Source organism: Ostrinia nubilalis, chromosome 28, assembly GCF_963855985.1.
Source record: "Ostrinia nubilalis chromosome 28, ilOstNubi1.1, whole genome shotgun sequence".
Classification (NCBI taxonomy): domain Eukaryota; kingdom Metazoa; phylum Arthropoda; class Insecta; order Lepidoptera; family Crambidae; genus Ostrinia; species Ostrinia nubilalis.
This window is the reverse complement of record NC_087115.1, coordinates 1,175,018-1,307,806: the sequence shown is the minus strand read 5'-3', so window position 1 is coordinate 1,307,806 and position 132,789 is coordinate 1,175,018. Positions and strand designations below refer to the sequence as shown.

General features: G+C 41.7%; 5 protein-coding genes and 2 long non-coding RNA genes across 7 annotated transcripts; 2 read left to right on the top strand and 5 right to left on the bottom strand.

Annotated features, from left to right (window-relative positions):
- The first annotated feature begins 28,864 nt into the window (after positions 1 to 28,864).
- LOC135085366 (uncharacterized) lies at positions 28,865 to 29,589 on the top strand. Its single transcript, XR_010260087.1, has 2 exons — positions 28,865 to 29,118; positions 29,339 to 29,589. It is a non-coding gene; the product is annotated as an uncharacterized LOC135085366 (long non-coding RNA).
- Positions 29,590 to 34,833: 5,244 nt separating this feature from the next.
- On the bottom strand, positions 34,834 to 37,087 carry LOC135085373 (UDP-N-acetylhexosamine pyrophosphorylase-like protein 1). Its single transcript, XM_063980157.1, has one exon. The coding sequence runs from the start codon at positions 36,816 to 36,818 to the stop codon at positions 35,355 to 35,357; it is 1,464 nt and encodes a 487-aa protein (XP_063836227.1). The 5' UTR covers positions 36,819 to 37,087; the 3' UTR covers positions 34,834 to 35,354.
- A 524-nt stretch (positions 37,088 to 37,611) lies between these two features.
- LOC135085374 (uncharacterized) lies at positions 37,612 to 39,549 on the top strand. The gene is made up of 2 exons (XM_063980158.1): positions 37,612 to 38,430; positions 39,066 to 39,549. The coding sequence occupies exons 1-2, from the start codon at positions 37,732 to 37,734 to the stop codon at positions 39,255 to 39,257; spliced, it is 891 nt and encodes a 296-aa protein (XP_063836228.1). The 5' UTR covers positions 37,612 to 37,731; the 3' UTR covers positions 39,258 to 39,549.
- A 9,759-nt stretch (positions 39,550 to 49,308) lies between these two features.
- LOC135085179 (uncharacterized) lies at positions 49,309 to 57,982 on the bottom strand. Its single transcript, XM_063979932.1, has 7 exons — positions 57,967 to 57,982; positions 57,341 to 57,453; positions 56,550 to 56,652; positions 53,209 to 53,330; positions 51,304 to 51,416; positions 49,741 to 49,888; positions 49,309 to 49,326 (listed from the first exon to the last, which is right to left on the bottom strand). The coding sequence occupies exons 1-7, from the start codon at positions 57,980 to 57,982 to the stop codon at positions 49,309 to 49,311; spliced, it is 633 nt and encodes a 210-aa protein (XP_063836002.1).
- A 113-nt stretch (positions 57,983 to 58,095) lies between these two features.
- LOC135085177 (nuclear pore complex protein Nup98-Nup96-like) lies at positions 58,096 to 82,738 on the bottom strand. Its single transcript, XM_063979930.1, has 10 exons — positions 82,601 to 82,738; positions 72,797 to 72,875; positions 71,813 to 71,941; positions 70,106 to 70,228; positions 68,522 to 68,690; positions 62,151 to 62,322; positions 61,285 to 61,406; positions 59,459 to 59,587; positions 58,411 to 58,561; positions 58,096 to 58,209 (listed from the first exon to the last, which is right to left on the bottom strand). Exons 1-10 carry the CDS (start codon positions 82,736 to 82,738, stop codon positions 58,096 to 58,098), a joined length of 1,326 nt encoding a protein of 441 aa, XP_063836000.1.
- Positions 82,739 to 83,379: 641 nt separating this feature from the next.
- On the bottom strand, positions 83,380 to 125,652 carry LOC135085176 (nuclear pore complex protein Nup98-Nup96). Its single transcript, XM_063979929.1, has 30 exons — positions 125,640 to 125,652; positions 124,893 to 125,093; positions 124,092 to 124,226; positions 123,588 to 123,724; positions 122,682 to 122,814; positions 122,185 to 122,271; positions 121,611 to 121,706; positions 119,107 to 119,244; positions 117,427 to 117,558; positions 116,884 to 116,974; positions 114,833 to 114,945; positions 113,806 to 113,942; positions 111,692 to 111,861; positions 109,822 to 109,949; positions 101,144 to 101,257; positions 100,668 to 100,710; positions 100,345 to 100,463; positions 98,039 to 98,146; positions 97,109 to 97,228; positions 96,137 to 96,287; positions 95,335 to 95,437; positions 94,670 to 94,790; positions 93,742 to 93,918; positions 93,418 to 93,480; positions 93,048 to 93,146; positions 91,839 to 91,976; positions 89,660 to 89,749; positions 85,122 to 85,250; positions 84,393 to 84,505; positions 83,380 to 83,589 (listed from the first exon to the last, which is right to left on the bottom strand). Exons 1-30 carry the CDS (start codon positions 125,650 to 125,652, stop codon positions 83,380 to 83,382), a joined length of 3,609 nt encoding a protein of 1,202 aa, XP_063835999.1.
- A 423-nt stretch (positions 125,653 to 126,075) lies between these two features.
- On the bottom strand, positions 126,076 to 128,302 carry LOC135085431 (uncharacterized). The gene is made up of 3 exons (XR_010260112.1): positions 128,157 to 128,302; positions 126,817 to 126,943; positions 126,076 to 126,147 (listed from the first exon to the last, which is right to left on the bottom strand). It is a non-coding gene; the product is annotated as an uncharacterized LOC135085431 (long non-coding RNA).
- Positions 128,303 to 132,789: the final 4,487 nt, after the last annotated feature.

Here is a 132,789-nt window from a genome sequence, read left to right as displayed (position 1 = left end):
TATACCATGATTGATACTTTTGGAGTCGGTGCAGGCAAACTTTACATGTTTCATAATCTTGGCACCGACTCCAGAAGTATCAATCATGGTATACCTACATAAATATTAATAATTCGTCCTAATAAATAAGTAGGTAATTAGTAATTATTTTTCTACGTTTTAGTGTAGGTTTTTTGGAGTCGGTTTTATTTTTTTTATAATTCTATGAACGAAGCAAATTATCCACGTGAGTCAATTTTGAAACCGCGCGCAACGGACAAAAATATGAGTGATGTGAGCGCTCCTAAAAATTTGGATAATGATTGCAAAGTCACCCTGTATATGTAAGTTTTATATTTATGCCAGAGACCACGGGTTCGATTCCCGCAAAATACAATTAATGTGTGCACAAGCTGTTTGTTCGTTCTGGGTATTATCTACTGTAGACTGCATGTCCACTAGAAACGTTTTATGGACCTATAAAACAAATAAACACTTACAAATATCTTTATTAAATCCTATTCAACAGATAATTACCTTTGTTCGATAAAATATCTGTGATTTTGCAATCAATTCAAGGATTGTTGATAAGAGAGCTGTTTTTAGTTTAATCCCTTTTGTTAAAGACCGTTTCTAATTAATTATTTTGATCACCCAAACTACGTAATAGTACTTATTATTATTATTCTGTGATATATTACGTCATATTATCTCTTTAGCAAACCCACTGTGAAAAAGCTTAAATTACTTAAGTTATACTTAGTAGGTAAGTTAGGCCCAGAACAGACGGTGAAACGCAACTGCAACGAAACTGCAACTGCTAGTTACTTTTGAGTTGCATTTAAGTTTCTGCCATAGCGTCCGTTGAGAGACCACACGACGCGACCAGTTTGAAACTTTCATTTCCATTATAAGAATCATCAGAAAGTTGCAGTTTCGTTGCAGTTGCGTTTTACCGTCTGTTCTGGGCCTTATCCTAAAAGTTAGCAATGAAACTGTCTCGCTCTCTGAAGATGTATCTCTTTTTGAAAAATTATGTTTCAGCTTTCAACCATAAGCGTCCACAGCTGGACAAAGACCTATGGATGTCCACAATGACCATTACCGTGCTGCCCGCATCCAGGTGTTTCACCAGATCGTCGGTCCACCACGTCTTCCGGCCCATTGGTCGCCACTCGACTTTCTTGCTCCAATGGCTAAGACATACTTATTTACCTTTTGTAATCTAAAGTAACTCTACTTTTATTTATTTGTTTCAAACTTACATGCACATAGAACAGTGTACATAAGGCGGACTTAATGCCTTTCGTCATTTTCCTCCAGTCAACCTTAGGGCCAAACTGAGAATAAAGTAGGCGGTATTAAGTTGATATGAATTTAGATAAAATAATTACGTAAATAACATATGAATAAACCTGAATAAACATAGGATGGATGACAAAGGGAGAAAAAAAATAGAAGAAAAAAGAAAAAAAAAAGGAGGTTGAAATCATGAAGATGAAACACTAGCGAGAAAATGTTAGAAAATACTACTTATGTAAGTATAGGTAATAAACTGAAATAAATGGTAAACTATACCTATAGGTAAGTATACTTGAAGTATACGTAACGTACGTAAGTATACGTGAAGCAATCGTTTATTTTTTCAGTTTTACACTTAACTTACGTAGATAAGATAAATCAATTTATTGGTTTAAGTTCGCAATTAAATTAATTCTTACGTTACTTAAAAACGAGTTTATTTAATTATCACCTTATAATTGGCCAATTTACAGGTCTAGGTACTTATTGCCACTCGAAAACAATTGTTTGCACAATCGTCGTAAAACAATAAATGATAATTTAAACTAAAATGAGTAAAGTAATTTATCTACAGGGTGTTAGGTAAATGGGTATGGGGTGCGATGGTGAGGGACCTCCCCGTGGTGCATCCCGGGCAACGTCCGCGTGTTCTGTCACGCGGGCGGCTGACTTCTCACCGGCGCGGCAGGTTGCGTCAACTCGGCGGGCCTGTCGGGCAACCCGTAACCCCCCAACGGAGGGGGGCCGGGGGCCCCGGCTACGGAAGTCGGGGTCAAGACAAGGAAAAGTCTATAAAACCCTCTATTGCCAAGGTTTGAGGGGGGCCGAGGAGCAGTGTCGGGCGGTTACAAACTCGACACGGTCGGTGGAGTATCACCGGCCGCTACCCCTTCCGGGAGTAAGGTGGGGCAGCTGCGCCCGTAAGCAGTATAAAAATATGAACAGTGACAAGACGCGTAAGAATACCCGGGCGGGTCCCAGCCATGCTGGGGAATCCCGTGGCCGCCCAAAAGGCGGTCGGTCTCAAGTATACGGGGAGACCACCACTGTTCCGCGGCAACAACCGCGTTATGACGACTCACGCAATAGCTCTACGGACCTGAACTCACACAGCGATACGGACTTCGACGATTTGGAGGTGGAGGCCTGTGCCCCGTTGGCACAAGCCAAAACCAACGACCATAGCAAAACCCAGACGGACACCGATAAGGAGGAGAAGGAGAACAGGAAGGCGCCCTCTAGATCGACGCGTAAGCGCCGTCAGGAGGAGCAGCCCCTTGTCGACGACTCCCTTGCGTCCTCAGACGAGGTTGAGGTGGCCCCAGCGGCCAAAATTAATTCTGCCCGCCGTGGAAAGGGCAAGGCTGGAGGCGTTCAGCGGGCCAACCTTTATCTAAAGGAGCGCATGGAGGAGCTAGAGGAGGAGAGGTACACGGCCGAGCTGGACAAGAGGGCCAAGGCCCACTTGACCCAACGGCGGAAGAGCAGAGTGGACGGCGCATCCTCGCCGGATATCATGGACCCGAAGGCAACCGTGGACCACGAGAGGTTGGACCTCGACCAGCTGCGGGCTCGCGGAGGGATATTTGTGTCTGAGGTCGCTCGCGTCTCGCAGATCTCGGGACACCTGCAGGGCCCACTTAAGGGCGCTCTGAACAGGTCTGTCACCAACCTAACGGGGATCCTAGACACGTTGGTCTCCCGCTCGGAGACAGAGGAAAACCGCCGCCTCAGGGTGGATAATTGTAACCTCAGGAGGGAGGTGGAATACCTCCGGAAAGAAGTCCTCGCCCTCAAGCGGGACATGGAAAAGCTCGCGGCAAACGCCGGCAAGGGCTCAAGAAGGTCCTCAACCCCATCCGGGGCGGTGGCGCCCTCCGTGGAGGATAACGAGCCCCAGGCTCCAAATGTGATGGATCTATGGGGGTTATTTGCCAACAACCCACCATATATTTTCCTCGGAATCCTATTCCGATTCTTAATCGTTAAGATTATTGTTAGGCAGTTCGAGTCAGGAAATAAAGGTAGGAAGAACACGGTAGAAGGAAGAATATTATTAGCGGATTGGAAATTATATTTAACAACAGGAATAGCAAGGGATTGAATAAGATACAATAAAATTATTCAAATGTTGAGAGCAAAGCGATCGCGGAAGAAGTGTCACGACGACATATTCCAAATCTCTTCAACGGCGATGAGTGAGCGGAGATCGGTGACCGGCGTTGAAGCGAGACGGCAGCATACGTCTTCACGGGTGTGCGAGTGACGCAGACGTATTGTGATGGCCGCAGCACGCATGCGCCAACCATTCGGTCACGTTCAGTCAAGTCGGGGTTGGCCCAATCTCATAGGCGGAAGCGGATCGCTCCAAAATCTAAGGCGGTGGTCCAAGTTAGGAATGTGGCGGATGGCCGCCACAGTACTCCCCTCCGCAGACCGTGACTACGGTCGATAAAAATCGGGCAGCCGGACTCTTCGACCACTGGAAGTCCGCATGACGTCTTCTTCGGCTGGTTGAGCCGTCCTCTGAACTTCTTTGGACTCATACGCTGCCTTGAGCCGGTCAATGGAGACATTGACATTCTTGGCGTTGACGTCCAAGGTGAAGTACTTAGGTTGTCGGCTGACAACCTTGTAGGGTCCAGCGTATGGTGGCTCCAGGGCGCCTCTCACGCGATCTTGGCGAACGAAGACGTGGGAAGAGGTGTGGAGATCGCGTGGAACGTAGAAGGCCGAAGTGGAGTGCCAGGTGGTAGGACGAGGAGCAAGCTTCGCCATGCACGCGCGAAGACGAGTCGCGTACTGGGTGACGTCAGCTGTGAGGTAGCCGTCCTTGGGGCACAGGAACTGACCGGGTAGGCGAAGTGCTTCGCCATACACGAGTTCGGCAGGGGAAGACTGGAGGTCTTCCTTCCAGGCACTACGCATGCCTAGAAGAACCAGTGGCAGTGCTTCAGTCCACTTAGAAGCTGGAGCGTGGCACATGATCGCTGCCTTGAGCTGGCGGTGGAGTCGCTCAACGATACCGTTGGCCGCTGGATGGTAGGCTGTGGTGCGGAGATGGCGCGCACCAACCAAAGCGGTGAGGGCCTGGAACAGGTGGCTCTCAAACTGGCGACCACGGTCTGTGGTTACCCGTTCAGGACAACCGAATCTGGCAATCCAGCCAGACACGAGGGCAGCAGCACAGGTCTCCGCGGTGATGTCCTTCAGCGGATACGCTTCAGGCCACCGAGTAAACCTGTCTATGATAGTGAGGAGGTACCTGTAATCACATGACAAAGGTAATGGCCCTACGATGTCGAGGTGTATATGAGAGAACCTCGAGGAAGGTGGAAGAAAAGAGGATAGAGGAGAGGTAGTGTGCCGGGAGACTTTGCTTTTCTGGCATTTTAGGCATTGCCTAGACCACTCTCTACAGTCCCTGCGAATCCCTGGCCAAACAAATCTTTGTGTCACCAGTCGCACAGTAGCTGATCTTCCTGGGTGGTGTAAGTCATGTAGCACATCAAAGACTTGCTTGCGGAACTCTGGCGTAATGTACGGACGAAGAGATGGCAGAGACGTGTCGCAGTAGATAGGCGTGTTGCTCGCCTCAGTGGCAACTTTTTGCAGTCTCAAGGCCGTTCCATGCTTAAGAAGCTCTTGCAGCTCTGGATCACTCTCCTGAGAACGTGCAAGAGACTCGTAGTCCACGGCGCAAGCTACTTCTTCGATCCGTGATAAGGCGTCGGCGACGATGTTGTCGCGCCCAGGAATGAACCTTATGTCGGTGGTGAACTGTGAGATGAAGTCAAGGTATCTGAACTGTCTAGGCGAACACTTGTCTCTGTTAAGTGAGAATGCGAATGTGAGTGGCTTGTGATCCGTAAACACAGTGAAGGTTCTGGCTTCAACCATATGTCTGAAGTACTTGATGGCTTCGTATACTGCAAGTAACTCTCGATCATACGGGCTGTACTTCTTCTGGGAGGCGCTCAGTTTGTGAGAGAAGAAAGCCAAGGGTTGCCAGACTTGATCCTTGAGTTGCTGTAGCACGGCTCCGATAGCTACGTCAGAAGCGTCCGTGACTATGGCAAGTTCAGCAGAAGGGTCTGGATGAATGAGTTGTGTGGCTTGCGACAGAGAAGTCTTGCAGTCTTCAAACGACTTCAGCATTTCCGGCGTCAAAGTAATAGGCTGTGAACCTTTGATCCGAGGGCCAGCAAGAATACTGGTGAGCGGTGCTTGGATCTTAGCAGCATTCGGTATGAAGCGTCGGTAGAAGTTGAGCATACCGAGGAAACGCTGAAGCTCCTTGACGGTCTTCGGTGGTGTGAAGTTCTGTATGGCTTCCACTTTAGTCCCCAGAGGCTTAGTTCCAGCTGCAGAGACTTGATAGCCGAGGAACGTAATCTCCGACTGGCCAAGATTACACTTTGAAGTGTTAACTAGTAACCCGTACTCTTTCAAACGTTCAAACAGCTGACGCAGGTGATCCAGGTGGACTTTTGGGCTGCTGGAAAACACCAGGATATCATCAAGATACCCGAAACAGAAGTCAAGGCCCAGAAGAACTTCATCGACGAACCGCTGAAAGGTCTGCGCAGCGTTCCTTAACCCAAATGTCATGTATGGGAATTCATACAGACCGAACGGCGTGGTGATGGCAGTCTTGGGGATATCAGCTGGATTTACCGGAATCTGGTTGTATGCCTTCACCAGATCGATGGTGGAGAAGATGGAACATCCTGAGAGCTGGTAGGAGAAGTCATGTATGTGACGGATGGGATACCGATCTGGAATAGTCCTGGCATTAAGCGCACGGTAGTCGCCGCATGGTCTCCATCCATCGTCCTTCTTCCTCACCATGTGCAGAGCAGAAGACCATGGACTCTCTGAACGTCGAGCCGTACCACACGCAAGCATGTCCTCAAACTCCTTCTTCGCTGCTTGGAAGCGAACTGGATCAAGACGTCGAGGCTTGCAAGATACCGGTGGACCAGAACTAACTCTAATGTGGTGCAGTGTGTTGTGCTTGGGTGGAGAACGAACGCCTGCTGGTCTGGTAATTTCTGGGAACTCGCGCAGAAGTGCGTGAAACTCGGTCTCACCAGTGACGGCTTTGACGGAAGCGATGTCGTCTGAGGTTCCAGAAGTAACAGCTGCTACGGACAGGGTTGTGATTCCATCGACCAAACGTTGATTTCTGCAGTCCACGAGCAAATTGTAGTGGCTCAGGAAGTCCACACCGATGATTGGCTTTGAAACGTCTGCTATGATGAAGTTCCAAGTAAAATCTCGCCTGAGTCCCAAGTTCAGGTGTAACAGTGCAGGTCCATATGTGTGAATGACAGAGTTGTTCGCTGCGACGAGATCATACTTGGTCTTAGTACAGGGCGTCTTGATAGCAGATCGCGGGAAAACACACAGGTCTGAGCCAGTGTCCACGAGGAACTGCATTTTCGATGTGCGATCCGTAACGAAAAGACGGCCTGTTGCAGAGGGGCAGTCGTGGGCCGCTACTTCCGACCGCCCTTGAAGTTTTCCGAGGGGAAGCTGCAAGGCTGCTTACACTTCTTCGCCTTCGTACCGTAGGTGTAGTGGTAGAAGCAGTGTGGATGGTCAGGCGGTGGTTGTCTTGGTTTGGAGCGGCTGCGTGAGCGATTGTAGCGGTTATTTTGAGATCTCGCACGTGATCGGTTCTCTGAATCCTCAAGCCTGCTAGTCAGCATAGCCACTTGCTTGGTCAACTCTGCGATCTGATGTTCCATGTTGCTGTAGGGAACTGCAGCAGAGGAAGTGCTGGCGACTTGCGGAATTGACGGTGCGATCTCATAAACTTTATCAGCCAACTCGCCGAGTTTGTCCTTATCTAGGTCCATTTGAGAGGCGATGACCGTCTGGATGTTCTGCGGCAGCCTGCTGGACCACAGAGTAAGCAGGAAGTCAGAAGACACCGAGGGACCAGCCAAACCCGACAGGTGACGCAGGAACTGAGACGGCTTCCGATCGCCCAGCTCTTCGTGCATCAGAAGCTGCTTAATCCGTTTTTCCTGAGAAGCTGACAGTCGTTTAATTAGTTCGGACTTCAGCTTTTCGTACTTGTCCGTAGGAGGCGGGTTGGTGATGATGTCCTTCACCTCGATGGCATATTGGTGGTCTAACTGCGCAACTAAATAGTAGAACTTGGTATCGTCCTTAGTTATACCCGATAGGACAAACTGTGATTCAACCTGAGCAAACCACAACGCAGGCTCCTCAGGCCAGAAGGGCGGGACTCTTACGCTGACTTTTAAAATTTCCTCATTGCCCATTGTTACAAATTCGAAAAATCGCTCACCGGCTTATGACCACACCGCGGCCTTATCCTTTTGTAGACTTTTTCCAAACTTCGACTGCTTCGGAAATTCTCCTTCTCCGTCGTCGGGGTCACCAGATATGGGGGTTATTTGCCAACAACCCACCATATATTTTCCTCGGAATCCTATTCCGATTCTTAATCGTTAAGATTATTGTTAGGCAGTTCGAGTCAGGAAATAAAGGTAGGAAGAACACGGTAGAAGGAAGAATATTATTAGCGGATTGGAAATTATATTTAACAACAGGAATAGCAAGGGATTGAATAAGATACAATAAAATTATTCAAATGTTGAGAGCAAAGCGATCGCGGAAGAAGTGTCACGACGACATATTCCAAATCTCTTCAACGGCGATGAGTGAGCGGAGATCGGTGACCGGCGTTGAAGCGAGACGGCAGCATACGTCTTCACGGGTGTGCGAGTGACGCAGACGTATTGTGATGGCCGCAGCACGCATGCGCCAACCATTCGGTCACGTTCAGTCAAGTCGGGGTTGGCCCAATCTCATAGGCGGAAGCGGGAGCGCTGTGCGCCGAGTCCATTGAGGAGTTGCTGCAGATGGCCTGCCAACGGGCCGTCGACTCAGCAGCGAAGCTTATAGACGCCAGGCTGGGGGACATAGAGAGCCGGTTGCCACCCCAAAGGACTCTCCGCCCCCCACTGGCGGCTGACGCTAGGAACGCGGCTCGAGCCACGAATGTCCCGGCACCGGCGGCAAGGCCCGCCCCCTTAGCACGGCAAGCACCAAGCACTCCCAATCAGGGAGCCCAAGAGGACCCCGCCACTGCCCCAGAGGAAGAGACATGGGCAACCGTAACGCGGCGGAAAAAGAAGAAGGGAAAACCCCAGACGGCGTCTGCCGCCAGCTCACGCCCGGCTCCTACGCCCAAGATGGCCCCATCCGCGCCCAAACCGGCTCCTAGGACCCCTAAGCCGGCAGCGGCCAAACCTAAGGTCAAGCTGACCCCCCCCCGCAGTGCAGCCATCGTGGTCACACTGCAACCGGAGGCGGCTAAAAGAGGGAGGACGTATAAAGAGGTGTTGACCAAAGCCAAGGCGGCGGTGAACCTCTCCGAGCTCGGGATCCCCAACGTCAAAGTTCACGACTCGGCGACGGGGGCCCGTTTGATCGAGGTCCCTGGCGGTGCTGAGTCTAAGGAGAAGGCGGACCAACTGGCCACCAAACTCCGGACGGCTCTTGGCGGTGACGTCATCGTCACCAGGCCCGAGAAGCGCGCTGACCTGCGCATCTACGGCCTGGACGAATCGGTCACAAGAGAGGAGGTCAAGGAGTCGGTGGCCAGCAAGACAGGCTGCTCCCCAGAGGCAGTCCGTGTGGGAGAGATAAGGCGTGGCACCCGTGGCGAAGGGATGGTCGCGCTCAGCTGCCCGATCGCGGCGGCCAAGGTTTTGTCGGAGGCTGGCCGATTCTTGATTGGTTGGTCTTCGGCCCGCGTGCAGATCCTTGAGACTCGCCCCATGCGCTGTTTTAAGTGCATGGGGTTGGGACATGCCCGACAGCTGTGTCCCTCCCAGACGGACCGCAGCGGGTTGTGCTTCAGATGCAGCAGCACGGGACACAAAGCGGCGGAATGCACGGCTGACGCGCGTTGCGCGGTCTGTGCCGAGAATGGCCGAGATGCCAACCACCACATGGGGGGGAGGAACTGTAATCCTCCCCAGACGAGAGGGAAGACAGCCGCCGGGGTCCTTGTCCCCTTGGTAGCAGAGGAGCACCAGGAAGTGTGCGAGGAGGCAGATATGATTGATGGCTAGTCGGCATATCTGTCTCCTCCAGGCGAATTTAAACCACGCCGCTGGGGCGCAGGATCTCTTCCATCAGTCCCTAGCGTCGTGGAACATCGATGTTGCGGTCGCCGCGGAGCCCTACTGGGTCTCCCCCCAAGCCCACTGGGCAGGGGACGCTGTCGGTGACGTGGCGATTGTCTGTCGGACGGGGCCCACCGCAAAACCTCTCCTGCCACGGGAGCGAGGTCCTGGGTTCGTGTCGGCCGTCTGGGGGGAATACGGGATAGTGGGCGTATACTTTTCGCCCAACCGGCCCCTGTCAGATTTCGAGGCGTACCTCCGCGTATTGGGACCGGTGATTCAGAGGCTTGCGCCGCTTCAGGTCATCCTCATGGGCGACCTGAACGCCAAATCACGGTCCTGGGGCGGGAACGCCACCGACGTCCGAGGCCGGGCCCTAGAGGACTGGGCGGCGGAAGTCGGACTGTCAGTCCTGAACACCGGGACAGACTACACGTGCGTGCGGCCGCAGGGCAATTCAAGGGTGGATGTGTCTTTCGCCACCCCTGTGGTGGCACGCCGTGTGGTCAACTGGCGGGTAATGGAGGAGGAGACACTCTCGGATCACCTGTACATCCGATTTGAGATCTCCCCCTCCCTGAGCCCTAATGCTCCTCGTCAGTCCGGCCGCTCGGCCTTTCCCAGATGGGCTATCACCAAGCTGGACAGAGAAAAGGCTGAGGAAGCCGCCATTGTCCAAGCTTGGTGCTCCAAAGGAAGGACCCCGCCTCCGGACGCCGATACCGGTGCCACCCGCCTCCGCGCGGCTCTGACGGTGACCTGCGACTCTGCGATGCCGAGAGCCTGTTGCGCGCCAAACCGACGGCAGGTGTACTGGTGGTCTCAGGAGATAGCGGATCTCTGGGCCACCAGTAACGCTGCGAGAAGAGCCTACACGCGCCACCGCCGACGCGCATCACGCGATCCAGCGGAGGAAGCCCGCCTCTACGAGGCTTTCAAGGAGGCTAAGCAGATCCTCAAGGTGGCTATCCTGGAGGCCAAGGCGGAGGCTCACAACTCCATGCTGGAGGAGCTCGATGCGGACCCGTGGGGGCGCCCATACCGTGCTGCGCGCAACAAGCTGCGCAGCCAATCAGCGCCCATCACGGAGACTATGGAACCGGACCTCCTTCGGCAGGTAGTTGGGAGCCTGTTCCCCGCGCAGGGGGACCATCGTGCCCCAGCCCTTCCCCAGCCGAGGAATCTTCAACCGGAGCCTCCGATTCCCCCAGTAACGAGGGCAGAGGTGGGTGTCGCCCTGGACAGGCTACAAGGCAAACGAAGGGCCCCGGGACCTGACGGTATTCCCGGCAAGATCCTTCGCCTGGTCATGCGGGTGGAGGAGAACGAGGATCAGCTTCGAGAACTGTTCGACCTAAGCCTCAGGACCGGACAGTTCCCGAAGCTATGGAAAGAGGGCCGCCTGTGCCTGCTGCGCAAAGAGGGTCGCCCAGCTGACTCTCCGTCCGCCTACAGGCCCATTGTCCTGCTCGATGAGGCGGGGAAAGTCCTCGAAAGGGTTCTTGTCTCCCGCCTTACCAGGCACTTGGAGGACGTTGGACCCAGCCTCTCGGACCGGCAGTTCGGCTTCAGGGCGGGGCGCTCCACTCTTGACGCCTTGTCCGCCCTGAAATCAACGACAGAGGAGGCCGTGTCCCGCGGAGAAAGGGCGGTGGCGGTGTCCTTAGACATCGCCAACGCCTTTAACAGTCTGCCCTTCGATGTGATAGTGTCGGCACTCCGCTACCACGAGGTGCCGGCCTATCTCATCAGGCTGCTGACGGACTACCTGCGGGACCGAGAGGTTGCGTTCATTGATGGGCGCGGCGAGATGGTCCGGCGCGCAATCTCCTGTGGAGTGCCCCAGGGATCGGCTCTAGGGCCGATTCTCTGGAACATCGGCTACGACAGTGTGCTGCGGGGCTCGCTCGTCAGAGGGATGAGCGTGCTCTGCTACGCGGATGACACACTGGTCGTAGCCACAGGAAGGGCTCTGCCGGAGCTATGCGCGAGGGTGGAGGTGGCCACCGAGATGATCGTGGCCCGCATAAGGGGCTTAGGTCTTAAAGTAGCCCCTCAAAAAACCGAGGCCTTGATGTTTCATGGGCCTCGGCGCGGGCCACCCCCGGGTGCCCACCTCACTATCGAGGGCGTTCGGGTGCGTATTGGTGCCCAGATGAAGTACCTGGGCATCGTCCTGGATGGGCGTTGGACCTTCCGCGCCCACTTCGAGGGACTGGCCCCAAAGTTGGTGGGAGCAGCGGCGGCACTGGGCAGGTTGCTGCCTAATTTGAGGGGCCCCAGCGTTAGTTGCCGCAAACTATACGCTGGGGTTATAAGGAGTATGGCCCTTTACGGGGCTCCGATATGGGTCGGTTCTCTCGATCGAGAGAACCGTGCCTCCCTGCGGCGCCCGCAACGCATCATCGCACTGCGGGCCATAAGAGGCTACCGCACCGTTTCACACGGTGCGGCGTGTGTGTTGGCCGGGCTACCCCCGTGGGAGCTGGAGGCCGAGGTCCTTGACGCGGTTTACAGATACCGAACGTCAAGGCGGCAAGCAGGGGAGCGACCGGCCATGGAAGAGGTGGAGCGCGTCCGCGATCTCGCTCGGGAGGAGCTTCTGCGGCGCTGGGAGCTGGAGCTTGCGGGTCCCCGCTATGGCGTAAGAACCATAGAGGCGATCCGCCCAGTCCTGGACCAGTGGGTGCATCGGAGGCATGGTTCCCTTACCTATCGCCTGGTGCAGGTGCTGACCGGACATGGATGTTTCGGTTGGTACCTGCATCTGATTGGTAGGGAGCCGAGCCCCGTATGTCACGAGTGCGGCGCTGCGGAGGATACGGCCCAGCACACCCTCGAGGTGTGCCCGGCCTGGGTCCAGCAGCGCCGGGCTCTGACTGCGGTGACTGGTCCGGACCTCGCGCTCCCCAGCGTCGTAGTTGCGATGCTCCTGGGCGAGAGCGCGTGGGACGCCATGGTCTCCTTCTGCGAAGAGGTGATGTTGCAGAAGGAGACCGCGGAACGGGCTCGGGAAGAGGATCCCGAAGCCCACGCGCTCCGGCGCAGACGGCCGGGAGGAAGAAGGAGGAGATTCGCTCTCCTCCCTCCCCCTCCCTAGGTGAGACCAGTGGGTGTTAGGCCGGGGGGCCCATCACCCACATTGCACGGTCCCACCCTGTCTGGGGGGGTCTACCAGTGTACCGGCAGACCCCCTCTTTAGCGCGGGAGGCCCGGCAAAGGCTGGGCTATGCGTGGGTACGGCGTGGTTGGAATCGCAAGCAACCCGCGTCGTACCAGTAATACGCAGAGGGTGCACCGCAGGTTTTTAGTGGGTATACTTGCCGGGTGACAGCCGCTATTGCTGCCATCCGACAAGGGAGTCCCACATAACCCGCCGCTTCCCCCGAGGCGGCGGGTATACGCAAAGTATTTTCCTGCGCAAAAAAAAAAAAAAAAAAAAAAAAAAAAAAAAGGTAAATGGGTATATGAGCCGACACTAGCCCATGTTAACATGGTCATATAAATGGTATGGTGAAGTCAGATATTTGATATCATCATTTTAATTTTTTTAATTATCATACAAAATAAATTTTATAAAATCGATTTGTATGATAATTAAAATGAAGATATCAATTTTCTGACTTCACCATACCATTTATATGACCATGTTAATATGGACTAGTGTCGGCTCATAATATACCCATTTACCTAACACCCTGTATAAATAAAAATGAATTGATGTTCGTTAGTCTGATTAAAACTCGAGAACGGCTGGGCCGATTGAGCTGATTTTGGTTTTAAAATGTTTGTCGTAGTCCAGGGTAGGTCTAATAGTAGGGAATTTAGTGCAATGATTTGTATGGAGACCCCTCCACTTTGGTAAAGAAGGCTCATTTTTGCAACAGTGGTTTTTTGGGTGCTCCTGAGTGGATTTCCGTCGGTAGACAGCGGGAGCCCCCCCTGTGGTAGCAGGGGGAGGGGGGGCAAGTTTCCTTCCGCCGCGCTTCACTTTAAGGCCCATATCTTCAAAACTATGGGTATTAGGGCAAGTGTGGTATCATTTTTGGATAATTAAAGGATGGCGAATTCATTTCTAGAACAAACTTTTTGCCTTTTCATACAAAAAAATATAAATATTGAACAAAATTCACAAAAACCAAAAAGTATTTTTTTAAATAAACGTCGTTTACTTTTAAACCACTGGAGATAATCTAATAAAAAAATATGTCCTGAAAGCTACATTTATCAGAATTATAAAAATATAACATTGTATGGTACTTATTTCGCAAGAAGTAGGTGAAAAAAAATTTTTCTTCAGGACACAGCGGGCGAATTTTATTGCGCATCGGAAAAAAATATTTATTTTATCCATGAATTCATACTATTTGGTTCATAAGCAAGCAAGGATTATTATTTTAGAATTTATTTAGAGTTGCTGGCACATCAATCTACCATGATTTGTATTTTTTCATATTTTGTCATCACATTGTGAGACATAAGGTTGAAAATAGCTTAAATACATTTTAATACTGAAAATATCATAAGAAGAAAGCACTAAATAAATAACTTTAATTTGTCTAAACGTCTTAATGATAATTATTATTTTAATTAACACTTTTATTTCTACATACAGTACCAGTGATTTAACAGAAAGTTAAGTGTGAGGAAAATGAGGTTTCACAATCATAGTACGGGAGATATTTTTAGCACAAAGGTTACGGCTGTGACCGTTTTAGTTGTTTTTTTCAGACAGCACCAGCTTCTGCACTACTTCTTGCACTTACATCTCGCCATTTCCAGGCAAGCCTCGGCAGCTACGGGCAAACCGGTCCATGTAGGCTCCATGTTGCTATCGACTCTGGTCCACCCCCAACCAGTCGGGTAAAGGGAAGACTGAGTCGGTTGCTTGCACCTGATCCTATACGCGAATCCCTTGATATACTGCCAGTAGCCAATGCTGATACAAAGCTGCTGCTGCTGTCTGGGTTATCTTATGTAGGGCCTAAGCTAAGCTAAGCTAGGTCTAAGCGTAGTCCACAGCGACTCATTAGGATCTTTATGCTCCCTTTTTTTATTCCCTATCATCCTAAAAAATCGTATCCATTAGGTGAATTAAGCGTCTGAGTGAAAGCCATCTAAGTCTTCGGATATGCTGACCCAAGCAGACCCATCCTTATAGTATTGATTCATGGACCCCACATGTATTCCACATGCTCGAGAGCTGTCTTCTGTTGTTAGGCCCATTTTGTGGGACATGTGGTTCGTTCTATAATGCCCAGTTTGCGTCCAGTTTGCGTACCAGTAATTGCATGGGCTTACCTTTTATTTGCGCTTAATGAGTTTTCTCCTTGACCCTGTGTTTACCTTTAGGAATGATTTGGAGAGGCTTATCTTATATCGTTGGAGCTTTCCCATTCAGCCATACTATGGCCATGAGGTATGCTGTTAGATAAAGCTAAGTATCAGTTCTGACCCAATAGGTATCGCCTCTGACCCTAGTTTCGCTAGACTGTCGGGGATCCCACATCAGGGACACTTTTTCAGGCCTTCTGAGTTTGTTCATCTTTAAGATTGCATCTAGAAAAATTCTAGACTCAACCTTCACTGAGGCGATAGCTTTTTGTTTGAGTGCTGCCTGGCTGTGGATCAGGATGTAAATATTGCGTTATTTACGCCCCTGTTCTTTAGTGCACACATAATTATAGCGTAGAATTCAGCATGAAACACTGTAGAAAACCTCCTTAAGTGTTCACTATGTTCGAAGTGTTTACAGTAGACGCCCGTTCCCGTTCCCAAGGCCATCTTTGCAGTGGCGGCGTAAGTCCTAAGGCACCCCCTGGTAACCCCCACGATTTTGGGGTTACCTACCGATTCCAAGATTGAAAGACAATGACATAGACCGCAGACTTGCTATGCAGATGCGCCAGTGAGTACTAATCTGTGCGACATGTGTCACCCCCTGATGCTTGGCACCCGTGGCGGACCGTTTGCCCGTAGCTGCCGAGGCTTGCCTGGAAATGGCGAGATGTAAGTGCAAGAAGTAGTGCAGAAGCTGGTGCTGTCTGAAAAAAACAACTAAAATGGTCATAGCCGTAACCTTTGTGCTAAAAATATCTCCCGTATTATGATTGTGAAACCTCATTTTCCTCACACTTACCTTTCTGTTAAATCACTGGTACAATAGTATGTAGAAATAAGTGTTAATTAAAATAATAATAATCATTAAGACGTTTGGCCAAATTAAAGTTATTTATTTAGTGCTTTCTTCTTATGATATTTTCAATATTAAAATGTATTTAAGCTCTTTTAAACCTTATGTCTCACACATAGAATACAAAATCAATTGACGAAAAAATACAAATCATGGTAGATTGATGTGCCAGCAACTCTAAATAAATTCTAAAATAATAATCCTTGCTTGCTTATGAACCAAATAGTATGAATTCATGGATAAAATAAATATTTTTTTCTGATGCGCAATAAAATTCGCCCGCTGTGTCCTGAAGAAAAATTTTTTTTCACCTACTTTTTGCGAAATAAGTACCATACAATGTTATATTTTTATAATCCTGATAAATGTAGCTTTCAGGACATATTTTTTTAATTAGATTATCTCCAGTGGTTTAAAAGTAAACGACGTTTATTTAAAAAAATACTTTTTGGTTTTTGTGAATTTTGTTCAATATTTATATTTTTTTGTATGAAAAGGCAAAAAGTTTGTTCTAGAAATGAATTCGCCATCCTTTAATTATCCAAAAATGATACCACACTTGCCCTAATACCCATAGTTTTGAAGATATGGGCCTTAAAGTAAAGCACGGCGGAAGGAAACTTGCCCCCCCTCCCCCTGCTACCACAGGGGGGGCTCCCGATGTCTACCGATGGAAATCCACTCAGGAGCACCCAAAGAACCACTGTTGCAAAAATGAGCCTTCTATACCAAAGTGGAGGGGTTCTTGCACTAAATTCCCTACTATAAACGGTGAGCAAATACGCGCGCGATATTGTTTTTCTGTGACAGACAAAATTCCACGCGGACGAAGCCGCGGGCGGAAAGCTAGTTTAAACTAAATTAAAATGAGTAAAGTAATTTATAGATAATAGAAAGACCGGATGGCAGTTCGTAATGCGATAGTCAATGCAAAAACAATTAATTGTTACATGTGTGTTATCAATTATTAGGCCATTGCACTTCCGGAATTCCAATCATCATCAGGGTCATAGACTCCACTGCAGGAGCACGACCCTCTCTAATTTAATAAATAATAATAAATATCCTTGGACATTTTACACTGCGCCTCTAAAGCCCGGTCCGTGAGCACGTAGAATTTTGTCCAATGACCCCAAGCTACCCATCCTTATCGCTCGCGCGTAATTATATTGCTGTCGCGACTGTGCGACTGGCACCCGCAGTGAGTGTGCGAGCGCGATAGCAATATAATTACGCGCGAGCGATAAGGATGGGTAGCTAGGGGTCATTGGACAAAATTCTACGTGCTCACGGACCAGACTTTAGTCCCAAACTAAGCAAAGCTTGTACTATGGGTACTAGACGACGGGATAAACATACTTATATACTTTTTTTTTGTAAATACATATATATTATAGGTACATAGAAAACACCCAGACTCGTCACAGAAATTAAAATTCATCATTTCAATTTCTGCCCGGCCGGGAATCGAACGGGACCTCTCGGCATAGTAGTCCGTTCTGAACCACTACACCAAACGGCCGACAACCAGAGACAAATGAAGGATTTGGCCTACTCCCCACTCTGCCAGACGGGTTGGGGATAGGGTTGCCAGGTCCAAAATCACAATTAGTTGTCAGTTCACGCACGAGTGAGTACTATCATCATCGGTTACTATCCAACATCCTGATGCGTGCGCTTCATATGATTCTGTGGCTCGACTTTCGCCTGGCGCGGCAACCAAATAAAAAGCCTAATAAAAGCCGGACAGGCCGGACAAGGCAATATTTGGCCGGACAAGTCCCTAAAAAGCCAAACATGTCCGGCTAAAGCCGGACGCCTGGCAACCCTAGTTGGGGAGGTCTCATGTTCGTATTTTCTCTCTTAATAGACCTGTCTGTGGACTGACAATCTGGTGAAGGTCGAGGTAGTACCTGGGTGCAAGCAGAGCAGGATCTTTATGGAAATCCTTGGGGGAGGCCTTTGTCCAGCAGTGGACGTCATTTGGCTGAAACGAACGTAAGAAATACCTGTCTGACCAGCATAGTGCAGGCCACATTCTCCATTTGCCTCTCTGGTAAATTGGAGAGGGTCGTGTTCCTGGAGACCTGATGATGGTGAACTTCCACTAGACAAAGAATTCACGTTTGTGTCACGTCGATAGCAAAATTAGGTATTAAACCTTAACTTTGAACTCCTCCTACGAGACTACGAGTAAGTATTTCTTCTGACTAATTTCGTTGCAGGTCCAATGACAGTTTAACTTTCCGGGACAAACTTGACCTTCACTAGTTGGGTTATTGGCGGTCAAGCTGTAGATCCTGACTACACAGGAGTTGCAGCAGTGGGAATAGTCCATTAAGTTTAGAAATCTGCATAAATTCGTAATTTTAGTCAGGATTTTTGATAGAATGTTTATAAATAGGGGTCTTTTCGGCAAACCGGTGTTGATAATGAAATCACTGATTAGGTAATCATCAGTAAATACCGGTTTATCGGATTCCTCGTTTCAAGGTCTTCATAATGACATTGTGTGACAATTTCGGTCAGAAATTAATTAAAATACACATTATGGTTGTGAATATTAGCAAATCATTTATTTATGTCACTCTTGTATGTTTGCATTATCAAAAATAGATAATAGGTAGGTACTTAACATTTGCAATGTATAAAATTTCATTTAAAGTAATTTAAGATGATTAAAAACTAATTGCAGTTCCAATTCAGATTTAAAATTGTATTGTTATTATGTTTAGTTAATTACTTACCACAAACATAATAATATTATTATTGTTGACACTAGTTAGTTGACCTGGCGAACTTCGCAAACGCACCTCTTTCATCTCATCAGAAATAATGACCCTACGTTAAATGGCGAAAGAATTTTTAAAATCGGTCCAGTAGCAGCAGTTTATAAGCCTATTCAATACAAACAAACAAATCTTTCCTCTTTTTGATATTAGTTTAGAAGCGTAGATAAGAATTGCCAATAAAAAAACCCAACCGAAGGCCAAGTTTGTCTCGGGGAAAAGTTAAACTGTCATTGGACCCGTAACGAAATATTAATGTCAATGGAAAATACATAAATTAGATAAACTTAGTTGAAATAATTCGCCTTTTTAATCCAGCGTAAAGAGAGTGAGACCTTCTCAACTTGACAGGATCTGAATTTGAATCCCAGGTGGGTCAACATCTGTGTAAAGCCACTGGTGTATTTTTTTCTCAGTTTGTGACTTCTCTTTATGTTTTCACTTACAAAATAAAAAGAAAGAAAACTAAAAGTATTGAGGGTAGATTGTGTTACTGTTAGGTTAGGTGACAAATATTTAATTTGTAGCGAAGAATACCTTGTTTTATTAGATAAATAAGTAAAATTTTATAAAAAAAAAATAAAACCGACTCCAAAAAACCTACACTAAAACGTAGAAAAATAATTACTAATTACCTACTTATTTATTAGGACGAATTATTAATATTTATGTAGGTATACCATGATTGATACTTCTGGAGTCGGTGCCAAGATTATGAAACATGTAAAGTTTGCCTGCACCGACTCCAAAAGTATCAATCATGGTATACCTACATAAATATTAATAATTCGTCCTAATAAATAAGTAGGTAATTAGTAATTATTTTTCTACGTTTTAGTGTAGGTTTTTTGGAGTCGGTTTTATTTTTTTTTATAAAATTTTACTTATTTCTTGCTTTTTAGTTAACTAATTATTACCTTGATGTTACCACTGAAGGTAGGCAGTACACTGAGACCAAAAAAAATTGGTTCATAATCGGCGGAGATATTGCGTATAAAAAAGTTCATCCCCAATTTTCCACCCTTGGGGGTGAAATATTTTCTTCAAATTCGCATGAAACCACCCTTTTGATAATACCTATTCAACAAAAAAATAATCGTTCAAATTGGTTTATAACCGGCGGAGATATTGCGTATAAAAAAGTTCATCCCCAATTTTCCACCCTTGGGGGTTGTTTTTTTTATTATTAAATTTAAATGGGACCACCCTTGAGGTATTACCTATACGCCGAAAAAAGATTTGTTCAAATCGGTTCATAATTGGCGGAGTTATCGCGTAACAAACATAGAAAAAAAAAAAAAAAAAAAAAAAAAAAAAAAAAACATACGGGTCGAATTGAGAACCTCCTCCTTTTTTGAAGTCGGTTGAAAAAGAAAATAAAGAAGTATTACATATCATAATGTGCCATATATTATACTGAATCATCCATATCACGTAATATTCCGTGATATCGTGGCCGGGTCGTAAACTTTAAAAAACACTTTCGCGCGCTTTTAAATGTCAGTGAAGGAATGGCGGCGTCTGCCGCTCAAATGTCAAGGTCACTCGCATCTCGATTGAATCGAGTTTATCAAATGGAAATAGTTGACATTTGACTTATTTTATTACCTAACCTACCTATGCTCAGGATCACAGATATGGTTAGTGGGGCATAACGGTTCCAGATCCTACTAGGGTCTCTTTAAAATACCATAGGTACCTACCAACTATTCTAATCATACAGGGTGTTCTTATTCTTGTACTTTTTGACCGACTTCAGAAAAGGAGAAAGTTCCTACGTAATGTTTTTAAATGTATACAGGGTGTTAGGTAAATGGGTATATGAGCCGACACTAGCCCATGTTAACATAGTCATATAAATGGTATGGTGAAGTCAGAAAATTGATATCTTCATTTTAATTATTTTAATTTTCATACAAATCGGACTTTATAAAATTTATTTTGTATGAAAATTAAAAAAAAAAAAAATGATGATATCAAATTTCTGACTTCACCATATCATTTATATGACCATGTTAACATGGGCTAGTGTCGGCTCATATACCCATTTACCTAACACCCTGTAATATTTTCTCTGATTTCTCTATTCTTTGATAATGTCAAATAAGTAGGGTAAGTGCGCTAGTTTTCGTCCAATTATCGGAGTTGCCAACTTTGTGATGCGAAATGAATATCTTAAAATACCCTTACTCATATGTATCATATGTCATTTTAGTCCTTATATAGTCTACTTTACGTTAATATTATATGACAATAAGTAAATACCACGGGTTTTTTTATAAAAAATATTTTATGCAAAAGAGGCGATTTCACTAGTTTTCGTCCAAAAAAATCAGTTTTCGTCCTAGTGTATGCTAGTTTTCGACCACTGTGTAGAAAAAAGGGTGCAGTTGAATTATTAACTTAAAACCAATTCTACAATACAGTAACTATGGATTGTGGTATATCATTTGAAAGGTAATTTTGTTAGCTTTCAAATGATATCAAAAAGATTTAAATAAGTTTCTTACCTAAATTTAGGAAAATATTTCAATAGGTCGAAGGACAAATGGACGAAAACTAATCTACAGGAATAGCTAATTTTGGTTTTCGTCCACCCCAGTGCTTGCTCATGACGTCATGGACGAAAACACAACAACGTTTAAAGCTGTTTTTTGTTTTCGTCCACATCTTTTTAACGGTTTTTATGGGTTTATCACTGTTAAAAAGTGGACGTAAACTAAAATGTTTAATGTAATAGCAATAAAGATCATATTGGAAGAAAAAACATTGTATTTTGTAGGTCCATTGAAGTAAAATGATTATTAAAAATATTAACTAGGTGTCAGGGTTTCCGTCCACGTGGACGAAAACCAAAATCTTGCAAAATTGTTATTCTAGTATTAGTCCACTTAATTATCTAAGATTTCTATACAAAAACTTTAATAAACCCTTAAAATAGTGTTTATTATGCTAATAATTAGACATACGTGCCAAAAACATTACGTAAAGTAGCTAAAACAGTAATTAAACATACCATGAAAGTTCCCTACCGGCACGTTTTTTTTCTAACTAGACGACGTTTTCCATTCACCTGTGTGCAGCAGCAACTTCCGTAGATTTTTTTGGAGTTATTACTTGTCAAATTACATTTTCATGCAGGCAGAACTGTTACTTAGATATTATAGATTGTAACAAGTCCAAACTTGCACGGAAAGTTAGGTTTGTATTCTAATTTTCCGTATTTGTTTGTGGCAAGTCGGTCAAATGGACGAAAACAGGAGCTGGACGGAAAACCGGCGCAATTACCCTACTAAGGCAGAGACGGACGCAGGTTCGATTTTTGGTCGGGTCAATATAGAAAACTATCTTTTCCAATACATCTGAACATGAAAATGTGTAAGTATGTTTGTACCCGTTTACTTTTTTCTGCAGTCGGGAAAAACTATTGTAAGCTTCCCTGCACCCAGTATAAAGAACGGCAAGTCAAGATAAACAAAGTAGCACCTTATTAAATTGTAGTAAGGTTCAATTCTGTACAACGGTGAAACGTGGAAGACATTGTAATATTTCGAAGGTTATTAAATATCGCTACTCAACTACTGCATTTTTACTTCCCGAATATTTAAAATGTATAATCATATAATGTCAACCAGTTTTATTAATAAACAAAATACCTACCTAGGCGAGTGGAAAAAATGCTGCATTATTTTCGAAGAAAGAAAAAAGCATAGAAGCAGCAGCCTAGCTCGGTCTGTTACAAAATGTATTAAAAGTCAAGCTAATTAACCATTGTTCGAAAAACATTTTTTTCTGATATTTAACCACAAAGGACAATGGGCAAAATGGTACCCGGCTCCAATAGATATGCTTCTAGTGTCATTTGAAAGGTCTTACCAAGACGAACAACTTTTACTATGACCACCAGCCTCAGATCTGGTTGTGTTCGAAGATAAACATACTTTTTTGCAGAATGGTACCCGGCTCCAATAGTTATGTTGGTAGTGTCATTTGAAAGGTCTTACCAAGACGAACAACATTTACTATGGCCACCAGCCTCAGATCTGGTTGCGTTCGAAGATAAACATACTTTTTGTGTAGTCGAAGTATCACACGTGTCCATCGTATGGTACTTAGGTTATGCGAGGCATGAAGGGTTTACTGCTCCAGCATCCTTCCTTAACTCTATAATTATTTATAGGGATAATTGTGAAATAAATATTTTTATTAATAAAAAGTTATACCTAGGATGCGCCATGGATTAAAATGACATTTCCATACCAAATGACAATTTAAGCCAGAGTTCAACTAGGGTGTAACTTAATTTTATTAATAAAGGGGTTAGAATTTCATTAGGTACTTCTTAAGGATTTAATTATGGGTTGCTAAAGTGAATAAACCCACAAGACCCAATAAGTCCACCCACAAGATGGACCGACGACCTCATAAAGGTAACGGGAATACGCTGGATGCAGGCTGCAACCAACCGGCCATTGTGGAAATCATTGGGGGAGGCCTATGTTCAACTGGATGTGCTATGGCTAAAATGATCATGATGATGATGATGAAAGAGAATCAAGGGCTAATAGCTTGGGTAGTTCGTCGTAGGTATAATCCTTTCCTTTTTAATGCTTCTTTTAGTTATATTAATAGATTGTAGTCATAGTACATACTCGTATACATGGATGATTGTGTTATACTTTCTTATAATACTTAGTGGAATTACTGCTTTCAAAACGTGAATTAGAACTGGCCCCATAGCAGATATTTTCCTACATCTAAAGGCCTTTTGAAATATATATTGGTTATGGCTATTGGAGCGGGTACCACTTTCCATACATTTGTGCCCATCATCCTTTGACTATTGTTTAATAGTTTAACTTCCAATCAAAAACTGGGTCTTAGTAGTTAGTAGGTAACCGTGTAAGTACCTTTAAGTACTTACATAATTATTTTAAATGAAATGGAAAACAATTTAACTACCTAAGTAACAAAAATCTCCTACACGTCGTTATTACTGTTTTACTACCAATTAATGGTCAGAACAATAAACAGGCATAACATAATTAAAATGGTAATTACTATTCTTCACTCACTTCACCAGATTATTGTTTGAAACGCCATATTATTCTAAAGAATAAAACTTTTTTTTTTTTTTTTTTTTTTTCCCTATGATGGCATGCACGGCTTGTGCGTCAGCCACGACGAAGCAAGGTAAAGGTTGGGAAACGTATAGGAAAGTAAAAATGGAAAACGGAAAAAAAAAAGGTTGCAAAGGATCAGGAAAATAAAGGAGAGAACAAAATGATAAATAATCCGGAAACATAAAAATTAAATTACATAACAAATTAAATTTTAATGTTATTATTATTCATATATACAGATAGGGTATTATAAATATCAATATTATCATGCATGTTTAGGAGGCAGGCTATGGAAGTGGGAAAAGGTACTTTTAAAGATATAAGGGATTCGATGAAAGAGGATCGGTCATGTAATGGACAAATGAAAAACAGATGATTTAAATCACCTGTGCCAGTGCCACACTCACACAAATCAGAATTAACAATTTTAAGTCTAAAAAGATGCGTAGGTATACAAGCATGGCCAATTCTCATACGGATAATATTAGAGGTAGAAACCTTTCCCAGTTTCATTTTAAAAAACCATGGTTTTATAGGAATGGTAGGTTGAATGAACTTATACCATTTTCCTTTGGTTGCACTACTGTGCGCCCAATCCAATTCCCATGATTCACGCAAGTAGGACTTAGGGAGGGACAAAAGGTCATGGCAATAATTTTTATAACTGATCATATCACCATTCACAACAGCTTCATTTGCAAATTTATCTGCTTTTTCGTTACCAAAAATATGGCTATGACTCGGAATCCAGGCGAAGATAATTTTGAACCCCAAAGTAGAACATTTATGAAGCAATTCCCTGCATTGGATTACGATTGGATATTGACTATTGCATTTAAATGGAAATCTTTCTAAGGCTTGTAAAGCGCTCTTAGAATCTACGAAAATTACTGTTTTTTTCAGTTTCATAATTTGGACATATTCTATGGCTTTATAAATTCCACAGCACTCCCCGGTAAAAACTGATGTTTCAGGAGGTAATCTGACCTTTTCATGAATACCATACTGATGATGGAAAAGCCCTACTCCGACCACACCATCGTTGGAGTGTTTGGATGCATCGCTATAAATATGATGCCAATCGGCCCAATTATCCTCAATAATTAAGTTAAATTTATATTTAGCGTCAAGTGAATTTTTTGGGATATCTAAATCATATATTATTTCAGGAGAAAGAACTAACGACTCAAAACTAGCAGAAAATATGGGAAATTTTGGAGTTCTGTAAGTTGGAGCTTGAAAAGATATAAATTTACGGTAACTTAAAACTAGACAGGGAAGGTTTTTATGAGCCCAGTAAGGAGATGTCCCAATAGAATCAGATAAAAGTTGTAATTTTAAGAATAGGGGGTGATGTGAATATTGTAAAACTCTAAATACAAATTTGTCAGATAAGAATTGACGGCGCAATCTAAGAGGAGGATCAGTGCATTCAACCTGCAAAGAATTAATAGGGCTAGATTTCATTGTACCAGAAATAATACGAAGAGCCTTTGATTGGATGCTGTCCATTTTTTTCAGACCGACTAGATTGCAAGGTTCTAAGAAGTAAGCTCCATAATCAAGAACACTACGTATTATGGCGTTATAGAGAAGTTTTAGGGAGGAAGGGTGAGCACCCCACCAGACCCCTGAGAGGCAGCGCAAAATATTTAATAGACGCTCACATTTGGCCGTGACATAATAACAATGAGGAACCCCTGATAGTTTGTCATCTAATATTATACCTAAAAACTTTGCCTCCTTACAAGCTTGGATAGTGATATTATCATAGTAAACAAAAATAGGAGGTGGCATCCGCATTCTACTAAAAAGTACCACAGAACTTTTGGGGACCGACAATGAAAGACAGTTATTATCTAACCAGTTTTTAAGGGAACCTAAAGCTGAAGTTAAGCAATTACATAATTCGCTTACTGAATAACCAGAAACATACAAAAGAAGGTCATCAGCGTACTGTAGAATATTAATTTTATTAATAAAAACAGATTCAAGGTCGTACGTATATACGTTATACAACAATGGGCTTAAAACAGACCCCTGGGGTAATCCCCTCCAAAGAACTCGGGTCAAAACTGTTGAATCTTGAGTAGCAACGTTAATAGATCTTTCTGATAACATACTAATAATGAAATTGATTAGGGTAATCGGTACTTGTAGCTTTACCAGTTTATTTTTAAGTATAGATAAATTAACACCGTCGTAAGCGGCTGTGATATCAAGAAAGGCAGCAAGGAGGCATTGGTTATTAGTAAAGGCTAAGCGAATATCTGTAGTAAAAATTCCTAAACTATCCATAGTACTCTTCCCTTTTCTAAAACCAAATTGAGTAGTAGCTAATATACCTTTGCTTTCTAAATACCATTCTAATCTATTTTTAACTAAATGCTCTGCAATTTTGAGAAGAACAGACGATAAAGCAATAGGCCGATACGAAGTGGAGTTACCTACAGGAGAGTTCGGTTTGAGGATTGGAATTACCTCTTGAGATTTCCATGACGGAGGTATGTTACCGTTAATCATAATGGAATTAATTATTGATAAAAAATATGAAAGGCAAGAATCGCTTAAATTAATGAAAAAAGAATAAGGAATACCGTCAATACCAGGAGCCGAATCTTTCACGTACGACAAAATGCCTTTTAATTCAGAAAAAGTAAATGGAGCATTTAAATCTGTAAGGTTTTCAGTGCAAATAGGATAGTTTAATTCATGATGTATTATATCTATAGGAGGCACAGAAGGAGGCGCTAATTTATCTAGAAAGCAATCAGCAATTGATTTATCTATGAACGAGGGAGTGCTCTCTCGGAAACAAGATCTAAATCTCCGAATATTTTTCCATACCTCAGATGGGGAAATGTCTGGTGATATCGAAGTGCAGAATGATTTCCATCCTTCCCATTTTTTTTGTTTAAATAACTTACGGGTGCTGTTTATAAGTTCAGACAAAGTTTCTAGGTTTTCTGAAGAGGAAAATGCTCTGTACGCACGTTCGGCTAATTTCCTTTTTTTAATAGCTTCAGCGCATTCTTCATCCCACCATGGGGGAGGAGGAATATATCTACTACGATTCTTTTTAACAGGAAAAATATTGTCCGCCACATCAATTAAAACTTGAGTGAAAGTATCAGCACAATTGCTATGATTGTCTAATTGTAAGGAAGGAAGTGACTCTAATCTTTCCTCCACTTTTTCTTTAAAATGTTTCCAATCAGCATTAATCAATTGGTACTTCAATCGAGGGGGACGGATTGGGATTGATTTGTCAGAAAATGGTAAAGTTATAAATAAAGGATAATGATCACTGCCATATGAAGAGCTAAGAGCGTGCCAGGTTAAAGATGACGCTAAGGAAGGAGAACATATAGATAGATCAGGAGCGCTGAATCCTTCAGAACTAGCAGTGCGACGTGTAGGTTCCCCGGAGTTCAGTAAGCATAAATTATTCACATCTAAAAAATCTAAGATTCTTGAACCATAATAATTAGAGGAAGAACTACCCCAAGAAGCATGCTGGGCGTTAAAGTCTCCCATTATTAAAATAGGTTTTGGAAGGGACGGTAAAATATTAAGTAAAATTTCATCATATATGATAGAGGATGGATGTGGGATATAAATGGAAACAAAACAAATACCATTTACAGAGACTGCTATAATGGAATAATCATCGTTATGAACGGGAATAGGAATATGTTTAAAAGGCCAAGAATGCTTGACCAGCAGTGCAACACCGCCATAACCGTCTAGACGGTCCTCTCTAATGCAGGCATAGCCTGCCACTTTAAAACAACTACTAGATTTAAGCCAAGTCTCTTGGAGAGAAATGGCTAACGGGTCATATTTATTTATCAAATGGAACAAATCAGATTTCTTACTGTAAATACTGCGGCAATTCCATTGAATTACCACCGAATTCATTATTATTTATAAAATTACTATCAAATGAATAATTATTTTTGTCACTTACAGGGTTTTGGGATGAGGCAGCGTTGGGCGGTGTGAAGTTTGAATTATAATGAGACAATGAATTAATAAGTGTAATAATAAGTTCTTTAACAGACATAATATCAGACAGTAAAGAGTCTTTACTTGAATCTTTATAAGCAGTGCCAGATGAAGGAAAGTTTATGTTGAAGTCTTTAGTAAGAGCATCATGAGAGGCCTTATCATATCCAGGACTAATTACTGGTGGGGATCTAGGCTTAAGAAATACTGTTTTTTTATATGAACTCCTGCTGGGTATACTATCAGATGAATTTTTCAAAACTGGTCTATTTGTGTTAACTGGGGCTACTGATCTCAAAGCATCAGCATAAGACTTGCCAAGAGGAGGGTGTAATTTTAAAGCCTCAGAATAAGAAATACAATTCTTAGCCATTGTCTCTTTAATTTGCTTTTGGCGGGAAAACTCAGGACATTTTTTACTAGTTGCAAAGTGAGACCCTGTACACAGACAACATTTAACAAACTCTTCATCAACTGAACAGCTGTCACCCGAGTGGTCATGACCACATTTAAAACATTTGGGAAGAGATCTACACTGTGATTTAATGTGACCATATTTGCAGCATTTGTAACATTGTATAGTGGGGAAAATGTATAAGTCCACGGGCAGAGAATTGTAACACATAAATACTCTCTTTGGAAGTACTTGTCCATCAAATGTGAGAACTACAGTCTCTATAGGTATGTATTCAACTGTGTCTTTTCCAATAGTTTTCCTTTTCAATCTCCTTACTTTAAGAATGTTGCCACAACCTATAGGGACTGTAATATTCTGTATGACTTCCTCATCAGTCCAGCTGGTTGGAATGCCCCTCACTACTCCCATGCGAGTAACATTGGATGTTGGAATAAACGCTTTGTAATGATTATTGGTCAAGACAGTGCTACTTATGAATGTATTGGCATCCTCATAATTAGAAAAGGAAATAGCTGCACGATTTCTGCCTATACGTTTTAAACTGCCATTTATTATGTTTTTAAAACCATGCTTTTTCAAAAACAAACCAAGAGAAACCGGGTGAATTGAAGTATTTTGATTGGAAGTTGTCTGTTCTTTTTGTATGTGTATGACATATGGAGAAACATCAGATGCCTGGTAAAGATTCCTACCAATTGGTAGACGCTGAGAATTCAAATTATTGTTCTCAAACTCAACATCAAGTGAGTTTGGTGAGTTTGACACTGGCACAGAGTTTTTAGCAGTAGTATCATTGAAATTGTTTGGTTGTTGTTTTGGCTGAATTAGCGTGTCGGAATGAGATTCCGAGTGACATTCACATGAATCAAGCGAAGGAACTGTAGAGTCATTCGGGGTAACAGCACGCGGTGGGTAAAAGTACGCGGTGGTCCGATCTCCGACAGGGGTGGGGGAGCCGAGGTCTGTGTTTGTAAAATAGAGTGGCGCTACTGTCGCCGTTTAGGAGCCACGCGCCGCGCCGACGCAATCTAAGTACTGGTCGCGACACGTCGCCGAATACTTGTAGCACGCTTATTTCGTTTAATTTTTATGCCACGGAAAAGTGTGCTGTAGTTAAATGGATAGCTCTGTGCCAGTAAGTATACTATATTTCTATTGTTCATTTAATGTAGTTTTGATCTAAGTTTATCATATTCGTAAAAAGTATTTAACGTGTGTGTTGTGACTGATTATTTGGTATAATTGCCGATTGGGGTAAGAGTACGAGATTAATAGTACGCACGCGTACGTTTACCCCCGTTGCGCACTTATACCCCAAATGAAATAAAAATATCAAAAATTGTTCAATCTTTCAGAATACCTACACCAAAATGCCGAGAAATTACATAAGGAAGGCCCCTCAGCGGACCCTCATCTCATCTCAATGATGACCAAATAATGAAGGCCAATTATTTTGATCTCAAAGTGTGACTATTGCCAATATAAATAATTTAAGACAAGATTCACATTATAATAGATACAGGGTGGAATTTTGTAATGCCACCTGGAGGGAAAGTACTCTTAGTAATGTAGAGGAATCGAACCAACTAAAATTTGTTAAAAATTACACCCTGTATTTTTATTGCATCGATCGTTAGGGTTAAGTTTATGGATGAAATCTCTCTAACAAACTTGCTTAAATTAAATGAAAGAAAAACCATGAAATCTTAAATTATTTTAATTATTTACAAAAAATTGTATGGTATGATAGTGAAATTTCGTAAAATTTTCAAAAATCTTTGAATGGAGTTCTCTTTGTTTTCAAAAATTAAGGAAAGTTTTATTTGAGTAAAATTTTCTATCTACAATATTAAGAGTACTTTCCCTCCAGATGGCATTACAAAATTCTACCCTGTATAATACAAAGAGTTCTTATTTTTTTTAATGTTAAAGTTCTTAAAATGTTATTTACAAGATTAAATAAATATTGATTATTGCCAATCTTAATTGTATTCTCTTAGAAATCTGAATGCGTACGTTTACCCCGCGTGCGTAATTTTACCCTAAGACTTGCGTAATTTTACCCACACATCGGGTCAAGAGTACGCATCGGAAAAGTTTTCAGTTAAGCCTATGTAGGGCTAAAACTAATTAATCTTGATGGAAATTTTTCTTAAATAGTGAAAATTTATTAAATATTCTACAGATTTAATATCATAACATGCCAATTATACAATTCTTTATAGGTCTGGGAGGCCATCAAAAAAAAAGTGCGTGCTCTTGACCCGAATGACTCTAGAGCTTTTATGATGACGTCTCCTCTTTTTATTACAGTGTTTACAATACTTAGGTACAGAGGCCCGTTTTAAACGTTTGGATTTGTTTTGAGAATGTTCGGAGCCATCCGTGCATGAACTTTCAGTATCTAATGCTGAATAATTATTAGCTATAGTGACATTGTACGAAACCTGGGGGACAGAGCCCCCAGGTTCGTCTGGGTCGTTCATGTAACCAGAGAAAAAGGTAAAAACTTACCAGAGCACTGCCAAAATCACTAACTAATAAATAAATAGAAAGATAAACATAAATATACTACACTCCACTACTTAACTGATCTCTATTTACTAGATAATTTATAAAAATCGCAAAAGCAAAAATTGAGACAACCGCCTAGCTTGACGTTTCCCGCGCTTTTTCTAAAACTTTTTTAATTTTGATTTTTGTTTTTTTTCTTTTTTTTATTCTAAAGACGAATACGAAACGATAGAGTGTAAACGTAATTTCAAGTCAAATAAAAAGATAAATATTTGAAAACCTTTGATTATATACGTTTTTTTACTATGTCCCGCTTCTGACGGAAGAATCCCGCTATTTTCACTCAAAAAGTACCAAAGTCCCGACTTGACGAAAAAAAAACTGACAACGCTGGTTGACATTGACATTATGACGTGACAGAGCATAAATTCTGATGCTTTGAAGACTCGCTGACGTTTGACGTCCCAAAAACACCCTCTCGTACCACTCCCATTCCTCAGACACTGATAGAGTTAGCTAGCCCTATTTATAATGAGTTTGTATAATACTTTCGAGAAAACAGTTTAACACTGCGATGCATCCACGAGCCAGGTTCAACGTTTCCCTGAGGTGAATTATAAGCCTCGCTGATTATAAGGCTAGGTTCACACAGGACTGTGGCATAAGTACCGACCTCGTTCGTTCGTTCGTTTCAGCCAAATGACGACCACTGCTGGACAAAGGCCTCCCCCAAGGTTTTCCGCAATGAACGGTCCTGCGCTGCCCGCATCCAGGCTCTTCTCGCCATTTTTACCAGATCGTCGGTCCACCCTAGTAGGAGACCTACCTAAGCCTTTAACTAAAACTTAACGGTTATCATCATGATAAAAGCTAAGCTAAAAGATCCTGAAGAAAAAATACAAAGCTATCTTATTTTATCTCTTCCCAGGACTTTCCAAATAAGAAAGAAAATCCCAATGAAATAAACTATGTTATTCATTCAGCCGCCCGATTTGTTTTCTTAGAAGTTTATCTTGGATCTGAAAATCGAAACTTGGGTTTGAATCGACTATTTTGCCATAAAAGGAAAAATCGAGGCTTACCTATACGATGTACACGTTAAAAGAATCACTCAACGGAATTATACTGCAAGAACCCTGTCTGTACTCGCCTTAACAACATGCGTATGCGCAACGATGGAATTTCAAATCTGAGTCACAGGTAGGTAGAAGCGAGTTTATACCAACCTTCTTTGACCCTTGGAAATGATAAATAAGTTAAATAACTGCTACTGGTGAGTAAAGCTGGGGTCACAAATGTGTCACAAGTCACAACCTTGGCGTCAAAAATTCAAACTTCTCATATATTTTTTAATAAAATAGCCCAATGGTGTCGGTAACGGACTGGCCGAATCGTGATCAGAGAAACACGGGTTCGAACCCCGCTCGTTTCACAAAACGCACGACGTCATTTTATCAATATTTTTTTAACACATCTAACGAAATACATCCTCATCACCAGCAAAACATCAGCGCGACATTTTTTATTTTCAGTACACAAATGCTGGGAAAGAGCGCCACAATATTTTTTTCCCCCGATTAGAAAAAATCAAAATCAAAAATATAGATTATAATCATAGATTCGTGGCTGTACATAGAGTTGCAGTGGTGGTAAATGAGTAGCGAAAGATAAACAATCATCATCATCATCATTTCAGCCACAGGACGTCCACCGCTGAACATAGGCCTCCCAATGACTTCCACATCGCACGGTAAGATAATCAATATGAACTGAAAACTTTGACGGGGTTTTCTCAATTGCTAAGTCTTTATTACTAAGTTATAACAATATTAAAGTGCACTTTTAACTCTAAAATAACAATGTAATAACTAACATTGTACTGTAGGTGTGCCGAGTGAAAGGATAGTAAAGGTCAAACAATTTTAGAGCCTGCAATGCCTAAGTTTGTGTCGAAACGTAATGCCAGCGTTGGGAAATAATAATTTAGGTTTAACAAATTGCAATCTAATACAGTTGTTGCAGTTTCATTATTTTTAATTCAAGTTAAAAGTTGAAGCCTTAGGGCACATAGCTTTTTTATTTTCCTGGGGTTTGAAAGGGTCAATGCACTCTCAACCTGTGGTACAGTCACAGTACAGTCTTCAATTACGTTAGAAAAAACCTATCAACTACCACAATACAAGAATGAAAGAAAGAAAGAAGTCTAGGGTCAGACTAAACGCCAGAAAGGACAACCCAGTTTTTTCCTCTTCTATGCCTTTTTTGACACTGTGTCAAATATAGTGAGGAAAATGGATAACCTAATTTTGCCCAAAAAAATCTAAAAAAGGCGGGAAAATAAAAAGTTTATATTTTATGTGTAAAAATCAAAAAGCTTCTAATCTTTTAATTGGCCTAGTGTATTCTTACGCCCTCGTTATTATTAACAATATTGCAATTAGTTTCATAACAGATTTTCGTAAGTAGCACCCACGACCGGTTAGCGCAGTTTTGTAATATAACAGGTCGGTGTACGTAAATAAAAGTGAATTTGACTCGCTTGGTGATAATTTGAAGGACATACAATAGCGTCAACTTGCTTTTATTTTATTTTTAATGCCATATTAATTGGGGCGGACTTAACTCCTTATGCCATTCTCAGCCAACTAACCTTTGGCTGAACGGAAAAAACAATATGCAGCTGTGCTTTTTTCATCCTTGTTCTTATGAAAAAAAAATAGATTTTTAGGTACGTGAAGTTACTGTTTTGTATGAAGAATTGTACGAAAACAACAGTTCAGTAGGTAAATAATTTGTATAGGTAGTTTTTTTTTTGTTATAAAAATGACTATCAATTGATTGAAAGTCACACTCCTCTCTAGTGTTCCCAAAATTCACGAGCAGGGCAAAAAACGTAAAAAATTACAAAATAAAAGAGATTTTTTTATAAAATACTTAAAATTTTATTGTATTAAGGAACGTAAATATAAATCTCATTTTATTCATGACTAAACTATTTAAGTACATTTTATATTATATTTTACATACTTACATTCGTTTTTTGAAACTGTTCAAATAATTTATATTAAGTTGTATTCTAATTTAATTATCAGCTTAGCTACTTGATATTATTGAAATTACGTAATTAATGATGTATTACAGAGATAAATGACTTTGATAAAGAAGTTTTATTGTGCGTTTCCATCAGTTTTCATTTCCAAAACTAGCCTACATTAGTTAGATCTTACTTTCTTTCGCCACTTCTTAGCACCATGCGATATGTTGTCCCGAAGTGGTGGTAGGGCAAGCTATATTTGGGACGTGTATAAGTGCTCAAAAAGCTCTTATACAGGTTGTTTCTTTTAGGTATCAATTCGTTATTCGTGATGTACCTAGGTACTAATGATTACATACCGTATATTTAGTGATTTTACACCACCTTACTACAATACCACGTATAATCACAAAAAATACTTGGTGGTTTAATCGCCAGGTATGTTAAAACACCTTGCACCAGTTTTAAACTAAAAAAAATACAGCCTGTATACAGAATTTTGATCCCATCTTCATGTGTGTTAGTATTTTTGTTCGTAAACAAAGAAGTAGAACAGCAACTATAAAGAGAGACCTCGGAACAAAAGCTTACTCTACGACACGTTAATAAGGCGCTTTTTCATTGGGTAAAAAAGTTACTGAATTAAATTTTTCACTTCTTTTCCATTAATTACTTATTTGAACAGATTCAAACGTTAAAAAAGTCCATATGAACAGTGAGACTTTTTTCTAAACAAATACAAATAGAGAAAACAATAAACTTTTTAGGACGAACATTAAAACAACTGGAGAAATGGATTTTATTTAATTAGTGTATTAAACAAGATATTTTATATTGTTATGAGTTTTAAACTCTTTTAAATAATTTTAAACAACATGACTAGGTTTAAAACTTTTGAATAAAATCTGTGTTCATATGGACACGCATTTTATACAAACTAAGTCTTAAAATAATGTATTGCTATGTGATGTCTGACATTTATATGAAATTTTATATCTTTGCAAAGATTAGGCAGTAAGAATAAGAATAATTAAAAAATACTTAATTTTTACAAAATTAAAAGTCTACACTTAACGAAATTAATGGAAGTAAAAATTAGCGCGATTATAATTGAGTGTAGTTTTTTAAATTCGAATAATCAGGGATTATTTAATTGATAATTATCATAACAAATTGAGATTGTGATACTGATAATTTATTACTTTTGGCGCGAAAATTTTGCTATCAATTCTTTAAATAAAACTATAGCACCAATCATATCAATATATAATATAATTTTTCGAGTATTTTTCTGTACTAACACTGTACTTAACACTAGGTTAATACTAAGTAGTTTTTCTTTTTAATTTAAATATTTTATGGAATTCAAATTTATAAAACTACACCCTGTATAGAAAAAGCCTGACATGTTTTTATTTAAATTTCTCTAATAGCAAGCAATATCCTGAACTATGAGATCTGTTTTTAATTAACGAACACATTAAAAATTTCCAAATTGGCAAGCTGTCTTCAAGTTGTTTTTATTGTATTTAACAAATTACGCAATCATTATTGCCTGTTTTTAATTATCAACAACAAAAATGGAATATTTGAACAAATGTTTATAATGTAATTAGGATTTAAAATATAATTATATAAATCATTAAATTATAATTAATACTTGCAAACACATCATTTAATGAACCGTTCATAAACATAAAAAAAAACTGTTGATTTTGAAAGAAATTTAAATATCCAATTTGATTGTTTAAAATAATATTTCGTAAAATTTGTTATTGCACCGTAACTTCACAATCGATTATCACAAAATTCTGACTCACTCATCAATGGTTACCGTTCAGTCCGTTGGTGGCTGGTTCCGAAGCACTCTTCAAATGGAATGGTGAAACGGAGAACACTTCTCCTCTGACCAAGTCTTCAAGGTTCTCTCCACCGTACGAGAGCAGCGGAGAAATCTCAACATCTACATTATCAGCTATTTCTCCGCCTGCTTCTCTGATGTACTTTCTGTGGAGACGTAGAAGGTCTTCCCTGGCAGTCGACGGGCAGTCTTTCTTAGCTGAATCAGCGTTTTTCAACGCAGAAAATTCAACATCTCTAGCTACTTCTAAGCAAATAAAGTTCTCAGCGAACTCGAACACATCGAAAATAAACTTTTCCATCTTAATTCCGTTGGGTTCTGAGGGCTTTTGACGGACACCATTGTCGTCTACGAACGGGATCTTTTTCTTGGCCACATGCAATTTGAGTTTTGCTTCAAATTCACAAATTTTGGACAAGAATTCTGAGGAGAAGTAGTGGTTACAAATGTTACCAGCGGAGAAAGTGAGTCTTCCATCAGGGTTCCTTAAGTTTGCTGCTTCGTCAGTCAACTCAGAATATTCCACAACCTTATAGTGACCGTTTACACGACAAACCACACCCACTGCTTCACTAGGCGTAGACTTCAGCACAACCTTTGCAGCGCAGTCTGCGTTCTTGCTCTGGCAGTAGCCAATGAACACAGGGTCTGCCACTTTGATTAAGATATTATCAACGGAATGAGCGTGCAGATGTTTGACTCCCCTTTTAGCGATGTCCTGAAGAACTCCTTGGGTTTTCAAAGCTCTGTACAGTCCTCCGTTACCGTCTGGAGCTGATGCAAGCTTGTGTTTCTCATCCAACAATACTTTCCCATCAAAGTCAAAGCACGGTAACCTCCCTTGCTCAAAGAACACAATGTTATCTTCATTCAAACCAAAATATCCGTGGTCTCTGAAGAATTCCGCTGTAGGAGCCTTTGTGTGTTCGGAAGTCATGATGTACCATGTAATTTTACCTTCCTTTCCGTATTTTTGAGCAGCCATACGTTGCACTCTCAGTATTCTTTCCGCTTGAATTTGGAATAGCGTTTTCTTAGAGGGTAGTCCAACATTGTACATGCCTTTAGGGTGTCCGAAGCCGAGTCTGGTGGCTTGCCCGCCAGCAAGCAGCAAGACACCCACTCTTCCTTCAGAAATCTCTCTAAATCCAATGTTTTCATACTCTTCTATCTTCTCGTTAGTGAGTCCAGGCACAGACTCGTAGTGCGTTTGCGGGATCGGCTTCAAATCGTCGTCCGTTTTCTCTAAAATAATCTTCGTGGTTTCGTTGGCGCGACGAAAAGTTTCGTTCACTTCCGCTAAGTCTAGTTTCAGGATCTCCTTGGTAAGTTCATCTCGCTCGGAGTCGGTCAAGTCTGGCCAGAACCTGATAAGGTGCTCTTGACCGTGGGCAGACAAAGTTTCCTTCAATTTTTCGTACGACATCGCGATAGTGTTTTATCAGGTGCGGCGCGGGCGATTAGAAAGCGACTACTAGTTCATGCTTCGCGCCGCGGGGCGAGCCGATCTCCCTTCCACAACAATATTATGAAAGGAAGCAAACACGTCGGCGCCGCTTGACATTTTCACGGCATTCTTGTATTTACATTTTACATTCCCGACCACGACACTGCCATCGTGACGTATTGTCGTCGGCTCTAATTCTAGTCACATTGAGGATTTAGTTACTATAACTTCAAAAAGATGAGTAAAAAACCAGCAATGTGTTCAGTTTGCCATTATCAATTATGAAATGTCAAATGATAATGAGATGACACAATAGTTTAGTTCAGAAACTAATACAAAGCAATAGAAAATTTACTTATTTATTTTAAAGGAAAATTGGGAATCAAACTTATACAATCACAGAGATAAAAAGAAAAATGGAAATAAAACCAAATAAAACACCCATTGAAATAATCAAAATTTCGTATAGCGAACAAAAAAAGTTTTTGAACGTTTCCTTTTTAATAGGGATGTGCATTTACATTCAATTGATATTCAATTGATTCAAAGTCAAAAGTATTTTCTTATTTTCATACTTAAAAAATAATGTAATAACTTTATAATATAACGAATTTGGTTAAGTATTAGTTGGGACTTGGAGAAATAGTATTTCTTGTAGAGATTTTGAGAAAATTATGTAGTGCATTTTTTAAATCTCGAATTCTCTACAGCTCTCATTCTCGTTCATTTCATTCCCATGTGCCATCTACGTCAAATAAAAATGTCAGTTGGCGTTGACGCACTTTATTTACTTCTGATAATCGTGGAATTTTTGCTAAATATATTAAAAAGTTTGGGTAACGTCGTGGTATTTTTACTAAAACAGCTGATACAGCTATTGTTTAATGTAAACATGACGGAGACGTCGTCTAAGAGGAGAAAGCGGAACAATAGTGGCCCAAACAATAACCCAACGGTTGCAATCCGTGGTGTTATCAACGCGAATTGGCAGAAGTTTCTATCGAGTAACCTAATAATGGACAAGAAAACAGAAAAGCCAGCGGAGGCAGACAATAAGGAGCACTACACAGGAACTTTCCGCCGCGCCAGAAAGAAAAAGGGGCAAAATGTTAGCGTAGAAAATAACCTCAAAACTTTGAATCTGAACCAAACAAACAACAATGTTGATCATAAAGATGTTTTGAATACCGAGTCAGTGGATAAAAATGACGGTAAAGTAAAAAATAATAACAAAAAAAACACTTTGACAAAATTTATAGCAATGGACTGTGAGATGGTTGGTGTAGGGTACGATGGCAACGATCACATGCTGGCCAGAGTGTCTTTAGTTAACAAATTCGGTGACTGCATCTATGATAAATTCGTGAAAGCTCGTGAAGAAGTTATCGACTACCGAACGGAAGTCAGTGGAATCCGTAAAGAGGACATGTTGAACGGTGAAGACTTCACAACGGTACAGAAAGAGGTAGCGGAATTAATCAAGGGCCGTGTTTTAGTCGGTCATTCGTTGAAGAACGATCTGACTGTACTGTTTTTGTCACATCCGAAGAGGAATATCAGAGATACGTCAAGATACAAACCATTTAGAAAAGTAAGTATATGTTTTCTCTCTAATAAACTGAAAGTTCATTTGTACAAACTTAAAAACAAAATCTGTATTCTTGAAATATATTATTTCGTGCTTTATTCTACTACAGTCAGTCAATTTGTAAATATTTAACCTTTGTCAATCCACTGTTGGATTCCTCATTTAACACGTTGGACGCCACGCGGCTCACCGGTGAGCCTCGAACAATACAATTTCCATTGTGTCTAGCGTCTCGGCTCGACTCGGTTTTTCTCTTTAAAAACCTTACAGTCACTTACATGAGAAATTAACAAATTTTATGTAGGTAGATAATTTACAAGTTGTCCAATAGCCAGAACAAGCAGATGTACTTCTGCGGGAACCGTCCTAACAAACACATAGTACTTACGAAAACTTTGTTGTACATACATATAAACACTCCTATAAATAAATATAGGCAGATATTTATGTTGAGAAAAAAAATAAAAATCCTATTTTTGTGATTGTATATTATTTAAGTTAAACATTAAATAACTATGTAATTAATAGTAGTATTATGGAGATACCAAAAGTTAGGGATACCCTATTTATTTGTCTTGTCCACTAGTATAATTGAAGACTTGATACTTTACTAATCATCATTAAATTCCTCTTTGCAGATCACCAAAGGCAGCACACCATCTCTAAAACGCCTTGCAAAAGAAATCCTCGGCATAGACATACAGCACGGTGAACACAGCTCCGTAGAAGACGCTAAGGCTGCGATGCAACTGTACTGCACCGTAGCAAAGAAATGGGAAGCGAGCATGAGCGAAAAGAGAGGGTACAATAAGAAATTTCTCGAAGATTGACGATACGTTATTTTTAGATAAAATTAGTATATAATAAAGTATATTTTTGTATTCGCCAAATTGTTAATGTAAATATTGGTTTACATATGGATTTTGAACTGGATTCAACGAAATTTACAGTAATTTTTTTAGTAAGCAAAATGATATGTATTTCTTTGGAAGTCATAATAATATGTAAATATTTTTCCTACACATGTCTAATGTTCTCCTTTTTTAGTTTTTATACATAGATACTAGTTTATTTGCTGCTTTTGTTATATTAACGAAATCAATAAAGTAATTACTACAAGTTTGTAATCTCTTTTTGATTTGTTTGGTTTAGAAAATAAAATTAGGAATAATAAATACTAAAATCACCTCCCCCAACTATGCTTTAGACACAGTGTTGAAAAACGTAAAAAAATGGGTGTGATACTTCCCACCTGCGCATTTTTCTTAAGAAAGTAAAGTCCGGTCGCCGAGCACGTGGTAATATAATAGCGTACGTAGTAGCAGTAGCAATATAATTAAATAGTCGGCCGTTTGGTGTAGTGGTTCAGAACGGACTACTATGCCGAGAGGTCCCGGGTTCGATTCCCGGCCGGGCAGAAATTGAAATGATGAATTTTAATTTCTGTGACGGGTCTGGGTGTAAATATGTATGTATTTAATAAAAAAAAAAGTATATAAGTAGTATATCCGTTAAGCTAGCACCCATAACACAAGCATTGGGGCCATTCTTATTCTTACGCATTTTTGTGTGAGATGTAAGAATAGCATATGTTTTTAAAGAAAATCAGTGCACTGTATATTAATTTACTTAGTAAAATACCTCTATTAACTAGGCCCAATATTATTTTTATCATAAAACTATTAGAAGAATATTAAAAAAAAGTTACAAGTCCAAAATGTCACGGACCGTGTAGTGTGAGATTCCCGGATTTGGACATACAATTTTTTTTTCTGAAGAGATGTTATGTTATTTTGATAAATATTACAGTAATTATGCAAGATTAATACATGTTATATAAGACTGTTAAAAATTTATATCAATAATAATTACCATTTTTGATTTTGAACACCAAACATTGTGTGAGCAGTTTTTGTGTCACAACCACGTGCGCCACTTTAAATATGCGTAACTCGGTAAAAAACAATCTTTGATATTGACATCCCTTGCTAAGTTTTTTTAGAACAGTAACATTGTCATCTTATTAGATTTGCAAATGGCTGAACGTAGTGAGTGAGCCGCAAAAAATTATTTCCTATTTATTTGAAAAAAGGGACAACCATAACACGTCCATCCCGTGTACGGTTTTTAAAGGTAGGTATCAATGTCACGCTATTGTATAAAACATAATTATGTACCTCATGCAGTATAGTTTCAGATAATTGCACAAGATCTGCTAATTCACAGATAGTTTTTTTGATATATCGGACACGTTCCAAATTGTCACGGCCATGGTATTAAAAATGTGTCACTACCGCAAACTATTTAAGTACATGGTCGTGACATTACAACGCGTGGTTGTGACATTCTATTTTTATTATTTTAATAGTTTTTGTTGTTCTACTAAATTATTTTGTGTATTGTGCAATTTTTAGGAGTAGCCTTTTAGTAAGTGTACTTATTTTTCGCTAGTATGATTTTCTAGATGCCACGAAGGAAAAATTATTGCACTTTCTCATTTCTGCAGTTATATCAAATTTTACTGAGACAGCTCCCGGTAAAGGCCCTGCAGAGGTGGTTGGAGTTGTTTTAAAAGAAATTGCTATTAACCATATTTTTAGTGGTACGGTGACTATGAAACATGTTTAAGTTGTCAAAACCAACTGTTATGTAAATCCTACAGAAATCTCATTTGATACTCAATTAGGTACCTACTGTGTTTAAGATTTACTAATTTGTTAAGCATATTATCATATCGAAACCATGTAGGTAGCATATCGGAAGCATGATCAGATAGTGCCAATAATAAAAAGTCTATTTTTTTATTATCTAGTAGATATATTAACTACCTGACGGTATTTTTGATCTCAATTTTAATTAAATTTTTGGATGTTCAGAAAAAAGTACATATTACCAAATAACACCTTTGTTGATGAAACGAATTTAGTGTATTTTATTGTTAATCAATTTAAACTATTATGATAAAATTTAACAACATAAATATTATTATTTACAGTAAAAATGTAAAACTGTCACATCCATGTCATGCAGTGTCACAGCCGTGTTTACGTAGGCTATTTTGTTTCCTTTCCGAGGGCTTTAAGGTTGTCCATATACATCAAAAGTATGCTTTTGGTTTATACTTTCGATACACATCGCAAAAAGTTTAAAAAAAAAATCTTTAATTTTTAAAAAAAATTTGGCACAAATTTAAGAATGGCCCATTGAGTTGCTTACTTTGGGGCTAGCTGGCGCTGTGTGAAATTGTCCAAAGATTTATTTATATTTATTTATAAAATTATAATTACGCATGAGCGATAAGGATGGGTAGCTTGGGGTCATTGGACGAAATTCTACGTGCTCGGGGACCGGACTGTAGCCACTATTTATCTATAGGCGTCAGTGTTACTGCTACTCTAAAGGGAACCTTAAAATGCGTGTTCACTGGTTAGTATGTACTCATACGTTGCCATTCGACTGTAATAAATAACCTTACCCTTGTATGAACTTATGTCAAGTGCATGAATTTCGTCCCATACAATCGTTTACATTTGTATGTGATCGCTTTTCCAGTGTGTTCAGTAATAAATCATTTTTTTTGAATTATCACATTTGACTTTTAATGTTAGTCCTTTACAATAACACTAGCTAGGTATGTAGTCACAATAAAAATAGGTACTGGTAAGGCGGACTTAATGCCAGTCGGCATTAAGTCTTCCTTAGGGACAAATTGAAATTAGACAATAACATGACATGGGGAAAAGATAATTTTTCTTCTTCTCTTCTGATAATTCCTATCCTATCATCAGATTCACCAATTAATATGTAGCCAATTGAATTATTAATCCAAGCTAGCAAAATATACTGTCAGTAGCTTCACAGTTCATTTATGAAAAACCTTTTATATGTTCGCAAAAATATATAGCAATTTACTAGAAAGAGTGATTTACACAAGTTCAATACAAGAAACAAAAATAAACTTGCCGTTCCAAATTTCAGACTGCATAAGATTGGTAATTCATTTACCACCTTAATGAAAAAGGGCTACTATAAAGTTGTTGATTATACATATAAAAGATAAAAATGTTTGGAATATTTAACTACCTAGCTCGCATCAATATAATTATTACTATAATTTGTATATTTTAAAGACTGTAAACCCTTGAAAAGGAGGCTGACAATAGTGACTGAGTTTCTTGCGCTGCTTCTCAGCACTGGCCCATTTATTGTTCCGAAGCAGAGGTAGGGTTAATATTGGGACGTGTAAAAAAGCTTTTTAAAAGCCCATTTGCAAAAATAAATGAAAATAAAAAAGAAAAGATTGTGTCTAAAATATTTTATTGCCATTCAAACCAATATCCTTAATGAATAACTTAACAAAATATTAACATGTCACTATACTAGCTTAGGAGGTCCGCTTTGCAACTTGTATAGTAAACTATTTACATTTGACTATTCACTTAAAAATACAAGGAAAAACAACTCTTAAGGCTATGCTGGAATTATACGAAAAATACTAACTTACTGCTACAATAAAGCTCTTTTTCGTTTATATGCTGTTTATATTACTATTAAAAAAATAAATAATTACTACTTATGTGCTATGGAAATTTGTGTTTTTATGAGTTGAAGCAATTTTCAGCTTTATGCGTTAGTGGGAATATATTTCCCACCATATTTTGAACTTTATTTCTTTCACTTATGGTTCAAAAACATTGAAAAATTAGGATTTGTTAAGCCCATTAAAGGCTTAAATAACTTTATATTATGGTCAGCAAAAATAACTATAGCCTTAAGAATTTTGATAATATGTTGCAAAACAGGCCTTCGAATATACACAACATTTATAAATATACAAGCGACCACTGTCACTTCATTTAGGACCACCTAGGGTGAATTTTAGGACCACTTAGGTTGATAGAACGTGTTTTAAAAAATCAGCTTCAGATTTTTATAAAACATTGAATAAAGTGTATTGGAATTGACGGAACTAGAATTCGCTGCCTGCTGCTCTTTCCCACTATAATCCGGGCCTTTTCAAGGCGAGAGTTAAAAGGGCACTTACAGGGCAGGTATGTATCTCTTTCTTTTTCAAACATAGTTAATTTCATTGATTGAATTCACCGTAGTCAGTCCTTCACAAGTTTGGTTGATTTTTACATACAAATTGACATTAAAAATAACAGTATCTCCGATAACACAATGCTCTTTATAAAAAAAAAATTAGATGACATTTATCTACTTTATTTTAAACGAAGAAAAATCTTAAACCAATATCACATTCAAGAATTTTATAAGATTTTTTTCATTTTCTAGAAACCTACCATGCTTATACTATGGGCCATGCACTTTCACCGCTTCTTGATAAAGTTATCTGGCAGATAAGTTCCTGATAGGCTATAAGGGACTATCAGCAAGTGGTGAAATAAAGGATATTTATGAGACCTTTTACGAAATACAAAAAAGTTGCAGCAATCAAATATCATCCATACACCTTGAGCGTAAAGTGTAATATCCAATGATATGAAGCAAGTACATTTTGATCTGAGATAATGCACCTTAAACCAACGGCATACGGTTGTGTATTGCTTGATGCTACGACTTTTGACAGGTGTCAATATTTGACATTGACATCCCCATATTAGTAGCATGCGCATTAAAACTGAATGCAAGCAAAAACATGCTTTACTGTTAACTCTTTATAAGGCAGTCGGAATAGATTTCCCATCATATTTTGAACCTTATTCGCTACCCACAATGATTATGTTTTGACTGTTAAAAGGTTAAATTAATATGATATAAAGCCCGGTCTCCGAGCACGTAGAATTTCGTCCAATGACCCCAAACTACCCATCCTTATCGCTCGCGCGTAATTATGGTGCTGTCGCGCTCGCACACTCAATGCGGCCGCCCGTCGCACAGTCGCGACAGCAATATAATTACACGCGAGCGATAAGGATGGGTAGCTAGGGGTCATTGGACGAAATTCTACGTGCTCATCGACCGGACTATAATTAAAACTGGTAGTTACTTAATCATAAACATAAAAGTAATATAATTAACACTTAAATATTAAGAACCTAATATTGGACTGAATTACATAAGACAGCGCCCCCGGCGCTTATTTAAGGAACAACAATAAGTTCACTTAGGCCCGATTCGACCAAACTTTTATCCGAGAATAACTCCTGGTATAACTGGCACATTGACAGTTTCAGTATGGGATATAATATGTCAAAATGACAAGTTTATTCTGAGATTAATATTTACTCTTGTTTGGTCGAATCGAATCCACCCTTAATCATGGGCTGAGTTTTCCATCGTTGGATAAATTTTAAAATAAGTTTGGCACATTGACAGTTTCAGTATGGGAAATATATCAAAATGACAAGTTTATTCCTCAGTTAAAAGATATCTGACGATTGAAAAATCTGCCCTATTACCTAAATAATACAATATTCATTGGATAGTTGACAACGTTTGACAAAAATTTAAAGGCCTCAAGTTCACTAAAACTCTTGAATATTATTCATTTACTTGACGAAAAAAAAATCTATAGGACAGTGACGTTTTGACAGCTCATATAAAAGTGCGTCAATTGACTGTAGATGTCAACTACCCTACATTTTATACATTTCATTCATTCATTCATTCATAAAATACTTAATAAGTATTGTATTAATTACTACTTTTATTCAACTATTTATAGTAAATAGTTGAATTAGGTATAATAAAAATTAAATAATAACAGTAATTGTGAAGAAACATCATGAATTTGACAGAATTTTTTGCATTTTCATTTATTTATTTAAGATTTTATAAGTACAATCCAAATTATGTGTACTTTCAAAGATTTTCTGTCTTGTTTTGTACATTTATACAAAATAGAGTCAGAATAACAAAATTTATCAACGTTAACCAAATTTTTTACAATATTCACATGAGAATGACCTCTGTTGAGACTTGAATCTTCGTTCTTTCGACTCTTCTACTAAAATAGAAATAGCGAACACAGTTATTTTCTTAATGAAAATCTTACATAATTTAATTTCTAAACTAAACTTAGAATCAATTTACATTCAGTTTTTTAAACGTTTAATACCTATTTTACGTTACACAACAATTAAAATTTCATTACTAATTAATATTAGGATGAGATGCGCACCTTATTTTAACCGTAACTATAACCTTAACCTGTGTTTTTTGTTTGGGACTTGTAAAAGTGCTCTTTGGGAGCCTATTTGCATAAATAAACAATTTGAAATTTGAATTATCGAGTTTTTGATAGAAGTAAAGAAGGATGGTGCTTTGACCGTAACTATAACCGATGTTTTTGTATGGAGTTTGACAGATTTTTGACGTTTGTCAAAGTTAAAGTAAGATGGTGCAACTCAACATGACAAAGACATGACTTTTACATCACCTTTGGTGATGATAACATCTCTTATATTTTGATCAAGTTAGTAAATTAGTTTACATACTTTCATTAATCTTTTAGTATTTATTTCACATCTTTTGTTAAACCGTGACAAGTGAAAACAATAATTATAATTTTGACATAACCAATGAATTAATATGACAGATTTGTTTGGAAGTGGCGCCATCTATTCAACTTCCGTCATTCTTTTTTCAAAATCCATTTAAAATTGGCGCGTAGTGCAAAATTTTTTTCTTGACTGCGTTTTGCTCTTATTAGTAATTATTGTGTATGTTTGTGTGTTGATGTATTATTTTAACAACATTCCTCTTAATTTAACAATGCGTTCACAATTATTTATACTATCGTGCCAGCTTTGTTGAACTATTATTAACACAGTACGACTTAGGACTTGATTCTGCATCAAAATGTATTTCCTGAACACTATAATAATCCGAGCGTTTTCAAGGCAAGAGTGAATAGGCACTTACAGGGCAGATATGTACCATCCTAGACTGCATCTCACTTAACACCAGTGCGATTGCGGTCAAATACCTGCCTTGTCTAGCATAAAAATTAACAAGGTACGACTACGAGAGTTTAGTGGGAACAGTTGTAATTACACTGTCTCACTTTAATTTATGTGAAAAGAAAGAGACACAAAACTAAAAATTAAGTGTGTTACTGTTTAGATTTCCTGCAGACTATAGACTTTTAAATAGTTTATTCGGCTTCAATTTGTATGAGGAATCCGCCGATACCAAATCGGTGTAATGTGCGCACTTCCATATTTGCCCATACTGATTAACAGCCCGACCAAACTGTCGGCTAATCGTCGCCTTAGGCTGAAAACCACGTAAATGCGTTTTTTTTTGTCATATTTATGCATTTCGGACCATCTTACAGTTTTTTTAGGATATTAAACCGGGTTAAATAGTATAGCCTGACCAGGAACATAAAAACCCTCGTAATGTTGCGGAAAACTAATGGTACTAATTTCTTTTAATGGCAACAGTAACTGAAAACTTCATTGACATGTCACCTTGCATGTCAGTCTATTGTTGTCAAAGTGTAAACAAACTTTATTTTAAATGTGTGCAATTGATTTTGTGAATTAAATTGCTAAAATATTTTTATAGTCGTGAAAGAAAAGTGGTTCACGGTGTGTTAATGTATTTGTCGAAGAGAAATACTAAGGGTTCGGACAATATTTTCATTGAATAATGTTTCCGACAAAGGTTGTCAAATTGACTGACATGTTTATCGTATAGTACAGTCCACTATGAAAATTAGCTGTAGTCTGTTTCAACTACCCATTTTAAAGTTTTTTGATACTTTCTAAGTTTTGAATTTTATGGAATTGGGAAAGAAGTACCGAGTTTGAAGCGTTCATGAGCAGACATTGCAGTTGAATATTCAAGTTCTGAATTTGATTATTGATGAATAATAAAATAAATCCTACTAGCTCGATTGATGGTTTCATTTAATTTATTTAAACCAGGTTACCTTTAATAATATTTTTCGTTCATTTATGAAAATATCAAATTAGCCCGTAATCCTGAATCCTGATACATAAATTTAGCCTATTAATTTAACACATGTACGACTGTACTCAGTGTTGCACTATCAAATGCAATTGAAGCGCCTCTATGCCAGGGTTTTTATGTTCCTGGTCAGGCTATACTTGTTTTATTTTTTGGTACCAAATAAATGTTTTTTCTTTCTTTCTTTCTTTCAAATTTACAAGTAAATTAACAAAATAAACATAAAAGACGCTGTACAAAAATTTTACAGCACGCAGATTTATCTGGATCCTGAAAAAAATCTTTTTTACACTTCAATGAACAATAAAATGATTTTATTTATTTAAGAGGTTTTCACTCTAAGCCGTAACGATAGTCTGTTTGCGTTTTGTCATAAGATTCCAATGAAAATGAAGTACCTATACAGTATACATACTTTTACACGTGACTATACAGAATCAAGCCCTTACAATTAGCATAAACTACAAACGAAACTTATCCCATATACCTGTCTCGCTCTAGCTCTGTATAGCGGCGCGGTGGTGCGAGGAGAGCGGCGAGCTGGTGGCCGACTCTACGCACGATTCCGACGCTTGCTCCGCTAGGTCTGTGGTGATCTGGTGGAGAAAGTTTGTATTAGGTTATGGTGGTTAAAATAATATACAGGGTGTCCCAAAAACAATGGATAACCTTGTAACCATCGATAGGCTTCGCCATGGTCTCCCTAACATCAAATTTTGAGGCCTATCGATGGTTACAGGGTTATCCATTGTTTTTGGGACACCCTGTATGTAGTGAATGAATGTCCATTAATTACGTGAGGTGATTTTGGTTATTTTTGGACCCACGTAGCTAGTCTACTTTAGTATAATTTAAGGAGATAATGACTTTCTATTTTCTTTATTGCTGGGTCATAACTTTGTTTAGGGCTGGTTCAGACACTCGCAGTTCCTGGGTGATTACGTTTGATGCAAATGGACGAATAGTGTTTAATTTAGTTAACTAAAGATTCAATCTACAGGGTGTTAGGTAAATGGGTATATGAGCCGACACTAGCCCATGTTAACATGGTCATATAAATGGTATGGTGCAGTCAAAAAATTTATATCTTCATTTTAATTATTTTATTTTTCATATGAATCGGATTTTATAAAATTTATTTTGTATGAAAATTAAAAAAATTAAAATGATGATATCAAATTTCTGACTTCACCATACCATTTATATGCCCATGTTAACATGGGCTAGTGTCGGCTCATATACCCATTTACCTAACACCCTGTATTTGAAAGAATCTAATGCCCGTTTTCACCATCAATCCGTAATTTTCAAGTGATTCCTAGGGTAATACATAACAGGATTTTTTTTTCAAAAGGGTCACTTAAAAATAGGGATTGATGGTGAAAACGGGCCTGAATCTTACTTGTTTGTAAGAAAATCTTGTAATTATTTTTTTCTTTATATTTGATCTTGGATACCGTCGCGTAACACCTATATTCTTCCTTCGGTCCTTCTTTCCTTCCGAATCTACCAATACCTTTCCCATAGAATGGCCAAGGTAGTGTAGACTTCATCATCATCATTTCAGCCACAGGACGTCCCCTGCTGAACATAGGCCTCCCCCAATGACTGCCACATCGCCCGGTTGGTAGCGGCCTGCATCCAGCGCCTTCCTGCTGCCTTTATGAGGTCGTCGGTCCACCTTGTGTTCATGTAGACCTTCTTACCTTATAATGCGCGTGCGCCGTACAATCAGCAGGCAATCTTAGGGCCTTCAGTAAGGCAGCGACACAATATCTCTACTCAATTAATGATCTACCTTTACTTCTAATAAGGTTAGGTTATAAATTGGCCTGCTAACTAAACCTAGGCTGGAAGGCTCATATATCCTACGTAGTCTAGAATTTTAGGCTTCTATGATAAGACCTAAGATGAAGCAGGACGCAAATCACATTCTTGACTTCATTTGTCTCTTTCTTCCTTGAATTAACATTCTAGTTATGCTAGTCTATATTTTATTACCTAGCAGATACAATTCACAATGATAAATCTACTAGAGAATAATTTTGGAAATTTTAATTTTTGAGAAAATTCCCAAAATTTCTGGAAAGCGGGATTTGATCTTGGGTCCTGTCGCATCACACCCGCGATCTTTTCCGTTGCGCCAACAGCGCTCTTATTGTCCCTGCCGAATCTACCAATACCTTTACCATATCGAAGGCTTGACCAAGCGAATGTAGACTCATCATGATTTCAGCCACAGGACGTCCACTGCTGAACATAGGCCTCCCCCAATGACTTCCACATCACTTGATTGGTAGCGGCCTGCATCCAGCGCCTTCCTGCTGCCTTTATGAGGTCGTCGGTCCACCTTGTGTGTATTTTAGACCTTACCTTATAATGTGCATGTGCTGTACAGTCCGCAGGCAGTCTTAAGGCTTTCAGTAAGGCAGCCAAATGGTGCGGAGGCTCTCCGGCCGCTAACGCCAGTTGAACTAGTCTTGCACCCATTTCTGCTCGCGCTGCGCAGTGTCTCGGGGTTCTATAATAAAAACAAATAACTGTGCTTACAATAAGTTTACATAAGGTGTGCTCGCTAGCGAAAGTGTAAAAAATAACATGAATTATATGATGGCTTGTACAGCGCCCCTAGTGGTTACTTTTAAGAACTAAAATTTTCCATTGCATTTTTTTGACGCACTTTACTGTAGTCACGGTAAAGCAGGTAATTGGACCAACAACTGGCTAACTGGATAGGGTTGAAGACAAATCGGATTTTTAAGTAGTAATTTTCCGCTCGTAGTTACTTAAAATGATAGGTATGTATGAGTTTCCAATTTTGCAGTTGCAAGTACCCCTTCTCTTGAGGCAATCGATTTGTTGCGACGTTTAGCGAAGTCATGCCTTTCGTCTGATCATATCATATCACGACATTATGTTTTACAAAGCAGTAAGTATCAAGGAGAATAAAGAAAAAGGAGAATACTCACGTAGACTGTAACTGTTTTAACTCAACAAGAAGGCTCAAAAGAAAAAAGTAGAAGGAAGAAAAGAAAGAAAGTATAGAAGAAATAGAGAAGAATACTACGTACTTCTACGTAGAAGAAGAATACGTAGGCTGCGACTGTCTCAATGAGTGGCACTCAATAAAACTCAGAAGAAGAAGAATAATCACGTGGGATGAAGTAACCTTAGAGATCCGCACGCAAGAAATCACAGAAGAATAAGATACAAGTGTGTTGTCGATGATACTCAATAAAAATGTGTTGTTTCTTTCAATAGAGAAGTATACTCACGTAGGCTGTAGCTGTCTCAGCGACCGGCACGCGGCGGCGACTCGCGGTCTCAACGCTTCTAGTCCCGCGGGGACCGCACCGCAAGCGATGCACAGTAATAAGCACCTTATGTGTATACATATACGGCACAATATACTTACGTAGGCTGTAGAGAAGAATAGTCACGTGGTGCTTTAGCGAGCGGCACGCAAAAAGTCACAGAAGAAGAAAAGAAGTAAATCTCACGTGGGCTATAACTGCCTCAGCACGCGAACAAGAGTCGCTAATGAGGGCTATCGTTTTTATACTTAACAGTTGGCACTCCTGGCGATTGACAGGACCTTACTCTACAGTGGCGCCATCTTGATGAGTGCAAATGCGATAGTCCTCCTACCACTTTGGCGCTCACCAGTTGGTGCCACTCTTCGCTACTAGCAAGTTACAGGACCTTACTCTACAGTGGCGCTAACTGGTGAGCGCTAAAACGATAGCCCTCATTGAAATGGAATATAAATGAAACACATAGAGGAAGGTAAAAAAAAGGAGGAAAAATAAAAAAGCAGGAGTATGACTTACGAAGAAGAATACCCATATAGGCAGCAAATGACCTAGATAGAGGCACACAAAAACACAAAAAAAAAGAAGAAGAATAAATAATAAAAAACATGTAACTAATACTCACGTAGGCTGTAGCTGTCTCAGCGAACGACAAGCGGCGGCGACCCGCGGTCTTAACGCTTCTAGTCGCGCGGGCACCGCACCGCGCGTGGGACCGCCCGATACTAATCCGCGGATCTGCGGGGAAACGCTGCGTTAGAATACAATACAAATACAAAAATACAAAATATTTTATTCATATAAACAAGTCACATAACAAAATTTTGGATCTAATCCTTTTAAGTTTTATCAACTTGTGTTAGGATCAGACCGCTCTGTCCAAATACAATAATGAGAACAGACTCGTTGAAATGACGTTAAATGTTACTTAAATAATGTTACTTGAGTTAGTGTTATATGTGAGAAGTAGAATTAATTAAATAGACATATAAGTAAATAGATATATAAGTAATTAAATAATCTATACTAATATTATAAAGAGGTGAAGTTTGTGTGTTTGTATATTTATTAAATTGCAAGGGGCAATCACGGGATCTACTGAACCGATTTTAAAAGTTATTTGACCAATAGAAAGCCATAAAATTGCTGAGTGTCATAGGTTATATAAAAAACCGAAAAAGAGAACGCTCGTAGACAAATAAACTGACACAAGAAATATCGTTTCAGTCAAATGACGTCCACTGCTGGACAAAGGCCTCCCCCAAGGTTTTCCACAATGAACGGTCCTGCGCTGCCCGCATCCAGGCTCTTCCCGCGACCTTTACCAGATCGTCGGTCCATATAGTAAAATAATAAAAGTAAAAAAGTACAAGAAATATACTTTTGTATACAGGGTGTTAGGTAAATGGGTATATGAGCCGACACTAGCCCATGTTAACATGGTCATATAAATGGTATGGTGAAGTCAGAAAATTGATATCTTCATTTTAATTATTTTATTTTTCATACAAATCGGATTTTATAAAATTTATTTTGTATGAAAATTTAAAAAAATAAAATGATGATATCAAATTTCTGACTTCACCATACCATTTATATGCCCATGTTAACATGGGCTAGTGTCGGCTCATATACCCATTTGCTCATGCATCATATGCTCATAACACCATGTATTAAAAAACATAATATGAGAAAATTTGCGTGCTCCACATAGATCTGTGGGAAAACGCTGCGCCAACACGCTCGTAGGCACGTAAGTTATGAGGTGAACTAAATTTTCAAATAAGTTGGATAAATCGAATCTCATGCGTAGGATTTTTTATTTCCTTGTAATATTTATGTGCTATTTCTGTCTTTTTTTCCGTATACGTTCTCTGTTCTTAACTAAGTGATGTTCATTGTAATAAATGTTTCTGTCTTTCTTTAAACGACAGATACTCACGTTGGTTCTACCTTTTTTCGCAGAACTTTTTTAAACATAATTTTACTATGCATAACAACGGATGGCATAATCTTCTTTACGCAGAAATTCGTTAGGCATACACTCATTTGGTATACATTCAAAACTAATAATTTTGTAAAGCAGAATCATCTTTAGGCATAATTTTAGTATCCCGAATAATTAAAAAAAAAATCCGAATTCAAAAATTTTTTTCATATTTTTTAGGGATAGTACATTAGTAGAGCTACCTCCCCTATCAATTTGATTCACCCATTCTGGGACACCCTGTATAAAGCAATGCACTATAAAAACGCACGCTTAATTACTCTTAACTCGCAGTCTTATTTACTTATACCATCGTCCCAACGCCCAACATTGCAAAAGCGTAAGGGCTATATTTCACCGGGACACCATGGCGGCGCAATCAGTCGCCGCTACCAATAAAATGTACGCAGCTTTGCGCAACCAAACGGACACCAGATGAGTAACTCTCTATAGAGCTGTATACATTTTGTTGGTAGCGGCGACTGGTTGCGCCGCCATGGTGTCCCGGTGAAATATAGCCCTAACAGACAGACAGACACTTACTTCGCCCACCACGTGTAGGTAGTGATACAGCGCTTGCCCGCCACACTCCCAGCCGCTCACGAGTTGTTTCTGTGCCGCTTCGTTGAGTTGTTCTAGGAGAGGTGCTATGCTCTTCAGGTCGTCTGCAAATGATATTATAGCTATGAAAAATGTGACATCAGGCCTCCCCAGTTTGGCCAGTGGGAAGAGTGAAGGTCAATAATAATAATAATAATAATAATAAATACACTTTATTGCACACCAAAGATAAGAACAGAAAGAAAAGGAACACAGAATGTCAATGTATCAAAATATCGGGAGAGACAGTTTACGTTTGGTATGCTCGCTAGCGAGTGCGTCAAAAAATCTATGAACATTTTAGTTTTTGAAAGTTTCCGCTAGGGGCGCTGTACAATCCGTCATAGATTTAATGTCACTTTTTTACGCAGTCGACATCGAATGCGTTTGACGTAAACTCACACTACGCCTCATGGCCTAACCAGCCAGCGTGGGCCAAATTATTAGAGATGGGCCGACTAGTCGGGAAAGCCGACTATTCGGCATCATTTGTAGTCGGCCGACTAGTGACGACTATTCGGCAAAATATGCCGATTATAATCGGCGCATTACAACATTAAATATGTGAATGAAATGAAACTCATGGATTACTAATGTTTGGCCAAAAAACGTTTCCCAAATTATCACATCGCAAACAACGTTTCGCAAATTTTCATTTGGCAAATTCTCATTTGGCAAAACAACTTATTGCAAACTTTTAATTCGCAAATGTCGTTTTTGCCATATTATTGTTTAGCAAATTATTGTTTGGCAAAGTATGTTTTGCCAAATGTTTCATTAGGCAAAAATATTTCACGATAAACTATTTACAAAACAATTTGATTGGTGCATAGAATGGAATACAAATTAGCTTGTGGTTATTATTTTGTTTAGTGGGTAGTTAATATATTTTTTTTTCTAAATAAATTTTCATATTTCATTCTTTTTATCGAAATTTCCAAATGATTCATTAACAATAGAGATGATTCTAGCGCTCGGCGGCCGCTGCCGCGGCACGCTTCGCTCGCCTTCGCGCATTAAGGGTCACTGTTCTAACCTAACCTAACCTACTATTTTCTACAATACCTACTTTTTGCAACCATACTATTTTCTGCAATCTCTCTGTTTTACATAAAATTATTGTGAAAACCATGTGCCTTATGCTTTGATTTGTGGGTAACGGTGGGTACTCGTAAGTATGTGAAGTGTCAATTTGACCAAGCAAATTATTTGGGATATAATATTTGGCAAAATAAAACATTTGCTATATGAACATTTGCCAAGTAAAATTTGGCCAAATGTTAATTTGACCAAATGAATTAGTTGCGAAAAGTACAGTTGCTAAAAGTTTATTTGGGAAATGAAACTTTGGCGATAAGTTGTTTGCGAAGTGAAATTTGGCGAAAAGTAATTTGGCCAAACGGAAGGATACCGAAACTCATAATCACCAAGATGATTATGAGGTAGACCAAGGGCTGACTGCAAAAAATCAGGAAAAAGTGGTTTCACCAGATTTAATATTTTGGCAATCAGTCTAAATTCATACAAAGTTAAGATTAGTTAAAATTACCAGGAAATCATCAAAAATGTGTAATTTGTCCGTATACCTAAAAATTATATCTTTTTTTTTTCGGGGAAAATATGCATGGAATTGCATACCTATCCTGCGGGGAAGTGGCAGATTATGTGGGGCTCCTCTCATCGGAAGGATGAGGAATACCCACATAAATAATAGCCCCTGAGCTCCGTCGATCGCCTTAGTGTGAAGAACTATGGAAATCCGGACAAAGCCATCAACTATCACAGTCCCTGTATGGCGAGCTCTGCCTATCCGACGGTGGTGGTAGTCCGTGCTATGCAGGCGGGGGTACACCCCCACGCCCCCAGCTCGCTGACCATCTCACCGTGGAGGGTGGAGAGGAATCAGTGGGTCTAGGATACGTGCCGCGATATAAGCGCAATTTTGCCCATTTGACGTCGATAAGTAAGAATAATATCACGGCGCGCATCTTAACCCAGCAGGAGGCGATCATATTGTCACCTCCTCTGACCCCTCCGCCGTCAAAAATTATGACATCTACTTTAGGTACTGTTAGGTGATTGTAATGTTGCTTATTATTTTTTCTCATATTAAGTAAATCTCATTTCTCAAGAAGTTATATTTATTTCTTTAGAAATCTAGATATTCTTATTTCTTTGAGAAATCTAGATATTATTCTTCGGACAAGTAGGTATTAGAATGATCGGCATTGCCGATTAGTCGGCCGACTAGTCGGCAATTTGAAAACCGATTAGTCGGCTAGTCGGTTAGTCGGCAAAGACCATAGTCGGCCCATCACTACAAATTATTCGTAAACTAGCGGCCGTCCGCGACTTCGTACGCGTGGACCTCGTTTAATTACTAATGATGTTCATAGATGGCGCTTTTTACCCACGTCTTATTTATTGATTGAAATTTAGTTTGTCACATTACGTTATAAATTATAGCCTATATGTTAATCTGGGTTATAAACAAAATCCGGTCAGTAGTTTTTGCGTGAAAGAGTAACAAACATCCAGACATCCACACAAACTTTCGCATTTATAATATTAGTAGGATAAACACTAGTAAATCCTAAAATTGTAAGAGAATCGGACTGAAAACAAAATGATACAAGCATTTAAACTTCGTATGGAAATAGCTGAGCGTGACGTCACATTACACGCGCCCATACTATGGGACGCTGTGTTGTTCTAATGTGACCTGACACGTAGCATGACGTCACGAGATTTCAAATATCTCTATCTTAGTTATTTAGAGATTTTAAACCGCGACGCAAAAACAGAGGGGTGTAATCGTAGCTCTCAAACGGATGAACCGATTTTCGTTTATTTTTTTTTAAACAAAAACTCTAAATGACTTTATTTTATGCCAAGGCTAAGAAATGTGAGAATTAAAAAAATCTTGCATATTCTCTATTGCGACTCTGGTATATTGGAGAATCGAGGCGAACATTTGTTTGTCTTTGTTTTCAAATAAATTATGCCTCCCTAGGAATGGAACCCTAGTCTTCTTAATCTGAAAAAGATTGTCTTACCACTAGACCACAGAAGCAGTTAAATGATAATAACAGAGTAAATACAAATGAGTAGGTCATCTTCATAGAAACGCACCGAGCGCGGTTTGTATGTGAGCGCGCCAATATACGTATGCGGCGCGCACGCACACACTGACAAAATTTAGCGGGGAGTTGCGCCGAATTATAATGAATGATGATGATGATAATAATGAATGATGATGATGATAATAATGAGTCAGGACTCACCTCCAAGCACGGCTTGCGTCTGCAGCTCCTCCAACAAGACGCGGTGGGCCGCGTTGTACTGACGCGCGCCTAGCAAGTGCTCCGCTTCGATCGCCGGCAAGTGCTGCGAACAAATAGTTTTAGTTTTAAAAACAGTGGGATTTGAAGACCGATTAAAGCCCGGTCTGTGAGCACGTAGAATTTTGTCCAATGACCCCAAGCTACCCATCCTTATCGCTCGCGCGTAATTATGTTGCTGTCGCGACTGTGCGACGCGCGCCCGCAGTGAGTGTGCGAGCGCAAATTCTACGTGCTCACGGACCAGACTATACCAGCATTTATTGACCTCATAAGAAGGCTCAAGGTTAGCCAAAGGGCGATGGAGCGAATCAGAAATGAGAAGATCCGTAGGAGAACCAAAGTGACCGACATAGCTCGCAGAATCGCTAAAATCAAGTGGCAGTGGGCGGGGCACATAGCTCGTAGAGCTGATGGCCGCTGGGACAGAAAAGTCTTCGAGTGGCGACCATGGGAAGACAGTGTAGGCATTAGACAAGACTCCCACTCGGTGTATCGACGATCTGGAGAAGGTTGCGGGAAGCGCCTGTATACGGACAGCACAGGACTGGGCGATGTGGAAATTCTTCAGACAAAGACTTCAGAAAGTACAGACAATGTGAGTAGACGACCTCATAAAGGTAGCAGGAAGGCGCTGGATGCAGGTCGCTACCAACCGGGATAGAAATCATTGGGGGAGGCCTATGTTCAGCAGTGGACGTCCTGTGGCTGAAATGATGATGATGAAGACTCACCTCGTACTTAGCTCGATGCGCCCTAGCCAGTAGCACCCATTCCGCGGGCACCCTGAGCTTGGCTATCAGCTCCAATCGGCTGGTCAACTCTGGAGTGTCCGCTTTGGCCGGCGCTTACTCAGTAGGGAGCACACAAAGCTTGACAACTAGACTACTCGTCCACAGAAGCGGAGCGTGCTGGCGGAGCGGAGAGCTAAAATCTTGTCTCCATGGATTGCGAGCTAGTTTAAAAAATCACAAAAAGACAGAAGCGGAGAAAGAAAGCAGAACGGAGAATACAAATGACTCGTCACATACTAGCGGCTTAGCTTCGCTTATGGAAAAAGAACGGCCCGCAACTCCGCTCCGTTAAGCGACCTCACTCCGCTCTGATGGACAAGCAGTCCTAACTCTTAAGCTGTAACTCTGTCGCTCAAACCTGAGTTGTAAAAATGGTTTATTAGAATAAGAGACTCACCTCGTACTTAGCTCGGTGCGCCCTAGCCAGTAGCACCCATTCCGCGGGCACTCTGAGCTTGGCTATCAGCTCCAGTCGGCTGGTTAGCTCCGGGTTGTCCGCTTTAGCTGACGCTTACTCAGTAGGGAGCACACAAAGCTTGACAACTAGGCTACCTTTATCTTTTTACGAAGCAGTCGAGTCATTTATTTACCACTAAATTTTCCGCTCCGCTAATCCTCTCCGCTTTACGCTTTTGTATAATTGTTTAATAGTTCACAACTCTGTCAGTTGAAGCGGAGCGGAGATTTCTCCCTGTCTACTGAAACGGAGCGGATATTTCTTCCTGTTCCCTGAAGCGGAGCGGAGATTTCTCCCTACGGAGTGGATATTTCTCCCTGTTCCCTGAAGCGGAGCGGAGATTTCTCCCTGTCTACTGAAACGGAGCGGAGATTTCTCCCTGTCTACTGAAGCGGAGCGGAGATTTCTCCCTGTTCACTGAAGCGGAGCGGAGATTTTTCGCATTTTTACTGGTGGATTTTTCTTCGTTCCGCCTAATGGGGAAGCGGAGAGGGAAAACGGAGCGGAGAGAAAAAGCGAAGGGGAGAATACAAAAATAAAGACCACTACTCACCTCGTACTTAGCTCGATGTGCCCTAGCCAGTAGCACCCATTCCGCGGGCACTCTGAGCTTGGCTATCAGCTCCAGGCGGCTGGTCAGTTCTGGAGTGTCAGCTTTGGCCGGCGCGTAGCGGGACAACACGCCTCGGATGAGGTGGCCTCGGCTGTAGAGATAATAATATAAAAACTTTATTGACACATGCATAAAAAGTAAATAAATCAACAAATTAAACTAGAAATAACCAAAAAGACACGGAGTCGGAAACAAGTTATTGAGTGGAGTACACAAAGCTATCCAACTCTGCGTATACCATTAAATTTGATTTTCATGTATAATATTTTGACAATAATTAGAAGTATTTTCCCCAACAGCCAGACAGTTTTGACAGTTCCAACTCCTTGCCAGACAGTTTTTTTAGGATAGCTCCCAAAGCCACGATGACCCAAACTTCATAATTCACCAACATTATATCCTATATTGGGAGCATACGCTGACAAACTTTCAGCTTTTATAAAATGACGTAGGTCTGGCGTTCACTAGCTCTTAGTCTGCCAATCATCGGAACTGTGACTTCACTGATATTATGTGAAATGTGAATCAAGATCCGACGATTTTGTTCTCTTAAAAGGTCGTTTTAAGAGAACAAAATCGTCGGATCTTGAAAATTTGCGTAGTCATGTGTACACAGAGCCTTAGTTTGAGACGGGTGGCCTTTACCTAGACCAGTGGTTCTTAACCTTTAAGTCACGAGGGACCATTTTACTAAATTTCTGTCTTGTCTGGGACCGCTTATATTTTTTTCAAGATCCTATGAAAGGGGAGGTCGATTTCTCGCCCACTGTGCGCCGTTTGCGTTGTGTTGACTCGACTCATCACGTCACGTCACTTGTTTATTACGATGTCTTCGCGGACCACTTGGAATGCCTCCAGGGACCACCAGTGGTCCACGGACCACCGGTTAAGAACCACTGACCTAGACCAAATGGACTGCAACCGGCTAAAATGATGAAAATGATTATTTATTCGTTATTATCTTAGGTGATGATAATGATAGACTCACGCTACAGCATCAGGATGGAACGCCAAAGCCTGCACCGCTAGATGCCAGAGTCCACACGCTTCCAATTGGTCCGCTACGCCCGTAATGCTGTCTATGGTTGGGTGCCCAAACCACGTGCCGAGGAGGAAACTGGAACAAATAAATAGTAATATGAGGCTTAAAAATTATAGCTTATGTTTGTATAAACTAAAATACGACTGAACGAATTTTGATGCACTTTTCACCAATAGACAGTTTGACACCATACCCCAATAATTCGAAACCACAACTGTTTTAAAAAGACTCTTCATTCTGGTCTTAAAAACCTAATTTATTTTAAATTACCTGTAAATTTCGATTTTTGTTCGAATTGTAATTGAAAAAAGTAGTTTAATTGGGTTAACAAAATAGTGACGTCACTTTCTTGTAGTGCCATACAAAATCTATGGGAGAGTTTCGTTTTGACAGTTTTAAAAAGTACGTCAATTGACTGTGGTGTCAACATGTCTATTATAAGAAGCTTTCCGCCCGCGGCTTCGCTCGCGTGGAATTTTGTCTGTCACAGAAAAACTTTATAGCACGCGTCCCTGTTTCAAATACCGGGATAAAAACAATCCTATGTCCTTTCCCGGGACTCACTATCTATATGCCAATTTCATCAAAATCGGTTCAGTGATTTAGGCGTGAAAACAAGACAGACAGAGTTACTTTCGCATTTATAATATTAGTATAGATTCACGGAGAATGTTAAGTTAGGTATTTAATTTGTTGAAACAGAATTTTGAAACCAAAGATTTTCTGTGGCATACATAGGTATTATTCACTCGGCTGAAACAGGGCATTTGGTTTCTCCACTTCTCCGCTCTGAAATCCACTCCGCTTTTTTGTATGAATTTTAAAGCGGTCCGCAACTCAATGTCCACTGGAGCGGAGCAGAGATGTTATTCTCCATTCCAATTCCATTCGTAGATTTTTACTGTAATGTATGTGGGTATCTCAGTATATTTTATTATTGTAAGATACTGAGGGTAATCTGTGGCAAGACGATATCGGACTGTCAGAAATATACGTTGTCATTTACTGGACGTTCTCGGTGTTTGATTGCTCCCGAATATTACATTTACCTTGCTCACCGCTCCGGCAGACAAGCAGCTTAAAAGCTGCTAAAGCGTATAAATGACCAACCATTTAAATATAGACACTTACCACAGACTATAGTCGAGAGGGTCTGGCGAGTAGCTCGATATCTCAAGCCCGCGACTTCGGACGCGTGGACCCCGTTTTACCCCCTTAGGGGTGGAGTTTTGTAAAATCCTTTCTTAGCGGATGCATGCGGTCATAACACTACGAGTTCATTATCAAAAATGAAAGTACCTAATAAGAGTACTTCGACTGATTTATCGCAGTTACTGGTAACAAGAACCATATTGGATGATGAGCCTCCTTAAAAAAGGTTAGGCACACTCAAACCCGTCACTGTGCCAAAAAAATAACGAAAAATTTCTGGTATTAACGCTTTAATTAATTTGACAGTAAAAGATTTGCAGCCATTTTAGGTAGTTGAAAATTCAAGTCCAATTTTTTTAACTATTAATACGATGCTGAGGGATTGAACTGGTAAAAAAGCATTCACTTGTCCACCCAGTTAACTCGAGTTACGTAACTCGAGTTCAACCCGAGTTATGTGGATTTTAACTCGGGTTAAATCGAGTTTTGTTTTTTACGGGTTGGCCCATCACTAATAACATCTACCTGCATGCCAAATTTCAGCCTGATCCGGGCTGTGCGTTGATAGATCACTGTCAGTTAGTCACCTTTGAGTTATGTATATTTAAATAGACACTTACCATAGACTGTAGTCCAGCGGGTCAGGCGAGTAGCTGGCCGGACGAAGCCGCGGGCGGCCGTTAGTCGCGCGCGCGCGGATCAACTCGTAGCGCAGGTCCAATACGCGGAGCAGGCTGTCGTTCTGTTGGGGATAATTATTTATTATTATTATTTATTTATTTTAATTACACAGGTTTATACCATATTACGTAGTTAATATTTGCACATTAGGCTTTAAAAAATACTTTTACACACAAAGTAATCAAAATGTGCTTATTATCCACTGCGGTATCAGTACTCAACGTTCGAATAATCTTTAGTACTACGCAAGCAATGTAAACTGTTTACATTATGACGTCGCTGCTGTCATCATTGCTTTCACGAGCAATGTGTTCTGTTTTGGGCATATTGCTGCGACACCGGCCCTGGCCCCTTGTCACATCTCCCTTTAGTTTCTGTGATCTGTGAAGTTATTACTAACCTCTCTCATCTCGCACTGGCTCATATAAGGCGGCATGGGCAGCTTCATGTTCATTTCGTCTACATTGACGATGCTCAAGTCTACTTCTTCTTCTTGTCACGTCATAATATGTCAATGTTCCGTGCCGCTCCCATGCCTCAGGCACTGACTGAGTCAAGCGCTAAAGTCCGGCCGCCGAGCAAGTAGAGTTTCGTCCAATGATCCCAAGATTCCCAAGCTACCCATCCTTATCGCTCGCGCGTAATTATATTGCTGTCGCGACTGTGCGACGGGCGCCCGCAGTGAGCGAGCGAGCGCGACAGCAATATTATTAATAAGGATGGGTAGCTTGGGGTCATTGGACGAAATTCTATCTGCTCGGCAACCGGACTTTAGACCTATAATCGTTTAATCACTATTACTCACCTCTCTCATCTCGCACTGGCTCATATAAGGCGGCAGGGGTAACTTCATGCTCATTTCGTCCACTTCTACAAGACTGAGGTCTATTTCTTCTTCTTCTTCTGTGCTATTTGAGAAGAAACTTTCGTACTTGCGGACTATTCGCTCTAGGGTCGGCACTTGTGGGCAGAGGTATCTGTGAACAATATTTGTTTAGGTTATTTAATTAATAAATGTTATTATAATATATCTGAATTCTTTGACGATAAATCTAATTAGTTTATGTAACTGCCAAATTTTATTGTTGTCTGACAAATTGTACGCTCTTTGAGCGGAACATAGTGATACCATACTTATTATTATTCTGTGGTGATACTACCTAATGTAACATGTCACCATTTTACCTATGATTCACAATAAATGATTTTGTATTTGTATTTGTTAACCTATTAATAGCGAACTTTGAATGAAGAATGTTCACTGATTTTGTTTTTTAGCTTTCTGTATTCTCTGTTAAAAATAAAAAATACACGTGAAAGAATTATTTCGATACGTCAATTAGTTTCCAAGATATTGAATTTTAAAAGTGCGGGCGGCGGCCGGCCCGCCATTTTATGCGCGTGACGTCATATTACAACGACTGGCTCATATTTGTATGGGTGGAATCTTGCAAACTGAATTAAGACCCACTTCCAGGCAACCGATTAAGCTGAAATTTCGCAAACACATGTGATTTGGATGACCATGCAATATTATGATGACATGGAGCTGATCTGATGATGGAGCTGGAAGGTGGCCATAGGAACTCTATAATAAAACGACTTAAATGCATCGAGTTTGGGCTCGTTCGTTTCGTATTGATGAGTATTTTAGTTCTATATAGTAATCGGGGTCTAATGATGGAGCTGGAAGGTAATTCGCAATAAAACGACACAATCGCGTCAAGTTTGGGTTTGGTTCAATTTTAATTTCTGTGATGGGTCTGGGTTTTAATATGTATAATAAGTTTGTATTTACAAAAAAAAAATTATTTAAGTATGTTTATATCCGTTTTCTAGTGAGCGGACGCTGTGAATGTACGTCACACGGGGTCACGTGACCGTCGGCGGGACTCAATATTTAAGCGAACTTTGAATGCCTATAAAATCATAACTACTGGGTATTTTTGAATGAAATAAAAACTAATGTATTTGTAAATGTAAAAGCTTAACTGTAACATAGGTTTCAAGTGATTTTGCATACCTAGTAACATTCTCAATTGTTTGATTGAGACTAGGGATGTTATGGATATCCGTAACCGTAACCGAAATTTTCGGATATCCGAAATAAAAAAATATCCGTAACCAGTTTCGGATGTAGGCCTCTGCCTAGACTCTTTAAGCAAGTCCCTACGCTGAAGATAGGAAAGAAAGAAACACGATACAATAGGGCTACTCTATCAGTCACCGTCGCTCACGCTGATATCTCGCTTTACGTGAGAGGGATGGCAACATCCTAAACTCCGGATCAGATAATAGTAACCGAGTTTCTTGCGCCATTTCTTCTCAGAACCGTGGTGATAGAGTAAGCTATATTTGGGACTAGTCTATTCGGATGACGTTTCTCGGAGTAACTCCGCAGAATCTCCTGTTTTTCCTAGGGGAGAAAGAGTTTGAGAGAGAGAAAGAGAGAGTTTTCTTGTCTCACTCACCTAGCAGTAACGTGTAAGGCTCTCAACCAATCCGCGTCTTCCAACTGCGCTCTTTCTCCAGCCGTTTGTCATTGTCCTAGGACAATGAGGGAGAGAGAGAAAAGAGAGAGGGGAGGGAAAGGGAGAGAGAGGGCGGTTGGCGGGACTATAGCGAGCGACGATAGTAGGGCTACTCTGTCTGTCACTGTCGCTCATGCTGACGTCTAGGTATGTGTGAGAGGGATGGCAACATTCGAAACTTCCAGTGAAGTTTTTCATTTTTTGCTGCATCTTTTGTTTTTCCTTTAATTCTTAGCTGGCATGTAAAGAGACAAACGCCAGACACATTGTCCTAGGACAAAGGAAGAGAGAGAGGAGGGAGAGAGAGGGAGAGAGGAGGGAGAGAGAGAGAGAGAGAGAGAAAGCGGAAGAGAGGATGGTTTTTTCTCACCCAATCGTCGCATTACCTCGCATCGCTCATGTCGCTTTTCGTCGCTCACCAAGGACAACCTATTAGAGAGAGAGAGAGAGAGGCTGTTTTACTTGTCTTTCTTACCTAGCAGTGGCGTGTAAGGCTCTCAACCAATCAGCGTCTTCCAACTGCGCTCTTTCTCCAGCCAGCAGTCGTAACGCCGCGAAGCGATTCTTGGCGATCTTGGCGTCGGCGCCGCACGCGTCATTGGGACAACTGACAGGACAGCAGCGAGCGAATACAGCAGGGCTACTATATCTGTCACCTTCACTCAAGCTGACGTCTCGCTTTGCGTGAGAGAGATAGCACCTTTCGAAACTTCTGGTGCCGTTTTTCAGGACTCAGAGTACTGATCTGAGTATCTTCTGTTTTCTTCTAAACTCCCACCTGGTAGTAGCATTTTTCCTTCTCTCTCACCAAGGGAAAAAAGAGTGAGTGAGAGAGAGAGAGAAAGGGTGTTTTCTTTTCTGTCACTAAAAACAGCTTAGCGTGTAAAGCAGCCAATCAGCGCAATGGTCGCATTACGTGGCGTCGCATCACTCATATCACCTTCCGTCGCTTACCGAGGACAACATATGGGAGAGAGGATGTTTCTCAGACGTCAGACTCTCTCTCTCTCTCTCTCTATGTGTGTGTGTGTATGTGTGTGTGTGTGTGTGTGTGTGTGTGTGTGTGTGTGTGTGTGAAATCTCTTTCTCACCTAGCAGTGGCGTGTAAGGCTCTCAGCCAGTCCGCGTCTTCCAACTGCGCTCTTTCTCCAGCGAGCAGCCGCAGCGCCGCGAAGCGACTCTTGGCGATCTTGGACACTATAGAAGCGACTAGAATATTGGAAAGAAAGAGACAGGAATACGAATCCCTATGCTCTCTCCTAGCGGGAAAGGAGTTTGAAAGAGAGAGGATCTTTTCTTCTCGCTTACCTGGCTGTCGCTATCTTTATGTGGTCATCTGTCTACCTTATAAGTGGACGTCCCACGCTGCGCTTGCCGGTACCTGGTCTCTAGAACCTTACTGTCTAATCGGCAGTCATTTGTAAGTGCTATGTGCCTTGCACAATGATCATGACAGGAAAGAGACGTCTGTCTCTCTCAGTATGAAACCTTCTCTTTCTCACCTAGCAGTGGCGTGTAAGGCTCTCAGCCAATCAGCGTCTTCCAATTGAGCTTTTTCTCCAGCGAGCAGTCGTAACGCCGCGAAGCGACTCTTGGCGATGTTTGAATACTATAGAAGTCACTAGAAGATGAAGAAAGAGACACAGATATATGACGCCCTCTCTTTCTTACCTGGCAGTGGCGTGTAAGAGAGATGGCAGCATCCGAAACATCACATGACGTTTTTCGCAGTAACCCAGCTGAAGCATCTGTTTTTTCTTTTAGCTCTCACCTAGCAGTAGCGTGTAAGACTCTCAGCCAGAAAAGTAGGGGAAAAAGAGAGGGAGAAAGGGTGTTATGGGGGTTATTGGCCAACAACCCACCATATATTTACTCGGAATCCTATTCCGATTCTTAATCGTTAAGATTATTGTTAGGCAGTTCGAGTCAGGAAATAAAGGTAGGAAGAACACGGTGAAAGGAAGAATATTATTAGCGGATTGGAAATTATATTTAACAACAGGAATAGCAAGGGATTGATTAGGATACAATAGCAATAAAATTATTTAAATCTTAAGAGCAAAGCGATCGCGGAAGAAGTGTCACGACGACATATTTCAAATTCTCTTCAACGGCGATGAGTGAGCGGAGATCGGTGACCGGCGTTGAAGCGAGACGGCAGCATACGTCTTCACGGGTGTGCGAGTGACGCAGACGTATTGTGATGGCCGCAGCACGCATGCGCCAACGATTCGTTCACGTTCCGTCAAGTCGGGGTTGGCCCAATCTCATAGGCGGAAGCGGATCGCTCCGAAATCTAAGGCGGTGGTCCAAGTTAGGAATGTGGCGGATGGCCGCCACAGTGTCTTCTTTTCTTCTCTTACCTAGCAGTGGCGTGTAATGCCCTCAGCCAATGAGTGAGCGCCGCAAAACGATTCTTAGTTATCTTGAACACAATTTCTATGAGAGGAAAGTGACAATGTCTCTTTTTCGCTGTATGAAGCCGTCTCTTTCTTACCTAGCAGTGGCGTGTAAGGCTCTCAGCCAGTCCGCGTCTTCCAACTGCGCTCTCTCTCCAGCGAGCAGTCGTAACGCCGCGAAGCGACTCTTGGCGATCTTGGCGTCGGCCATTGAGACAGCTAACGAGACAGCAGCGAGCGACGATGGTAGGGCTACTATATCTGTCACTGTCGCTCATGCTGACGTCTCGCTTCGCGTGAGAGAGATAGCAACTTTTGAAACTTTTGATGCCGTTTTTCAGTACTGTGTGTGTGTGTGTGTGTGTGTGTGTGTGTGTGTGTGTGCGTGTGTGTGAAATCTCTTTCTCACCTGGCAGTGGCGTGTAAGGCTCTCAGCCAATCAGCGTCTTCCAACTGCGCTCTCTCTCCAGCGAGCAGTCGTAACGCCGCGAAGCGATTCTTGGCGATTTTGGCGTCGGCGCCGCATGCGCGCCATTGAGACAGCTGACGGGACAATAGCGAGCGACGATAGTAGGGCTGCACTATCTGTCACTGTCGCTCATGTGGCATCATGGTTTGTGAGAGAGGGATGGCAACATTCGGAACTTCGAGTGACATTTTTCATTTTTTGCTGCATCTTTTGTTTTTCATTTAATTCTTGCCTGGCATGTAAAGAGACAAACGCCAGACACATTGTCCTAGGACTATGGAAGAGAGAGAGAGGAGGGAGAGAGAGGGAGAGAGGAGGGAGAGAGAGAGAGAGAGAAAGCGGAAGAGAGGATGGTTATTTCTCACCCAATCGTCGCATTACCTCGCATCGCTCATGTCGCTTTTCGTCGCTCACCAAGGACAACCTATTAGAGAGAGAGAGAGGCTGTTTTACTTGTCTTTCTTACCTAGCAGTGGCGTGTAAGGCTCTCAACCAATCCGCGACTTCCAACTGCGCTCTTTCTCCAGCGAGCAGTCGTAACGCCGCGAAGCGATTCTTGGCGATCTTGGCGTCGGCGCCGCACGCGCGCCATTGAGACAACAGCGAGCGAACGACGATACAGCGAGTTGGTGAAAGACAATGGGAGAGAGCAATAGAGAAGAGAGGGAGAGAAGAGAGCAAGAAAGAGGAGAGAGCAGATAGAGAGAGAGAGGGGAGAAAAAAAATCTGTTTTCTTTCTTGCTTACCTAGTGGCGTGTAAGACTCACAGCCAGAAACCTAGGGGGAAAGAGAGACAGAGAGAGGAGAGGGAGAGAGAGGAGAGAGGGAGAGAAAGAAGAGGAGAGGGAGAGAGAAAGGAGAGCATGCGCATGCGCGCCATTGAGACAATTGACGGGACTATAGCGAGCGACGATGGTAGGGCTACTCTATCTGTCACTGTCGCTCATGCTGGCGTCTCGCTTTGTGTGAGAGAGATGGCAACATTCGTAACTCCGGATCGGGTAATAGTGACTGAGTTTCTTGCACTGTTTCTTAGCTGACGGGATAGCAGCGAGCGGATACAGCAGAGCTACTCCGAAAGACTACGTAATTCACTGTCTATCTGTCACTGTCGCTAATGCTGATGTCTCAGTATGTGTGAGAGAGATGGCAACATTCGGAACTTCAAGTGACATTTTTCATGTTTTGCTGCATCTTTTTTTTTTTTTTCATTTAATTCTTGCCTGGCATGTAAAGAGACCTGGAATGGAGGCCACGTACCGGAAAACGCAGCGTGGGACGTCCACCCACAAGGTGGACCGACGACCTGATAAAGGTAGCGGGAAGGCGCTGGATGCAGGCCGCTACCAACCGTGCGATGTGGAAGTCATTGGGGGAGGCCTATGTTCAGCAGTGGACGTCCTGTGGCTGAAATGATGATGATGATGATGATGTAAAGAGACAAACGCCAGACACATTGTCCTAGGACAAAGGAAGAGAGAGAGAGAGAGAGAAGGCAGAGGAGCGAGAGGGGAAAGGGAGGGAGAGAGAAGAGAGAGAGGAGATAGAGAGAGAGAGAAGATGGTAAAAAGAGAGCAAGAGAGAGGAGAGAGTAAAATAAAGATGTTTTCTTTCTTGCTTACCTAGCAGTGGCGTGTAAGGCCACATTACCACATTACCTCGCGTCGCTTATGTCATGTTCCGTCGCTCAGCAAGGACCACCTATTAGAGAGAGTGAGAGAGTGTTTCTCGGACGTCAGTCTCTGTCTCTCCCCGTATGAAACCATCTCTCACTTACCTAGCAGTGGCGTGTAAGGCTCTCAGCCAGTCCGCGTCTTCTAATTGAGCTTTTTCTCCAGCCAGCAGTCGTAACGCCGCGAAGCGATTCTTAGCGATTTTGGCGTCGGCGCCGCATGCGCGCCATTGAGACAGTTGGCGCGATAGTAGCGAACGGAATGTTGGGGAACCTAGAAATACAAAAAGAAAGATCAAACTAAAATGGTAAGACACGGGTCTTAACACGACGTTTATTAATGAGTTATATCACAGAATAATAATAAGTACTACGTACAGAAGTTTTACTTCAATGGTATTTAAAAAAATGTATGCTTAATGTCATTAACAATATGGTGTAATTTAGCCTGTCTCAAGAGTCAAGCACCATTTTGTTGACAAACGTCAGTGATCGGCACTGCGCCGAAGCTATAGGGCTGACTTCGGTAAAATGATGTGACGTGAGGTGCCAAACTGCGGAAAATGGCGGAGGAAATACATGATTTAGCATGAATTATCATGAATAATATTAACTACTTATTTACCTCTCAGTGTCTTGGGGCAACTTAAAAAAATACATTCTGTGTTTTATTATTATTTAGGCAGTTAAATACTGCACAGTATTTAGTACACCATTTTCTTTATCTTCTTCCATCATACACAAGAATACGCGTGCGTGAGTCAATGTTCGCTCGTATGTGAGGCCTTATCGAATAGTATCCTGTAGGTGGGCCATCGTGCGTGTTTTGTTTTCGATGTAAACTCGCGGAGATGAACAGGCCTGCTAAAATGGTAAGACACGGGTCTTAACGCGACGTTTATTAATGAGTTATATTATGTACTCACGGCTTGACGTGAGTACATAATCATCATCATCATCATCTCAGCCGTAGGACGTCCACTGCTGAACATAGGCCTCCCCAATGCTTTCCATGTTGCCCGGTTGGTAGCGGCCTGCGTCCAGCGCTTTCCTGCTACCTTTACGATGTCACACAAGCACATAATGTAACTCATTAATGAACGAGTTCGAGTTCGAGTTTTGTTTTTCGTCGTTCGGCGATACTTTAATTTTGTCGGTCGTTTGGTGTAGTGGTTCAAAACGGACTACTATGCCGAGAGGTCCCGGGTTCGATTCCCGGCCGGGCAGAAAATGAAATGATGAATTTTAATTGTGTTTTCTATGTATAATAATATGTATGTATGTATTTACAAAAAAGAAGTACTTAAGTACATTATGTTTAAATCCGTTGTCTAGTACTTGGCACTCACTTACTTAGTACTCCGCTTTGCACGAAAAGTTCGAGGAAAGTCGAACTTTAACTTCGATCCCCACCTATGTTCTTCTGATTAATTTCGTTATGGGTCCAACAGACAGTTAACCTTCCCCCGGGACAAACTTGGCCTTCACTGTAGGCCAAGGATTCGAGCCGCGATAAGTGTTTATCACTCCATTTGTCGTCTAAAATTATGGATAAGATTTTATCACAGTGCGTATTCTAGCGCGGCTGGTTGGCTTATTGGCGGTCAAGCTGTAGATCCTGGCTACACAGGAGTTGCAGCGGTGGGAACGCGAGGTGGGAATAGTCTCGTAACAGTATTATTAACTTACCGGCAGCCTGCGCTATAAGCACGGCCATGTTAAGGTCTCCTCGCTCGCGGCAAAGTTTGCAGGCTTCTAACACTCTTCCGCCTAGCAGCAGCGACCACACTCGGGAACTATGGCCGTCCTCCTCTGAAAGTAAAATATAATAATATTCAGAACAACCTGGAAAAATGGCAGAATCAGGAAAAAGAAAGAGGCTACTGAAAGAGTTTCTAACTATAGAGCAGTGTTTTTCAACCTTTTTCATGACACGACCATGAAAAAATATTTTACGACTCCCCAACTGTTCGCTTTTTTTTCATGCATTTTATTATAATATTACAAAGATGTTGTAGAATAGAATAGAATAGAATAATTGTTTATTTGCATAAAACATGGTATACAGTTGTTACAGCTATAAAATAAGTCCACATGTTTTGCTACATCAAGAAGCATGCAAGTTTGAATATTAATACATAAAAAAGAAACAATGACATTATAATTATATCAATTTTCAACAGTACAGTACAGTTTTACAATAATAAAATGTCCAATAAATTATTTGTCAGCTATGTCAAAAATTGCATTTATACATATTATGTATCGACATGTAGCGACCGAATACTTCATTCCTACAACTTTTACGCATATCTTTAAAACTTCTGTTTACCCCCCCTCCCCCTATAGAGGCTTCGCAACCCCCCAGGGGGTCGCGACCCACAGGTTAAGGTTTAAGAATTTATTTCTCAAAAGAAATTATACATTTCACTTAAAATGAGAAACAAGGAATTTCAATTATTTACAAAATATGTAGGTAGATTTTCAGGTTGAAAAACACTAATATAGAGTAAACAAATAATAACCAAAAAAATTAAAAAGATCGCGACTGTGCGACGGGCGGCCGCAGCAGTGAGTGTGCGAGCGCGACAACAATATAATTACGTGCGACTGATAAGGATAGGTAGTGGGGTCATTGAACGAAATTCTATCTGCTCGGCGACCGGACTTTAGATGGTCCGGTTTCCCCAGAAACTTAAAACTATTTCACCACGTAACACAATAATAACAATAACGTACCATCTTCAGTTTCTCCTTTGCTAGGCTTGCTGAGCTCGTTGTCTGTGGTCTCCGCGAATGCTTCCCGCAGCCACTCCAGTAGTTTATGGTAGCGGTTCATTACAGTATCATAATAAGCCCAGTCTATGTGACGCAGTAAAGGACGTAGCTCATTTATCAACCCGGAAAGGGATCGTAACCGTATCAACTCGATGCGGTCAGTATTCTTTGTATGAAACTCTACACTGCAACGCACACTTAGGCCCAGAACAGACGGTGAAACGCAACTGCAACGAAACTGCAACTTTCTGATGATTCTGATGAATGAAACTGAAACTGAAAGTTTCAAACTGGTCGCGTCATGTGTGGTCTCTCAACGGACGCTATGGCAGAAACTTAGATGCAACTCAAAATTAACTAGCAGTTGCAGTTGCGTTTCACCGTCTGTTCTGGGCCTTATCCGCACCGTAACGTGAACGCCTCGCCTCAAGATTGACAGCGCGCGAAAGGCGATACGGTGTTGATCCCTTTCCGAGTTGATAAGTCTGCTATATCAACAATGTGATACATACAATCAACCGGGCGATATAAAAGTCATTGGGGGAGGCCTATGTTCAGCAGTGGACGTCCTGTGGCTGAAATGATGATGATGAAGTCTGCTATGACCTTAATACGTACCATCCTCAGTTTCTCCTTTGCTAGGCTTGCTGAGCTCGTTGTCTGTGGTCTCCGCGACTGCTTCCCGTAGCCACTCCAGTAGTTTATGGTAGCGGTTAACCACAGACGCTACGTCTGTGCCTGGGACGCCTGGGGAATAAAATAAAATTAGATAAATCTGGGAATTTCATAATACTAGCTTTTGCCCGCAGCTTCACCCGCGTGAAATTTCATTTGTCACAAATCGTCATAAATTATAGCCTATATGTTATTCTGGGTTATAAACAATAATACTGTAAAGTTTCATCAAAATCCGTTCAGTAGTTTTTGCGTGAAAGAGTAACAAACATCTATCCAGACATCCAAACTTTCGCATTTATAATATTAGTAGGATGATAAACTAGCTGTCGTCTGCGGCTTCGCTTGCTGAATTTCGATCTGTCTGTCACAGCTCTGTTTACGTTTAGGACATGTTTTTTTTATTTGTCAATCATACAAGTAATTACGAAGTTATGGTGCGTTGAAGTTCCGCGTGACGTCACAAAGTGCTACACTTTTAACCATGCCTTGACGTCACGGGCCTCTTCTTTTGAACTTTGGCGCCCTTTATTTCTTTAAAAAAAAATTTTGTTTAAAAAGAGAAAAGTACGTGTCGAGTATTTTTTCATAAGTTAACTGACGGACTAATTCAAACTCTTGCTTTTTAGGGTTCCGTAGTCCTGACAAGGAACCTTTATAGTTTCGACATGTTTTACTCAGGAAACATCTATATTTCTCTAAGATGAGAGTTCTATGTTTAACGATAAAGTAAGTTAAACAAAGCGTTTGATAGAATAATCGTATAACGATAATAACGAACGAATCTTTGTTTAACGATAAAGTCAGTTAAACAAAGCGTTTGATAGAATAATCGTACGTTATGAACTGTCAAATGATAACGATTGCTTTACACAATTCCACCTCAGATGATGTTGATGATGATGATGATGAATGATGAGCACTTACCGTCATTGTCAAGGTCCGCGCCCCATAGGGCGTCGCACAGCTTCCACACTTCGTAGCAATAGGCTCTGCTCACGCCGAACTGAGGACAAAATTATACATAAGTACGAGCATAACATAAGCAGCATGGGACGACCTCATAATGGTAGCAGGAAGGCGCTGGACGCAGGCCGCTACCAACCGGGCGATGTGGGAATCATTGGGGGAGGCCTATGTTCAGCAGTGGACGTCCTGTGGCTGAAATGATGACGAGCATAATAACATACAGGGCAAGAAAATAACCACATCTCGTATGAGTTTGTGCTATCACCATGGATACTCCTTTTGTTTATTTCTTTATTTATACTTTAAGCCAACATTTTAACATAAGGCGAAGTTAATGCCATAAGGCGTTCTTCAACATACATTGTATATTTTTTTAAAGAAGAACACTCATAATATCTGAGTAAAGAATCAATAGAATCATACAATTCGTAGATAGAGACTGACAGCTGACAGTTACGCACAGCTCACATCTCCTCTCCGCTTTGGTGGAAAAAAGCTCTTCTCCTCACCTCTCCGCTATGTTCAAAACTGGACCTAAGTGCTCTGTCGATAAAGTCTATTTCTTCCACTCACCCCGCCGCCACTCTTGTTAAGTTGCCGTGCGTCTCTCAAGTGTTTGTTCAGTAACTCCCTTCGGTCTTTGGGTTCCTTCTTGACTTGTAGCTGAGGGCACTGGCCCTCCTCACACGGGAGGAGCATGTATCAACGTCATTTCAGCAACTGGATGTCCACTGCTGAACATAGGCTTTCCCCAATGATTGCCATATTGCCCGATAGGTAGCGGCTTGCATCCAGCGCCTTCCTGCTACCTTTATGAGGTCTTCGGTCCATCTTGTAGGTGGACGTCTCGTGCTGCGCTTTCCGGTACGTGGCCTCCACTCCAGGACTAATATAATCACTCAATTTGCTGACAGCAATAGATTGACAGTTGACAGCTACGCACAGCTCAAATCTCTCTTCTCCGCTCTTTTCTCCACACATTACCTCTTCTCTCCGCTTTGGTGGAAACAACCTGCCAGTTTCTCCGCTCTTCTCCTCACCTCTCCGCTTTGCTCAAAACTCGACCTAAATACTCTGTCGATAAAGTCTATTTCTATCTAACTCACCCCGCCGCCACTCTTGTTAAGTTGTCGCGCGTCCCTCAAGTGTTTGTTCAGTAACTCCCTTCGGTCTTCGGGCTCCTTCTTGAGGGAAGTACCTCAGAGTACTCCCGTAATAGTACTGAAGACTTAGATTATAACAAAAAGGGAAGATATGGCATGTCCTTATGTAAATATGGAAAAACCTTGCGGGGTTATTCCGAAAAACGTTATCCGAAGTTTCGAATGTTGCCATCCCTCTCTCACAAAGCGAGATGCCAGCATGAGCGACGGTGACAGCGATAGGCCTCAAACTACGTAAACAGCGTTTCGGAGTAACCCTGTAGGCCGTGAACTTAGTTTTTAGTTCTTGAATTATTCTTACTTTTAAAGTACACGAATGCTCGCATGTATTGTATAGGTCAGGTCGATTGTGAATGAAGCGAATAAGACCATGGGTATGTTTGGGTATGAGTTTTTTGCACTTTTGAGACGCTTATGCCGTATCTTCCCTTTTGGTTTTAATCTACGAAGAGCATAAATAATATTCCACTTACTCCGCCGATACTCTTGTTAAGCTGCCGTGCGTCCCTCAAGTGTTTGTTCAGTAACTCCCTTCGGTCCTTGGGCTCCTTCTTGACTTGCAGCTGAGGGCACTGGCCCTCCTCGGGAGTACACAACCAATAGAGCCATACACTTCGTAGACAGCTAGACTGGCAGCTGACAGCGATAGACTGACAGCTGACAGCAATAGACTGACAGCTACGCACAACTTACATCTCCTCTCCGCTAATCTCGTCTCGTCTCCTCTCCGCTTAATGAATATAACCTGACTGTACCGCACATCTCCTCTCCGCTAGTCCTGTCTCCTCTCCGCTAGTCTCGTCGTCTCTCCGTTAGTCTCATGTCCTTTCTGCTAGTCTCGTCTCCTCTTCACTAGTTTCGTCTCCTCTCCGCTAATCTCGTCTTCTCTCCGCTAGTCTCGCCTCCTCTCCACTTAATGAATATAACCTGACAGTATCACCGCACATCTCTCCGCTAGTCCTGTCTCCTCTCCGCTAGTCTCGTCGTATCTCCGTTAGTCTCATCTCCTTTCTGCTAGTCTCGTCTCCTCTTCACTAGTTTCGTCTCCTCTCCGCTAATCTCGTCTTCTCTCCGCTAGTCTCGCCTCCTCTCCACTTAATGAATATAACCTGACAGTATCACCGCACATCTCCTCTCCGCTAGTCCTGTCTCCTCTCCGCTAGTCTCGTCGTATCTCCGTTAGTCTCATCTCCTTTCTGCTAGTCTCGTCTCCTCTTCACTAGTTTCGTCTCCTCTCCGCTAATCTCGTCTTCTCTCCGCTAGTCTCGCCTCCTCTCCACTTAATGAATATAACCTGACAGTATCACCGCACATCTCCTCTCCGCTAGTCCTGTCTCCTCTCCGCTAGTCTCGTCGTATCTCCGTTAGTCTCATCTCCTTTCTGCTAGTCTCGTCTCCTCTTCACTAGTTTCGTCTCTTCTCCGCTAGTCTAGTCTCCTCTCCGCTAGTCTCGTCTCCTCTCCGCTAAGTGCTGTATAAAGTGTGTCTATATCTACTTCCACTCACCCCGCCGCCACTCTTGTTAAGTTGCCGCGCGTCCCTCAAGTGTTTGTTCAGTAACTCCCTTCGGTCCTTGGGCTCCTTCTTGAGGGAAGTACCTCAGAGTACTCCCGTAATAGTACTGAAGACTTAGATTATAACAAAAGGGGAAGATATGGCATGTCCTTATGTAAATATGGGAAAACCTAGCGGGGTTATTACGAAAAACGTTATCCGAAGTTTCGAATGTTGCCATCCCTCTCACACAAAGCGAGATGCCAGCATGAGCGACGGTGACAGATAGGCCTAAAACTACGTAAACAGTGTTTCGGAGTAACCCTGTAGGCCGTGAACTTAGTTTTTAGTTCCTGAATTATTTTTACTTTTTAAAGTACACTAACGCTCGCGTGTATTGCATAGGTTAGGCCGATTGTGATTGAAGCGAAAAGACCATGGGCATCTTTGAGTGTGACTATTTTGCACTTTTGAGACGCTTATGCCGTATCTTCCCTTTTAGTTTTAATCTACGAAGAGCATAAATAATATTCCACTTACTCCGCCGATACTCTTGTTAAGCTGCCGTGCGTCCCTCAAGTGTTTGTTCAGTAACTCCCTTCGGTCCTTGGGCTCCTTCTTGACTTGCAGCTGAGGACACTGGCCCTCCTCGGGAGTACACAACCAATAGTCATACACTTCGTAGACAGCTAGACTGGCAGCTGCCAGCAATAGACTGACAGCTACGCACAGCTTACATCTCTCCGCTAGTCTCGTCTCCTCTCCGCTTAATGAATATAACCTGACAGTATCACCGCACAGTCATCTTCTCTCCGCTAGTCCCGTCTCCTCTCCGCTTTGGTAGAAACAACCTGACAGTATCACCGCACATCTCTCCGCTATTCCCGTCTCCTCTCCGCTAGTCCCGTCTCCTCTCCGCTAGTCCCGTCTCCTCTCCGATAGTCTCGCCTCCTCTCCGCTTTGGTAGAAACAACCTGACACTATACCCCATATCTCCTCTCCGCTAATCCCGTCTCCTCTCCGCTAGTCTCGCCTCCTCTCCGCTTTGGTAGAAACAATCTGACTATCACAGCACGTCTCCTCTCCGCTAGTCTCGTCTCCTCTCCGCTAGTCCCGTCTCCTCTCCGCTAGTCTCGCCTCCTCTCCGCTTTGGTAGAAACAACCTGACAGTATCACCGCACATCTCTCCGCTAGTCCCGTCTCCTCTCCGCTAGTCTCGTCTCCTCTCCGCTAAGTGCTGTATAAAGTGTTTCTATATCTACTTCCACTCACCCCGCCGCCACTCTTGTTAAGCTGCCGCGCGTCCCTCAAGTGTTTGTTCAGTAACTCCCTTCGGTCTTTGTATTGAAGACTTAGATTATAACAAAAAGGGAAGATATGGCATGTCCTTATGTAAATATGGAAAAACCTAGCGGGGTTATTCCGAAAAACGTCATCCGAAGTTTTGAATGTTGCCATCCTGCTCACACAAAGCGAGATGCCAGAATGAGCGACGGTGACAGATTGGCCTCAAACTACGTAAACAGTCTTTCGGAGTAACCCTGTAGGCCGTGAACTTAGTTTTTAGTTCCTGAATAATTCGTACACTCTTTAAAGTACACTAACGCTCGCGTGTATTGCATAGGTCAGGTCGATTGTGAATGAAGCGAATAAGACCATGGGTATGTTTGGGTATGAGTTTTTTGCACTTTTGAGACGCTTATGCCGTATCTTCCCTTTTGGTTTTAATCTACGAAGAGCATAAATAATATTCCACTTACTCCGCCGATACTCTTGTTAAGCTGCCGTGCGTCCCTCAAGTGTTTGTTCAGTAACTCCCTTCGGTCCTTGGGCTCCTTCTTGACTTGCAGCTGAGGGCACTGGCCCTCCTCGGGAGTACACAACCAATAGAGCCATACACTTCGTAGACAGCTAGACTGGCAGCTGACAGCGATAGACTGACAGCTGACAGCAATAGACTGACAGCTACGCACAACTTACATCTCCTCTCCGCTAATCTCGTCTCGTCTCCTCTCCGCTTAATGAATATAACCTGACTGTACCGCACATCTCCTCTCCGCTAGTCCTGTCTCCTCTCCGCTAGTCTCGTCGTCTCTCCGTTAGTCTCATGTCCTTTCTGCTAGTCTCGTCTCCTCTTCACTAGTTTCGTCTCCTCTCCGCTAATCTCGTCTTCTCTCCGCTAGTCTCGCCTCCTCTCCACTTAATGAATATAACCTGACAGTATCACCGCACATCTCTCCGCTAGTCCTGTCTCCTCTCCGCTAGTCTCGTCGTATCTCCGTTAGTCTCATCTCCTTTCTGCTAGTCTCGTCTCCTCTTCACTAGTTTCGTCTCCTCTCCGCTAATCTCGTCTTCTCTCCGCTAGTCTCGCCTCCTCTCCACTTAATGAATATAACCTGACAGTATCACCGCACATCTCCTCTCCGCTAGTCCTGTCTCCTCTCCGCTAGTCTCGTCGTATCTCCGTTAGTCTCATCTCCTTTCTGCTAGTCTCGTCTCCTCTTCACTAGTTTCGTCTCCTCTCCGCTAATCTCGTCTTCTCTCCGCTAGTCTCGCCTCCTCTCCACTTAATGAATATAACCTGACAGTATCACCGCACATCTCCTCTCCGCTAGTCCTGTCTCCTCTCCGCTAGTCTCGTCGTATCTCCGTTAGTCTCATCTCCTTTCTGCTAGTCTCGTCTCCTCTTCACTAGTTTCGTCTCTTCTCCGCTAGTCTAGTCTCCTCTCCGCTAGTCTCGTCTCCTCTCCGCTAAGTGCTGTATAAAGTGTGTCTATATCTACTTCCACTCACCCCGCCGCCACTCTTGTTAAGTTGCCGCGCGTCCCTCAAGTGTTTGTTCAGTAACTCCCTTCGGTCCTTGGGCTCCTTCTTGAGGGAAGTACCTCAGAGTACTCCCGTAATAGTACTGAAGACTTAGATTATAACAAAAGGGGAAGATATGGCATGTCCTTATGTAAATATGGGAAAACCTAGCGGGGTTATTACGAAAAACGTTATCCGAAGTTTCGAATGTTGCCATCCCTCTCACACAAAGCGAGATGCCAGCATGAGCGACGGTGACAGATAGGCCTAAAACTACGTAAACAGTGTTTCGGAGTAACCCTGTAGGCCGTGAACTTAGTTTTTAGTTCCTGAATTATTTTTACTTTTTAAAGTACACTAACGCTCGCGTGTATTGCATAGGTCAGGCCGATTGTGATTGAAGCGAATAAGACCATGGGCATGTTTGGGTATGAGTTTTTTGTACTTTTGAGACGCTTATGCCGTATCTTCCCTTTTAGTTTTAATCTACGAAGAGCATAAATAATATTCCACTCACCCCGCCGCCACTCTTGTTAAGCTGCCGCGCGTCTCTCAAGTGTTTGTTCAGTAACTCCCTTCGGTCTTTGGGCTCCTTCTTGACTTGCAGCTGAGGGCACTGGCCCTCCTCACAGGGAAATACACCACCAATAGTCATACACTTCGTAGACAGCTAGGCTGGCAGATGACAGCGATAGACTGACAGCTGACAGCAATAGACTGACAGCTGACAGCAATAGACTGACAGCTGACAGCAATAGACTGACAGCTGACAGCTAGACTGACAGTAGACAGCTAAACTGGCAGCGATAGACTGACAGCTGACAGCAATAGACTGACAGCTGACATCGATAAACTGACAGCTGACAGCAAAAGACTGACAGCTGATAGCAATAGACTGACAGTAGACAGCTAGACTGACAGTAGACAGCTAAACTGGCAGCTGATAGCGATAGACTGACAGCTGACAGCGATAGACTGACAGCTGACAGCGATAGACTGACAGCTACGCACAGCTTACATCTCTCCGCTAGTCTCGTCTCGTCTCGTCTCCGCTTTAGTGAATATAACCTGACAGTATCACCGCACATCTCCTCTCCGCTAATCCCGTCTCCTCTCCGCTAGTCTCGTCTCCTTTCCGTTAGTCTCGTCTCCTCTCCGCTAGTCTCGCCTCCTCTCCGCTTTGGTAGAAACAACCTGACAGTATCACCGCACATCTCCGCTAGTATCGTCTCCTCTCCGCTAGTCTCGCCTCCTCTCCGCTAGTCTCACCTCCTCTCCGGTAGTCTAGTCTCCTCTCCGGTAGTCTAGTCTCCTCTCCGGTAGTCTAGTCTCCTCTCCGGTAGTCTAGTCTCCTCTCCGCTAGTCTCCTCTCCGCTAAGTGCTGTATAAAGTGTGTCTATATCTACTTCCACTCACCCCGCCGCCACTCTTGTTAAGCTGTCGCGCGTCCCTCAAGTGTTTGTTCAGTAACTCCCTTCGGTCCTTGGGCTCCTTCTTGACTTGCAGCTGAGGGCACTGGCCCTCCTCACAGGGAAATACACCACCAATAGTCATACACTTCGTAGACAGCTAGACTGGCAGCTGACAGCAATAGACTGACAGCTGATAGCGATAGACTGACAGCTGACAGCAATAGACTAACAACTGACATCGATAAACTGACAGCTGACAGCAATACAGTGACTGCTGGTAGCGATAGACTGACAGTAGACAGCAATAGACTGACAGCTGACAGCAATAGACTGACAGCTGACTGCAATAGACTGACTGCTGATAGCGATATCCTGTAAGCTGACAGCAATAGACTGACAGCTACGCACAGCTTACATCTCCTCTCCGCTTTAGTGAATATAACCTGACGGTATCACCGCACATCTCCTCTCCGCTAATCCCGTCTCCTCTCCGCTAGTCTCGCCTCCTCTCCGCTTTGGTAGAAACAACCTGACAGTATCACCGCACATCTCCTCTCCGCTAGTCCCGTCTCCTCTCCGCTAGTCTCGCCTCCTCTCCGCTTTGGTAGAAACAACCTGACAGTATCACCGCACATCTCCGCTAGTATCGTCTCCTCTCCGCTAGTCTCACCTCCTCTCCGCTAGTCTCGCCTCCTCTCCGCTTTGGTAGAAACAACCTGACAGTATCACCGCACATCTCCGCTAGTATCGTCTCCTCTCCGCTAGTCTCGCCTCCTCTCCGCTTTGGTAGAAACAACCTGACAGTATCACCGCACATCTCCTCCGCTAGTCTCACCTCCTCTCCGGTAGTCTAATCTCCTCTCCGCTAGTCTCACCTCCTCTCCGGTAGTCTAGTCTCCTCTCCGCTAGTCTCGTGTCCTTTCCGGTAGTCTCGTCTCCTCTCCGCTAAGTGCTGTATAAAGTGTTTCTATATCTACTTCCACTCACCCCGCCGCCACTCTTGTTAAGCTGCCGCGCGTCCCTCAAGTGTTTGTTCAGTAACTCCCTTCGGTCTTTGGGCTCCTTCTTGACTTGCAGCTGAGGGCACTGGCCTCCTCACAGGGCAGTACACAACCAATAGAGCCATACACTTCGTAGACAGCTAGACTGGAAGCTGACAGCGATAGACTGACAGCTGACAGCGATAGACTGACAGCTGACAGCAATAGACTGACAGCTGACAGCGATATACTGACAGCTGACAGCGATAGACTGACAGTAGACAGCTAGACTGGCAGCTGACAGCGATAGACTGTCAGCTGACAGCAATAGACTGACAGCTACACACACCTTACATCTCCTCTCCGCTTAATGAATATAACCTGACAGTATCACCGCACATCTCTCCGCTAGTCTCGTCTCCTCTCCGCTAGTCTCGTCTCCTTTCTGCTAGTCTCGTCTCCTCTTCTCTAGTCTCGTCGTCAGTCTCGTCTCCTTTCCGCTAGTCTCACCTCCTCTCCGCGAGTCTCGTCTCCTCTCCGCTAAGTGCTGTATAAAGTGTTTCTATATCTACTTCCACTCACCCCGCCCCCACTCTTGTTAAGCTGCCGTGCGTCCCTCAAGTGTTTGTTCAGTAACTCCCTTCGATCCTTGGGCTCCTTCTTGACTTGCAGCTGAGGGCACTGGCCCTCCTCACACGGGAGGAGCATATATCAACGTCATTTCAGCCACTGGAAGTCCACTGCTGAACATAGGCTTTCCCCAATGATTGCCATATTGCCCGATAGGTAGCGGCTTGCATCCAGCGCCTTCCTGCTACCTTTATGAGGTCTTCGGTCCATCTTGTAGGTGGACGTCTCGTGCTGCGCTTTCCGGTACGTGGCCTCCACTCCAGAACCAATATAATCACTCAATTTGCTGACAGCAATAGACTGACAGTTGACAGCTACGCACAGCTCAAATCTCTCTTCTCCGCTCTTTTCTCCACACATTTCCTCTTCTCTCCGCTTTGGTGGAAACAACCTGCCAGTTTCTCCGCTCTTCTCCTCACACAAGCGGAGAGCGCTTTGCTGAAAACCGGACCTAAGTGCTCTGTCGATAAAGTCTATTTCTACCACTCACCCCGCCGCCACTCTTGTTAAGCTGCCGTGCGTCCCTCAAGTGTTTGTTCAGTAACTCCCTTCGGTCTTTGGGCTCCTTCTTGACTTGCAGCTGAGGGCACTGGCCTCCTCACACGGAAGTAACTCGGAGTACTCCCGTAATTGTATTGAAGACTTAGATTATAACAAAAAGGGAAGATATGGCATGTCATTAAGAAAAAACTAGCGGGGTTACTCCGAAAAACGTTATCCGAAGTTTCGAATGTTGCCATCCTTCTCACACAAAGCGAGATGCCAGCATGAGCGACGGTGACAGATAGGCCTCAAACTACGTAAACAGTGTTTCGGAGTAACCCTGTAGGCCGTGAACTTAGTTATAAGTTCCTGAATTATTCGTACACTTTTTAAAGTACACTAACGCTCGCGTGTATTGCATAGGTCAGGCCGATTGTGATTGAAGCGAATAAGACCATGGGCATGTTTGGGTATGAGTTTTTTGCACTTTTGAGACGCTTATGTCGAATCTTCCCTTTTGGTTTTAATCTACGAAGAGCATCCCAACTAATATTATAAATGCGAAAGTAACTCTGTCTGTCTGTCTGTCTGTTACGCTTTCCCGCTTAAACCTCGCAACCGATTTTGATGAAATTTGGCATAGAGATAGTTTGAGTCCCGGGAAAGAACATAGGATAGTTTTTATCCCGGTTTTTGAAACAGGGACGCGCGCGATAAAGTTTTTCTGTGACAGACAAAATTCCACGCGGGCGAAGCCGCGGGCGGAAAGCTAGTAAATAATAATATTCCACTTACTCCGCCGATACTCTTGTTAAGCTGCCGCGCGTCCCTCAAGTGTTTGTTCAGTAACTCCCTTCGGTCCTTGGGCTCCTTCTTGACTTGCAGCTGAGGGCACTGGCCCTCCTCACAGGGCAGTACACAACCAATAGTCATACACTTCGTAGACAGCTAGACTGGCAGCTGACAGCGATAGACTGACAGCTGACAGCAATAGACTGACAGCTGACAGCAACAGACTGATAGCTGACAGCAATAGACTGACAGCTGACAGCGATAGACTGACTGCTGACAGCGATAGACTGACAGTAGCCAGCTAGACTGGCAGCTGACAGCAATAGACTGGCAGCTGACAGCAATAGACTGACAGTAGACAGCAATAGAGTGACTGCTGACAGCAATAGACTGACAGTAGACAGCAATAGACTGATTGCTGACAGCGACAGACTGACAGTAGACAACTAGACTGGCAGCTGACAGCTGACAGCAATAGACTGACAACTACGCACAGCTTACATCTCCTCTCCGCTTTAGTGAATATAACCTGACAGTATCACCGCACATCTCCTCTCCGCTAGTCTCGTCGTCTCTCCGTTAGTCTCGTCTCCTCTCCGCTAGTCTCGCCTCCTCTCCGCTAGTCTCGCCTCCTCTCCGCTTTGGTAGAAACAACCTGACAGTATCACCGCACATCTCTCCGCTAGTCCCGTCTCCTCTCCGTTAGTTTCGTCTCCTTTCTGCTAGTCTCGACTCCTCTCCGCTAGTCTCACCTCCTCTCCGGTAGTCTCGCCTCCTCTCCGCTAAGTGCTGTATAAAGTGTTTCTATATCTACTACCACTCACCCCGCCGCCACTCTTGTTAAGCTGCCGCGCGTCCCTCAAGTGTTTGTTCAGTAACTCCCTTCGGTCTTTGGGCTCCTTCTTGACTTGCAGCTGAGGGCACTGGCCCTCCTCACAGGGCAGGAGTTCAGAGTATTCCCTTAGGGTCTCCATGTGGCGGGAGAGCGCTTCCTGTGGTACATTTAAAAATAAATTGATAGTTTAAAAACCTAAAAACACGCTTTTAATTACTGCACTAAAAGGCTCGAACGAACGAACCCAAACTCGATGAGTTTTCGCCGTTTCGTTCAGAAGTTCCTATGGCCACCTCCCGACTCCATCATCAGACCAGATCTATCGTACCATAATATTGTATTGTCATCTAATCTACATATAATTGCCAAGTTTCGTGATGATACAAGAATTAGAAGTGCGTGTAATTCAGATTCTAAGATTCCATTACATAGTGACATACACGACGACTTAATAAAACGTGTTAAAAAAGTATTTCAGTATGTTTATACAGGCTGGAAACGATAAGGTGATCTCACTCGATTATTTCTAAACTATAAAAGATATCAAAAAACTAGTTACTGATCCTGAAAGTGCTTCACGAGCTCTATCGAATGGTATCAATAATAAGTTACAGAATAAACTGGATTTGTCTGAAAATTCAATGTTTTCAGTTTTGAATTATTTGCTTCTTAAAACGTACATTTAGATAGTTATTCAGCGACCATTATGTGACACGTGAATACGGATTTAAGACTGTTTTTCAATAGGACGACTTCTAAACGTTAACATCGTTTTAACTATAACAAAATACGTTAATTAGGCCACTATGTGATAACACATGGATAAAGAAAGTAATTCACCTCGGAACCAGGTGAACAAAGTGGAATGATTTATTTATTTATTAGGTACACCAACAAAGTCACATACATAATACAGTTCATACATGATCTTTTAGGACACCCTGTATATGGATAACTTACCTGCAGATATTTAGCGGAGTCCCCTTGCGTCTCCAGCCGCGCCAAGGCGGTCTCGCTCCAGTCTGAACTGAGCCGCCCGCACAAGTATTTGTTGAGGTCGCATAGCTCTGCGGCTGTTGGCGGAAAAAAATAAATTCGTAAATCATAATTCCTTTAAATATTGCTTTATGTGACATAGAAATGAAAACTCGCGCTAATTCACTAAAACTCTGAAAAGCTTCTGTATGGAAAATTATAGGTCTAACTTACTCAGTTCCTGAGGTATGGGACCGGCACGGGAGGCGTGACATTGGCTTTTTTTTATGCTAGACAAGGCAGTTATTTGACCGCAACCGCAATAATATGGCGTGAGAGCATATCTAAAGTCTCACTGACGTTTGAGGCACTAAACAAGTTAAGCATTAGACCTGTAGTATGAAAATAACCTTTTGAATCAGTTTTGTTCACCGCACGTTTAACTACATATTTTGTAATAGACGATTTGACATCACCAATCAATCAAAACGAGACTCTCCCATAGATTCAAGCAAGTGAGGTCACTATTTTGTTGACTCAAGTTACTTTTTTCAATTACAATAAAAACAAGAATCTTAATTTATAGGTAATTTAAAAGTAATTATTTTTTAAGACCAGAATGAAGTGTCTTTTAAAAAAGTTGTGAATTCGTATTATTGGGGAATGATGTCAAATAATCTAAAGGCACTTAAGTATTACACACATAACACTTACTTTTAGGCAGCCCGTTGATGGAGTCGTAACTCGTGACGTAAGCTAGCGTCGCTTTCGGCCCGAACCCGACGCGCGAGTGTCTCGCTCGGCACACCGACATGTCTGCCAAGTATGCAGCGCCCAGCTTGCCTGAAACAAAGGTTTAAATACATTAAATTGCTGGTTGTCCTAATAAATAAAATAATAATAAAATATAATACATTCATTAACAGCCCTTTACAGTCCACTGCTGGACTATGAGCCTCCTCCACTATAGTGGAGGGATATGCCATGATCCCCACGCTTGGCAGGCGGGTTGGAGATCGCAGTTTAAAAGATTGATGTTTTTCAGAGAGCGCTGCTGCCCGTTCTCTGTTTGATGTGTAGTCCCTAAGTCGCCTCTTACGACACCCGTGGGAAGAGTAGGGGTTAGTGACAAATGTATTCTACTCTGCCGTCACCACACTGCACAAAATATAATACATTAATTAAACTCATTAATAAACGTCGCGTAAAGACCCGTGGCCTACTATTTTAATTTAAATAAAGGTTGTAGGTTCGATGCCGGTTAGTGACAAGGTTTTCTTAGGCCCACTTTCCCCCAAGGAGCGGAGCGGAAAAGAGAAATGTACGGCAAAACTGACAGGCTATTTCCACCAAAGCGGAGCGGAGAGGAGACGAGAAAAGATGTGTGAACTGTCAGCTGTCAGTATATTGCTGCCTATGAAACGCGGAGCGGAGTGGAAATAATGAAATCTGATTGGTTATTCAAAACACTTCTCCGCTCCGCTCTGCTCCGCTTTGGTGGAAACTGGGTCGTAGTGTGTAAAATAAATTTGTACAGTCAGCATCAAATAGTTCATGACACCCAAAGAATTGATTCTGGTGCTCAAATGCAACATCTTTCCTGCAGAAACAATATACAAAATTGTAAATAAAGTGATAAGCAAATTGTCATTACTATTTATGGAAATTGTCTTGTATGTGACGAAACTCGTGTATGTGACGGGCTTAAAAAATAATTCAAACGACATTTTGAACAATTTATTTAAAAACTAAAGCGCTATTAAGAGCCATTTCACAAAAATATTCCGCGCGAATTTAGCTACAAACTGTCAACGCAACGACAAAAGAGTAAAAAGAACGCCGAAATGGACAAAAAAATCTTGAGCCGTGACCGTATTAAGACTTGATATAAGTTATTAATTTTAAGGTAGAATAAGGTATTAAAACATGATAAATTAATTTAAAATGTTAATAGAGTTTATTTAGTCTTTTAAAGATTTTTATACTTATTTCGATTAATTCGTACTTATTCGATATTCGATACGTCATGAACCCTTAACCAGAAGACCCTGTCGCCAGCGACAGCGACGCTCATCCATCCCTGGCGTCGACCAGAATAACAATATATTTATGACGATCTGTAGCAAACTAAATTTCACGCGAGTAAAGCCGCGGGCAATACTACATATTTCATACTAGCTTTTTGCCCGCGACTTTTTCCGCGAAGAAGTGGAAACTGGTTCTAATAAAATTAAATTATTCTAAGAAATTATTAATTTTGTTATATGATAATATTTTTTAATATTTTATTTATTTTATTTTATTTTATTTAGGATAACAAACAATTGTACAGTCACGGAATGAAAAGGTTCGTCAGTTTTCAAATTGATTCCTTCAACGAATCGCGAGCACATATTACCTTTTGAAACTATGTTACAGAATAATCTCGAGTTAGAGAAAATAATCTTTAACTGTTCGTCAGTAAAGTTCAAAATTATTCAGATCAAAGTTGTTTGACGATTTATCTTGTCAAGAAGATTATTATGATTGATAAACTAAAACCTTCTTGTTGGTTCAAACTGCCATTATTATTTCTTTTAAATAAAAAAAAACTATTGTCAATTGGTCAATGTCATCATTGCATTGCACTGATGGGATAGAAAAATAAACAAGCAAAACCTCGTTAGCAAACGTCATGTTTATTTAAATGTTAGCAGCACTGTTTCTTGCACTGTTATGTTGGCAGGTTTGACTCTCACAGTACCTATTAGTGCAAGCGAAAACCGACACTAAGGTGACGAACCTTTTCATTCCGCGACTGTACAATTCAGATATGCAGTAAAGTTATACATCGACATTTAGTTATTGTACAACCCGCACCGCTATCCCCATCTTACAAACATGCCTTGCCTCTTTGCACTACTAGCTGATTTATAATTACAATATAAAACCTACAAATTATTAGGTATGTTTAAATATCTGAATACTTACAAAATTATGATATCTTTCTACAACAAAATTGAAACATTTCCTTCGGGTGCTAAAATCACCAGGCTATTGTGTGCACATACTCTGGAGCATACAACTTACAACTGGCCGTCGGAGAAGCATAGATTTCCCTTAAGTCTACTCCCGCTACCACATGGAACTCCGCTAAAACTCGTGAGCCAACACTTGTTTTTGTATCGAAAATTAGTATGAGCAGCGCACGCGGTTACCCGTTGCAGGCTCTATGCAACCACGCTATTTTAAACCGTGGCCCCTAAGCATGAGATGGGAAACTGCACTCTCTAGAATTCTCTTGAATTTGATGGTGTTAGGGGAATCCTAGGAATGAATACAGACTTTCCAATGGAATCTCCTCATCAATATTGAAACATTGCAACTTGCAATGCAATGTTTCGTTTTCATTTGTTGTATTATTGACTATTTCTTGATTTTTCAAACACGTGTCAAAATAAAAAAAATAATTTAAATCAAAAGCACTAAGGAATATTTAATTGATATCAACTTCGAAGCAAGCACAGATCACAGAAACTAAAGGGAAATGTGATAAGGGGGCGAAGCCGGTGTCGCAACAATATGCCCAAAAACAGAACATATTGCTTGTGAAAGCAATGATGACAGCAGCGACGTTATAATGTAAACAGTTTACATTGCTTGCATACTACTAAAGATTATTCGAACGTTGAATACTGATACCGCAGTGGATAATGAGCACATATTTTGATTTCTTTGACACTGAGTTTCGAACTCAGCGCATTACTTAGCATCTTTCTATATCTCTATGGAAGCAAGTTATCTTCAAAATAACATTCTACACCTTTTTAACCAAATACGAAGCACGTCATCTATCAATAGGGAATATATTTTAGAAGTTAATAAATTATGCATAAAATAACACTTTAGTTAAATCATACAATTTCTAAAAACTAGTACTGAAATCGTACTGGAAACAATAAAAAAATATTAATATGTTATCTAATTTATTTATTAAACGACCAATTATCGAAGATTTTGGAGTAAAGTTTTTGAAAATATTTTATAGCCAACATAGGAAACATTTAGTGAAAGAATTTGTTTTCGGAGCCTATTGCCTTCAAACAAACAAATAATCAAATCTTTCCTCTTTTATTACTATTGATTTAACAACAAAACTTCCCTCTCGAAACAAAACGGTTCTTTTTCTTCTTCACGAAACAAAACTCAAAGCGGATAAATAAATAAACAAATCTTTGGACAATTTCACAATGCCATTTAGTCCCAAAATAAGCAACTAATATGCTTGTGTTAAGGGTGCTAGCTTAATGGATATACTATGTACTTACAACCTTTTTTATAATTTATTTATTAAATTAAATTCATACATAAATACATAGTTACTCCCAGTCCCGTCAAAGAAATTAAATTTCATCATTTCAATTTCTGCTCGGCCGGGAATCGAACCCGAGACCTCTCGGCATATTAGTCCGTTTCGAACCACCAAACGGCCGACTCAAAACGGACCTCCCGGCATAGTATCAAAAGTATTTGGTCGCCGTATAAATCTCCGCTTCATGACACGAACACACGTAAACGTCATGGCGGGAAAAATGACACAGGTCCTGCCTTGACGGGCGCTCGCGCCGTACTAATCAATGTCGGCTTCCGCATTGTAATTTATACTGATATTCACATCAATATTTTGACAAAGTAGTTACTAATATTTAAACAATAACTGTGGAAATCAATTCTCCAATAAACATTCTTTATTTTGGGATACTTTTATTGCTGTTATTGCTGTATATTAAAACCAAAAATCACGATCAAAATGTGACGTAAATCTTAAAAATTTGCCAAAATATTTTTAGATTTTACTCAATAATGGTAATGAAATTCAAGAATCCGTTTGATTATTGGACTACAAGAATATATGTCTGATGATTTCTATATATTTTTAAGCTTATTATACGAGCATAAATAATAGATACAGGACTTTGAAATTGAGTCTGCGGCAATTTTTCCGTAAAATGGTTGTGGGAGATGGGGCACTGAGAATTAATCAAAAGAGTTTTAGTAAATCCGTTACATTATTGGTCAACAACAAGGATTGAACTATCTTTCGCAGTAATTAAATAATCTCTGGGTGTTGCTTAAGATAGTAATTCATGCTTCCAAAATCTTAGAAATTTGCACGAAAATGTAAAATGGCTCTTAAGGTGTACGTTTTTGTTTATAAGTATGTTATTCCGCTAAACACACCTCTGTTCTGCAGTAGGTATAAATATACTCACCGGCGATGGTTTGGTCGAAGGGCGGGACTTTTCTGTGGTACTTGAGCACGATGGTATGCGGTCGCACTAGCAGAGGCTTCATTTGATGCTCTGTAAAGGAAACAAATAAATTATGTGAGATTTTAATGCAGTGGGTAAAAAACCTGTCCCTAATATCGATAACTCGGTTGACTGTTTTAATACAACTTGAGAGTCAAATAATATAGGCTAATATCGGACTACAGATTCGATGTTATGTTATAGTGCTCTTAATTACAAATCCATTCTATCTTTTTTTTCAATTTCAGTACGGGTCGAATAACTTTAAAGGTGTAGTTACACATGCCCATTACTAGTACGAAGGCATGCCACTTTTGAGGTACTTAGTGGCATGTGTGTCGAAACATTGCTAATATAAGCATGCTGATTTAGAGTTATTCGAACACGCTTATTTTAAGCATGCTAAAAGTAAGAGTTTTATGAGCATGTGTAACTGTACCTTAACCTTCTCTTGGACAAACTTGGCCTTCACTGTTTAGTCAAGTTGTATACAGGGTGGAATCTTGTGATGCCACCTGGAGGGAAAGTACCCTTAATACTGTAGATAGAAAATGTTACTCAAAGAAAACATTCCTTTATTTTTGAAAAGAAAGAGAACTGCATTCAAAGATTTTCGAAAATTTTTCGAAAAGAAGAACGGTCATCTGTGACCCAGGCCCGACAGAAACGAGACATACCTCAGTTTTTTTGTCATGTCTTACTTAGTTAAATTATATATTTTTTGTATTCGAAATCTATGTATAACACCAAAATATTACCCTTTGTTTTTGTTCAGGCGTTATACAAAAACGAATACAAAATGCCTATTTATTTTATCAACAAAATTGGTAAATGTACTTAAATGTCTATTACAGCTGCTTTGGAATGTATCTAGGTGACCTGGAGATACAGCCGGATTGGTGTCTAACATACCTTCAGCAGCAATAACCGGCGGCTCCTCCATTCCGGCGGCGTGTTCCGGCGGGCGGTTGGCGCCGGTTGACACTGATATGTCGTCTGCTGGACCCCAGGTGTCTAACATATCTTCAGCAGCAATAACCGGCGGTTCCTCCATTCCGGCGGCGTATTCCGGCGGGCGGACGAACGCCGGTCGACACTGATATGTCGTCTTCTAGACTCCTGGTGTCTAACATACCTTCAGCAACAATAACCGGCGGCTCCTCCATTCCGGCGGCGTATTCCGGCGGGCGCACCGTCGCCGGTCGACACTGATATGTCTTCTTCTGTACCCCTGGTGTCTAACATACCTTTAATAGCAATAACCGGCGACTCCTCCATTCCGGCGGCGTATTCCGGCGGGCGGAGTGACGCCGGTTGACACTGATATGTCGTCTTCTGGACCCCTGGTGTCTAACATACCTTCAGCATCAATAACCGGCGGCTCGTCCATTCCGGCGGGATATTCCGCCGGACAAACCGACGCCGATCGACACTGATACGTCGTCTGCTGGACTCCTGGTGTCTCACATACCTTCAGTAACAGTAACCGGCGGCTCGTCCATTCCGGCGGCGTATTCCGGCGGGCGGACGGTCGACACTGATATGTCGTCTGCTGGACCTCTGGTGTCTAACATACCTTCAGCAACAATAACCGGCGGCTCGTCCATTCCGGCGGCGTGTTCCGGCGGTCAGACAAACGCCGGTCGACATTGATACGTCGTCTTCTGGACTCCTGGTGTCTCACATACCTTTAGTAACAATACCCGGCGGTTCCTCCATTCATTCCGGCGGCATATTCCGGCGGGCGGACCGTCGCCGGTCGACACTGATATGTTGTCTTCTTGACCCCTGGTATCTAACATACCTTCAATAGCAATAACCGGCGGCTCGTCCATTCCGGCGGGGTATTCCGGCGGGCGCGTGGACGCCGGTCGACACTGATACGTCGTCTTCTGGACCCCTGGTGTCTCACATACCTTCAGCAACAATAACCGGCGGTTCCTCCATTCCGGCGGCGTATTCCGGCGGGCGGACGGACGCCGGTCGACACTGATATGTCGTCTTCTGGACTCCTGGTGTCTAACATACCTTCAGCAACAATAACCGGCGGCTCGTCCATTCCGGCGGCGTATTCCGGCGGGCGGACGGACGCCGGTCGACACTGATACGTCGTCTTCTGGACTCCTGGTGTCTCACATACCTTCAGCAGCAATAACCGGCGGCTCGTCCATTCCGGCGGGGTATTCCGGCGGGCGTGTGGACGCCGGTCGCGGCGGCGGCGCGGCAGAGGTTGGCACTAGCTGGTCGCCGGTCGACACCGATATGTCGTCTTCCATCTCTGTAGGACAGAAATATTGTTTTATTAACTACTAAAGCCTGGTCCGTGAGCACGTAGAATTTTGTCCAATGACCCCAAGCTACCCATCCTTATCGCTCGCGCGTAATTATATTGCTGTCGCGACTGTGCGACGGGCGCCCGCAGTGAGTGTGGCTTTAGGTTTCCGCCCGCGGCTTCGCGCGCGTGGACTACATTATCTACATATTTTACGGAAGCCTATTTTTTTCCAAAATAAAATTTAGCCTATGTTACTAGTGGATAATGTAGCTTTCGAATGGTGAAAGAATTTTTAAAAACGGTCCAGTAGTTTTTGAGCCTACATTACAACCAAACAAACAAACAAAGTTTTCCTCTTTATAATATTAGTGTAGACTAGCGGTCGCCCGCGACTTCATACGCGTGGACCCCGTTTTGAAGGGGTTGAATTTTGCAAAACCACAGTTTTGCACTGGAAGGAAGTCGAACCATAATATAGACCTCCTCCTATGTTCTTCTGATTAATTTCGTTGCGGGTCCAATGACATTTTAACTTTTCCCCGGGACAAATGGCAATGCCAGATTTTGTATGGAAGGTGGCGTCTTTTTTTTTTCGCGCGGCCATCGACCAAACTTTGTTTTTTGATTACAAAATAGTGTAATAAACCAAACTTATTACGACATGTTTACCTCTCAACTCAGTCTGAACTGAGTTACGAGCTTTAGAAGTTTGATGATTTTACATACTAGATTTGCTTTTTGCGCGCAAGTTTTGTAAGAAATTGCAACACAGGTTTGGTCGATGGAAGCGCGAAAAAAAAAAAGACGCCAATTTCCGGCATTGTCTTTTGACCTTCACTGGTTGGGTCATTGGCGGTCAAGCTGTAGATCCTGGCTACACAGGAGTAGCAGGTGGAAATAGTCCCAATTCATCATAATTTCAGCCACAGGACGTCCACTGCTGAACATAGGCCTCCCCCAATGATTTCCACATCGCCCGGTTGGTAGCGGCCTGCATCCAGCGCCTTCCTGCTACCTTTATGAGGTCGTCGGTCCACCTTGTGGGTGGAGGTCCCGTTTAAGTCAGTTACTTACCAATGTCAGCATACAGTGAAGCCTTCATGAGCTGATGGCGGTGGCTCTGTCTGTGCTCCAAGCGCGCTAGCTCACCGGTGGGACTCTTGACGCCCAACGCTGGGAAAACAAATAGCTTGAACATTATAGTTCTTGCAACTCACGAAGGCGAGTGAGCTTTACTTGTGTGTACGTGTACATGCACATAACGATAGCGTAATGTCTGTCAAAACTTTTGAAAAACTTGATTAATTTGGATTACGACTGATTTGAATTTTTTTTATTGAAAACCGGCATTAGTGGTTAGTTAGGAGAAACAGTTTTTAATTATGAGCACTATGAGTTGCACTATTATAATAATATCCTACAAATCGATAAAATATCAACATACCTCTGCTGTCCTGATATAAGCTCTGAGACTCCGTGTTATCTTCGGTGGTGTCCATTTCGAATGCTGAAAAAAATATCAAACATTAAATACATGCGTAACGTATAACATTTGTATGCCTACAAACGACCGCTGAGGCTTCCGAGACCTCAGGGACCACTGAAGATGGCTGAGGCCTCACAGACCACTGTGACATCTGAGACTGCCGAGGCCTCAGGGACCACTGTGACCTCTGAGACCGCCGAGGCATCAGAGACCGCTGTGACCTTTGAGACTCCTGCCTGAGACCTCGGAGACCACCAAGACTTCATTTTATTCCGTACTCACCTTTCCCAGCTCCATTGAGTAAATTAAGCGAGGTCTGATGCATAGCCAACAACGTGTCTTCGGACGGCGGCAGGCCTCCCAGACTGCTGAGACCGCTGAGGCCTCCCAGACCACCGAGGCCGCCGAGACCGCCTAGACCTCCGAGACCTGGCGACTGGACTGCGGTCGGTTGTGGTGCTAAAAAAAAGTGATTTTGTAAAATATGGATAAAGAGTGAATAGAGGAAAGATTTGTAATAAATAAAGCGCGCCGTTATCTTTCAAAATGAGGACAAGAGCTTCTTAAAACCAACTTATAAAAAATCTTTTTTTCATTCTTTATAATAATAGTAATAAATAATTTATTTTAGACTTTCATTCAGATAGATAAATAGATAGATAGATATTTATTTGCATCACCATAATGTAACATCCTTATTTCAATAGAAAATCTTTATTTACACGTCTCATCATTCTCATTGGGGTAACCTGTAATGTTAGAGCTAAGATTGTTATTAAATATATGTATAAATAAATAAAATAAATAAATCTCTGGTCAGCCTCAAAGGCAACGGTTGAGTAAAATTCACTGTTCACTGTCACAGACTAGAGTTTTAGTCAGCCGATAGTCAGATGGCAATACGTAGACGCGGGGTCCAAATGCTGATTGATTGGTTATTTTTGACATGACATTGACAGATATGTCAAAATCCACCAATCATGCAGCATTTGGACCTCGCGTCTACGTATTGCCATCTGGTGGATTTTTCAATCGCGAAAACCCTCATTTCCATACACTTATACTGTCCCATACGTCATGTTCAACAGCTCGACCCAACTATTGGCCGACTAAAAATCTGTAGTTTACGGGGGATCCTAAAACTACTTCCTGTATAAACTGTCATTGAAATAACGAAACTGTTTAATTTCTTGTATAAATATAAACATACCTGGTTGCGCTGCGGCTTTCTGCACCGTGTCTTTGACGAGCTGTCGTTTCAGAACCTCAGGCGTGGGACCGTCGTCTTCCTCATCCGAATCGGTCAAGCCGTACTTGCTGAAGTGTTCCACCTGAAAAGAAAACAGTTAAGGTTACACACGTGGTTGCAAGACTGAGAAAAAAGGATTTAAAGTGATTTGATTTGGTGAAGGATTTACCATAGAGGGTCGTGTTCCAACAGTGGAGACTATAATATGACCTGGGCCTCGATTGCGTTACAAATTTTCAACTGCAAGGCTACTTTGACAACAGCTGTTTTGACAAATCCGTATCACGGTGTCGTTTTGACAGCTAGTTGAAACGTTGACGGTACGCAACTGCGTTATTGAGAAAAAGCTGATTTAAAGCTATTTTATCTCACACGCAAGTCAAACGTTTCACGAATATTTGCTGTGTTTTAGTAATTTTAGTTTAAAATAAGGTACCTATTCGGGATTTTAATGGAAGTGCATAAATCCGTTGTCTTTGTTTGCTCATGAACTTTACCGCGATACCAAATTGCACTTCGGCTGGAACGCAAATGGAGCGTAACTGGAATGTACACTGGAGATGAAACGCAAATAAATTGGAGACATTACAAATTAGCGCCCTGATGATGACGACGGTGCTACGTACCCTGAACACCCAGCTGCCGGTTTGAGGGCGATACTCCACAAACTTGGTATCGTGCTTGTCGCACACGCGACGCAGTTTCGCCTCGTACTCCATTAGAAGCAACCTGTGGGAGAGAGACAGATGTAGTTTACAACTTTAGGTCTATCGTATAACTGAGTGAGTGCCTGAGGTCAGTGCTTGTGATAATGTCAGTGAGACTTCACATATGCTTCAAACTTGTGCTCCGTCACGTTATAAAATGGGCCATGAAATGTCTTCTAATAAATCTAAACTAATAAATCAATGGACCATACAATGGCCAGAACTGCCTCATTGAGGTTTTTCGCGATTGAAAAATCCGCCAGATGGCAATACGTAGACGCGAGGTCCAAATGCTGCGTGACTGGTGGATTTTGACATATCTGTCAATGTCATGTCAAAAATAACCAATCATGCAGCATTTGGACCTCGCGTCTACGTATTGCCATCTGGCGGATTTTTCAATCGCGAAAACCCTCATTCGAGCGCTAGTCTGATTCAACCAATAACAATATTATTATGCTATTAAGTGACTACGCTATAGATAGATAGTAGTATAGTCTGGTCTGCGAGCACGTAGAATTTTGTCCAATGACCCCAAGCTACCCATCCTTATCACTCGCGCGTAATTATGTCGTTGTCGCGCTCGCACACTCACTGCGGGCGCCCGTCGCACAGTCGCGACAGCAATATAATTACGCGCGAGCGATAAGGATCTTCATCTTGGGGTCATTGGACAAAATTCTACGTGCTCACAGACCGGACTTTAGTAGTGTGCACTCACCTGTCCGGATCGGTGATGGGTCGCTTCTGTGTCTTGTCACGCGGCCAGACACGGTCCAATGTGACAATTGCACGACGGTTGAGCCCTGATCCCACGGGCGGTTTGTCCGCGTCTTCAGGGTATATTATTACTTCTTTGTTCAGGAAGTGGACTGAAAAGAAGGGTAGTTTTAGATTTGTGTAAGCTAAAATTAAACTCAAGTCTGTGACTGGTTGAAGTATTGAGATGAAACTAATCAATGGTTGAATAGCTTAGAATGATGATATGAATGATGACGAATATTGCTTCACGTTATGTCTTTGTGAATAATAGGTATTTCAACAATATTTTCGGTATTTATCTAAACATTATTTTAATAAACTTATGGGTCTCTTAACAAGGACAGATAACGCTATTTAGCTTAAACACAATGTAATATATGAGGTTAATTCGAATATATGTATTTATCAATTCTTATTAATAGTTTTTCAACTGTCTCAAAATTTAAGAATTAAGAAGTTAGGGAGGAAGTCAGAAAATACGAGTAGGGTGGGTGTACCAGTAACAAACTAAAATTTTAAAAGTATTTTGATATTGTGACTCAATTATTATAACAATCATTGCAAAAAAAAAGAATTAACTACCCTTGTCTATCATAGAATCAAGTAGCTTATTCCAATTTTCTTAATAGCTGTGAGGTTTATTTTTATTTAACAATCAATGTGGAAAGTCGCAATGTGCCTAAGGTTGACCAGATTGTACCAAGTCGTGTTTGTCGCTTATATTTATGACTAATGATTGGTAGAAGTACGGCAGTGCTACCAAACGTAACAAAAGTGGCGGGAAATTCGACAGATTGTTAATATTTTGATGTGAAATTAGAAATGGTGTACTACTGGTTCCTGGTGTGGGACTGGTGCACCCACCCTACATATCAGAATTTCTGTAAGAGATTTGTGTAAATTACTGACCAGATACATGCTTGCTACTCACCGAGTTTGTCCAGGTCCAAGTTAGCCACGTCCATTTCGCATTCGTAGAAAACGTTCCCATAGTTGTGTCGTCCGACCGTGAAGTGTGGCACCACGCACGAGCCGTCTGGCCGCATGTACGCTGAGAAATATTAGGTTTATTTTAGGGACATAACGATACCGATTGTAGTAAATAATCGGTGATACCGATATCGACGAATTGCAGTCGCAATCCTAATCCAAATCGATTTGTCAACTGTCAAATATCAACATGTATTTATTATAAATAAGTGGTATTCTATGTACTGTAACTGTGCCTATTAACGAATAAACAATAAGGTATTTGGCCAAAATATCTACGGTTTTCAATGTTTAAACATTCCCATAAGACCATTTAAACAACATGAAAGTGTAAAAGCATCGATTTAATTATAGCAATCCGGCCTTTGTAGATAAGAAACCAATAATGTTTGATATCGGTTGTATTATATTCGGTGGTGCCGATATATCGGCCTGCCGATTAGTTTATTTATACAAAACAAAAAGAAAGCTTACCAACTACATACAAATGAGTAAAGAATGAAACAAGATTATCTATTTACCAATCTCCCCCTTCTTCTCACAAAAGATATCATAATATCTTGTAAATCTAAATTACAATTTTAAAACATTATGAAAATTCTTCCATTACAATATTACATTATTTCTTATGAACATAGGCGGTACAAAGTTCGCCGCATCAGCTAGTATAATCTTCATATAATATAAAAATGAATAGCAAAATAACTCAACAACGCCTGGCCCTGGACCAATTTTACCAATTCTTTTTTAAAATGTTCGTTGAACTCCAAGGATGGTTTTTAAGGCGAGAAAAATTCGAATAATTTTCGGGAAAATCCCGGGCAAAGCCGCGGGCGGAAAGCTAGTAAATAAATAAATACAAACAACTCACAAATCAACTCGTCCAGCGACGGTATAGTGTAGTAACCAGGGCGCGTCAGTTTGATTCCCGTCGGGTGCGGCGGCATTTCTCGCGGAGGCACGTTCTCTTCTTCCGAAACTGTTGGGAGAAAGAGAATTGGTGAAAAACATAACCCATCTTTGATGCAGTCGGGTAAAAATACATTATCCTACTAAACTGTACCACAAATATTATAAATGTGAATTTTTGAGGGGATGAATTGATGATGAAATTAGGGTTGCCACCTCTAAAATTTGGCGATCAGGCCAAAACGCGCGAAATCCTGTATTTCGGAGCCCAAAATGTGGAAATGGCAACAGATTTTTTTATTTCCCAAGACTTGAAATTTTTAAAGCCGACTGGATAACAAACCCCGCTTGGATGTTTTCCGGACGTCCTCTAAACTAGATTTACACCGATCTTGTCGCGACAAGGAAAAATTTCCGTGCTTTTAAGCGATTTTGTGAAAAATATTATTGGCAGGTAGTTGCTAATTGCTCATAAGATAGGCCCCCTTAATTTAATTTATTGTCCGTGGTGCGTAATCTTTTCTTAAAGGTTTTAAACCTTTGTTTGTCACCTGTCATCCGCTTTGCAATGGAGGGAAGTTGAACCTTAATTTCGAACTCCTCCTATGTTCTTCTGATTAATTTCGTTGCGGGTCCAATGACAGTTTAACTTTCCCCCGGGACAAACTTGACCTTCATTGGTTGGGTTTTTGTGGCGGTCAAGCTGTAGATCCTGGCTACACAGGAGTTGCAGTGGTGGGAACGAGAGGTGGGAATAGTCCCGTCCTCTAAACTAGGACAAACCAGGACGGATGGCAGCCCTAGTTGAAACGAACGAACGAATGAATTTCAACTCTACCGCTATAAACTTAGAGCTTCTAAATCCACTCGGCCGCGCCCCACAATGTTAGGTCTCGGTCGCGCGGGGTGCGGGGAGTGTGGTCCGAGCAATCCGTAAGGCATTACTGTAGTGTGCGTGTGCACTCATGGAGCATTAGCGTGTACCGATAACACTCAAATATTCGCGGGAGAATGGTGGGGCGCGTCCGAGTGGATGAAACGATCTATACGACCAAATTAATTTCAACTTAGAACTCTAACCGTATACGCCTTGAATCTGGTGGGCGATCTTCTCACAGTTGCAGTGTTATACTAAAGCCTGGTCTGTGAGCACGTAGAATTTTGTCCAATGACCCCAAGCTACCCATCCTTATCGTTCGCGCGTAATTATGTTGCTGTCGCGCTCGCACACTCACTGCGGGCGGCCGTCGCACAGTCGCGACAGCAATATACACGCGAGCGATAAGGATGGGTAGCTTGGGGTCATTGGACGAAATTCTACGTGCTCGGCGACCGGATTATACCACTTTAAACTTAGAGCTCATCTAACCGTAAACGCCTTGAATCTGGTGGGCGATCTTCTCACAATTGCAGTGTTGGACGCCGCCGCGGTGGCAACAGAACTGAAGCAGCTCGGATACACCTTGGAGGGGAGGGGGGGAGGGTTAGGAGTGCGGAGTTTACAGATTTAGGGAATTAAAACTAGTCAAACGTTTTTAACAGGACATATGGGACAGGAGGCAAACCAGCAGACGGATCACCTGATGGTAAGTGATTACCGTCGCCCATAGACACCCGCAGACCCAGGGGCGTTACAGGTGCGTTGCCGGCCTTTTTAAGATTTGATCGCACAAGGAAATTGTATGGCAATTGCATAACTAAGTTGGAATAAAAATGTCAATGAGGGATATCGTTTTATGCTTAATAGTTGGCACCACTGGCAAGGACCTTACACTGCAGTGGTGTCACCCTGGTAAGTATAATACCGATCACCAGTTGGCGCCACTGTCTCAGCGACTAGTGACGCCAAGTGGTGAGCGCTAAAACGACAGCCTTTATTGCCAAACGTCTGGACGAAAACGTCTAATTTAAAAGAATTTTTAAGGTGTAAACTCAAATTCGAAGCTGAGGTATGGGATATTTTTAAATGGACATAGGTTTGGGATAATTTTACATGTATCTAAAAAGAAAAATTATAAGTATTAAGTGTTTTATAATCTATACTTACGAGCAAACGTATGGAATCACGCCGTTGTGTTTGGTTTAGAGCCATCTTAAGATCTGAATGAATATGTATGTATCTGTAGTATCAATTTAGAGTATAAAACAAACATTACCTTTAAAAGGGTATAATTTTTATTTACCTTCTATTAGTAATTTAGTTCTTACGATCGCTCAGAACAAGTAGGATGATTCCATACTTTTGCTCGCGAGTGTAGTATAACTTACAAGAGTCCGCTGCGTTGTGTTGCCCACTGCTGGGCGGCGAACGCGAGAGGCCCAGCTCTCGTACTGAGCTCTCGCTTTCCTGCGAGGGTAGCGGCTTGCGGAGCGGCTTCGTCGTCAACCTGGTGGTATACCGTCAGTTATTCATACTATATTCTATGTGCTTCCAACTATAATAATACTTAGTAATCATTAAATAACAATAAATAAATACCTTTGGAAATACACAGTCAAATAAAGTACTACTTTTACATTCAGTAAATACACACAAACTCACAAAAACTTATTATATAATAGTTTATTTATAAAATGAAAGTAATTCTTACCAACTGGCCCGCCTTTCCGATGTTTGTGTGTTTATTTCTTTTTCTGTGAAATTAAAAATAAATATTAGGCGTGATTATGGAGCTCAAATACAAGTTTTTGTTTAATCTATAGAGAAGTAGATTAAAAAGTATAAAACGCTTTTAATATCATTTTTGTAGTAAGTACTGGAGGACACTACTGGGCAATGTGGTTTCGACAGTAGAATAAGTACCAATCCTACTTTTCCCGTGGATGTCGTAATCGACTAAGGGGCAAATATGCGAGCATCAGGCCTCCCCAACCCGTCTGGCCAGGGTGGGGAGTATAGGACAAGTCCTCCATTTGCCTCTAGTACGGATCAGGCTAAACACTTTGGAGCCTTCTCTAGTTGTAATAAGGTTGAGTTTGCAAAAAAATGTGATGTGCTGTCCTTCTGTACAGAGAGGGTCGTGCATATACAATGGAGACTAAATGACCTGATGATGGACAGAGTTACCTAGACTAGGGTAGAGGCGCGGCGTGGGCTCCTCTATCGGCTTCTCTTTCTCACTCCACGACACTTTAGACCCGCTCAGCCAACTGCCATTCTTGTCAGCGCTCGTGTCCGCGCCTGAAAGGACGAATGGTATATGAAAATGCACAGTATACGTATTATTTATGCAGCTTTAAGGTGGTTATCACACTGCGCCGCGGTCCGCGTGATTTCATATAAAAAATCCCGCGCGCGGACGCGTTATCAGTGTGAAGTGCCGCGCGTGTTTTCTATACAAACTGAGGTACTTGCATACAATGATTAAATCTGTCGTCCCGCGCTCCGCGGCGGAGCGCGGCGCAGTGTGATAACCGCCTTTAACTCATACCATAATTTAATCCGTGTTTACATATCATAAGGTTGAAAAACCATTTAATACTTTGCGTTGCACTAACTTAACAGTAACTATAACCGTTACCGGTGTTTTTCGTATAAAAGATAAAAATGTTTGGAATGTTTAACCACAGAATAATAATAAGTACTACGTACAGAAGTTTTTCTTCGCGAAGGTATTCAAAAAAATGTATGCTCAATGTCATCAACAATATGGTGTAATTTAGCTTGTCTTAAGAGTCGAGCACCGTTTTGTTGACATACGTCAGTGATCGGTACTGTCTTGATGCCATAGGGCTGACTGCTACAAGAAGCTACTGTGTCGCCATCTAGCGCACCACACTTGCATTCACTGCTCTTCGCGGCAACGCGCAGCTACATGCGGCCGCCAGTTATATAGTGTAAGAGCTAGCACCTAAATATTTTATAACACACATAACTGTGACAATTTATTTCACGTGGGCGAAGCCAAAAAGCTAGTAAGAAATAAAAATTCAATTCAGTAGGTATTTCAAACCAAATTTTATTACATAAACAAACATTATACTAATTTCATTATGGGCCCTTAGTATGTGAAAACTGCAATTGACGATATTTCGCACTGTTTTCAATATTATGTATTACAGAACGTATGTGTGATGGGATGATATTTTCGAAAACACTATTAGAAAAAAATTTTCTCGAAAAAAAAACATTACCTCTGGATTTTTTTATAAAAGTTTAATATGACCGTGTTTTACAATAAAATTCCTATAAAATCACAAAGGTATCATGTTTGCCTCTTTGATTTCCTGGCTGTTTTAGATTTCAAAAACCTAAATATATTAATTTATTAACTTTCTGATAAAAAATGTGAATGGCTCTTACGATGTCCCCCCCTTAAATCAAAATGTCTTTATTTGGTCTATATGCCCATCATCACTACGTAATAATTATAAAAAAAAGTCGCTTTCCTGTCTGTCTGTCCCTATGTCTACTATACCTAAGTAGCATCGCATACGAAATGAAAACATAGAACGTTTTTGTGCACTTTTTAAAATGAGTTAACCAAGTATATGGCTATTAGACTTGCACACGTCCGTCCGTTTTTTGTAGGATTAATATAATTAAGTAACATTTATTTTTTGCATTCGGCTCTTGGTCTAACCCAAACGAAACACGAACAACTAATGAACTAACAATGAACAAAGTTGATAAATTAGTAATATGTAAATAATGAATTTGTTTTACGAGCTGTCCCGGCGTACTTCGTACCGCAAATTAATATAAAGTTGTTTAAGTGATTTATAAAATCGCAATATTATTTTTTGAAAGTAGGGTCATTGTGCTGGTTTTCTATCTAACTTCGGTTTTCGTCCATTTCACTGAGCTGCCATAAACACATGCGTAAAATTTGAATACAAAGTATTGTATTCACAGAAGGCAGTAGCCATCCCGCGCTAGTTTTGTTGCAATCTATAATGCCTAAGCAACAGTTCTACCTAAATGAAAATGTAATTTAAAAAGTAGTGAGTTCCAAAAAATTACGTAAATGCGCGGCCATACACCGGTCACCGGTACATTGCAGAAATCATCGCGCTAGAAAAAAAACGTGCTGACAGGAAAAGTTTTTGGCACGTATGTCTAATTGATAGCATTATAAACACAATTTTAAGTGTTTATTAAACTTCTTCATACAAAATTAAATCTTAGATGACTAAGGGTCATTTTTTTAAAGCATAGCTCAGGTCATATAGCAGGCAAATCAACTCGGAAAGGGATCAACAACGTATCGCCTTTTGTGACATGGAGGTAATGGTGGAGAGGAAATATAGATCTATACAAAAATTCGACAAATTAATGACAAACAGCTGTTTATCTCTTTGTGACGCGCCCCGCGACGCATCGACAGCCCTAGCACCGAGCACGGAGATTTTGACAACCCTACGGCTGCGCGGCCGCACGCCGCACGGACCGAGCTAATATAAGAGACGGCGGCGACCGCGGGCGCCTAGCCCCCATCCCTTCTGCCCCCAGGCAGAACAATGCTACCCGCAACTTTGCGGTAGCAAGTGAGGCTCCTAGTCTCCGCCCCAACAGGCCCAATGCTTGGGCTAGGCCCCTGGCCTACACCCAGGCTGCCAGCCTAACTCCCGCACCCGCCCAGGCAGCTGTGGTCCCACCCGCGCCCCAGCAGGCTCCTCAACCCCACCCAGCCCCTAAGGCTTCGCTAAAGGCACCTACCTACCAGGCGCCCACACCTAGCCCCCCTGCCCCTAAGGCACCGGCCCACAAAATCCCGGCCCCTCAGGCCAAGCCCCAGCCGTCACATTCACCTGCGGCTGACATTAAACTGGTCAGAGACTTCTTTGGCCAAATTAATGTCGGCGAGATGTTTGTGATCGCCGCAAAACTGCGCGCGACTAATGGCGAAGGCAACATCATGGACAGGTTATCTATCCTCGCCGAACACGTAGACTTTTGCTACGCTATCTCCTCTTTCCACGCTCCGTAATGGCTAATCCCACCGCTAGGATCAAACCCCGGTCAATCACCTTAGCTTTTTTCAACGCTAACGGTCTAAGACAGCAGAAGGACGAGGTTACTCAGTTCCTTACCGACCACCAGGTCGACATCTTTCTGGTTCAAGAGACCCTCCTAACACCCTCTATTCGCAATCCTAGGATAGCGAACTACAATATCATTAGACACGATAGGCCCACACGTGGCGGCGGCACGCTTATTTATTATAAGCGTTCTCTGCACTGTGCTTTAGTCGATCCCCCTTCTCTCTCTAACCTAGAAGTCTCACTCTGTCGGCTAGCCATGACTGGACACGAGCCCATTCTCATCGGCTCGGTTTACCTCTCCCCGAACAAGACTCCCCTAAGGAGCGACTTTGAGGCCCTGTTTGCTATGAATAGTGCAGTCATTCTTGGCGGCGACTTTAATAGCAAACACACTCATTGGGGTTGCGTAACATCCACTGCCAACGGCATGATGCTAAGCGAACTCTCTGAGGAACTCATTTTTGACATCTTAGTCCCTATGACGCCCACTCACTATCCTTACAATGTCGAGCATCGGCCCGACATTCTTGACATGGCAATTCTAAAGAATATAGGCCTCCGCCTACACTCTATAGAAACCATGCACGCGCTCACTTCTGACCATCGCCCGGTCGTACTCCAATTAGGCTCTCCTGAGTCTACACCCACTATGAAGACAGTTGTGGACTGGGACAAACTCAAGGTAAAACTTGGGAACTGTCAGAGCCCACAACTGTCCTCAATCCCTGACGATATAGTTTCGCCTCACGAAACTATTCACGCGATCGATGCCCTCACTAGTCACATCTCGGTCGCCATCGGCGACTCGTCTAGGCAAGTGCCTGCGATGGCTAACCACCGTCTCAGGCTGCCGGACGACGCGCGAGAGCTATTGAGGGCAAAGAACGCAGCCACTCGCGATTATGACGCTTATCCAACCGAGGAAAACAGAGCCCGCCTACGTTCCTTACAGCGCGCTGTCAAGGCTCGTATCGCGGAACTCCGTAACAATCAGTGGGATGATCTACTTAAAGAAATCTCGCCATCTCACCAAGCCTATTGGAAGTTGACGAGAGCCTTTAAGTCCGACACCGTAGCGTCCACGCCACCGCTTTTACGTCCCGATCAAACGCTTGCGTTTGACGACGACGCCAAAGCCGAATGTCTAGCCGACAGTCTAGAAGCACAGTGCTCCCCCAGTACCCTCCCAGTAGACTCTGCCCACCTCCGCATGGTGGACAGCGAAGTCGAACGTAGAGCCGCCCTCCCTCCGACCACAACCCTAGACCCGACCAACGTCGACGAGGTGCGAACGATAATCAAAGGTTTCCGTCCCAACAAAGCCCCCGGCCCGGACCGTATCTCTAATAGAGTCTTACGCGCCCTGCCCGCCCCCCTAGTATACCTCTTGGTTGCTATTTTCAACGCGGCCATGTCTCACTGCATCTTTCCCGACGCGTGGAAAGAGGCAGAAGTCATTGGCATCCCGAAGCCCGGTAAGAAACTGGCTGACCCCACAAGCTACAGACCCATCAGTCTCTTAAAGACCATGGGTAAGTTATACGAACGTATAATTGTTTCTCGATTAAGAGATTATGTTTTTTCTAATAATCTCTTAATAAACGAACAGTTTGGCTTCCGCGCCTCACATTCCTGCGTACAGCAGGTGCACCGCTTAACGGAGCACATACTTAGCGGCCTCACTGCTAAGCCACCCGTAGGGACAGGAGTGCTATTCTTCGACGTAGCGAAGGCATTCGATAAAGTCTGGCACAATGGTTTGATTTACAAGCTTTACGAACTCGGTGTGCCGGACAGTCTCGTGCACATCTTACGTGACTTTTTATCGAATCGCACCTTTCGTTACCGAGTAGATGGCTCCCTCTCCTCCCCCCGCCCCATAAGAGCCGGAGTCCCCCAGGGCTCCGTGCTCTCGCCCATCCTCTTTTCATTGTACGTCAATGACATCCCCAAATATCCGAATACGGATTTAGCCCTGTTTGCGGACGACACCGCACTCTACAAGTCCGGACGTAATCGGAATTACGTCATCTTGGCGCTCCAACGCGCAGTCACACAATTAGGCGAATGGTTCAGGAAGTGGCGTATCGAGGTAAATCCCGAAAAAAGTGCAGCAGTGTACTTTTCTAGGGCTTTGTCTGCGAAACGTCCTCCGGTTAGCACTCGTCCTAATGTCCCCACCCATCTCACCTTATTTGACCAAACTATTCCTTGGAAAAGTGAGGCCAAATACTTAGGTGTCACTCTCGACCAGAGATTATCGTTCGCTCCGCACCTCAGACGCGTCTTGAGCCGTGCGAACCACTACATCCACCGACTCTACCACCTAGTTGGAAGGAAAAGTAAATTGTCACTTAGAAATAAGTTGACAATTTACAAAACCTGCATCCGTCCAGTGTTGACTTACGCCAGTCCGGTGTTTGCTCACACTTCCTGCACAGACCTTAAGAAATTCCAGACCCTCCAAAACAAATTCTTACGCCGAGCCGCGGATGCCCCGTGGTTCGTGCGTAATACGAATCTCCATAGAGATTTCGAGATCCCATCGATCGATCACTTTATGAAAGAAGCCTCTCGCCGCTACTTTGATAAAGCGATCAACCACAAGAACCCTCTTATCGTTAGCGCCGCCACGTATACACCCCAGAAAGATGTCGCTGCCCAATACCGACGACCTAGGCATGTCCTAGACGACCCGGACGATCCTATTACCGAATTTCTGAACACAGACATCACTGCCTTAAGCACGCCAACTACTCCACAACACAGTAGCTCGTTACACCGTACTCGCCGGCGAGTACGAGGCCCTGCTTTCCATTTCGGACGGTACAGACATGTACCGGGCCGGTTCTCCCCTATCCGTCCCCCGGACACGGCCTGAGCCGAGGTCCGAGCCTACCGTGGCGCCCTCAGGCCGCGTCCGTAGTCCCCCTCGATCGGGCCCACTAGAGTGAGCCCGCCGTAGGCTGGACTTTGGTCCAACACCGCGGTGGGCAACCCTCTAGTTGGGTTCGCCACTGATCGGGCGCCTTATGCGCTCGATACGGCCCGATCGCGAACGTCGGTCTGCGACCGACGCGGACGAGCCTGGGCTTCGCTTCGCGAAGCCCACACTCGGCCTCATCGGCACGCGCACCGACGATCGCCAAACGGCTAGAGTACCTTCTGTACTCGCCACTCTGCCCGGTGAAGCTGGAAAAGCTCCTCAAGCTACCAGCGCGCGTCCCTTCAAAAAAAAAAAAAAAAAAAAAAAAAAAAAAAGGGCGCCTAGCATTCGCTCGGGAGCCATTGTAACAGCCAGACGTTCGCGCGCGCGTCTATCATTCCCTCGGCTGCATTGCAAAGAGTCCCTAGCGAATAGCTATCCACATTGTTCCCTACTAACCCTAACTGTTCGACTCTGGCTTGATCCGATACCTCGTCATTAATCCGCGGCTTGCCATAAAGCGTCGTGTCGAGACGTTCTATCGTTGATAGCCAACCGGTTCTCGTCCTTACCGAGTAGTGCATGAGATACTCATCCCGAACCTGCGGTAGCAATCCTGCTGCCACCCTTCCTGAACTTCACACCCCCTCGCCCCGTAGGTCCAACGCCTTTCCCCAGTGGTCGCGCTCACTATTGAGGCTTCGGTCTCTGGCTCGAGCTAATCGGACCACATCCTACCCCCCTAGTTATAAGTATCCAGACTAACACTCGATAAACCTCGCACAGGGCGCCGCCCCTCTCGCGGATACGAAAGCTAGCTAACGGGACGCGAACCGGGCGCGTCGTTATCCCTCTTGTTGTAATTAGTAAATTGTGATATAACTTGTAAAGTACTTGTAAACTTGCTCATTATTAAACGATAGTGATTTAGAGTCAGTGAAACTAGAATAAGTAAACTATTGTGGAACCTAGATTATAAAGTGCCATTGTGTTATTGATTGTGCGTTTCCTTGGTCAAATATCCCTGTAGGCATCCTGGATAGGTACACATCCCTCATCGCAGAAGGCGAACTGGGACTTAGTACTAAACAGCGGGGTGTCAGACTGAGCTAGCTAAGACGCCCCGTTGCATCTTTCTAACTTACCCCTGGTGATGTATAAAAAAAAGAAATAGATAATGTTTGGTCAGTACTCATTCTGGCAACATTTTCATGTGACGTCACTAACTACCTGACTTGTGCCGAGTAGGTACCTACATACAAGATTGAAGAAAACAACATATTTATAGGCAATCAGCTGACAACTACACGCACACACACACACACACACACACACACACAAATACCTGTCAGCTGATTGCCTATATTGCGGCCATGTTGTTTTCTTAAATCGTGTATGTATTTATAATGCGTGTAAGTGTGTGCGTAATGTACCGAGTACGTTTATTTTAAAATTACGCCAAGTCCATGAGACATTGATATACGTCAGTGTTTTGCGAGCTGTCATTGCCCTTCGCGCGCTGTCATCGGCGAGGCAAGGCGTTTACGTTACGGTGCGGATTGTGTGTGCGTTGCAGTATGGACTTTAGTTGACTGCCTTTATGAGCACTCGAACGACATAAAATAATATGATACATTTATGTAAGGGTATTTTAAGATCACAAAGTTGGCAACTCCGATAGTTGGACGAAAACCAGCGCAAAGACCCTATCCTGTTTGACACCTATAATAATTGACAATAGCTGGCTCGGCGAACTTCGGCAAACTAATGTGTGACGTGAAGTGCCAAATCGCGGAAAATGTCGGAAGAAATAATGAATTTGCATGAATTATCATGAATAATAATAACCACTTATTTACCTCTCAGTGTCTTTATGCAACTTAAAAAAAGTACATTGTGTGTTTTTATTATTATTTAGGCAGTTAAATACTGCACAGTATTTTTTACACAGTATTTTTTTATTTTTTTCCATAATACAAGAGTACGCGTGCGTGTGTCAATGCTCGCTCGTATCTCGTATGTGACGCCTTGTCGAATCGCCTCCTGTAGGTGGGCTATCGTGCGTGTTTTGTTTTCGATGTGAACTCGCGGAGATGAACAGGCCTGGTTTAACTGCCTAGCTCGCATCAATTTTTATGACTATGTATATTTTAAAGACTGTAAACCCTTGAAAAGGATGCTGACAATAGTGACAATTTCTTGCGCTTGTTAAGGCGTTACACCTCAACTTTTAAGTCACTTCTGTCAGAGCGTCACATATTAAGAATATTAACTTAAATTAACAAAAATAATTCATTTATTCATTGCATCATGGTTGTTAAATTGTAGGTGTCTTAGAGCTAAACATGTACCCTGTTTGGACATTGCAACGTCAACGCATCGACCCAAAGTGAGTTGAAGCCTTGGCTTCCGACAGTAAGAATCTCCACCCTGGTCTATTCTGCGCCACTACGGACTAATTCACGCGACACAGCGGTACAGAACAGAAATATCAAAACAGCTGATGTTCGTCCGTCGTCCAGTTGCGTTGCAGTTAAAAAAAATTAGCGCAATCGGGGCCCTGGCTACACAGGAGTTGCAGGTGGGAACGAGAGGTGGGAATAGTCCCGTATATGTGTGATAGTGTAGGACATGAGTGCGAAACGGAACGTAAGGATGTGTGAAAGAGAAGGAAGAGTGTGTGAGTGTGACGTACGACGACGTGTAGACGAACGACGATTGTTTTTAATTACTATTTTTATTATTTTATTGGGAATTAGAACTGCATTTCAATTCCTACAAATTGGGGGCTCATGTATAGGATATATCTGCTGATATAAAGAAACAACACTCACTGTTGTCGTTGAAGTTAACGGCGCGCTTCGCCCTGTCCACTTGTTCGTGTCGCGGCGCGTCGGGCAAGTCTTTGGGCTCGCTGTGAGAGCCGTTCACTTGTGGCGCCGGCGGCGGCTCCTCAGTAGATCTAAGGGTTAAAAAAATAATTTAAAAAGTATTTCATCATCATCATCATCTATGGCCTAATTCACGTATTTTGACACAGTCAAAATCTCGTTGACGTTTAGAAGTCGTCCTATTGAAAAACAGTTCTAAATCCGTATTCACAAGGGTCTTTTGGATAGAACTCGATAAGATCGCAACTCAGCGATTTGTTGTCGTTGAATTTTTGTTACGTGAATAAGGCTACAGGTTATTTTAGTCCCAATCAGGGCATGACAACTACTACTAGCAATTTGTGATCATCATCATCATTTCAGCCATAGGACGTCCACTGCTGAACATAGGCCTCCCCCAATGCTTTCCATTTTGATCGATTACTAGCAATTTGTGATGTAGACCACTTTATAAATATAAATAAAAAATAATGGAAAAAAAAGATATTTCCAAACAAGCTTTTAATGCGCTAAAAAGAATAAAACGAGCTCAAAAGGCTCGTGTTATTTTATTGCAGAGCTCCTATAGCTACCTTCCAGCTCCATCATCAGATCAGCTCCATGTCATCATAATATTGCATTGTCATCTGACTTACATATCCATGCAAAATTTCAGCTCAATTGGAAACCGGGAAGTGGGTAAGTTTTAAGTTGCAAGATTTGCCTACACTAGACATGTGAAAGTAAATAAAAGCTTGTAAAATTAATATAGAATAATATTTTAAGCAAGGTGAGCGAAAAAATAACGTAATACTTTATTTTTAAAACATATGGGAAATTGGTTTTTGATGCAGAAAATGGTATATGTCACCGTAAAATTGGGAATTCAGTCAGATTATAATCTGACGTAGTTAGTTTACAATCTCACGGAGTTCACAATTTGACGTTGACATAATATCAATTGTCTGGTTGAGATAACTGTGGACCTTGAGATTTATCCATCATTGGATTACCTTAAACTGGAGTGTCAGGCATTTCCGCACATTCTCTCACCTGTTCATCCAAGGAATATTGTCAACCTACACTAAATACTAATACACAACATACTCTCACCTGTTATCTACACTAATATTATAAAAAGGAAAACTTTGTTTGTTTGGTTGTAATGAATAGGCTCAAAAACTACTGGACCGTTTTTAAAAAGTCTTTCACCATTCGAAAGCTACATTATAGTTCCAAAATAGTGAACTGTCCTATGCATGACATTGACAGTGGGGCGCCACCGTCAATACCGGATCGCTGTTTCCGATTTTTGCCATGTTGGAAACCATAAAGTTGAACGATGGTAGCGCCCCCCTGTCATTGAGTTTGGTGGGACAGTTCAGCGTGGGTCATCTATATCCACGAGTAACATAGGCTACATTTTATTTTGGAAAAAAATAGGGTTCCGTAAAATATGTAGATAATGTAGTCCACGCGCGCGAAGCCGCGGGCGGAAAGCTAGTTCTGGTATATATGGAATAAGGAAACTGCTTTAGGTTTATTATCTCACCTGTTGGTCTGGTCCCTGGTCTGGCTGTGGTCCGCCAGACTATGGTCTCTGCTCTGGTAGTCCCCTTGGGAATTACTCGGTTGTAGCACAAGTCGCTTTCTGCTCGGCTTCAAACTGAGCTTGTCTTCTGGACATCATTATCATCATCATTTCAGCCACAGGACGTCCACTGAACATAGGCCTCCCCCAATGACTTCCACATTGCCCGGTTGGTAGCGGCCTGCATCCAGCGCCTTCCTGCTACCTTTATGAGGTCGTCGGTCCACCTAAAAGCTGAAATACCTGTTGGTCTGGTCTCTAGTCTGGCTGTGGTCCGCCAAACTATGGTCTCTGCTCTGGTAGTCCCCTTGGGAGTTGCTCGGTCGTAATACAAGTCGTTTTCTGCTCGGCTTCAGACTGAGCTTGTCTTCTAGGCTCGCGTCCGATTCTTCTAGCCCGTCGAATAGGGACTTCTGTTGGAGAATTTTTATCGTTTAGTATACAAAAATATTCGTTTATGAAACTGTGTGCTTAGTGCGAGTTTACGTTAAACGTCATCGCTAGCGACTGGATAAAAAAATCGCATGAAAACACGTGTAAATTAAATTATTTAGTGCGATGGCCAAGTCAATATATTTATGTAAAACGTTAAAGATTTCCTGGCCTGGACTTGGTATTACATGGATCTCACAACTTTTTACCGTAGAACAACTGAGTTGCGAGACTTGGTTTTTTTGACAAGTATTGTTTTTGATGGGATCTCATTTCTTTTTGTATTTTATAGACAGCAGTTATGTATCTAGAAAACTGGACCAAAATTGAAAAATTTTACTCGACTTGGCGGTTGCACTACCGTGCCCCCAAATCTCATTTCTTTTTGTATTTTGTAGACAGCAGTTATGTATCTAGAAAACTGGACCGAAATTGAAAAATTTTACTCGACTTGGCGGTTGCACTACCGTGCCCCCAAATATTTTAGTTTTTCCTTGATTCATACACCAAACACTACTTATATTCCAAATTTGAAGCTTCTAGGTCTGCTAGAAGTGCCTTAGAATTTTGATGATCGGTGAGTCAGTCAGTGAGTCAGTCAGTGAGTGACAAAATTAAGTAACTTTGACCCGTTATAATTCTTAAACTACTGGTTCAAATTGAATGAAATTTTAAATATACCGTGTCTTTACAATGCCTGCATAGCTAATGAAAATTCAGCCTTCTAGTTTTATCCACAACGAAGTTACAGGCGGTCGAAAATGGCCTGAATTGCTTCGAGAAAAGGATGGTACGGCCGTGCCGCTTTTTTGCTCGACTTGGTGGGGGCACTGCCGTGCCCCCAGATGACATGTATGACAGACACTTCAACTCAAGAACTAAAATATTTATAGATTCGCCGCCTGCGACTTCGTACGCGTGGATCCCTTTTTACCCCTTTAGGGGTGGTTTCGTAAAATCCGTTCTTAGTGAGCACCTACGTTCTAAAAGGAACCCCCATACAAAATTTGAGACTCCTAGCACTTGTAGTTTCTGAGATTTCGTGATGAGTGAGTGAGTCAGTGACCTTTAACTTTTATAAATATAGATTTTGACGTACTCGCTAGCGACGATGTTTAATATAAACTCGCATTAAGCACACTGATCTAAGGGATATTAGACAAGCCATTAGTATTAGGCGGGTTTTAGAATCGCGCTGACCGTCTCATATCTGTCAATGTCATGTCAAAATCCACCAATCATGCAGCATTTGGACCTCCCGTCTACGTATTGCCATCTGGCGGATTTTTCAATCGCGAAAACCCTCATTGAAGGGAACGTTCCTGAGTGACGCTGATCGCTCGGCGCCGACGCTTCATACATTTCGGCTGTCAGCGCTAACGGTCAGCGTGACACTAAAACCAGCCTTAATAGTCGGTATTCCTTAAAATCATCACTTCCAGCAATGTAGATTGAAGTTCAAATGAAAATCTACTACTGTTTGAGGTACCATAAGTATTATTAAAAGACTTGTTGTTTACAATAGGAGGCAATAAGAGGTAGATGGATTGAGAGCTCTACCGGTAGTTGGATTGAGGTCTATTGCTAAAGCACGGTCTGTGAGCACGTAGAATTTTGTCCAATGACCCCAAGCTACCCATCCTTATCGCTCGCGCGTAATTATATTGCTGTCGCGCTCGCACACTCACTGGGGGCGCCCGTCGCACAGTCGCGACAGCAATATAATTACTCGCGAGCGATAAGGATGGGTAGCTTGGGGTTATTGGACAAAATTCTACGTGCTCACAGACCAGATTATAACAAAGACAATAAATTATTATCTTATTTTTTTTTATGTGACAGGAGATTACCGTCGCCCATAGACACCCGCAGACCCAGGGGCGTTACAGGTGCGTTGCCTTATCTTATCTTAAAGTCGAGTTTACCTTGTCGGTAGGCAGGGCGGCTCGTGGATGGAGCTTCAGTCGAGCGCCGGGCGAAGTGACTTTGTACCCGCTGTTGTCTAGCACAGCTTTAACTGCCGCTGGGTTTGTGGGCTTTAGCACGTCCTCTGCTGTTGTTGCTGAAAGCAAAAAGGTTGCTTTAAATTACTTAAATACAATCCAATTTTATTTGTTACTACAAAAACTTTAAGGGGTACTTGTGCATATTCAATAAAACAAAAAAATACAGAGAAAGGACACCTAAGCTCAAAAATAAAGGGTCGTGACGTCACTGCGGCTCCAAAAGTGTAGCACGGCATGACGTAACGCGGAACTCAACGCACCATAGCTTCGTAATTACTCATTTGATTGACAAATAAAAATGTAGGTTTGTGTCCAATGTTTTCAATGTTTTTTGATAATATAATTTCTGGACTAAGGCTGGGTTGCACCATCTTACTTTAACTTTGAGAAACGTCAAAAATCTGCCAAACTCCGTACAAAAAACATCGGCTATCGTTATAGTTACGGTCAAAGCTGGGTGGTGCAACTCAGCCTAAATGTTTTTTAAGAAACGAAACTATTGTATTTGAACGACATCTATGTAATCGGCTTAAAAGCAATAGACAATTTGACACCATTCCCCAAAAATTCGAAATCAAAACTTTTCTAAAAAGACACTTCATTATGGTCTTAAAAACTTAATTAATTTTAAATTACCTGTAAATTACGATTTTTGATCGCCACTTGCTTGTAGTGCCATACAAAATCTATGGGAGAGTTTCGTTTTGAGAGTTTTAAAAAGTACGTCAATGAGGGTTTTCGCGAATGAAAAATCCGCCAGATGGCAATACGTAGACGCGAGGTCCAAATGCTGCATGATTGGTTATTTTTGACATGACATTGACAGATGTGTCAAAATCCACCAATCACGCAGCAGTCAGACCCCACATCCTCGTCCCGCCATCTAGCGGATCTTTCATTCGCGAAAGCCCTCATTGATTGGAGGTGTCATCGTGTCTGTACTCACAGCTCTCGGGCAGTAAGTGCTTGAACAGCGGCTCGTCGCCGTAGGGCCGGGCCGCTAACGACAATATCTGCGCGTGCACGTCGTTTGTGGCTGATGCTCCGGATAGGCTGTTGCTGAAAACAATATGACACAGGTTAGTATAAAATACAGGGTTCGAAAATATCCGATATTTATTATAAATATCAAAATATCGGATATTTATGATATATATCCGATATATATCAACTTTGATATATATCAATTTTGTATGAAAGCCATAGTACTATTTTATTGTATTATTCATGAATACTATTGCATATGTGTTACATAAACATGTTTTAATGATTTTAAACCTTAAAATCAGACAAATAAAGCAAAAACATAAAACACTCTTTTAAAAACGGCAAAATCAACTAAAAATATAAAAATCTTATGTCAAAAAGTACAAATACAGTAACAAATTTTAAAAGTTGATATATATCATCAAAACCGGCTTGATATATATCCGATATATATCTTGATATATATCCCTTGATATATATCCTCGAACCCTGATAAAATACTACCTGTAGGCCTATGAAGCACGCCGCGATAAGCAGTTATCACACCATTTATCGATTTTGCCCATACATTTTGACGTCGATAACAGTATATCACGGCGCGCATCCTAGCCCGGCTGATATAGATCTATCATAATGAGGGCTATCGTTTTAGCGTTCACCAGTTAGCGCCACTGTAGAGTAAGGTCATGTCACTTGCTAGTAGCGAAGACAGTGGCACCAACTGGTGAGCGCTAAAGTGGTAGGAGGACTATCGTAGTTGCACTCATCAAGATGGCGCCACTGTAGAGTAAGGTCCTGTCAATCGCCAGGGGTGCCAACTGTTAAGTATAAAAACGATAGCCCTCATTGAGTCATTGCCTGAGCCATGGGAGCAGCACGGGAGGGGTGACATTGACATATTACCGTGACAGAGCATACAAATCTGACATCTCGCTCTCTTGATGTCCCAAAAACCCTCCCGTACCGCTCCCATGTCTCAGGCAGCGACTGAGTTAAGCGCTAGATCTACAGGATGCGTCGCGTGACGTCACGCTTATCGCCGACTTTTGTCTATAGGACGCCGCGTTCCACAGACAACTGTACAACAACCTAAACACAGTAGAATTTTTAAGGCTCCTCGCCCACGGCGATTTTTTGTAGCGATGCAGTAGCAATTCTGTCGCGCGTTTGCATCGATACAGTCGTAATGCGGTCGCTAGCTGTGTGCTGTCGCTGTAGCTGTGTTTTGTCGCGATGCAAACGCAATGAGGGCTATCGTTTTTATACTTAACAGTTGGCACCCCTGGCGATTGACAGGACCTTACTCTACAGTGGCGCCATCTTGATGAGTGCAAATGCGATAGTCCTCCTACCACTTTCGCGCTCACCAGTTGGTGCCACTGTCTTCGCTACTAGCAAGTGACAGGACCTTACTCTACAGTGGCGCAAACTGGTGAGCGCTAAAACGATAGCCCTCATTCAGTAACCTTCTCTCTCCGTTATCTTCCCGATGACGTCCGACAGAGTCGCGCGTTTGCATCGATGCAGTCGCGCTGCTGTAGCGCGTTCGTAGCGCGTTGGCATCGCTTCTGTGATCGCGTTAGTAGGCCCTGAGATAGGGCCCTTAATGTCTTGTGTAATTATAAATAATCAACTTGAAAAAATCGAACTGCTTAAAGCGGGAATCGAACACGTTCTTTCGCTTGCCGGGCGACTGCTCCTCCATCTGAGATATATAGGCCCAGAACAGACGGTGAAACGCAACTGCAATGAAACTGCAACTTTCTGATGATTCTGATGAATGAAACTGAAAGTTTCAAACTCGTCGCGTCATGAGTGGTCTCTCAACGGACGCTATGGCAGAAACTTAGATGCAACTCAAAAGTAACTAGCAGTTGCAGTTTCGTTGCAATTGCGTTTCACCGTCTGTTCTGGGCCTTAGACACAGGATGAACCACCTTGTGTAACTGTAATAAGAGTCATTTTGCAATAAAAATGTAAAGCCTGACGTGCTGTCGGGTAGGTACTTACTTGTTCAAACTGGTGTTGTTAGCGTTGATTCCGAGCCCGCCTAGAGACGAGTTATTGCCGAACATGTTACCGCCTAATCCGCTGTCTAGCCCTGTTCAATAAAAAGTTGTTAAATTTAGATTTAGATAATAGTAAAATAATGTAGGTTTTGTTTTTGACAGTAAAAGCATAGACGCGAGAGGGTATTATACAACCATAAAGCAAAAACTGGGTCTTGTACGGACGATTTTTATTTATTAATTAAAGGCATACACAACAGGTGACAATCAAGGGATACAATAGTATGTACAAATAACTGCAAATGAAAACTACAATTAGACAATGCTTAAATCTAGATTACAACCTAAAAGTGTGTACACCCATTATATTATAGTAACTTCAACTATTACACAATTCTTATGATTATTAATAAACATTCCGCCAACAAATCTATCTTTCGGTCTGTATTGTAATATACAGTTTTAATTCGAGATTTCGTAGCATCTGGGAATCGATCCTGTGACCTCTTTAGTCTAAAAAAGACCACAAGACTACTACACTTACCGGTTCTAAAGGTAGTGTTCTGCTGTGGGAACATAGAGCCGCCGCCGAGCCCAAACGTGGGCGCGCCCGGCTTGTTCTGTTGCCCAAACGTGTTCTGCGTGTTAGCGCCTAGCGTGCCAAGCCCGCCTGTGCCTGGAACAATACATACATTGTAAGTTAACCTAAAGGATACACATTCAGTAATAATAATATTATAAGTCAGTGCTTAAGTAAGTCAGTGTCTGAGGAATAGATGACCCACGCTGAACTGTCCCACCAAACTCAATGACAGGGGGGCGCTACCATCGTTCAACTATATGGTTTCCAACATGGCAAAAATCTGAACCAGCGATCCGGTATTGACGGTGGCGCCCCGCTGTCAATGTCATGCATAGGACAGTTCAGTATTTTGGAACTATACCTTAGCTACTCACTGATTTAAACGTCAGACCAATAATATTACTGTCATTCTTTTCTTCGGCGCCATATTCACGCCATACTTGAGACACCATATTGGCACAATATGTACATTAGATTGTCACGAATCCCACAACACAATTTGTGCACAATTTGTCACACCATATTGGCGCAATATTTACACTTTAATGACGCGATACTCACCGAGCGTCGGCTGCATATTGAAACTGAACGCCGGTTGCGCGGCGGCCGGCTTGCCGAAACTGGAGTTGATGCCGAACAACCCTTCACACTATCATCATCATTTCAGCCACAGGACGTCCACTGCTGAACATAGGCCTCCCCCAATGATTCCCACATCGCCCGGTTGGTAGCGGCCTGCATCCAGCTCCTTCCTGCTACCTTTATAAGGTCGTCGGTCCACCTTTTGGGTAGACGTCCGCTGCGTGGCCTCCACTCCAGAACCTTGCTGTGTTATGTGACTATGTACCCTGTGTTTTAATTAATAATTTAATAATATCAAAATATGTACACAGTAGCGCCATCTAGGCTGTACAAGTATTTGTCATTGCCACTGCGTCTTGCCTACCTTTTAAAAAGTTACGAATAAAATACTCTGCACTGGATAACGCATGTGTTTACTTTAATACCCTGTACATTTCCATTTCGGCTTGCTTATCCGTCGGGCTATGTCAGCGACTATAGTTCGTTTACGCAATATCCACACCATATTCACACAATACTCACCGAGGATGCCTTTGTGACGCTCTTTTAAAAAAGTGGCCTCCGCAGAATAACAGCGTGCTGTTCTGGGTCTACCTCAGAGCAGGACACAATGCTGAGCGGATGCCATTTTGGTCCAAGGCTAGTTTCCAAAAAAAATTTTTTAAGTCCGTCATGTTTAATATCAAAAAATATTGGACACATATATTTTTATTTGTCAATCTAACAAATAATTACATAGTTATGGTGCGTTGAAGTTCCGCACGACGTCACAACGTGCGGCACTTTTATGCACGCATTGACGTCACGGGCCTCTTCTTATGAACTTTGGCGCGCTTTATCTCTTTAAATTTTCATTAGTTTGAAAAAGTGAAAAATACGTGTAGAGTATTTTTTGATAAGTTAACTGACGGACTAATTAAAACTCTTGCTTTTTGACCCAGGAAACATCCCTATTTAATATGTTGGGCCAAATAAAGTATTTGCTTTTTTTCTTTCTTTCTCTTTCTTTGTCCAGCAGTGGACGTCATTTGGCTGAAACGAACGAACGAACGAACTCACCGAGCGTCGGCTGCGTATTGAAACTGAACGCCGGTTGTGCGGCGGCGGGCTTGCCGAAGGTAGAGTTAGCGCCGAACAGCCCGCCGGTCGGCGCCGCCGCCGCGCCGAAACCGCCGCCGGGGAGGGTTGAGCCGAACGCTGCGAAAAACAAATACAAATACAAATAATTTATTGAATTTAAAACATACATTAACATTTACACTTGTATACCTTAACTAATACAGAAACAAAAAACAAACTGTGAACATTTTTGCTGACTACCGTCAACACCGACAATATCACTCGTACGTCCATTCAACGGAGCAGCGGTCGGGCGTCATAGAAAAACATAATTTATTATTTATTTATAAAGGTAGTCAGCGTCAAATATAGTAGCCAATAAGACCGCAACACGTCTTTGGTACAATAAAATTGAACTATGGCTGTGTTATCAACTTTTTGGTTACTTTGGGTGTCACGAACTTTTTGACACTGACTGTACGTACACCTACAGCAAAACACAAGATATTCACAGTAAACATTAATAGAGTTTCAGTTTAAGCAATGTTTAATGGTATTAATTATTATTTAATCTTTAAAATAATCACTGAAACTAGAAACAAAAAAGATGCAAACGTTATACATTGGATGAAATTCGAAGAGTATGGCATTACAAAAAAAAACCATAACACATGCCCAAAATGCCCATATACTGAATAGTATGGATGGGACGCTGCTTAGTTACATCATGTATAGTAACGTCACAAGATTATAAATGTCCAAATTGCAAGTTTTCTAGAGATTTTTAGAAAAAGAAAAGCAAATAGTGAGCCTTCTAAATATTTGAAAAGTTTAAAATATAAATGTTTGTTGCTTAATTGATTTTTAGATGAAACTTCAGATTTTTTTATACATCAGAATGACATACAAGATTCGCGAAGCTATACTTACGAGCAAAAGTATGGAATCACGCTCTTAGTTTCGTTCCGACCGATCTGAAGAACTCAGTAATTATTTATGTATCTATGGTATCAAGTAAAAATTTATAATATAACCCTAAACAGTTATCATTTTTAATTTAATCTTCATAAAAAGGTCTAAAGATCACTTGAAATGAATAGGATGATTCCATACTTTTGCTCTCGAGTGTAGTGGAATCTTACTAATATTATAAATGGAAAAGTTTGTATGGATGTCTGGATGTCAACATGTTTATTACTCTTACACGCAAAAACTACTGAACGGATTTTGATGAAACTTTACAGTATTATTGCTTATTACCCAGAATAACAATAGGCTTTTTGACGAGATGTGACAAAATAAATTTTATGCGAGTGAAGCCTTTAGTAATTAAATAAATAAATGTCCAACTCACCCGGAGCGGCGGCGCCGAACGCCGGTGCTGTGGTCGCCGGTTTATTCTGGAACAGGCCGCCGCCGGATCCGAAGGCGCCGAAGCCGGACGTCGCCGGCGCGCCGAAACCAGTCGTCGCCGGTTTCGCGCCGAATAGCCCGCCGGACTAGAGGATAAATTACAATGGTTATATCACTGCTTATAAAAGAAACCAAATCAAAATCAACCCATTTTAAAATATTTCATTGTGAAATATTAAATTGTGGCAACATTTTCTTCTTACAAGTGATTTCGGATACTGTTGACTTTATTTCTAAGCAATATAAGGTTAGGTTAATTGGAGGAAAATGCCGAAAGGCATTAAGTCCGCCTTATGTACACCGTTCTATGTGCATAAATAAATATATCCAACAGACTTAGACACGATATGTAATTAAATTAGTTAACCACATAGGTATTAATAGATACTATTTTCGAACACATAATGGGACGTTTATGAGCTCTAAAGGAAAAAGTTACTGATAAAAGAGCGCAAGTACGAATAGTAGACATGTTTACAATTTCAACTCAAATCAAACTCTTTTCGCTAAAAATAAATAATGATCTGTATAAAAATTTACATGCAACAAAATTAAAGTACCTGATTCTGTGTGTTGGTGCCGAAGCCGAAGGCCGAAGAGGTGTTGGTGCCGAAAGTCGGCGCCTGCGTCGTCGTCGCGCCGAAAAGGCCTGTGCCTGATAACAATACATTAAATAGTTAGTAAAATTGGATCTTATTGTTATACAATCAGCGTCAAATAGTTTGTGACACCCAAAGCAGCCAAAAATTTTGTAACATGTCTTTGTTACAATTGAAATAAGGCTGTGTTGTAAATTTTTTTACCAAACGAACTATTTGACGCTGACTATATCTGACGAGCATTCGCACATTGCATTGTAATGCTCGGTTCTCTTCTTCTTTCACTGATGTATAGCTACTCATATTGTACATATTTAAGGTGCGCGCTATAATGGTCGGTTTTCCTTTCTCACTGATGTAATGCTCGAATCCGTAACGTTACTTTATACCCGAATCCTCCAGTGAAGAAGCACCTTTATTTTCAATGTTATTTGGCTTTATTTGTTACTAAAAACTGCCAGTTTCTATCGGCGTGGACTATAATATACTCACTTGGAGCTGGAGTGGCGCCGAATGCCGGTTTGTTGGCGCCGAATAACCCCGTAGTACTGGTTGTGTTGGCCGCGTTACCGCCGAAAGAAAATGTGCCTGTAACAAAAGAAAATTTTATCATCAGGTATTCACAAACGATGCTTGCTTAAGTGAAGCAGCAAATCGAACGTACAGCGTTTTATAGATTGGTTCGTCACCCCGGTGATTGGTTCGTCACCCTGTGCGTCCACGCGCACTGTGAGACTTCATAGTAATGTTAGTCTACACTACAAAAGGACGACCCTCTTTTAAGTTACCAGACGGAAAAGGAGGATAAAACTTGCAAGTTTTAACACAGTACGTTTACCGAAATGTCGTCTCCCTTTAATATTTATTCCATTTGTAGTGGTTTCGCACTAGATCCGATTTCTCAAGTTATTTTTCTAGAATCGTATTTCGAAGGATTCGGAGCGGACGTAGTGCGAATCCACTCTAGTCTATTTCAATGTAAATAAAAAAATTCTGAAGTTCGGAGAAATCTTTTCCTTTTTTGAAGTCAGGTAAAGTAAATAATGAAAAAAATTATAAGTCTCACTAGTTTGTCCGAAGCCGCCGCTGGTCCCAAGCGCAGGCGCGCCGAAAACGCTCGATGCTGTAGTGGCGGCTGGTTGCCCGAACGACGCTGTAACAAAACGCATTTTAAGTGACTGGGCTTATGGTTCCTTTTCATTAGACGAAACGTCATGAAAGTCATCTTAACTTCCGAATATGGGCATTTAAAAATTGACGATTTATGGGTGGTGGGATAACATCTGGTTAAAAACAATTTTCCTTAAAGAAACCATGCTCTGAATGTTCTCTCGCATGTCACAATCGACCAGCGCAAAGTGAATGCGGTCTGACAGACCTTCAGGCTGGGTTGCACCATCTTAACTTGACTTTAACAAACGTCAATAAACTGTCAAACTTTATACAAAATACACCGGTTATCGTTATAGTTGCGGTTAAAGTTAGCCTCTTAAACACCATGCGACGTCGAAATCTAACTCGTCAGTGGTTCACCATCATTGTTGGATGGAGGCGTGCACTTACCGGCGCCGCCGAACAGCGGCTTGGTGTCGGCGGCGGGCGCGCCGAAGCCGCCGAACACGCCGCCGGTCGCGCCCTTGCGGCCCGCCGTGTAGTCTTCTAGGCGAAGCTCTTCTAAGGATTTGTTCTCATATTCCTGGTGGACAACAGAATACATTTGTTAATTTAGTTACATTAATAAAAAAAATACTTGGCACCTGTAAGTGCTCTTTAGGAGCCAATACAGATAAAATTCAATATAATAAGTACATAAATGTTAACAGCATTGTTGTGTTCCAACAGTTAGAGGTAAGATAGCCAGTTCCACCGTGGTTGAAGATTCCGGGTGAAGCTCGCTTCCACCTTCGGCCTGATCGTCACTTACCATCAGGTGAGATACAGGCCAAGAGCTTCCTCGTTGTAGATTAAAAATAAAAAATATTACTGACATATTTTTAAGAGCTGTCAAAACGCGACTCCCATAGATTTTGTAGTGCAAAATCGTCACTTCGACAACTTAATTGATTAACCTAAAAAGCTAAGAAAAAATGGGAACTATTGATGAATGGTGATGACACTATTCTGGTGTCATCTGGCCTGTTCCAGACTATATTCGCACGATTGCTGGACAGTTTATTTACATTTGCATCAAATGCTAATCAGAACCACGGGAATAGTCCCACCTCTCGTTCCCACCACTGCAACTCCTGTGTAGCCAGGATCTACAGCTTGACAGCCAATAACCCAACCAATGAAGGTCAAGTTTGCCCCGGGGAAATGTTAAACTGTCATTGGACCCGCTACGAAATTAATCAGAAGAACATAGGAGTTCAAAATTAAGGTTCGACTTCCATCCATTGCAAAGCGGATGACAGGTGACAAACAATCAGAACCACTCAGAAACTCTTTCTCTCTATCTGTGACTGTTACCTTCATGCAAGTGATGCAGTGGTGCTTGATGCTGATGTTCTGTGATGTGCCGCTCTTGACGACCACATCTGTGCCCACCACCGGGTTGTATTTCACGTGCCCCGTGCCTGTAGCGGTTTGTTGCTGCCCGAACGCGCCTGGGGAGAAATAAATAAGTAATTTCCAAAGCAATAACATACAAATATTAATAAACTAGTTGTTTATATAACCACTCACACAAACATCAAATCACACTCGGCAATAATGTGACTTTCTATTGGTGAAAGAATTTTTAAATTCAATTCAATAGATCTCGAGATAACGCCTTACAATTAAAATTCAACAAATATACAAAGACACAAACTTTGCCACTTTATAAGTTTAGGACAGATAGGGGCGGAGCAGTAAAGAAAAATGTTGCAAAAACGGGTAATATTATTTAAACTTTTTTCACGTTCAGTTAGTGTTTTTATAACATAGCTAAGAACAAAATATATTTCTCATACACAACACAAGAAAACTCACTAGTGTTGTTGAACAGTCCCCCGCCGGTCATAGAGTTGTTCTGCTGGCCGAACAACCCAGTTCCGGCGGCCGGCGTGGAGCCGAACAGCCCGCCGGTCGCCGGCGCCGCCGTAGATGTGCTGCCGAAGCCGAAACCTGCAGAGAAAATAATTTATTTTCTTTAGGTTAGCTCTTAGAGCTCTTTCATATTATAAGAAGTTATGAGCTGGACATTTTTCGTGAGTTTGCAAGACCGACGACCACATAAAGGCAGCAGGAAGGCGCTGGATGCAGGCCGCTACCAACCGGGCGATGTGGAAATCATTGGTCGAGGCCTATGTTCAGCAGTGGAGTAACTTGCTTCTGAATGTATTGTAACTTCCTACTTTTTTACACTTTTAAACTGACAACTGGCAGACTGAGTTTATCGCGGCGCTTCTTCTCAGCACTTGCCAAATGTTTGTCTCGAAGCGCTGGTAGGGCAAAAAAATAATGAGACATGTATAGGCTCCTTGGGTATTTGACGATTTGTAAGTACTAATTTAATTAGTTTATACAAATAAAGATTTGTTTTTATGAAAGACTAGCTTTCCGCCCGCGGCTTCGCCCGCGTGGACTACATATTTTTTTCCAAAATAAAATGTAGCCTATGTTACTTGTGGAAAATGTAGCTTTCGAATTGTGAAAGAATTTTAAAAAACGGTCCAGTAGTTTTTGAGTCTATTCATTACAACCAAACAAACATACAAACAAAGTTTTCCTCTTTATAATATTAGTGTAGAAAAATGAAATAAATAAAATGTAGTTCCGTACTTTGCGTACCTGCAGGCTTCGCGCCGAAAGCCGAGGTGTTCTGCGTGTTCCCGAACAAGCCCGTGCTCGTGTTCGCGCCGAACAGCCCGCCGCCGGACGTGCTCGCGCCGAAGCCGAACCCGCCGGTCGCGCCGCCGAACGCCGGCGCCGAGGTCGAGGCGGCGGTGTTGCCGAATAGCCCGCCGGATGTCGTGGACGAGCCGAAGAGGCCTGTTAAATGAATGAATGATGAAATTATATCCGCGCCACTTTATAAATTAAAGGAGTCACAATTTTACTTTTATATTAACACAATGTTTATCAAGTGCACATATCAAGTGATTATAAAAGTCAAGATTTATTAGTTTTTGCAAAAAAGAGGTGTATTCCAAACTATTTTTCATAAATTTTAATAAAAACATCGTTACAAGGAAGTTGTGTGTTTGAAAACTGTGCATTTTTAATTTCTATGTATCTGCAGTCACACTTTATATTAAACCAGTTGAAATCAGAAATCAAAAATCAGAAATATTTATTTGCTTTTACATGGTTTTACAAGATATTATTATTACAATTGGCATGTCCACATGTTGACTTAATTAGTCATGCAAATATTGAAAAAAAAAATGTAAGTACAAAAGAACAATAATAAATTACAGCAATTCAGGATTGTTATTACAATGGATTATATTAACATGCTTTACAATAAATAATTCTAGTCGAGAAAATTAAATAGTCTGTTAATCATAATAATTTGTCGTCAAAGTATTCTTGTACTGAGTAATAGCATTTATTCAAAAGCCAGATATGCTACTTTTTTTTTACTTTTTTTTGAGGTCGAGGTTTAGTTAGAAATCTAATAAAATGAGTATTGGCAATAATCTTACATTTCCCAATCAACCAAACTATCAAAATGTTCATCAAGGTAGGTAACTCAGAAATAAATAAAATGCTTTTAGAATATTTCAATCTTAGCTACATAGTTATTGCAACTCACGAAGGCAACTGAGCTTTACTTGTGTGTGTAAGTGTACATGCACATAACGATAGTGTAATGTCTGTCAAAACTTTTGAAAACGAACTACAGAGAGCCACCACATATGTAAAGCTCACTCGCCTTCGTGAATTGCAACAACTATAATATGTCTGTACTCACCGCCACCAGTGGCGGGTTGCGGCGTGGCGGCGGCGCCGAAAGCCGGCGGCGCGCCGAACGCGCTCCCGCCGGTCGCCGGTTTAAACCCGCTGAACGGCGACGCCGTGCTCGTTCCGGCGTTGAACGAGCCTGTGAGAGAAAATATTGTTGAGCAAAGATTTACATAAAAAGTCCGTTACCACAAGACTGAAAAGATGGCAAATACTACAGTTGGACCAAAGATGCTAGTGGCTTGGACTGAATATTGGAAGGCTGGACTAGATTGCTACGTGAATGAGTGAAGACAGAGGGAGGGAATTTACTGAAATCATAAGAAGACAAAAAAGCAAGACAAAACATCTGATTATGACCCAAGTCGATTGCAGATATAAAAAGGAGAAAAAAAAAGTCTGTTGTAAAAGAAATTTTCAACGTCAATAACTGGCGAGAAGTGACACAGAAGAAACCAGAGTGGAGATTTTTATTGTCGAAAGCCAAAACTCATTTTGGGTCGCCATCTTGTTTAGTTCAAAATAAAAATTATAATATGTTGCATTTAGGCTTTTAAAAACCACCACTGCTTCAAGACAATAATTTGGGCCAATGCTGAGAAGAAACAGTGTAAGAAATTCAGTCACTATTGTCAGCTTCTTTTTCAAAGATTTCAGCTTTTTTCCTTTGCAAATGTAATTCCATTATGGTTCTTGTACATTATTCTTTTCCTTAATAAAGAATTGTGTCCATTGTAATTTGTAAAGAAAATGTAAATATTCTACTGTTGAAATTGTTACATAAAAAAGCATAATATCAAAATCTTACCGAACGTCGACGTGTTGGTGCTACCAAACGCTGGTTTCTGGAACATTTTGCTGGACTTCCTCGGTTGCCGATGTACACAAACTCACTGTCTGCTTCTCTTGTCAAACAAGTCCCACCATGTTGATTCCTGTCGAAAATATTATACTTTTATGTATTTTATAATGTATTGTATATTAAAAAGCACACTTGTAGCAGTAAGCAGTGATGTATAAATGTTACACAAGTGCACTGATGTATTCTATAAAATACTTGTTAAGAACTTAAAAAATGAGAAATATTATGATATTGTTACTGTAAAAGCCCATATTAAACCAGTAAATCTTAGGTTTTGTTAGAAAATATTCTAGAATTTTTGTTAATATGAGTCAATAATTATGTGTTGATTATTCTACCACATTATCCATTTTGTTTACACATTATAGTTTTTAAACTGACCCAATAAAACCTTTTTAGTGAATTATTCTTTGTTATTCTTATAAAAATACTGTATCGGCACAAATATGAAGATAATTACTTGCTATTGTGTTGTTTTGATACAATTTACACTGATTAAATAATCACACAACTTTGTTTACAATATTTGAGTATAAACTGACCAATGGTGAGCAGAGAAAGTGCACTTATAGCTATGTAGCATTGATTAGTAAGAGGGTAGGATGTTACACAATGTTTATGATGAATTTCATAAAATTTCTAGGTCAAGCCAACTGCTTTTGCTGATACAGTATTTTTTTAGTTCTAAACTAGGTATACATCCGATTCTATGGAAAATTTGACTTTTTTAGATAATATCTAAAAAGATAGAGATGAATAGCAATCTGTAAAGGCTTTTACGGAGTTTTTGCAATGAAATAACGTGGTGAAACAAGGAAAAATGAGTCAATTAAGTATATAAATATAACCTATATATAAATACCACAACATACACTGTTACGCAATATAAACAAACAAACTGACAGCAGATTGTAGTAGTACAAAGATTTATAAGGATTTGGTAATAATTTTAAAGATAAAATTTGAGAAATATCACGAGAATTTTTAGGTACGCCAAAATATCTGACTGACGTATAATCCAACTAGTTTTGGTACGCGCATGGCTAACTTCAACTTTCAAATTCTGCATAGCTTGCAATTATTGCATTTAGTACAAATAAAATATACATCAGTGTCATGTAAATGTGATTAAAAATACTTAATATAGTAGAAAATAAGAAGTAAATTAATCATGTTTTTAGTACTGTATTCAAAATGCAATGCGAAACGGTTAAGAATTTGAAATCTCCGTAATTTAGCAGGTTAGCCTACATTGAAATGTTGATTGAATTATTTGCAAAACTTACCCAAAACGACAAAGCCAAAGTTGGCGATATTTGCTGGAACTTTATTCTCCGTCAAAAACACTCACGAAATCACTTGAATATTCACGTATCAGCACAAAATAGAAGATAAAACCACACGTGAAACTTGCGCACACAACAACCGCGAACGAATGAACAAACAAGTGATGTGAATGAATGATTGATTGAGGAATGACACATGTCAAAGCAAGTGAATGACCGACCGATTGTAGATAGATCCATATCTGTGGTAGATAGTGATGGGTAAATGTTTACTTTATTACGATTTCAATTGATTGGAAGTCTAGATTTCTTATAATAAATAAATAAACTAAACAGAGTGAAACCTTATAATTACCTACATCATGCATTCTTTTTAATCATAGTATTATCATATTTTTAACCGCAAATGAAGAAGCAAAAAAAAATTTATTCAGTTCGTTCACCAAATCCCCTTAACGTGGGAACATATTTTTTTAACTAATGCGCTACCGGTAATAAAATGACCAAGTTATTTGTATAGGTTACATAAAACTTTTTGTTATCGCTAAAGATTATTGAAAATATCGGTATCGCATTCACTTAGCTAAAATAAAATACATTTCACACACAATACTTTTAAGCGAGTTACTCATGTTGCCATAAAACAATGTTGTGTTTCTTGAGTTGGCTTATAACGCTATGTAAGTTGTTTAAAACAATTAAATAGAGCTAAAAACATGCCAATTAGGGTATTTCATTAATATCTTACGTTTCATAGATAGCATCAACATCATTTCAGCCATAGGACATCCATTGCTAAACATAGAACTCCCCCAATATCAGCTAATGATAGTTAGGGCGCTAATAAAATTAAGACAATTTTTCTTCAGATGCACCTATGTTCGTAACCAGCGTCAGCGTAAACATAGACGGAGTCATAGATCTTGGCCCCAAATGGAACTACGAGTACAAAATAAAATCTTCCGAAACATTCCCTACCACTGAACCCACAGAACCGTTCACGGTCGCTCCCGATTTCTTCAGAGGAATCTCTAAGAAAAAAGAGAAGAAGAGAAAAAAGAACGCAACGCCAGCAGCTGACATCAACCCAGATTCACTAATAACAAAATACTCGCATCGTTTCAAGCCAAAAAGCATCTATGATAGGCCTCACTCCGTGAAAGACGACTCCAAAATCAACGAGTTCACTTATCACGTCTACAGGCAGTCGATGAAAGTGTTCGACGAAATCAAGAAGAAAGTAGATCCGTCGATTCAACACAAAGTGCAATTCCTAGCGCGGAGCTACGACGACAAATTCCGTGAGTTCGTCAACGAAACATTGCACCAAAAAATCAAAACGCGTCTAGGATCCGAGCGGGTTGTATTAAATATCATTGATACATCGAATCGGCTGTTGAAACGACTTGTAAACTATTTTATTGGGGACATGAACAAGGAAGGAATTCAAAGAAACAATATGGCAGCAGCCAATGTGCTTCAGAAAGAAGTCGAGAGAGAATCTGTACTGGAGTTAAAGCATGCGTGCAGTAAATTTTCCATTTGCAGAAACTCTAATGGATTTAGCGAATTTATGATCGATGTGTTCACGATTATCGCTAAGAACGACGATGCAAAAATCAAGCAAGCAGCCGACGCGCTCACTGAAGTTATGAAGAACACGGACTTCAGCAAAGTTATGGACTGGAATACAAGGAAAAAGTTTATGAAAAAGATTGAGGAAATTGAATCTCTAGACCCGCTCATGTTGAAAGCTATGTTCTGGATCGCAATAAACGCCTTTTCAATGAAAAATAAGCCACTCAACGTCATGGATGATGATACCGGACAAATTAATAAAACCATAGCTTTCTTAGAAATTATACATGAATTAGATAAGAAATTGCCAGCGAACGATGAGAATGTGCTTGAATGGAATGACATCAAAACCAGTTTGACTGCTTGGAGTCACGGGACCAGACACGACATTTTGGAAATAATGCAAGGATTAGTGACTTTCTTTAAGAAAAAAGGAATTGATAAGTTAGATAGTAAAACCGCACTTAATTTTAATGATAAATTAAGTATGGTTCTAACATAATGTCTTAACTTAAGAATAAATGTGATAGGTAAGTTAAGATACGCAGCAGCACCAGTATCACCGTAAGCAGATAGATGAATAATAAATAATTTATTTTTAAGTAGACCCCTACCTATTTGGTACCCAGTCCAAAGAAAAAATTATCAGTTGTGGTGTTTGGTAATACGCCACCTTTTATTTCTATTTAGTTTTACTACTCGACAATAGATGGCGTTGAACTAGTTAGCTTCACGAGTAGTAGTGATGCTTCTTCCACACTGTACATTTAATTTCAAATAACTAAGTTAGATGGCGTTAAATACAAAAGCGTTATACACCGCCCATTACCTTGCTTCCCTCGTCCATTGAAAATTCTATTTTCCATTTGCTAATTAAATTAAGCTAAATTGAAGCTGTGTACTATCTCTAAATAAATAATAATAAATAAAATCAAAATCAAAAATATTTATTCAGTTTAGACCACAAGTGGCACTTATGAACGTCAAAATATAGTAAATACACTCGCGAGCAAAAGTATGGAATCACTTACATGAAGTTGTTTCCACGCGATCTTGTTTACTAACGAATTTGTTAGGAACAAAAAAAGTGGCACCATTTTAAAGATTATACTTTTATCTTTAAATTGATACCAAATTCATTTAAATCACACCAGTATTTAAAAAGATATCCCGGCTGATGTGGAGAAGTAACGAAAAAGACATGTATGAACTGTTTGATACGTCGCGATTTGCGGCCTATTTACTATTTACCCACTATAAAAGCACGCGTTTTCGGATTTTTGCTTTCACACGTTGATTCATACACATCTCCGCTTCATTTGACACTTTACCTGGGATTCTACACCTTCAGAAGCAGCACAAATCGTTGCACTATTGCAAGAAGGGCTCAGCCAGCGGGCTGTCGCACGTCAGCGCCACATAAGCCAGTCCTGGGTTTCGAAAGTTTTAAGACGCTTTCGGGAGACTGGTGGCGTTATCCCGAGACTAAGTTCTGAACAGCGCCGGCGCACATCGCAGAGGGAAGACCGTTTTTTCATGTCAACCTCTCTATGAAATCGTCATTTGACTGGAATCGACGTCCAGTAAGAGTTCAGAAATGTTCGTAGGATAGCTGTTAGCGAGTAGACAGTTTGTCTAAGACATAAGCAATAGAATTTAACTCCAAAAAGGCCTGCCACAGGCTCGAAACTGACGGCAGGTCACCGATAAGCACGCTTTCAATTTGCTCGTACACATCTCGATGTTAAGTCGAGCAAGCCACCCCCATAAGCCACTGTTTCAGCGAACCAGCACTGCACAAATCGCTCCTCAGGCCACCTATAAACCCGACCTCTTCGACTGCTGCCCTGCAAACACAGTTTGCATTCATCGGAGAACAGAACTCGCCTCCATTACTCGCCTTCCAATCGAGATGTGTACGAGCAAATTGAAAGGGTGCTTATCGGTGACCTGCCGTCAGTTTCGAGCCTGTGGCAGGCCTTTTTGGAGTCAAATTCTATTGCTTATATGGGTCATTCCATAAAAATCTGTATATTTTCGACGTCATTTTGTCCGTAACTTTTTTAAGATGCTTTTGAATACTTTATTAGTGTAAATTATAGTTTATTAATTAATTATGTTATGTCTAAAAGGGCCAGTCACTTTATGCTTTATTTTAGGAGAAATTGAGAATGTTACTAGGTATGCAAAATCACTTGAAACCTATGTTACAGTTAAGCTTTTACATTTACAAATACATTAGTTTTTATTTCATTCAAAAATACCCAGTAGTTATGATTTTATAGGCATTCAAAGTTCGCTTAAATATTGAGTCCCGCCGACGGTCACGTGACCCCGTGTGACGTACATTCACAGCGTCCGCTCACTAGAAAACGGATATAAACATACTTAAATATTTTTTTTTTGTAAATACAAACTTATTATACATATTAACACCCAGACCCATCACAGAAATTAAAATTGAACCAAACCCAAACTTGATGCGATTGTGTCGTTTTATTGCGAATTACCTTCCAGCTCCATCATTAGACCCCGATTACTATATAGAATTAAAATACTCATCAATACAAAACGAACGAGCCCAAACTCGATGCATTTAAGTCGTTTTATTATAGAGTTCCTATGGCCACCTTCCAGCTCCATCATCAGATCTGCTCCATGTCATCATAATATTGCATGGTCATCCAAATCACATGTGTTTGCGAAATTTCAGCTTAATCGGTTGCCTGGAAGTGGGTCTTAATTCAGTTTGCAAGATTCCACCCATACAAATATGAGCCAGTCGTTGTAATATGACGTCACGCGCATAAAATGGCGGGCCGGCCGCCGCCCGCACTTTTAAAATTTAATATCTTGGAAAGTAATTGACGTATCGAAATAATTCTTTCACGTGTATTTTTTATTTTTAACAGAGAATACAGAAAGCTAAAAAACAAAATTAGTGAACATTCTTCATTATAATTTTCAATTTTTTCATACTACATTACTCCTATATGACTTCTAATAAAGTATAAAACTTATAACCTTAACATTTATAGATAAGTTAATATACATA

Bases quoted from the DNA above. Each gene is read 5' to 3' on its own strand.
- LOC135085177 (XM_063979930.1), bottom strand. From the start codon at position 82,738: ATGACTATTGGTTGTGTACTGCCCTGTGAGGAGGGCCAGTGCCCTCAG. The intron at 72,876-82,600 runs GTAAGTGGAATA...TTTTGTCCTCAG, and splicing joins TTAACAAGAGTATCGGCGGA to TTCGGCGTGAGCAGAGCCTA. The intron at 68,691-70,105 runs GTAAGTTAATAA...TTGTATTTCTAG, and splicing joins GCTTATAGCGCAGGCTGCCG to GTTCCCCAACATTCCGTTCG.
- LOC135085374 (XM_063980158.1), top strand. From the start codon at position 37,732: ATGACGGAGACGTCGTCTAAGAGGAGAAAGCGGAACAATAGTGGCCCA. The intron at 38,431-39,065 runs GTAAGTATATGT...TCCTCTTTGCAG, and splicing joins GATACAAACCATTTAGAAAA to ATCACCAAAGGCAGCACACC.
- LOC135085373 (XM_063980157.1), bottom strand. From the start codon at position 36,818: ATGTCGTACGAAAAATTGAAGGAAACTTTGTCTGCCCACGGTCAAGAG.
- LOC135085176 (XM_063979929.1), bottom strand. The intron at 113,943-114,832 runs GTGAGTACAGAC...TTTTGCTTTCAG, and splicing joins GCACTTACTGCCCGAGAGCT to CAACAACAGCAGAGGACGTG. The intron at 93,919-94,669 runs GTATGTTTATAT...ACTTTTTTTTAG, and splicing joins GAAAGCCGCAGCGCAACCAG to CACCACAACCGACCGCAGTC.
- LOC135085179 (XM_063979932.1), bottom strand. The intron at 56,653-57,340 runs GTGAGTCTTCAT...ATTTGTTCGCAG, and splicing joins CGCATCGAGCTAAGTACGAG to CACTTGCCGGCGATCGAAGC. The intron at 49,889-51,303 runs GTGAGTATTAGT...TTTTTATTATAG, and splicing joins CTGAGACAGCTACAGCCTAC to AACCCCGAGACACTGCGCAG.